We start from the raw sequence: 144,179 nt of genomic DNA, 5'->3' as shown, positions 1-144,179 counted from the left end.
TTTAAAAAATACACCTAAAAATCCCTGGGCAAAGGTTTTGATATAGGTGGAAGGAAAGTGTTAAATTCAAAAGCAAGTGATCACTGAAGATTCCTATTTGAGTAGGAAAGTGATATGATAAAGTCAATGATCTTAAAAGATTAATCAGTGGTGTAAAGGTTGAATTTAAAGTGATATTAAAGACAAGAAATAGGAAAGTAAGTTAGGAAACTACTGTAATAACTGATATTTCTTCTTTTTAATTATAGTTAACTTACCATGTTTTGTTAATTTCTGCTGTACAACAAAGTGATTCAGTTATTCAGTTTATTTTATATATATATATATATATATATATATATGTATATATATGCATGCATGCTGTGCTAAGTTGCTTCAGTTATGTCCAACTCTTTGCAGCACCTTGAACTGTACCCCATCAGGCTCCTCTGTCCATGAGATTCTCCAGGCAAGGATACTGGAGTGGGTTGCCATGCCCTTTTTCCAGGGAATCTTCCCATTCCAGATATTGAACCCGTGTCTCTTATGTCTCCTGCATTGGCATGCAGGTCCTTTACCACTAGCTCTACCTGGGAAGCCTATATATATATGTGTGTGTGTAGATATATATATATATATATATATATATATATATATCTGTATTCTTTTCCATATTCTTTTCCACTCTGGTTTATCACAGGATATTGAATATAGTTCCACGTGCTGTATAGTGGGACCTTGTTCATCTATTCTATATATACCAGTTTTCATCTGCTAATCCCAAATTCCCAATTCAAACTTCTCTCACCCCTCTTCCTCTTAGCAACAACCAGTTTATTCTCCATGTCATTGATTCCATTTCTATTTCATAGATAGGTTCATTTGTTTCATATTTTAGATTCCACATATAAATGATATAAGGTATTTGTTTTTTCTCTTTCTGACTTATTTCACTTAGTATGATAATTTCTAGTTGCATCCATGTGGCTGCAAATGTCATTATTTCATCCTTTTTTATGACTGAGTAGTATCCCATTGTTGGAGAAGGAAATGGCAACCCACTCCAGTACTCTTGCCTGGAAAACCCCATGGACAGAGGAGCCTGGTAAACTACAGTCCATGGGGTCATGAAGTGTCAGACACGACTAAGCGACTTCACTTTCACTTTCCACTTTCATGCATTGGAGAAGGAAATGGCAACCCACTCCAGTGTTCTTGCCTAGAGAATCCCAGGGACAGGGGAGCCTGGTGGGCTGCCGTCTATGGGGTCGCACAGAGTCAGACACGACTGAAGCGACTTAGCAGCAGCAGCAGCAGTATTCCATTGTGTCTATGTACCACATCTTCTTTATCCATTCGTCTGTCAATGGACACTTAGGTTGTTTCCATGTCTTGGCTATTGTGAATAGTGCTGCTGCGAACATAAGGATGCATGCAACTGATCTGATCTATTTGAATTAAAGTTTTGTCCAGATATATGTCCAGGAGTGGGATTGTTGGATCATATGGCAATTCTATTTTTAGTGTTTTGAGGAACCTCCATACTGTTTTCCATAGTGGCTACATCAGCTTAACATTCCCACCAACACTGTAGGAGTGTTCCCTTTTCTCCACACCCTGTCCAGCATTTATTATTTGTAGACATTTTAATGATGGCCATTCTGGCTGGTATGAGGTGATGCCTCACTGTAGTTTTGATTTGCATTTCTCTAATAATTAGTGATGTTCAACATCGTTTCATGTTCCTTTTGGCCATCTGTATTTCTTCTCTGGAGAAATGTCTATTTATGTCTTCTGTACATTTTTTGTTTGGGGTGGTTTTGTTGTGCTGGGTCATGGAAAAAGCAAGAGAGTTCCAGAAAAACATCTATTTCTGCTTTATTGACTATGCCAAAGCCTTTGACTGTGTGGATCACAGTAAACTGTGGAAAATTCTGAAAGAGATGGGAATACCAGACCACCTGATATGCCTCTTGAGAAATTTGTATGCAGGTCAGGAAGCAACAGTTAGAACTGGGCATGGAACAACAGACTAGTTCCAAATAGGAAAAAGAGTATGTCAAGGTTGTATATTGTCACCCTGCTTATTTAACTTCTATGCAGAGTACATCATGAGAAACCCTGGGCTGGAAGAAACACAAGCTGGAATCAAGATTGCTGGGAGAAATATCAATAAGCTCAGATATGCAGATGACACCACCCTTATGGCAGAAAGTGAAGAGGAACTAAAAAGCCTCTTGATGAAAGTGAAAGAGGAGAGTGAAAAAGTTGGCTTAAAGCTCAACATTCAGAAAACGAAGATCATGGCATCCGGTCCCATCACTTCATGGGAAATAGATGGGGAAACAGTGGAAACAGTGTCAGACTTTATTTTTCTGGGCTCCAAAATCACTGCAGATGGTGACTGCAGCCATGAAATTAAAAGACGCTTACTCCTTGGAAGGAAAGTTATGACCAACCTAGATAGCATATTCAAAAGCAGAGACATTACTTGGCCAACAAAGGTCCGTCTAGTCAAGGCTGTGGTTTTTCCAGTGGTCATGTATGGATGTGAGAGTTGGACTGTGAAGAAGGCTGAGCGCCGAGGAATTGATGCTTTTAAACTGTGTGTTGGAGAAGACTCTTGAGAATCCCTTGGACTGCAAAGAGATCCAACCAGTCCATTCTGAAGGAAATCAGCCCTGGGATTTCTTTGGAGAGAATGATGCTGAAGCTGAAACTCCAGTACTTTGGCCACCTCATGCGAAGAGTTGACTCATTGGAAAAGACTCTGATGCTGGGAGGGATTGGGGGCAGGAGGAGAAGGGGACAACAGAGGATGAGATGGCTGGATGGCATCACTGACTTGATGGACGTGAGTCTGAGTGAACTCCAGGAGTTTGTGGTGGACAGGGAGGCCTGGCATGCTGCGATTCACGGGGTCACAAAGAGTCGGACACGACTGAGCGACTGAACTGACTGACTGACTGTTTTTGAGTTTTATGAGCTGTTTGTATGTTTTGGAAATTAATCCCTTCTTGGTCACATATTTGCAGATATTTTCTCCCAGCCTGTAGACTGTCTTTTCATTTTGTTTATGGTTTTCTTTGCTGTGCAAAAGCTTGTAAGTTTGATTAGCTCCAATTTGTTTATTTTTGCTTTTACTTCTATTGCTTTGGGAAACTGACCTAAAAAAAAATTGGTATGATTTATGTTAGAGAATATTTTGTCTACAATCTCTTCTGGGAGTTTTATGGTGTAATGTCTTATCTTTAAGCCATTTTGGGTTTATTTTTGTGTGTGGTGTGAGGGTGTAGTCTAACCTTATTGATTTACATGCAGTTGTCTATCTTTCCCAGCACCACTTGCTAAAAAGACTATCTTTTTCCTATTGTATATTCTTGCTTCCTTTGTCAAAGATTAATTGACCATAGGTGCATGGGTGTTTTTCTGGGCTCTCTATTCTGTTCTGTTGTTCTATTTTTGTGCCAAAACTACACTGTTGTGATTACTGTAGCTTTGAGTGTTGTTTGAAGTCTGTAAAGGTTATGCCTCCTGCTTCATTCTTTTTCTTAAGGATTGTCTTGGCAATTCTGGGTCTTTTATGGTTACATATGAATTTTAGAATTATTTGTCCTAGTTCTGTGAAAAATGTCATGGGTAATTTGATAAGGATAGCATTAAATCTGTAAATTGCTTTGGGTAGTATGCCCATTTTAACAATATCAATTCTTCTAATCCAAGAGCATGGGATATCCTTTCATTTCTTTGAATCATCTTTAATTTCCTGTTTTATTGTTGTTCAGTCACTAAATCATGTCTGATTCTTTGCGACCTTATGGACTGCAGCACACTAGGCTTCCCCATCCTTCACCATCTCTCAGAGGTTGCTCAAACTCATACCGATTGAGTTAATGATGTCATCCAGCCAGCTCATCTTCTGTCCCCTCCTTCTCCTCCTGCCCTCAATCTTTCCCAGCATCATGGTCTTTTCCATAGAGTCGGCTCTTTGCATCAGATGGCCCAAGTATTAGAGCTTCAGCTTCAGCCATCAGTCCTTCCAATAAATTTCAGGGTTGATTTCTTTGAGGGTTGACTGGTTTGATGTCTTTGCTGTCTAAGGGACTCTTAAGCATTTTCTCCAGCACCACAATTCAAAAGCATCAATTCTTTGGCCCACTGCCTTCTTTATTGTCCAACTCTCACACCCATACATGACTATTGGAAAAAACCATAGCTTTGACTCTAGGGACTTTTGTTGGCAAAGTAATGTCTCTGCTTTTTAATATCTTGTTTAGGTTTGTCATAGCCTTTCTTCCAAGGAGCAAGCATCTTTTAATTTCATGGTTGCAGTCATCATCTGCAGTGATTTTGCAGCCCGAAAAAAGAAAATCTGTCACTGTTTCCACTTTCCCCCCATCTATTTGATGGGACAGGATGCCATGATCTTAGTTTTTTGAATGTTGAGTTTCAAGCGAGCTTTTTCACTCTCCTCTTTCACCCTCATCAAGAGACTATTTAGTTCCTTTTCACTTTCTGCCATTAGAGTGATGTGATCTGCATAGCTGAGGTTGGTATTTCTCCTGGCAGTCTTGATTCCAGCTTGTGATTCATTCAGGCTGGTATCTCACATGATGTACTCTGCTGCTGCTAAGTCACTTCAATTGTGTCCGACTCTGTGTTACCCCATAGATGGCAGCCCACTAGGCTCCTCTGTCCCTGAGATTCTCCAGGCAAGAATATTGGAGTGGGTTGCCATTTCCTTCTCCAATGCATGAAAGTGAAAAGTAAAAGTGAAGTCACTCAGTCATGCATGACTCTTAGCGACCCCATGGACTGCAGCCTACCAGGCTCCTCTGTCCATGGGATTTTCCAGGTAAGAGTACTGGAGTGGGTTGCCATTGCCTTCTCCGATGATATACTCTACTTAAACGTTAAATAAGCAGGGTGACAATATACAGCCTGATGAACTTTTCCAATTTTGAACCAGTCTGTTGTTCCAAGTCTGATTCTAACTGATACTTCGTGACTTGGATACAGGTTTCTCAGGAGACAAGTAAGGTGGTCTGGTATTTCCATCTCTTTCCTGTTTTATAGTTCTCAATATATGTCTTTCATCTCTTCGGTCAAGTTTATTCCTAAGTATTTTTTTGGTGTGATTTTAACAGGTTGTTTTTTTTTTATATTTTATTTCTGATATTTAATTGTTAGTGTAAAGAAATGCAACCAATTTCTTTATGTTAATCTTGTATTCTGTTACCTTGCTGAATTCATTTATCAGTTGTAGTAGTTTTTGTGTGGAGTTTTTAATGTTTTCTATGTAGAGTATGATGTCATCCGCATATAATTAAATTTACCCTTCCCTTCCAATTGGATACATTTTATTTCTTTTTCTTTTCTGGTTTCTGTGGCCAGTACTTCCAATACTATGTTGAATAGAAGTGGTGAAAATGGGCATTCTTGTCTTGTTCCATGTTTTAGCAGAAAGGCTTTCAGCTTTTCACCATTCAGTATTGTATTGCTGTGGGTTTGTCATTCAGTTCAGTCACTCAGTCGTGTCCAACTAATAAATGATCTATTGTTGTTCAGTTGCTAAGTTGTGTTTGACTCCTTGCAACCCCATGGACTGCATCATGCCAGGCTTCCTTGTCCATCACCAACTCCTGGAGCTTGCTCAAACTCATGTCCATCGAGTCAGTGATGCCATCCAACCACCTCATCTTCTGTCGTCCCCTTTTCCTCCTGCCTTCAATCTTTCCCAGCATCAGCATCTTTTCCAATGAGTCAGTTCTTTGCATCAGGTGGCCAAAGTATTGGAGCTTCAGCTTCAGCATCAGTCCCTACAATGAATATTCAGGACTGATTTCCTTTAGGAGTGACTGGTTTGATCTCCTTGCAGTCCAAGAGACTCTTAAGGGTTGATTTCTTTGGCCGTTTCGTAACTGTGTGGAGAATTCGAACTACTAACCTAATCTCTCGGATCATAGACTATCAAGGTACTTGTGATCCATGCCATTACTGTGTACTTTTACTTAGACCCCAAACTTGGAATAGTCATGAAACACCCATCCTTGCTAGGAGCACATTCGGGAACGAGGTGAAACTCTAGCTCCAGCAGCATGTTCAGGAACAAGGTGGAACTCTATTTCCAGCAGTGTCTGTCTCTTGGCTGCTTCCATATGGGGTGGCTGCTTCCATATGGGGCTAGAGTCTTAAAAGTGAGTCTGTGTCCTAGCTGTGCCTCCAAACAACATGGATGGAAGTGCTGCTAGCGAGCATGAGGTTTCTAAGAATATAGGTGGGAATCCTAGATTGGAAGTACAATGGGCTTCTTCCTTTGGTAGTGCTAACTCTTAGCGGACAGAGAAAGCTCTCCAGTGGCTTCTGTCTCAACTCCTTAGATATTCTTTCTGTGGAATCTGAGGGAATGAACTGGAAGATGGCCCTCATAGCTCGAGAACAAAAATCACTTTTTCCTCACTGGCCAATCCTCCACCGCCTCTTTTGCTATTACATATACTGGCATGGTGACGCTCAGAAGGGACATCTTGGGTTTTTTGTTCATCCCTTTATAACTCACCGCTTCTACTGCAGTCAGGACTTTATTCAGAAATGTGCTCAGGCACATGCAACACGGATGTGTCCCCTAGTAGTCCTAGCTCGGGAAACGTTCTGGAAAGCTACTCTGTTACACTCTGGATGGTGTGAGAGGAAAGGACAAATCAAACAAAGGTCTTGGTGGTATGGAACTAAATCAATTTGGGATGCCATCAGGTGTGCCCCTGGTGCATCTCCACCCTGCCTTAATGGTAGAGTGAGGAAGGCTGAAGGCACCTGCGTCGTTAAGGGACAGACTAAGTCTGACCAGGGAAGGATAGCTTTGTGGAGAGTCTGTCTCCACCCCCACCTAGAGCAGGGAGGGATGCCTTTGGTGGATTTGTCATAGTAGCTTTTATTATGTTCACATATGTTCTCTCCCATTTTGGTAAGAGTTTTTATCATGAATGGATGTTGCATTTTGTCAAATGCTTTTTGTGCATTATTGAGCTGATCATGTGGTTTTTGTCTTTTCTTTTGTTGATGCGGTATATCACACTGATTTGCATATGTTGAACCACCCTCTGGGATGAATCTAACTTGGTCATGGTGTATGATCTTTTTTGTGTTGCAGATTTGGTTTGTTATTTTGTTGAGAATATTTGTATCTGTATTTATCAAAGATATTGGCCTGTAATTTTCTTTTTTGATGATGTCTTTGTCTGGTTTTGGTATCATTGTGAGTGTCCCTTCCTCTTCAATCTTTTGGAAGAATTTGAGAAGGATCAGTAAAAATTCTTCTTTTTCTGTTTGGTAGAATTCTCCTGTGAAGCCCTCTCCTGTGAAGCCCTCTCCTGTGAAGACCCTGGACATTTGCTTGTTGGGAATTTTTTTTTTTTTTAACAGATTCTACTTCACTTCTAACGATTGGTCTGTTCAAATTATCTATTTCTTCTTGATTCAATTTTGGTGGGCTATATTATTTCCAGAAATTTATCCATTTCTTCTAGGTTGTTGGATTTGTTGACATATAATTGTTCACAGTATTTTCTTTTAGTTTTTTTCTGCATTATTGGTTGGTACTTCTCCTTTTATATTTCTTATTTTATTTGGGTTCTCTCTTTTCTTCCTGGTAAATCTGGCCAGAGGTTTGTCAATTTTATTTACCCTTTCAAAGAACCAGCTCTTGTTTTTATTGATTTTTCTCTATTGCTTTTTAATCTCTATTTTATTTATTTCCTCTCTGATCTTTATTATTCCCTTCCCTCTGTTGATTTTAAGTTTTGTTTGTTCTTCTTTTTAAAATTCTTTTAGGTTGTTCAGTTCAGTTCAGTCACTCAGTCGTGTCCAACTGTTTGCAACCCCGTGAATCACAGCACGCCAGGCCTCCCTGTCCATCACCAACTCCTGGAGTTCACTCAAACTCACGTCCATCGAGTCAGTGATGCCATCCAGCCATCTCATCCTCTGTCATCCCCTTCTCCTCCTGCCCCCAATCCCTCCCAGCATCAGAGTCTTTTCCAATGAGTCAACTCTTCGCATGAGGTAGCCAAAGTACTGGAGTTTCAGCTTTAGCATCATTCCTTCCAAAGAAATCCCAGGGCTGATCTCCTTCAGAATGGACTGGTTGGATCTCCTTGCAGTCCAAGGGACTCTCAAGAGTCTTCTCCAACACCACAGTTCAAAAGCATCAATTCTTCAGTGCTCAGCCTTCTTCACAGTCCAACTCTCACATCCATACATGACCACTGGAAAAACCATAGCCTTGACTAGACGAAACTTTGTTGGCAAAGTAATGTCTCTGCTTTTGAATATGCTATCTAGGTTGGTCATAACTTTCCTTCCAAGGAGTAAGTGTTTTAATTTCATGGCTGCAGTCACCATCTGCAGTGATTTTGGAGCCCCCCCCCCCAAATAAAGTCTAACACTGTTTCCACTGTTTCCCTATCTATTTCCCATGAAGTGATGGGACTAGATGATGCCATGATCTTCATTTTCTGAATGTTGAGCTTTTAGGTTGTAGGTTGTTTATTTTGAAATTTTCTTATTTTTTTGAGGAAGGTTTATATCACTGTGAACTTCCCTCTAAGGACTACTTTTACTAATCCCATAGATTAAGTCTGACTGTGTTTTCATTGTCATTTGTCTCAGGGTATTTTAAGTTTCCTTTTTGATTTTCTCATTGACCCACTGGTTTTTAAATTTTTTTTAGTAGCATGTTGTTTAGTCTTCATATAATAGTTTTTTTTCTCATTTCTTTTTCTCTGGTTGATTCCTAGTTTCATGCTGTCATGGTCAGAAAAGATGTCTGAGGTAATTTTTGATATGTTTCTATGTGAAGTCCAATGGGACGACTGGAGATGGGAAAAAAGGACAGATGAAGACTATTAAAAGGAAAGCACTGAAAAAACCTTCTCACTAATTGACTCTAATAGAGTTGGAAGGCCTCAATTATGATTTCTAGGTTTTAAATCAGTTTTACCAAAAAGAATGGTCAGTTTAGGAGGAGGAGCTGATGATAACAGAGAGGAGAAAAGATAGTAAGTTTAGATTTTCATATATTAACCTTGAGATGGTGATCAATGACTCATGAGTGGAGAAGGCATTTGGAGATATATGACTTATGCTTAGAGAAAGGGATAGGGCTGAGAATATTTTAAAACTTCTCACTCATGAATAGGATATATATATATAGATAGATAGATATAGATATAGATATAAATCCTATACTTGGAAGATGGTTCAATTTATATTTAGATTATAAATCACTGGTTCTATTAGGTAGTAGCTGCAAGCAGAAGTCAGAGTTGCGTGCTGACTCTTATGGCATACTCATGGTTAGGGAGTAAACAAGCAAAGAGGAGTCAGACTAGGTAGTAAGAGATGTTAAAGGAGAATAAAAGTCAAGTGCATAGGGAGTTTCAAAGGGGTGGTTGTAGATGGCTTCAACATCTATTGAGAGAAAATAAGGACTTGGAAGTAGTAAGGAGACCACTGACGGCTGTGGATATGTGGCTTCAACAGGGTAGTGGAGGTGGAATTACAAGATTATGGCTAGGTGCTGAGGAATGCTCAAAGAGTTTAGAACACATTTTGGTAGTAAATGAAAGATGAGACTTTAATTCAATAAAAATTACTATAGTACTTACTATAAGACCTAAATAGTGAAAACTAAGAAATGTTTTACAGGGAAATTTTAAAAGACCAGAATAAGTAGAGAGAGAGATATAATGTGTGCATGCTAGTTGCTTCAGTCATGTCCGACGCTTTGCGATGCTGTGGACTGTAGCCTTCCAGGCTCCTCTGTCCATGGGATTTCAGTAGACCAGAACAGAAGGTGCAGAAATAGACCCTCACGTGTGAGTCTCTTGGTTTTTCAATGACTGCAAGGCTTGCAACAGGGGAAAGTCTTTTCAACAAGTGGTACTACAGCAAGGGGGTAAATACATGAAAAAAATGAACCTCAACCCCCACTTCACAAAATTAATTTGAGATATATCACTGACCTAAATGTAAAAACTTAAGCAATAAACTTCTAGAAGAACCATATGAGAACATCGTTGAGAGCTTATGAGAGACAAAGATTTATTGGATTGACAACACCAAATATTGGTGAGAATGTAGAGAAACAAGAGCTCTCATACACTGATGGTAGGAGTGCAAAATGATGAGTCACTTTGGAAAACAGTTTAGCGGCTTCCCATAAGGTTAATTAAGCATATGTCTACTCTATGACTCAACAGTTCCACTCAGTTCCACTCATAGCTATTTGTCCAAGGGAGACAAAAACATCTCTAAAGAAAGATTTGAACATTAATGTTCATAGCAGTGTTATTCATAAAAGCCCCAAACTAGAAGGAACTCAAATGTGAATGGATAAACAAATTATAATGTAGCCATATAGTTGACCACTACTCAGCAATGCAAAAGAATGAACTGAACAACATGACAAATCTCAAAAACGTTATTTTTGGTGAAAGAAGCCTTACACAAAAGAGTATATACTGTATAATTCTGTTTATATAATGCTTAAGAACAAAGAAATTCAATCTATGAGGATAAAAGCTTAGTGTTTATATGGTGGGTGGGAATTAACTGGGAAAGGAACATAAGGGAACTCTGTGGAGTAATGAAAATGTTCTTTATCTAGATTAGGGTGGTGGTTACCTGGATGTAAACATTTACTAGTTTATAAAATTAACTTTAGGATTGGTGCCTTTCACTGTATGTGTGTGTTAGTCACTCAGTCGTGACGCTATGGACTGTAGCTCACCTGGCTCCTCTGTCTATGGGGATTCTCCAGGCAAGAATACTGGAGTGGGTTGCTATTCACTTCTCCAGGGGATCTTCCCAACCCAGGGATCAAACTCCAGTCTCCCACACTGCACGCAATTCTTTTACTGTCTGAGCCACCAGGGAAGCCCCTTTCACTATATCAGCTCAGTTCAGTTGCTTAGTCATGTCTGACTCTTTGCAACCCCATAGACCGCAGCATGCCAGGCTTCCCTATCCATCACCAACTCCTGGAGCTTGTCCAAACTCATGTCCATCGAGTCAGTGATGCCATCCTAGCATCTAATTCTCTGTCATCTCCTTCTCCTCCTTCAATCTTTCCCAGCATCAGGGTCTTTTCAAATGAGTCAGTATTAATTGGTTTGACCTCCTTGCAGTCCAAGGGACTCTCAAGAATCTTCTCCAACACCATAGTTCAAAAGCATCAATTCTTCGGCACTCAGCTTTCTTTATAGTCCAACTCTCACATCCATACATGACTACTGGAAAAACCATAGCTTTGACTAGACAGACCTTTGTTGGTAAAGTAATGTCTCTGCTTTTTAATATGCTGTCTAGGTTGGTCATAGCTTTTCTTCCAAGGAGCAAGCATCTTTTAATGTCATGGCTGCAGTCACCATCTGCAGTGATTTTGGAGCCCCTCAAAATAAAGTCTGTCACTGTTTTCATTGTTTCCCCATCTATTTGCCATGGAGTGATGGGACCAGATGCCATGATCTTAGTTTTTTGAATGTTGAGCTTTAAGCCAGCTTTTTCACTCTCCTCTTTCACTTTCATCAAGAAGCTCTTTAGTTCCTCTTCACTTTCTGCCGTAAGAGTGGTGTCATTTGCATATCTGAAGTTATTGATATTTCTCTCAGCAATCTTGATTCCAGCTGTGCTTCATCCAGCCCAGCATTTCGCATGATGTACTCTGCATATAAGTTAAATTAGCAGGGTGACAATATATAGCCTTGACATACCCCTTTCCTGATTTAGAACCAGTCTGTTGTTCCATGTCCAGTTCTAACCGTTGCTTCTTGACCTGCATACAAATTTCTCAAGAGGCAGGTAAGGTGGTCTGGTATTCCCATCTCTCCCACCTTGAAGAATTTTCCAGTTTGTTGTGATCCACACAGTCAAAGGCTTTGGCATAGTCAATAAAGCAGAAGTAGATGTTTTTCTGGCACTCTCTTGCTTTTTCTATGATCCAACAGATGTTGGCAATTTGATCTCTGGCTCCTCTTCCTTTTCTAAATCCAGCTTGAACATCTGGAAGTTCATGGTTCATGTACTGTTGTACCCCAATCTTTTTTCTTTTTATAAAAAACAATTTTATTTCTTTATTTTTGGCCGTGCTGGGTCTTCATTGCTGTGCGGGCTTTTCTCTAGTTGAAGAGAGCAGGGCCTACTGTCCAGTTTCGGCACATGGGCTTCTCACTGCTTGACTTCTCTTGTTTCGGAGCACGGGCTTTAGAGTGCACGTGGGCTCAGTCGTCGCAGTTCCTGGTCTCTAGCACACAAGCTCAATAGTTGTGGTCCGTGGCGTGGTTGTTCCCTGGCGTGTGGGGTCTTCCCAGATGAGAGACTACACTCATGTCTTTTGCATTGGTGGACGGATTCTTCATCACTGAGCCACCAGGGAAAGCCACAAAAATGATTTTTAATCCAGAAGGACCAACAACATAAAAGAATTGGAGAAATAGGTGTTTTTTAAAATTTCTTCATAATATAATTAACTAATTAGTATTTCCTTACCCTGGTTTGATCCCTGGGTCGGGAAGATCTCCTGGAGAAGGAAATGGCAACTCACTCCAGTATTCTTGCCTAGAAAAATCCCATGGATGGTATTTTATCCCTGGCAGGCTACATACCATGGGGTCACAAAGAATTGGACATTACTGAGTGACCCTTCACTTTCTTTTCACTTTCACTTCAGGACCAATAACCACTTAAATATTGTTTCTGGGTCATTATTTGCTAGTTAGATTCCTATTATACTTTGAAGAATTATGAAAAAAGAATGGAAAACTAATCATTCTCTCCTGTCAGTCATCTTTTGTTTATTTTTTAAACTGTCAGAGTAGAGTTATACCTAAAACCTAATCCAATCTAATAACACATATCCTTAGGTTAAAAATGAAAGTGTTAGTCACACAGTCGTGTCCGACTCTGTGACCCCATGAACTGTAGCCGGCAGGCTCCTCTGTCCTTGGAATTCTCCAGGCAAGAATCCTGGAGTGGGTAGCCATTCCCTTCTCCAGGAGATCTTCCCAACCCAGGGATTGAACCCAGGTATCCTGCATTGCATGCAGATTCTAAGGTTAATCACCGATTTTTTTCCTAAGCCATAATTTTTTCTTAAGCATGGTTACTGGAATAGTGGCTGACTCAGTAGGTTTTCAATAAATATTTGTTGACTGACTTTATTTTGTAATTGGAGGATAATTGCTTTACAATGTTGTGTTGGTTTCTGCCATACAACAATGTGAATCAGTCATAATTATATATGTATCTATCTCCCCTCCCTTTAGACCTCCCCATCCTACCATCCCACCCCTCTAGGTTGTCACAGGGTGCCAGGCTGGGCTCCCTGTGTTCTGCAGCTGCTCGCCCATTAGTTTTCTATTTCACACATGATAATGTATGTATGTCAATGCTACTCTCACAATTCATCCTACCCTCTCCTTCCCCTGCTGAGTCCACATGTCCATTCTCTACATGTTGACTGACTTTTGACTAGTGACAAAAATAAGACACCCCCCCCCCCAACAAAATAAGGACTTCCCTGGTAGCTCAGCTGGTAAAGAACCCACCCGCAATGTAGGAGACCCTGGTTCAATTCCTGTGTTGGGAAGATCCCCTGGAGAAAGGATAGGCTACCCACTCCAGTATTCTTGGGCTTCCCTGGTGACTCAGATGGTAAAGAATCCACCTGCAGGATCCTCTATGACCCACCTCCCAGAGTAATGGAAATAAAAGCAAAAATAAACAAATGGGACCTAATTAAACTTAAAATCTTTTGCACAACAAAGGTAACTATAAGCAAGGTGAAAAGGCAGCCTTCAGAATGGGAGAAAATAATAGCAGACGAAGCAACTGACAAAGAATTAATCTCAAAAATATACAAGCAGCTCATGCAGCTCAATTCCAGAAAAATAAACGATCCAATCAAAAAATGGGCCAAAGAACTAAACAGACATTTCTCCAAAGAAGACATACAGATGGCTAACAAACACGTGAAAAGATGCTAAACATCACTCATTATCAGAGAAATACAAATCAAAACCACAATGAGGTACCATCTCACGCCAGTCAGAATGGCTGCTATCAAAGAGTCTACAAACAATAAATGCTGGAGAGGGTTCAGAGAAAAGGGAACCCTCTTACATTGTTGGTGGGAATGCAAACTAGTACAGCCATTTTGGAGAACAGTGTGGAGATTCCTTAAAAAACTGGAAATAGAACTGCCATACGGCCCAGCAATCCCACTGCTGGGCATATACACGGAGGAAACCAGAATCGAAAGAGACACGTGTACCCTAATGTTCACTGCAGCACTGTTTACAATAGCTTGGACATGGAAGCAACCTAGACGCCCATTGGCAGATGAATGGATAAGAAAGCTGTTGGTACATATACACAATAGACTATTACTCAGCCATTAAAAAGAATGCATTTGAATCAGTTCTAATGAGGTGTTTAAAACTGGAGCCTATTATACAGAGTGAAGTAAGTCAGAAAGAAAAACATCAATACAGTATATTAACACATATATATGGAATTTAGAAAGATGGTAACAATGACCCTATATGTGAGACAGCAAAAGAGACACAGATGTAAAGAACAGTCTTTTGGACTCTGTGGGAGAAGGCAAGGGTGGGATGATTTGAGAGAATAGCATTGAAACATGTATATTACCATATGTGAAATAGATCGCCAGTCCAGGTTTGATGCATGAGACAGGATGCTCAGGGTTGGTGCATTGGGATGACCCTGGGGGATGGGATGGGGAGGGAGGTAGGAGGGGGGTTCAGGATGGGGAACACATGTACACCCATGGCTGATTCATGTCAGTGTATGGCAAAAACCACTACAATACTGTAAAGTAATTAGCCTCCAATTAAAATAATTAATTAAAATAAAAAAAGAATCTGCCTGCAATGCAGGACACCTGAGTTTGATCCCTGGGTTAGGAAGATCCCTGGAGGTGGGCATGGCAATCCACTCCAGTATTCTTGCCTGGAGAATCCCCATGTACAGAGAAGCCTGGCAAACTACAGTCCATGAGGTTGAAAAGAGTCGGAAGTGACTGAGTGACTAAGCACAGCACAGCACAACAAAATAAATAAATATATCATTGAATTTCCATTAGTGTTGTAAGGGATAAATTTAAAAAGCTACAAGCTACTTATATTTCACTCATTTAGTATTGACATCGGAAAGTGTCATATTCTATTGTTTCAAGAAAACTTTTTGAGCGTTCCCTATGCCTGAGTTCTAGACATGAAATATTGGAGATAACAAAGCAGTGTCCCTCTGCTATACATCTTACATTCAGTGGGCGAGAAAAAGTCAGTAAAAATATGTCAGGAAGTAAGAAGTTGTATGAAGAAAACTGAGGAATTAGAGGAAGAAGCTAGAGAAGGCAAAGGTCTGAATCAGAAAAGTGGGGCGTTCAAGGAACAGCAAGAAGGATGAGTGAGAAAGAAAGGTAGGCAATGAAGTCAGTAAAGTAAGCAAAGACTGTATCATGTAGACCCTCAGGGGCCTAGGGAAGGTGTTTGGATTTTTCTGAGAATACAATACTATGTCATTAGACTTTTGAACTGAGGGACTGGAGTAGAGACTATCAGAGTGACGTGAACTGATTTATGTTTTGAAAAAGTTAGTCTGCTTGCTGTAAGACAAAATGTAAGGGTTCAATAGTGCAGCCTTTGTAGTGCATACTTTTGATGATGACCACAGACCACTATATAATTTTCAAGTCTCACATTTGAACTAGAAAGGTAAATTCTGAAATTTAGAAGGCAAAGTTGTAACTTCTTTGAGATACATCTAAAGAAATATTTAGGTTTCCAAGTTCTTAATGACTGACATGGTGAAATACTTGAAGATTAAAATTTGTTTCTTACTGACTCATGTAGTTCACTCATTTAAAAGTATTTATACTAACTCTGCAAGGTTAGCCCTCTGCTAGACACTCTGAGGACATTCCATGCTCAGTAAAGGATGCCTGCTAAAGACTGTACCTCTGGTATTCACATAGTGGTCACACAGTTATGCTTTTGTAAAATTTGTAAAACTGAGGCATTTTAACTGTAATCAGCTAAGGCCACTTTTGTGAGGTACTTTGGAGTAGCTGGCAGCACATTTTAGACCCAGAAAAGGGAAACGTGAGTTGGGGGCACATTTTCTTTGAGTTTAATGGCATATATTTAGGTAGCTTGCAGTTACTTATGTGTCTATCTAAGGCATTGTTCTGAGAAGGCAATGGCAACCCACTCCAGTGTTCTTGCCTGGAGAATCCCAGGGACAAGGGGAGCCTGGTGGGCTGCCGTCTATGGGGTCGCACAGAGTCGGACACGACTGAAGCGACTTAGCAGCAGTAGCAAGCAAGGCGTTGCTAGATGTCAGAATGGTGTTAGAAAGGCTTTCAATATGCTCCCATGGCCCACTGTGCCTGCTCAGCCAGCAATGTGACAGACAAGTGTAAGTCCAGAGTCTACAGCACCAAATGAAGGCATCCTGGGCACTGTAACTGGCAGCTTGCAAGGATGCTGCCTCCTGGTATTCATGTCCTGTGTAATTGCTTTCCCCTGAGTGTAGGCAGAGCCCAGGGACTCCTTCCAATTGAATAGTGATGGGATGTCACTTCTGTGATTAAGTTGCAAAAGAGACTGTGGCTTCCTCTTGTGAGCGCATTCTCTCTAGCTGCTTTCTCTCTCATATTCTTACTTGCACACACTTCCTCTTGCACGAAGGCAGCTGCCATGTTGTGAGATGCATAGTGTAGAGGCACAAGTGGAAAGGAACATTTATTAAGAGTAACCACTTAAAATAGAATTAATCAGATTTCTATTTGTAACCCTCAACCTATAAGAAACTTACAAACAGCAAAAACATCTTTTATAGCTGATATTGGAGAAATTTGATGGGAGTTTCCTACAATTTTCCTATAAAAATACAGGGGAAATGTATTCCAGAGATATTTCAGACAATTAATCAAAAATTTACATTTTCTAGACTTAGTGATGTCTAGAAAGGTATGTTATATGTTACTGTCACTTATTTCCTCATTTTAAATAAATATTCATTTTCTTACGTAAAAAAAAAAACCCTGAAACTTGACACTCTCCCAAGAAATTTCATTATTCAATGTATTATGTTCAAAAATGGAATTATCACTTTTTAAGTGTTTTAAATGTTTTGGAAGATATGTTATTAAAAAAGATAAATAAGATGCTCAGGGGAAAATATGACTAAAGAGGCCCTTTTTCTATATATAGTGAGATTGCAGATCTCAGCATTTAGTATGCCTAGCACATAGAAGAGTCTCAGTAAATATTTGTGAGAGAGGCAGGGAAGGGATGAATGAATGGTACAGAGTCTACACAGGACCACAATCTGCTCTAAATTATGATAGATGTCTCATTATAACTATACTTTTTCTAAAACATTTAACACAGCACTCTGAGGAATAATTAAAAAACAGAAAGTTAAATTTAAAAGGTACGACTTTATTTGAACCTAATGATCAACATGCAGGGTTTTGTAAGACTTAGAAGTAATTTTTTAAAAGTTAGTATAGTCTCTTAGCTATCATACAGCATCACACAAACATAAGGAAAGCAAGTAGAATTCTCTCTCTTAAAAATAACTTTCCCTGACTCCCCTGGTGGTCCAGTGGTTAAGATTCCATGTTTCCACTGCAGACGGCACAGGTTCAAACTCTGGTTGGGAAACTAAGATTCCTCATGCCACATGGTGTGGGGCCCCCTACCACCCCGAACAAAACAAGACAAAAAATGCTTTCCCAAGGAGACATATTTAGCAAGAGCAATTGAACTTTTAATTTAATTAGATGCCTAAAGGCTGTAGAACAAATAGGTATATCATTCTGTTTGTGATAAAGCTGCATGAGGCCCCTAATGCTGCAGATATTCTTTTGAGTTGGTATACCACTTGCTTAATCCAATTTGTTCAGTGATAAACTTAATTTCCAAGTAATTTGATAATTATATTGATTTTTACCAAGATCCTAATAACTGAAGTTCATACTATAAGATGAGATGAATCAAATTGTAAGATGTATTCCTTTCTGAAGTGAAAACAATGATAAAACATCTTCCCTGTTGTTTCTAGTTTTTGTATCTAAATAATCTTTACCTGTTAGACATGGATTCATACTGAATGTAATAAAGTTAACACAAAACAGACACAAAATATGGAGAAAATATCAAAATAGGGATATTTTATTAAATCAGATCAGACACAAAATATGGAGAAAATATCAAAATAGGGATATTTTATTAAATAAATATCTACAAATTTCTGGGGGAAAAACTGCAGAGGATTATTGCATAAAAATGATTAATATTTAGTATTAGGTTTTTAACAGATGCAAAGGGAATATTAATATGATCCTATTTTAGTGCATGCTTTCATTATGCATACTTATGTCAATTAGCAGAACTTATTAACTGAAAGGCAAATTTTTGGAACCAAAAGAAAAGCAGACTCTGCTGCAAAATCAGATAATCAGCCACCAAATATCAGAGTTTATTAATGAATTCATTTGTTGATAATTTTCTCTAATTATATAAGCACAAAAAACTTAATTTAATAATGGCTCCCCATACATAAATACTAATGTTTGTTACATTTAAAAATTTTAAATTTGAGCTTTTTGCCCATTTTTAATTGTCACGGCCACCTAAATATTAAAGAGTAAGAGTGAATACTTTTTAAAGATTTATTTATCCATATGTGGCCGTGCTGGATTGTCATCATTTTGCACAGGCTTTCTCTATTGCAGTGAGCGGGGGCTACTCATCATTGCGCTGCACCAACTTCTTTTTTGAGGTGGCTTCTCTCGTTGCAGAGCACAGGTTCTGGGGTGCCCGGGCTTCCATAGTTGTGGCAAGAAGGCTCAGTAGGTGTGACTTGTGGGCTCCAGAGCACTAGGTCAGTAGTTGTGTTCCACGGGTTTAGTCGCTCTGCAGCACGTGGGATCTTCCCCAACCAGGAATCAAACTCAAGTCCACCGCCTTGGCAGGTGGATTCTTAACTACTGGACCAGCAGGAAAGTCCAAGACTAAATTTTTCTGTTTTAAACGTTTCAAACTTTTAGCCAGTTCTCTTAAGGAAAAAGCAGTGGATATGAAGATTCTAAAAATATTTTTATTTTGTTCCATCTCATTATGGATACAGAAAAATGGACAGGTTATCATTGCTGGATTCACTTTACTCCATGATTATAAACCAAGGACCAATCAAATCTTTACACAGTTCACTGAAAAGCCAAGGATTTATTAAAAGGAGAAGAAAAGGGATGAAAATGGGAAAATTAAAAGGCAAGTTTAAAGTGAATTTTTCAAATTCACTTTAAAGAGTTAGATTTTAATCACTTTAAGAAAACTACTAGGAAAGAATGACTTCTAGGGAACTAATGGAAGACATCAGCTTCTCCTTTTAAGTATATTATTTTATTAATTCATTTGCTCACCAACCTATTGTTCAACACATACAATATGAAGACATACTGTGTACCGAGCTCTGTGCTAAATTCTGGGAATACAGTGGTGAACCAAGAAGATATGACCCCTGCCCTCATGGAGCTTCAGCCTCCAAGGATGCTTTACCTGGCAAACTAAGAAATGCAATTTTTGGTTCAGTTGGTAAGTCGTTTCCGACTCTGTGATCCCATGGACTGCAGCATGCCAGATTTCGCTGTCCTTCACTATCTCCCGGAGTTTGCTCAAGCTCCTGTCCATTGAGTTGGTGATGCCATCCAACCATCTCATCCTCTGTTGTCCCCTTCTCCTCTTTCCCTCAGTCTTTTCCAGCATCAGGGTCTTTTCTAATGAGTTGGCTTTTCAATGGAGCCTCACAAATTGATAGCAATTTTAAAGAGCATTTTATTATTTGTTTTTAGAGGAATAATCTTAAAACAGTGTCAAAATGTGAAATAAGTTCAATTAAGATCATCACTTAGCCTTTCTGGAAAACAAAAAGAAAACCAACTTATTGTTCTATCTGCACCAAACTTGAATCAGTAATAACCAGCAGACAGGTAGCATGGAGCAGGGCCTACAGGAAAATATGTCTGTGCTTCATTTCATTCCTGCTATAGACTCACTGAATCATCTTAAACAGCTAAGTCAACAACCAGGCTTACATTTTCTCACTTATAAAATGGGATTATCTATGAAGAATTTTAAGATATGTGAGATCATAATAGGAGTGCTCAGAGGAGCCACTTACTTCACACTATTATTGTACATTAGTTTATCATTGATGGTCAATAGGAAAGATAAGGAAACAATATCCTGAAATAAAGTCAAGTTCAATGTGTTATGTAGGTTCAGGTGTTCTTCATAAGAGACTGAGACTTTTAGCTCACTCCACTCAAACTCATGTCCATTGAGTTGATGATGCTATCCAACCATCTCATCCTCTGTTACCTGCTTCTTCCTCCTGCCCTCAGTCTTTCCCAGCATCAGGGTCTTTTCCATAGAGTTGGCTCTTTGCATCAGGCGGCCAAAGTATTGGAGCTTCAACTTCACCATCAGCCCTTCCAATGAATATTCATGGTTGATTTCTATTAGGATTGACTAGTTTGATCTCCATGCTGTCCAAGGGGCTCTCAAGAGTCTTCCCCAGCACACCACAGTTCAAAAGCATCAATTCTTTGGTGCTCAGCCTTCTTTCTGGTCCAGGTGTCACATCCGTACTTGATTACTAAAAAACCATAGCTTTGACTATACAGGCCTTTGTCAGAAGCCTGGCATGCTTCTGGGGCTGCAAAGTCCCAGAAGTCCATGCAGCTGCAAAGAGTCAGACATGACTGAGCAACTTAACAACGGAATATCAGAAATAAAAGTTTTCTCGTTGCCCCATTGTATTTGGTGGTGATAGGGAGCACTGATCTGAGCCCACTTCCCCCAACCATAGAATCACATATCTATTATCACACATGCAGGCAGCTGTGTTTCATAGACAGGTTTTAGAAAGAGTCAAAGGCAGAGAATTAACACCTGCATAAAGGATGCAAACCAGGCCATCACATTAAAGAGCATAAATTGATCAAATGAAAATGTAGTAAATGACAGCCTAATGGTCCTCATTCTGGCTTCCTAATTCTCTGTGCACGCGATGCTTTTATGCACCACTGAAGTAGAGCCATCACGACCTTCAACTAGCCCCAGTTAGTCTAATTACAGCCTAATGCTCTCCAAATATGTCTGGCATAAAAGCCTGCATAACCTGCATTTCTTTAATTTTCATGGGTTAGATTGAACACTTTTAAAAATCTGAACTATAGTGTAACCTTATAGTACACACAAATATATATTTTTATGGAAAATGTGCATTTAAACTGTCTTTAGTATGGTAACCTATCTCTGTATACAGATCAGAATTTGTGAAACTAGAGGAGTTTGAAAATTAATGAGAAAATGTGATTAAACTGCTATGAAAACTCTAAGTAAAAGATATTATTAATTTCATGTCTTAATTTTTTATTCACCATAGGCATGCATTTTTATCTTATTAAGACATGGAAAAAAATTAGATAGTTGTTTCAGTATATTATCAGTATAATAATAAAAATAGGCAATAAGCACTAATTGCTTTACCTGAGTTAACTGGTTTAATCCTATAAGAACTCTAATCAGAAAGTACTATTATTATCACTATTTTAGAGATGAAACCAAAGCATACTGAGTAAGTTGTCTCAGGCCATATAACAAGTAAATGGTAAACCTGGGATTTGAACCGAAGCAGTCTGTCTCTAGGTCAGATGTTTTAACTAATATACCAACTGTTTCTACAGGTGTAGAAATGCAAGTCAAGGTCTATTGTGTGAGCAAGTGTTCTTAGACTGTTTCTTAGGCCACAGAACGTTCTTGAGGGTCAAAGAACCAGGTGTGGGGCCATCTGGTCTGGAACAACATTGAATATCATGCCACAGACCTGGTTCCTTAAAGTCACCTTGTTCTCCCTCTGGACAGAACATCACTCTTGAACTACTGACATCAGCCAAGCTGAGTTCTGGATGCTGCTGCTAGAATCTACTATGGCACCCCCCCCCCCCCCGACACTGGACATAGCCGTCACCTTACCAGAATTGAGTCTGCCAATTCCCTACTTCTTTGCACGCCTAGTCTGCATCCAAGTCTAGCCTTTGTGGCTGATAATGAGTACAGAGAACACATCTTGCAAAGACATTACAGGCAGCACATTTGCTTCAGGTGAAATAATCATGTAAATCTCTGAGAAAGAAAGCAATTTTTGATGGTTGATTATGTGTCACCACTGAGAGGAACTTAAAGTCACCAAGAACATCTCCATTAATTAGGCACAATCAAGCTGTAGAGATAATGGAAAACAGGAGTGTTTCTTCAAGGATATATTTTCCATTCAGATTAGCAAAAAATGTCTCTGAAAATCCTCAGAGGAAGTGAGTAATCACAGGCAATATCTACTGAGTCTACACCTTCTTTGCACTATGCTTCCCTTCATATGACGCTAATGGAGAAAAAATAGTTTGTTGTTTGAGTGTAAAGACTAAATAATGATAAATTGGTTGCCTGAAGTGCAGTAAAAAAGAAACAAATGGATGTGTGGCATTAACAGAGTTAATTATAGATGCAGATTAAAAGGCAAGATTAAGTAGTGGAAGAAAAGCAGAGAGTCACCTTCGGCCCAGACCCGCCAAGCAGCGGCGGTCAGTCACCTAGCAACAAGTTTCCTATCCCCGCTGTGCTCTTTAATTCAGCAAATCTGCTCAGGATGGCAGGCTGTTCTCCTGACAAAACGCATTATGTAGGAGACGGAGGGATACAAAAATCCACTGTACACAGCACTCTGCTCCCTATTGACCACTGATCCTTTTTCTCAATCCACAAAAGAGGCTCACATAATGCCCTGAAAGGAGAAGAGTCTCCACAGAGAAAACATTTGCTTGTAATTGAGATTGACTACATAATGAAAATGATGTTCTTTTTAAAATTCTGCTTGTTGAGGCCACACTTTTTGTCTCCTGGCACTCAAAACACATCCCTGCTGGGAAAAGGGGCAAACATTGTAAAAACTCAAAACTGTGATTTCTTTTTCTTTGCATTGAAAACCCCCATTCTATAACAAAATGGCCAGGTCCTTCTCCTTAGAACTTAAACAAGTGATAAGAAGGTAAACAGGAAAACTTCTATTCAGAGTTGCTGTCACAAATGCTCCCTTTGCTGAAGGCACAGAGGCTTTGCATGTGCATTCGTTTGTGCGACTAGACAAAAATGGTAGAGAGGATTCTGATTTCTTGATTGTGCCCTCTGGAAAAAGATCATACAGTGCTGGTCAAAACTCGGTCACCATTTCAAATATGTGGGTTGAAACACCTATTAAAATCTTAACCTGGCTCAGAGACAAGGAGAGGAGAGAACAGCTCATTTCCTTAATCTAGAGGACACCATTAAAGTGACCTGTGTGTGGTTTAAGTTGATTTCCTATAAAAAGATTATGTTGGGATCTTTGTGAAGACTGATCCAGCATAGTCACAATTGTTTTAAAACTCGAGCATTAAATTTATTAATTTTGAAATGATACTGAAATTATTTTCAAATTATTAGCAAGCATTAATATAATATGTCTGGATTCAAAGACTTTTTATTATATCATGTTGGCCAATATATGGAAAAAGTGACAACCCGATACAAAATAAATGACTTTCACAACAATTAAATGATTTCCCTACACATTAACAAAATTCTGTTACGGCAAAATGCATTCAACAAACATTTATAAGGCACCTACCTGTGCCAGGCGCTGTTCTAGATGCTGGGAATCCAAATATGAAACCTACAGAATCCCAGCACTCAACAGAAACGGAGGACTATCACACAACTACAGCATGGTGGGAAGGGCAACAGGATGAAGTCTGGCACAGGGTGTGAGGGAACACTTAGAGCGTTACACGGCCCAGAACGTAGGGAAGTGAAATGTCTGGGGATGTATGGTTAGATGTGCGGCCCAAGTGAAAGAGAAGTTCTTGGCAGAGAGAAACCTCTGAAGAGAGTCTAAAAAGAGAAAGAGCATGGTGCTCTGAGCGACTGAGAGAAGTTCACTATGGAGGAGGCGGGAAGTGGAGCGGTATGCAAGGACCAGACCACATGCAGCCTGTGTGCCAGGCTAAGGGCTTCTCTTGAGAGCAGTGAGGAAAGACTGTTAGATCTTGCTCAGGGATAATTAGATTCTCAGTGACACAGGTAACTTTTTTTTGAAGTATAATTGATTTACAATATTGTATTAGTTTCGGTTAGTATTAGGTTAGTTTCGGTATACCGCAAAGTGATTTGGATATGTGTGTATGAATATATATATTCTTTTCCAGTATAGGTTATTTTTATACAGATGATTTTTATTTCCTCTTCCTAAGGCAAGCTCTCAGGTAATAAAGGAATTTTAAGTTACCGTTTAAGTTAGATGACAGAGTCCAAATTTTGCTGAAAACTCTGATGGGAAAAGAGGATTGTTGGTTTTATTGAATGGTTGAGGAGAAAAATAATAGTTCAGTTTTCAGGGAAGAGTGAGGTTGTGAGTCCTTGATATTACTGAGGCTGCACAGGTTGGCACAGAGTAACACAAAGCAGAAAATACTTGACATTTGGGCATCATTATTATACTGATTAATACAACTGCATCAGTGACTAGATTAGAGTAACAAAATAGGTTACTTTTCTGACTTTCCATCCTTGACAGGGAAAGTTGCCGTGCCCTATGATATATTAAAAAAAAAAAAAAAAAAAAAAACCCACTGGTATTTTTTTTACTGTCTCAGTAAATGGACTGAATTGATGGGGTATGCACACTGTGCATCTGGGCTGAAAAATGGAAGATAATGTACAACACAAAACGAATCCAAAGAGACCAGTTTATTAACTGCACAGAGACACGATTAAAGACACGTGACTGCACAGTATAGTGATTGTCTAGAGGTTAGTTGTCAGAAGGCAGTACTGTGGTGCCTGTAGACATGAGCACCTCTCTGCACTTTTTACCCGGCCATCCCCCCATTTTCTCTTCCCACACTGTCAGGATTCAGTTTTATCTAAGCAAGGCACAAGAGGGCAAGTCCAGTGTCCATATCAAAACCAAAGATGAACCAGTTCTAAACAATGATTTCATATCTCTGCTGGATGTCACATCCCCGTATATGCCACGTTGCTGATGACACCCAAAGCCGAGCACAGATCAGTCCAGGCACAGCATTTCTTGCTTGGATGGTTAACTAAATTTTTAAAAAGCATGTCAGAACTCGAGAGGTAAAAAGATCATTAAGGGTGACAAAATTGAAACAGTGCTGTAAGGACAAGAGTCACATTAACAGCAAACCCCATACCCCTCCATAAGCAAAGTTGTAAGTCTTCCTTGATGGGGTACTTGGTATATTCTGTGGTAGAACTCGGAGAAGGCAATGGCACCCCACTCCAGTACTCTTGCCTGGAAAATCCCATGGACAGAGGAGCCTGCTAGGCTGCAGTCCATGGGGTCGCTAAGAGTCGGACACGACTGAGCGACTTCACTTTCCCTTTTCACTTTCATGCTTTGGAGAAGGAAATGGCAACCCATTCCAGTGTTCTTGCCTGGAGAATCCCAGGGACGGGGGAGCCTGGTGGGCTGCCGTCTGTGGGGTCGCACAGAGTCGGACACGACTGAAGCGACTTAGCAGCAGCAGCAGCAGCAGTGGTAGAACTGGCTCAGACTTCGGAATCAGCCCTTCCATCATTACATTTCAGCAGAGAGGCTTCTAAGATTAAACAGCTTTCCCATGGTACTATGTTCCATTTTTCCAGTAGAAATAAGTAGTTTTGAATATCTCCTCACTCATCCGAACCAGGACTAGTTTCTTGAATGGAAAGAGTTAATTTTTACCCTTTGCTACAGTGAGCAGTGGCCAAACCAATGCTAATGGGCTTAGCAAACTTCAGCATTCCCTTCTTCCTTTATCCAAAACATATCCTTGCAAAAGTTTCTTAGTGGGCATTTCAAGGGCCACTCCACCGTAGCCTTATTCTTTACCAGGCAGAATCCACTGGGGAAAATAGCATCACAACAATGCCCATCAGTTCCCTATAAAAGGTGAATTTAAAGTCTCAAATGAAAATGGGCCATATCAAGTCTATATGATGAACCACAGAGAATTTATGAAACAGAATCATGTCAGGGTCTGTGAAAATGTAAGAATTAAGAAGTCTTACTCCAATAGTTTCTTTCAGAGAGTGTGCTTAATAACTTTGCAAATATTACCTTCTCACATTTGTGTCTAATCAGTTAAACCACATTATCCTCTCTCTTAGCTTTCTCATAGAAGATTATCTGACATTTAGCATTCACCAGTTTTTCTGAAAAGGTTAATAGTTCACCAGCTGAAGTTAGAACTAAACAGAATTGATCATTCCTAAAACTTTTGGTTGAAATGTGAGGGCTTTGTGTTGACAGCCGAGGGATTGTAATGAGTCTCCAGTACATTCTTAAGGCTTGTTTCTTTGCCCTGTGAATGGAAAGAGTAAAATTATAGTCTCTAGGTGTTTTCCACGGTTCTTTCACATGTAGGCTTCCCGACACCAATTAAAGAGATTATGTCACCAAGTGAAAGGAAAGCTATAACTTGTATGTTAATGCTGTGATTACTTGAGACAAGGTCACAGGACCCAATGGCATAGCAGCTGACCTTCAAAAAATTAACTTTGAGCTCAATTCCTAATTAACCTTTTTCAATACAAGAAAGTATAATTTCAGGCCATCGGTCTCCCAAAATATTCACTTTTTCTTGTACTATAAATGTGTTACTAGAATTAATTATTAGTAGTTGTCAAGAGATTTTTTTCCCCCTTCACGACATAATCTTTGAGGATGAATTTTTATTTCCACTCCAAATTTTTGATTTTCCCAGTGAGCAAAACTGCAGAAAACACGCTTAAACCTCAAGAAATATACTGTTAAAATAAATTCATGTTGGTGCACAAAAATAAGTATTATACTTTCAATAGTCAACATCATGAGATTAGCAATCATGTGGACATATGGAAACATGTACATTTTAAAAGATTATATTGAAACCCCAAAATTTTCTCTTTGATTTAATGTTTTCTGTAATTCTTAAAACTTTGCTCTGCTATATAATATGTATTTTATCCCAGAAATAGCCCTCTGATAAAACTGTTTTAATTATATTAGCTCTTATTTAGTCAGACCTGACATTAATAGCTAATGGACTTATTTCTAATAATCTTTGATATCCTCTGGCTGAACCGAAAAAAAGTAACTTTTAAAGTATTTCTATATAATGAATGATTGAAGGGTTTGGTCCTGATATTCATGGTTTGCCTCTGAAGATTATAAAGATTCTCTGAATAAATTATATTTACATTATTTAGTAGTTTCTCTCTTATGATCTCCATATTAAAGTGCCACTTATCAAATTTCAAAAATAGCATTTTAATGCCATGATATAGAAAATACTTTCAGTGCAATTTAAATTCTACTACTTGCTCCTTTGATCATTTTGATCATTTTGAATCCAGATTGTAAGTAACATGGGCCAAAATATTGTTTAGTAAATTATTCAGAAACAATCCTAGAAACATTTGTATGTTTCTGTTTTACAATTTCCCCAGTTCTGCAGTAGCAGTACTTTTTATTGTTAGTATTGGACAGTGCTGCACAAAACCTGCAATAATTTAATGGAAAGAAATCATAATTATTACCCTTCTGGCTAAAATATCCCAATATTCAGGCCTGAAGTGTATCGTGGTAGAAATAGAACAATAGACTTTTTAAAAAGAGCCCACAATAGGCTTTTTAAGAGTGTCTTTCTGCCATGAAATACACTGGCAGATAGAAATTGTTCATATACTTTGCCTTCTGAACAGTGTACAGAGCAATACACCGCTGTTTTGTTTATCAGTTGTATTTCTCTTGGAGCATTCACACATAGCAGGATTGAAAAGAAGAGCAAAGACCAGTCATGAGACACAATTAATGTCTTGCATAGGTTTCACTCAAATCAGAAAAATGACACCAAGGACATGGTAGTGAGCACAATAGAAAACAGTGGGAGCACAGCTGGAAAAGTTGCCTTGATATATAAGTATGCAGTTGGCATCGATCCTTAGGCTTTTAGGATGAGGCAGGGGGAAAAAATCTTCCAGCTCTCCACCCAGTCTATAAAATAAACACGTCATGTTGGAAAAGCAAACAAAAAGTGCACTTCTTAAAGCAGATTTTATGCAGGTTTAACGTTGTTATGAAATTTTAAAAATCCTGGATAGGACAGCTCAGGGTCCTTGTAAAATGAGTGTGTGTGTGCACGCGTATGTGTGTTTATGTATATACTTGTCAATGGGGAACTGGGCTCAGAAGGAGTTTAACATGGCTATGAAATGGAATTTTCAGTTTCAGAGTACAGTAAAATGACTTCTGAAATCACCATCAACACACTTTTTCCATTCCTGGTGGATTCTTTTGTACTGCCTGATTCCCTTGAGTTCATTTAAAAAGAAACAGTGTGATGACAGGATTTGGGATATGTTAAATTGGTCCCATTCTTCACTCGGTGACTAGGTTGACTTAGAGAGCAAATAGACATCTAATACACACTACGGGCATTTACTCCTTTTTTGGTCTGCTGAAATACATATCAATGCACAAAAGGTATTAATTCTAGAAGGGTCAGTTATTAATACATTTTATTAAATCTTAGCAGTTAAATGTGTTAAAAATATGTGTATTAGAAATGAAATAATTATTGGATTTTAGTCCTCCTCTAGAATTGTCTCTTTGGTACACAAAGGAGATGAAATGCAGGGGTTCTTTCCCCAGCTCTCATTGAACCCTCCCTATTCCACTCTTCTAAATGCCCTGGATTCGGGAAGAAGGTATTGCTCTCAAGTTCCCAAGGAGAATGCTTTAAAACATCCAGAAACCACTGCCACCCTCAGTGACTATGCATGCCAGCTGTAGAATGCCATGTCCCATAAACATACACATTTCCACCATTCTCCATAACCATTCTACTTTCTTGACCCCTTTAACACCTGTCTGCCTATTCATTAACACAACTTAAAAGTTTCACTGAATTATTATCCATATTATTTAATGATTATTATTTTATATTTAACATTTATATTATATATTTAATTTTTATCATTTAATAGATTATTCAATGAGCTATTTCAAATCCTAAAAGACGAGGCTGTGAAAGTGCTGCACTCAATATGTTAGCAAATTTGGAAAATTCAGCAGTGGCCACAGGACAGGAAAAGGTGAGTTTTCATTCCAATCCTAAAGAAGGGCAATGCCAAAAAATGTTCAAATTACCATACAATTGTGCTCACTTCACATACTAGCAAGATTATGCTCAAAATACTTCAAGCTAGGCTTGTTAAAGTACATGAACTGAAAACTTCCAGATATACAAGCTCGGTTTAGAAAAAGCAGAGGAAACAGAGATCAAATTGCCAACACTCATTGGATTATGGAGAAAGCAAGGAAATTTCAGAAAAAAATCTATTTCTGCTTCATTGACTCCACTAAAGCTTTTGATTGTATGGACCACAACAAATCGTGGAAAAATCTTAAAGAGATGGGAATAACAGACCACCTTACTTATCTCCTGACAAACCTGTATGCAGGTCAAGAGGCAACAGTTAGAATCAGACATGGAACAACGGACTGGATCAAAATTGAGAAAATAGTACAATAAGGCTGTATAGTGTCACTCTGCTTATTTAACTTCTATGCAGAGTACATCATGCAAAATGCTGGGATGGATGAATCACAAGCTGGAATCCAGATTGCTGGAAGAAACATCAACAACCTCAGCTATGCAGATGACACTACTCTAATGGCAGAAAATGAAAAGCAACTAAAAAACCTCTTGATGAAAGTGAAAGAGGAGAATGAAAAAGTGGCTTGAAACTCAACATTTAAAAAACGAAGATCTTGGCGTCTGGTCCCATTACTTCGTGGCAAATAGAAGGGGAAAAAAATGGAAGCAGTGACAGATTTTCTTTTTGGGGGTTCCAAAATCACTGCAGTTGGTGACTTCAGCCATGAAATTAAAAGTCTCTTGCACCTTGGAAGGAAAGCTATGACAAAAAAAAGCATCCTTATAATCAAAACTATGGTTTTTCCAGGAGTCATGTATGGATATGAGAGCTGGACCACAAAGAAGCTGGACCACCACTGTTATTTGGTGAATGCCAAATAACAGACGCTTTGGAACTGTGGTGCTAGAGAAGACTCTTGAGAGTCCCTTGGACTGCAAAGAGATCAAACCAGTCAGTCCTAAAGGAAATCAACCTTGAATATTCATTGGAAGGACTGGCGCTGAAGCTGGAGTTCCAATACTTTGGCCACCTGATGCAAAGAGCCTACTCTATGGAAAAGCCCCTGATGCTAGGCATGATTAATGGCAAAAGGAAAAGAGGGCAGCAGAGGATAAGATGGTTAGATAGTATTATAGACTCAATGGTCATGAGTTTGAGCAAACTCCAGGAGATAGTGAAGGACTGAGAAGCCTGGTGTGCTGTAGTCTATGGGGGTCTCAAAGAGTCAGACATGACTGAGCGACTGAACAACAACAAAAGTTTCACTGAATTATTCTCCATCTTATTTAATTCACAAACATTTGGTGGACACCTCCTGTTTCAGTCCCAATTCAATCTCTAGTTAGCTTTATGCCTTTGAGCAAAGCCCTTAACCATTCTTGGCCTCATGTCTTTTCATCCTTAAAATAAAATATTGAAAACCCCTAGTGATTCTATATGAACTCTCTTGTCTTTTGAAATCTTTTTCTGGAAAAAAGACAAAGCACATATAAATAGATATTAACATATATATCCTCGGTGTTTTCCTTTAATCAATTCACTAATTGATACCTATGTACATATGGCAAATCTCATATCAAAAATTAAACTGAAGATAAAATATCATCACATTTCTAAGTTATAAGTGATAGGAACTAGATGGTATCACTTAGTTCCTATTATTTATAACTGCATTTCTCTCATTTGTCTAAAACATATTTGAAGTATCAAAATCCGAGACAATATGGGGAGTTAGATAATCCAGTGAAATTCACTATAATGAGATTTGATGCTTATACAAAGGTATGCAAAAATGTATGTTGTTATTGTTGTTTAGTTGCTAAGTCTTCTTGCCTGACTCTTTTGCCTCCCTATGGATTGTAGCCCACCAGGCTTCTCTGTCCATGGGATTTCCCAGGTAAGAATACTGGAGTGGATTGCCATTTCCTTCTCTAGCAAAAAATGTACACACAGATGCAAAGACAGATGCATGTATGTATGAAAAGGAAAATGTGTATGGGTACCATACTTACACATGATTTTGTTTAAGTAAAAATGGATGAGAATGTTTGGGTAGAAATGCCTTTTAATTATTATTGGTGCATTATTTCACACACACAAGCATGTGTGAAAACATCTGAAGAGTATTTAACAAAGGAGTCTGGGGACTTGAGGTTTACAAATCCTTTAAAATCATAGCATTATGAAGTAAGACACTGTAAAGGAGAAAAGGACTCTAGGAGGGGAGAGGCTTCGTCAGTCACCTCCCCGTGGAACAGCTCAGGGTACAGCCAGGAGTGTCAGGTAAACCCTGTCAGTGGCTGCCCTGGGCTAGCCTCCCAGGGCTCCAGGCTAGAAGTTGGGGAGCCAGGGCTCCGCAGGGAGCACTAAAGGAAGACACTCGTGGACCTGGGCAGAGCTGTGCGGTTTTACAAAGATTTCTTGCACTTCTCTGCAATTCAGTAGCACAGTGAGAGAAAAAGAGGGAATTGGAATTTTAAAAAGTGGCTTTGCAATTAATTGTGTTACACTGCTAAGTGGAAAAAAAAAAAAAGGCCATCCTGTGGTTAGGACTCCGAGCTTCCACTGCGAGGAGCTCGGGTTCTATCCCTGGTCGGGGCACTAAGATCCCACATGCTGCACAGTGCCACCAAATAAATAAAAAAGGTTTGGAATCCAGCTTTCTTAAACAAACAAACAAACAAAAAAACTCAGCATGCATCATAGCCGAGTTTAGCTTGACAGTGGACTCAAATCTTTATATTAAATACAATTGTTGCTGCTATTTGAATGAAACCTTGAATACTGAATTTATTTGAACTGATACTGATCATTTTTTTCAGTCGTTAATTTTCAAATAACGTAAACATCACTGGAATAGTTGGGAACAGGGTTTACTCCGCCACCTGCTGGTCATTTGAACATACTGCTGCTCTCCAGAGCTCGCCACAAAAAACAGCCTCAGCCCTGGTTGGTGAAAGCACCTTGCTATAAGGGAGAAGAAATCACCAGGCCTGGGTGGTGGTGGAAACAGCGTTGGATTTGCCATCAGAAAGCCTGAGGCAGCCGTCACAGTTTTGTCGTTTATTCTTGGCCAGCTGCCTAAGGTTCCCTCCATAACCAGAGCAGCTCTCCTTTCCTTTCAATGTGACAGTTGGTTATATCCAACCCCTTAATCTCCTCCTCTCTGACAGGTGTTATGAGACCTGCTTTACGTATCTCAAATGGGAATATGCCTTTAAAACTGTAAGGAATTATATAAAGAAATATATTGGTCAGAATTAGGGGTTGAAATAACATCATACTGCCTGCAATCTGTATTTCATGTGGGCATCGTCACAAAGCTTTTAAAGTCCAAAATCTAACTGCAGTCACCTTAAGTCATCTCAAGAAAAATGTAAATATATAAATGCCTTAATATATTTGCAGGTATACTGATCCAGTTTCCAACTTCAGAAGACCCCCCAACCTGTATCATCCTTCCATCTTTCAAAAAAACCTATTCCAATAAAATCCTGAAAAGTTCCAAAATTTGTGCTTTGAACAGAGAAAGTACCAGTAATCATAACAACAAAATTACCTTCACGATCTCTTCTAGTTATGCTGAATTATAGTTATTCAAAATTAGTCTTCATGGCCCTCAAGGGGAAAAAATGGAAATATACAGAGCATAAAATGGAAATGATTAAAATTGCCACATTGAACTCTTTTTTTTTTTTCCTACCAATTTCTTGATTTCCTAGCTATGGACTATTATTCTGGTTTTAAAAACCCCAGTAAAATTTCCACAATTTATCCTTGTGAGGGACTCTTGTTGAAATTTAATATAAATTTGTAGGTATTCACAAAAGGCAGGTCAGGCAAAATCACATTCTCGCCAGTTGCTTTATTTCTTCACATAAATATCCCTTAAAATTGGCTTTTTTGTGCTTCTGAGTGGCTCTGCAGTCACTCTCACAAAACAAACACAGAATTCTGAATGTAAGCAAGCCACTAAGTCAGCTTCAGGGAGACAATGTCTTCCTTGTCACTTGATTTTGCCTTTTCTTTTTTAGAAGAGGAAAGTTTTTTTCCCCTCCTACTTGCAGACCACCCAAGAACTTTTTTGTTTTTCTCTTTTAAACTGAGAAAGGGGAGAAAAGGAGACTTCTTGCCCTTAGCAGTTCTTGGGCTTTTCTCCCAATAGGGTAAGTTAATTATTTTAACCTACTGATGAGGGCTGGCCGGGGCAGTCGACATGGGCGGAAGGGGGAACAGGTGTTTCAAACACCTGCATTTCTAGGCTTAATTGCTCTGAAATCTTGTAGGGTCTCAACTGCGTTCTCCTTTCTTTACAGAGGCTCAGGGGAGGGATTCATTTGTGGAGTTCTTGACTAATTGTAGCATAAATATGCAACCACTTTTGGCTGAACAAATTATTTTCTTTAAAGTAAAGTCCAGGTAAATTTAATTAGGAAAAAGGTGATTGGCAGGTATTACCCTGAATGCCAGGATTAAAAGTCCTACTGTTGTTAAAAGAAAAAGGCAGAGTCAGTTGTCAACCATGTTCTACTTGTTTTCTTCTCACGCCAATGAGTTCAGGTAAAGAAAACCCAGATCAGTGATTTTGCAAGTCTTCATGTTGTGTGACATATATACCACAATTCCAAAAAGTAATTTTTTTCTTCAACTGAATGCATAGAAAATATGCTTTGAAAATATGTTAAGATAACCTATGTACCAAAATGAATATTTAACATGAAATTTTATTTTCAGCTCAAGTGTTTCCTTAAACATGCACGTGTGCATGTCCCTTCAGTCATCTGACTCTGCGACCCTATGGACTGTAGCCCACAAGGCTCCTCTGTCCATGGAATTCTCCAGTCAAGAATCCTGGAGTGGGTTGCCATGCCCTCCTCCTGGGGCTCTTTCTGACCCAGGGATCCAACCTGCGACTCATGTCTCCTGCATTGGCAGGCAAGGTTTTTATCACTAGTGCCACCTATAGTTTATAATAATTGAGTGCTTACTTTGTGCCAGGCACTCCTTATATATATTGTCTCATTTAATCCTCACCACCAACCCTGTGAGATATTTTCTATTGCGAGCCTCATTTTATAGATGCAGAAGCTGATATAAGGAGACTAATTAATTTCTCCAAGGCCAGTGGTTAATAGAGATTCCTACACAAGCAGCAAGGTCTATGGCTCCCATTCGTATCATTCATTCACTAGAAGTCAGTCTCCCTACATTGAATGGTGGGTTCTCCAGGAACACTTCCTGTTGATTTCTAAGGGTGGTAGTGGTAAGACAGGGATTAGAACTTCAGTGCTGAGCCAAAAGATCCAAGAGTCCTGTTTTCTAGTCCAGAGTTGTGAGAACAGCCCTGGGTCACACATAAGTACTCTAACAAATAATATGGGAAGATTCTAGAAGAAGCACAGCACTCCAGGATGTACCAGGCCTTGGAGCCAAGAAATCTTGATTGCAATTCTGACTTGGAAAACTAATCATTTTGGAACGAATCCCCCTGCTCAATGAATAAGTTATCTGTGGTCCAGAGAAATTACGAGAAGTTTGGTCCAACCTTCACAGTGGGGTCAGAGTCCAGTGCAAGATTATAATCCAGAAATACTGTTTCACAGCCAGTGCCTTTTCATTCCCAGTGACCGATTTTTCTTCCTTAGGTGAGGATAATTAGACCGATCAATTGGACCAACAGTTTAATGACCTTGCCATGTGACTGACTTCTTGTGTACTGGTGAAAAGGGCACTGGAATGGAAATACAATCTGTTACTGACTTAATGGTTCTCATCAGGCAGCAGCTAAATGTGCTCGCCTGACACAGAAAATCAGGTGTCAACACCGGCTGACTCTGGCAAGTAAACATTCTGACCTCAAACAAAGGAGCCTTAGTTCTTGCTTCTGCTTTCCTTTCTGCCTGCCCATTTTCACCTGTGTTTTCAGGCTGTGGAGGTATGGAAACAGGAAAGGGGGGATTCCCCACTGGAGGCCACCTGGAACTTCCCTCTGTCTCCTGGCAGACCCCAGCTCTCCATTAGGCCTGGCTCCACCACCGTTTCCTCCTTACAGCCTGTTCCCTGTCTCCTTCATGACAATAAGTTGCCTTGGAATGGAGGTCAGTTAAGATATTTTAAAATCATGAAAAGGGACGGCTGCACAATTGCAGTCTGAGTAACGTGTCCAGGATTCCTTTGGGACACACTAGGTCTTAAGGCAGGAGGTTACGATACAGATTAAATGACGGATTTCAGAAGAAGCCCAATTGTTGCAAGGAAAGGAAGCTTATGTGATTGGTTGTATTTCAGGTGAAGGGCAGGTATAGAGAAGGTTGGTGCATAACAAAATTTGAGCATAGAGAGAGCTCATTCTAGCAGCTCCTGGTTAGTCTTAGAAGGTCCATCCAGGTATTTTGAGTTTCTCAGATCAATAGTCCTTACCACAACACAGAGTGATCACTAATTACCTTTGCCCACACTTGTATTATATATAGTACTAAGTATTGAACAGCAGTGCTTCTTAAACTTCAGACATACACATCAGTCATCTGGGGATCTTGTTAAAGATTCTGATGTAGGATGTTCCAGGTGGGCCTGAGAGTCTGCATTTCTAACCAATTCTTAGGTGATGTTGATGCTTCTGGTCTGTTGATCCTACTCTGAGTAGCAAAGAGATGCCGTAAATTTAAGAAGACAGTTCTGTACTACTGAATAATAGTGAATGAAAAAATGTAAAGTCTTAGGGGAGGATTTTTTAAAATATTCATTGCACTTTTGCAAGTATTCTGCTAACATTGTGTGGCGTGGCTTACATTTTTCAGATATTTGAATTAGTTGAAGGAATATGAACCAAAAAATTGCTAAGTCTAACTCACAAGTTTATAAAGTTCTTGTTGACTGTGATGTATAAGTCTGCATTTTAGATGTTTGAAGGGTTTAAGAGAATCAGATATGCTGAAGTTATAACTGTAGTTTGAAAAAGCAAAGGGAATTTGAATAACTGCATACAGTGGCATAAAACTTTAGGGGAATTTGATCTTTAGGTAATGTATTTGGGAGTGTTCTCTTTTTTCTTATGATCTTTCTATGCTCAAATTTTGTTATGCACCAGCTTTTTACATACCTGCCCTTCACCTAAGATACAACCAATCACATAAGCTTCCCTTTGTAACATAGGGCTTCCTCTGAAATTTCTGCCTTAAGACCTAGTATGTCCCAAAGGAATCTGATTTTTAAAATTTAAATTAATTAAATATTAATCAAAGAATATGACAAAGAAACACTTAAGTAGTTTGTAAATCAAACACAAATTATAATGAAAATGGGAAAATATTGAGAATGGAATGACAACAAAATATTACATATAAAAACTTGTGGGATAAAGCTAAATGGATAGTTATAGAAATATGCATAGTTTCTAGTACTCAACATTAGAAATGAGGGAAGGATGAAGTTAGAAGTTAGAAAAAGAATAACAGGATAAATTGAGAAAGAAGAGAAAGAAAATAATAATAAAGAGTATAAATTATGAAATAGAAAACAAGGAGAATCAACAAAGTCTTAAATCGGCTATTTGAAAAGACGTAAATTATGAACTTCAGTAAGGACTGATCAAGTGAAAGACAGTGGGCACACAGAAGCGAAACCAGAACTGAAAAGGAAGCACAGCTACTGATGCTGCAGAAATTATTTTTAGTTATGAGGCTATAGGAACTGTTGCAAATACATTTGAAAACAGGAGAAATGGAAGAATTCTTTAAAAGGAGTATAAATCATAAAACTGACTCAAGAAAAAATGGAAAACCTGAATGGTTCTACCAGCATAAACGAAATTGAATAAAAAATTCCTCAGAGTTTGAACACAATTCCTAACAGTTTAGCAAACATGAAAGGCGCATAGAAAAAAAGAGAGAGAGGGAGAACTCCCAAACACATATCTAAATGGAAATTCCAGCTGGATTAGAGACTTCAGGGTGAAAGGCCAATGTAGAAAGCTCTTAGAAAATGAAGATGGCATGAGGAACGATTTTTTAAACAACTCACTAACTGCACAAACCATGAAGGCAAAGATGGGCGGAAAAGTCAGAACACCACAAGGAAAAACCTGGAGGTAATATTTTATACTCCCCGAGTTGGCAAAAAATTTAAAAGTACTATCAAAGCAAGTGTTTGCAAATATGTGGAGAAACGGAACTTCAATACACTGCTGGTGGGAGTGTAGATTTTCATAACCACTTGGGAAAATAATTTGGCCTTATCTTAAAAAATTTAAGATATTCATGCTATATCACCTGGCCATTAGATTTATGCACAAAAGAAAATGATATATATGCACCAGGAAACATGTAGGAGAAAATTCATAGCAGCAAAATCCATAATGGTTAAAAAAAAACAAACAAACCCTGGAAACAACTAAATGTTCATCCATAGAAAAACAAACTGTGATACTAGTCATGAAAGTGAAAGCTGCCCCGTCATGTCGACTCTTTGCAAGCCCATGGATTATACAGTCCATGGGATTCTCCAGGCCGGAATACTGGAGTGGGTAGCCCTTCCCTTCTGCAGGGGATGTTCCCAACCCAGAGATCGAACCCAGGTCTCCGGCATTGCAGGTGGATTCTTTACCAACTGAGCTATCAGGGAAGCCCGATACTAATCATACCACAGAATATTATACAATACTGAAAATGAATGGACTGAAGCAACACACAACAATATAGATGAATGGCAGGAACACAACGTCACTACTACTACTACTAAGTCGCTTCAGTCGTGTCCGACTCTGTGCAACCCCACAGACGGCAGCCCACCAGGCTCCGCCGTCCCTGGGATTCTCCAGGCAAGAACACTGGAGTGGCTTGCCATTTCCTTCTCCAGTGCATGAAAGTGAAAAGTGAAAGAGAAGTCGCTCAGTCGTGTCCGACTCTTCGCGATCCCATGGACTGCAGCCCACCAGGCTCCTCCATCCATGGGATTTGCCAGGCAAGAGTACTGGAGTGGGGTGCCATTGCGTCACAGATGAATCCAAACCAGCCCTCCTCTCCCAAGCCCCGCCGGAGCCCCGCCCCCTACCGGAAGCCGTGGGCAGCTGCTCCACGTTTCTTCTCTGAACTTCCATTGAATTTACTGTCAGGACCTGACGTTTTGTGATGCATCCTTCTCCATGTAAATTTCCTCCAGCAAGTATCAATACATAGTGAGCTCCCCTTAAATGAGTGAGCTCCCCTTAAGTGAGCGAGCCTGTGGGAGGTGCTGCAAGGGTGCAGAGATGCACATAAAATAGTCCCCAGTCGCCAGTTCTAAAGAGTTAGCTATCAAAATGCCTGGGAAATTAGGCAAAGCTTTGTGGCTGAAGCTGCTCTCCAAAAAGGCGTAAAGTGCCAGGTGGTCAAGCGGTTTGGACGTGGTCCTGGTGCCATCCCACACACCAGCGGTGTGACCTGGGCCAAGTCATTTTACTTTTCTGTGCTTTAGATTTCCATCTGTAAAGGCACAGTGGTCCCACCCACTTCCTGGGTCGTGGTGCGGAGTACATCAGATGATGCAGGATGGTGTGCTGAGGGCACTGCCTGGCACATAGCAGGCACAGGGGGGTACCAATGCTTACTGTGTGCCTATTAACAGTGCAGATGGCTAGGATTTCAACACGCGGAGATGGTGTGGGCAGGAAAAGTTGCCTCTCTTGAATAGTCAAGTGTGCTGGAGCGCAGAGTTGAGGCACGAGAAGGGTAAGGTGAGTGGCTGGCTGCCTTGGAGACAAAGGCTACATCTGAATTAACTGTGTGCTTCCTCCGGTGGCCAACTGGACCTGCTTGTCTCTAAGGAGTCCCTATGTCCCTATGGAAAGAGAGTAGAAGCAGGGTAACTGATTAAAACCACTGAAAATTGTACTGTTTTGGCTGTAATACAAAAATAATAATGCCATTAATCGTTGGAAATTGTAATAATAGTATGTTTATATTTTGCTTTTATGGAAACAAAAATAAATAAATAAAAATTGACATAGACTTCTACTCTATAGCTTTAACTACAATTTCATTAGTAGTCAAAATTTCCAATAATGTTGTTGATAATCATTTTTATTGCTAAAACTGAATAGCAAATACTAATATTAGAAAATCTCATCAGGTAGGAATCTGTGAGAGTGACCCAGTGCTATCAGTGACAGAGCTGGTTAGCATTTCCCTGACCTGCTTCTGTATCCTGGGAGGAAGGCAGGGGGCTGGGGAATGCTTAAAACCGGGACTTGCCATGCTGTTTTGACTTAGAAAATGCTTTCTTGGTTTTATTTTAAAATTATATGGCAAATAGGTTTGTCAAACCTAAAGTATAAAAAAATTACAGTTTTAATCTAACAACAACAAAAAACAGGCAAATTGACTTGCTTCATAGTCTTTGCAACATCTTTAAAAACTGTGATTTTGCTCAATGCACTTTGGTGCCTATGCTGGGCTAGAAAACCTCTGAAAGAGCCTCTTAGCTTTATCAACTGAAGAAGTAGAAAAAGGATCTTTTCCCGTTACATAGAGTTTATTCTGGGCCTTTGAGTCTCTTTGTGACCCTGCCAAAAATAAACATAATTAGGAATAAATATTATGAAGTTTGTTCTCTTTGTGATTCTCCTGGCAGTTAACATGGAGCCCTCTAGAGTTTAGATGAGATGGGTGGCAGCTTCTGTGACTAACAGATAACAGACAACAAAACAAGAATGTAGACAACAAAGAACGAAGATTTCTCTCTTTCATAACTAAGAAATGAAAAACCTTTTCTCCCCTTTTCTAAATACCTGACTTTTCCTCCGAAGATTTCTCAAGATCATGATTAAGTCTCACTCACTGAATTCACAAGTCAATAAACCTAGAAAATGATTGAATTGTTCACTATGATGTAACCCACTTATAAATTAATTGTAAAAGAATAAATCTTCCTATAAGAAAGCCAGTGTTTTTCTTGCATTCTACTTCTGTGAACTACTAAAAGTAAATCTGCTTATTTGACTCAACTATAGATTTGTTTTGAAAATCTGGAAGACTGAATTTTGCTAATAAATTTGTTTTAAAAATCTGAAAGACTGAATTTTGCTAAGTACAGATGTTGCTCATTTCCATTTCCTGGGTGTTACCCAGAGAATGTGCAAAGAAATATTTTTAACCTACTAGTAAATGCTTGGAGAAGGCAGTGGCACCCCACTCCAGTGCCTGAAGAATTCTATGGATGGAGGAGCCTGGTAGCCTGCAGTCCATGGGGTCGCTAAGAGTCGGACACAACTGAGCGACTTCACTTTCACTTTTCACTTTCATGCATTGGAGAAGGAAATGGCAACCCACTCCAGTGTTCTTGCCTGGAGAATCCCAGGGACAGGGGAGCCTAGTGGGCTGCCATCTATGGGGTCGCACAGAGTCGGACACGACTGAAGTGACTTAGCAGCAGTAGCAGTAAATGCTAGAAAATATGCCAGGAAGTTTGCACTCATATAAGATGTCTAGGTATATTGACAAAGAAAAACATTCCGTCTTAAAAATGAGTTTCAAAAAGATTTCTTACTTTTATAAGGCATTGTAATGCTACAAATAAATAATCACCATGGTTTCCTTTCTTTAAAAGAAATAATGTATAGGTATTTGAGTTTCCACCATCAAACACCACAGCTTATGAGATAGTTCAGAATGCAGTGCAATTATATGACCTCCACAAATGCTCCCTTGAAACAGAAATAATGGGAGTTGATCACACTTCCTACTGAAGAAGAATTCCCAATGATCTGTTAATGATAGAAGCCCTATTTGTTGCTTTAACTTAAACACACAAGTACTCACAGTGCAAGAATACATAAGTGTTTAACCATGTCCAGTCACTAAGCAACAATGAGGAACATTTATTGAGAGCGTGCCGTGTGCCTGGGTACTTCATGTGTAAACACTTCTCTCATTTAATCATAGCAACCTGATAAAGTTGATACTATTGTCATCATGTCCATTTTACAACTGAGGAAACTGAGATGTATGCCAGAGAATGGTCCCAGATTACAGTTCTCTGAGATACAGACTGTTCACCACTGTGCAGCCCCATGTCCCAGAAAGCTCAGGTACAATGACCAGTGCTGCCAAATGCTGGCCTGGAGTGGACTTTGCTCAGAGTGGTGATGGATGTCAGTGCTGGCAGAGCAGGAAGAGCTCACTCCATCTGTTCCTCTTTCTAGAGACCTTTCTAGAGACTTGAGACTCAGGTAGGTGGAATGAAGGAGCTGTGGCTCCACCTCCTGCTCTTCTCTCTGCCACCCTTTGCTCTACCCTGCTTTTTTACAAATGTACCGGTTTTATTGGCCTCTGCTCAAACAGCTTGGCTATTGGCAAAGTTATTGGAAGGGAAAGTGAAGTGAAAGTCACTCAGTAGTGTCCAACTCTTTTCGACTCCATGGACTATATGGTCCGTGAGATTATTCAGGCCAGAATACTGGAGTGGGTTGCCATGCTCTTCTCCAGCGGATCTTCCCAATCCAGGGATCAAACCCAAGTCTCCCACATTGCAGGCGGATTCCTTACCAACGGAGCTCCCAGGGAAACCCAGTGGAAGGGGAGCTTTACTATTAATTCAAAGTTGCAAACTGGGAGTTTCCCAAGTTCAAGTCCCCTGTGTCAGGCGTTGGATATCACAGCAGGATCATTGCCATGTCTGAATGACTGATAGATCTTCTATTCTGGGGAATAAGATTACATCATCAGTTTCTCTGTCCTTGATATTATTGCACTGAAGTGAGTCAAATCATTGCCTAAAATGGTCTAAAACATCTGATTGGCTGGACCACAATTTAGTCATTTTGTTTATCTGAACATGGCTTTGACCAAAAGAAAACATCCCACCCAATAGCTATTTCTCTCCTCTTTATTTCATGGCACAGTTAGTTTCTGGACCATGGAGCTACGCTACCCTCATTCCTACATTCAGTCAGCAAGTGCTGATGACCTCTCTGTTGAGCATCGGGCAGGTACTGGGCTTTTATAGTTATAATGTCCACTTTCACAGAATGAAATCTTCCAGGGGAGAGAGACAAGCAAAGCAGCAATACTATTAAGCATAATCATAAGAAAGGAAAGTTGAAGGGTTTATGTGAGAACAGAAGAAGGGTACCCAATTCAGAATAAAAAGAAGAATAAGAGAAGGGAATGGCTACCCACTCCAGTATTGCCTGGAGAATTCCATGGACAGAGAAGCCTGGCGGGCTGCAGTCCATGGGGTCACAAAGAGTCGGACACGACTGAGCAACTAACACACACACACACACACACACACACACACACACACACACAACAAGAATTACTTAGGCAATGGCCTGAGGAAGGAAAGAGAAAAGGGCAAGACAGCTGGAGGGAACGGAGGGAGGTGCAAGAGAGCACAAAACATCCATGGAACCAGGAGTCCCCACAGATCAGCTATTTGTATTTAGATTTACGTGAAAAAGATTGTATCTTTGTCCAACTGCGTTTGGAAATACACAGCTGTAATCAAAACCAAGTCACAGGAAATGCTCGCAGGAAATGTGGTAGGAGTCAACTCTGTTTGCAGCTCGTGCTAAGAGACGTGTGGCTCTGCACACAGGAAGGCACTTTAAGGCTCAAGCAGCCTGTGGAATGAATGCCTTCCCCTCCCCCCTCAAGCTGAGCACAACTTAGACACATTCTTCTCACTTTCCTTGAGTGATGACTTGGATCTCTGGCCTTAGGGAGCAGACCCCACCTTAAGGTTCTGTCAGTCTCAGGATGGCCACGGCCCCTTCTGCCTGCCAAGGAGGGTTTCCTGCTTTGCCCATATCTGAAACAGTACTGACAGCAGTGACTGGAGTGAGAATAAGGTGACCCTCCGGCAGCACCTCTGTGGAAATCTAGAAGCTGGGGGCAGCAGAGTCCTGGCTAGGTGGCAAAAGAAAGAGGGTACCCCTCGCTTCATGGTATCCAGGAGCTCAGGCCAGCTGGCTGTCAGACAGCCCCACATGGTCAAAAGTAAAAGTAGATTCTCCTCTCTTTACGAGAACAATGGAATAGGGGCATAGCACATCTTCAGTCCTGCTGGCACCGGCTGCTGGCAGTGGCACCATGGGTGATGCCAGCCTAAAGGGAAGTCTCCCTGGATTTGCTGGCTCCTAAGACTGAGCTGTGATGGGCTTGATAAAGGACAGACATGGTATGGACCTAACAGAAGCAGAAGATATTAAGACGAGGTGGCAAGAATACACAGAAGAACTGTACAACAAAGATCTTCATCACCAAGATAATCATGATGGTGTGATCACTGACCTAGAGCCAGACATCCCGGAATGTGAAGTCAAGTGGTCCTTAGAAAGCATCACTACGAACAAAGCTAGTGGAGGTGATGGAATTCCAGTGGAGCTATTTCAAATCCTGAAAGATGATGCTGTGAAAGTGCTGCACTCAATATGCCAGCAAATTTGGAAAACTCAGCAGTGGCCGCAGGACTGGAAAAGGTCAGTTTTCATTCCAGTCCCAAAGAAAGGCAATGCCAAAGAATGCTCAAACTACCGCACAATTGCGCTCATCTCACACGCTAGTAAAGTGATGCTTAAAATTCTCCAAGCCAGGCTTCAGCAATACATGAACTGTGAACTTCCAGATGTTCAAGCTGGTTTTAGAAAAGGCAGAGGAACTACCTGCCAACATCCGCTGGATCATGGAAAAAGCAAGAGAGTTCCAGAAAAACATCTATTTCTGCTTTATTGACTATGCCAAAGCCTTTGACTATGTAGATCACAATAAACTGTGGAAAATTCTGAAAGAGATGGGAATACCAGACCACCTTACCTGCCTCTTGAGAAACCTATATGCAGGTCAGGAAGCAACAGTTAGAACTGGACATGGAACAACAGACTGGTTCCAAATAGGAAAAGGAGTACGTCAAGGCTGTATATTGTCACCCTGTTTATTTAACTCATATGCAGAGTACATCATGAGAAACGCTGGGCTGGAAGAAGCACAAGCTGGAATCAAGATTGCTGGGAGAAATATCAATAACCTCAGATATGCAGATGCCACCACCCTTATGGCAGAAAGTGAAGAGGAACTAAAAAGCCTCTTGATGAAAGTGAAAGTGGAGAGTGAAAAAGTTGGCTTAAAGCTCAACATTCAGAAAATGAAGATCATGGCATCTGGTTCCATCACTTCATAGGAAATAGATGGGGAAAGAGTAGAAACAGTGTCAGACTTTATTTTCTTGGGCCAAAATCACTGCAGATGGTGACTGCAGCCATGAAATTAAAAGACACTTACTCCTTGGAAGAAAAGTTATGACCAACCTAGATAGCATATTGAAAAGCAGAGACATTGCTTTGCCAACAAAAGTCCGTCTAGTCTAAGGCTATGGTTTTTCCAGTAGTCATGTATGGATGTGAGAGCTGGACTGTGAAGAAAGCTGAGCACCGAAGAATTGATGCTTTTGAACTGTGGTGTTGGAGAAGACTCTTGACAGTCCCTTGGATTGCAAGGAGATCCAACCAGTCCATTCTAAAGGAGATCAGCCCTGGGTGTTCCTTGGAAGGAATGATGCTAAAGCTTAAACTCCAGTACTTTGACCACCTCACTCGAAGAGTTGACTCATTGGAAAAGACTCTGATGCTGGGAGGGATTGGGGGCAGGAGGAAAAGGGGATGACAGAGAATGAGATGGCTGGATGGCATCACCAACTCGATGGACGTGAGTTTGAGTGAACTCCGGGAGATGGTGATGAACAGGGAGGCCTGGTGTGCTGCGATTCATGGGGTCGCAAAGAGTCGGACACGACTGAGCCACTGAACTTAACTGAACTGAACTCAGACTGAGCTGTGATTTGATCACTGGCAGTAGCAGGGACTAATGGGACTACTTTGGGATCGCTGTAAAGACCTTGGAGACTCCTAGAGGGAATTATGTAAAGGAGGGTATCATGTAAAGGAGGGTTTTTCTATGGCCAAGTAGGGAGAAAGGGACTTGGAGCCACTGCAGAGTGGGTACAAATGGGTTTTCATCCATTCTCACTAGCTGGGGAAGACTGAGATGGGTTATATCCCGAAGTCAGCACCAGCATGGCTACACATAAACTCATGGAGATTAGAGGTGGTGTGTGGTTGAATCCTCTGCAATACTTATCACATGTTGTCCACATGTAATGTAAAGAATTAACTTTTGTGAATATTTGACAGTTTAGTGACTGACTGCATATCTTTCTGTTTGAGCTTTCTTGAAGGAACACCTCCAACCTTGAAGGCATGAGAATTAGACACAGAATGAGGTATGCATACTGCTGGGCATGCGCTTGGAGATAACTCCCTGGGGCATTAATTTCTCTTAAAGGATTTTTTTTTCCCACAAAAACTAAACATTTAAACTGGTCTGGTAAGTAATTTAAAACATTTTATATTAGAACAGGCATGGCTATATTAAGAAATAGTATATGAAAAAAACACATTGAAGCTATTCAGGCTGTATAGGTGGTAGGTGAAACTAAATGCAAAACAAAGAAGAAACAAGTGATTTCAAAGAAATATCAGACTTGCAATAGGACAAGTCGGGGTCTGCATCTGCACTGCCTTTGGTTGATAGAGATACTTGAGCAGAAAAATATGAAAAAGCACTCGTGGAGGGGGGAAGAGGGGTCAGGAGATATGTCTAACTTTCTACTTTTAAAATAATAATCATTAACAATAACGATAGCACTAACCAAAACAACAGCTAGTTTTATCAAATGCTTACTATGTGCTAAATACTTTTAATGACTTATTTAAGCTCCAGTTCTCCATATACTTCCCTAGTGGCTCAGATGGTAAAGTGTCTGCTTACAGTGCAGGAGACCTGGGTTCAATCCCTGGGTCAGGAAGATACTCTGGAGAAGGCAATGGCACCCCACTCCAGTACTCTTGCCTGGAAAATCCCATGGATGGAGGAGCGTAGTAGACTACAGTCCATGGGGTTGCAAAGAGTTGGACGCGACTTCACTTCACTTCTCCATATACACATACATTTTTTGAGATATATACTATCAGTGTGTCATTTTATCAATTTACCAGTGGGAAACTGATGTAACATCCTTATGATGTTGCATAAGATCTATTGGATGGAGCAGACTCCAACCCCTGCAAGTCTGGCTTCAAACTCCTCATTGAGCAATAGATGCTGACAAGCTCTGCTGCCCCCTGCTGGGGAAATAGGCTGTTGGTCCTAAAGCAAAGCGTTCAACTTTGGATGGCACCATTGGAGTAGCCGGCAAGAAAACTTGGTGATGTCCAATGATCCCATTAGTGTTTTCTCGAGGAAAGTGTTCATGTAAGCAGTCAGAAGTCAGGTAGAAGAGGCAGAGGCAATGAGGAAACTGTTTGATGGGAAGCAAAGCAGGAAAAAAAGAGGTGGGGGTGATGTGGTCAGAAGAGTCCCCAGTGCCCCCTGATCCTTAGGAGAGATGATGTGGTGGCTGAGTCCCGTGAAGCTCACACTTGCTCAGTCTGCAACTGTGAGCAACATCATCTGCTTCTCTGATAGGCCTGGCCAGCCACCCCGATATGTTTCCTGTGTTTTACCTCCCACCTCATCTTTCCATCAACCCCCAGCAGGCGAGGTCCCCTGAGGCTTTCTTTCCTCTCAGTCTGGAAATCTGACACAATACTAGTTTGGTGTAGGTCCTTGGGCAAATCACTTCTTTCTGGGTCTCAGGTTTTTCTTCACTAAGCAGTTGTGTTCTCAAGCCAGGCCAATACTGCCCCACAGAGGGCAGTCGGAATGTGAATATGTGAAGGGAATGTGGGCAGTTTGATTGTCACAAAGACAGAGGGTTTCTACTGGCATGTGGGACTTCCCCTGGGGCTCACCAGGTAAAGAATCCGTCTGCAATGCGGGAGACCCGATTTCACTCCCTGGGTTGGGAAGATTCCCTGGAGGAGGACATGGCAACCCACTAAAATATTCTTGCCTGGAGAATCCCATGGACAGAGGAGCCTGGTGGGCTACAGCCCATAGGGTTGCAAAGAGTCGGACACAAGTGAAGCGACTGAGCATGCCCACACACTCCTGGCATTTATCACCAGGAGCCAGCCATGCTAAACATCCTGCTAAGGCCATTAGTACCACTGCTGCGGAACCCTGAATGATTCAGAGTCTATGTGATTGTTTCTTCTTATAAAAATGTAGGTAAATCCACTTTAAGTTTTGAAGTTCGGTTAAATTGGCTTCTTTAGAGTTGAACGTTAAAACATTCAAGGGAAGTGAAAAATAGTTCATGATTTATACAGAGCTTTCCAAACAGGCATTTAAATACTGGGTGATTTTCTAAAGGAAACAGCTTTGCTGTGACTGGAGGCTTACTGACATGTTTCTAATGCCTTCGGGCTCTAAAGATCTAAAACCATGATCACATTAAACACAGATGTCCTGTGAGCCAGAAAGAGTTCTGTTGATAAAATTGTATGGCATAATTTTCTTGAGTTTCAGGAAAAAAAAGATTTTTTTTTTTCAAGCCGTGGGTACCTGATTTTATTTGTCTGCTAGTGAGGATGGAAGGAATGTTTGGCAGATTCAGACTGCAGCAGACTTCTTTAGGGCCCTTTCTGTACAGCCAGCTACAGTTGTCTTTTTCAGTTCCCCGGATCATCTAAGAACCTATGACTTAATTTTTGCTGCTGCTGCTGCTAAGTCGCTTCAGTCATGTCCGACTCTGTGCGACCCCATAGACGGCAGCCCACCAGGCTCCCCCGTCCCTGGGATTCTCCAGGCAAGAACACTGGAGTGGGTTGCCATTTCCTTCTCCAATGTGTAAAAGTGAAAAGTGAAAGTGAAGTCGCTCAGTCGGGTCCGACTCTTCACGACCCCATGGACTGCAGCCTACCAGGCTCCTCCATCCATGGGATTTTCCAGGCAAGAGTACTGGAGTTGGGTGCCATTGCCTTCTCTGATGACTTAATTTTTAGACATACCTTATTGCCTATGCTGTTTTTGTCATATCTGGGTACCATGTGCATTATAATGAACTTAATACTTCTTATCAACTCACTTTTTAAAACCTTGTTTGCAGCCTAAGTAATTTCTGTGAAATGATGCTTTGATAAGTGATTTGTATTTTTCAAATATACTTTAAAATATATGCATAACTATTAAAAAATCTTTAAGTTCATCCATAAGGAAAGAAAGAAATGTAGTCGCTCAGTCGTGTCCGATTTTTTGTGACCCTGTGGACTGTGGCCCACCAGGCTCCTCTGTCCATGGGGTTCTCCAGGCAAGAACACTGGAGTGGGTTGCCATTTCCTTCTCCAGGGGATCTTCCTGACCCAGGGATCAAACCTGGGTCTCCTGCATCACAGGCAGATGCTTTACCCTCTGAGCCACCAGGGAAGTTCATCCATATATTACCTTAAATCATCTTGAATAAGTGTAACCATAACCTATAACAAAAACAAAGAGGATTTCTAGAAATCCAGACTCTATATAGAAAATAGAGGGATTAAAAGAGAATAAATAAACCCATATTTGTAAAATTTGTATGTGTAAGTTTATGATAGAGTTGACTTAAGCATGCATGTGAATGTGTGAGTTTGTGTGTGTGTGTCTGTGGGTGTGCAGTCAATTATATCTAATAGTCATTGTGGTCTGATGTGGCATTCTGGTGTTCACTTGCAAATACTATTTATTTGGCTGCGTCAGGTTTTAGTTGTAGCCCACACCTTCGTTGTGTAATGCAGGATCTTTTCCACGTGGCACATGGACTTCATGGTTGTGGCACAGGCTCAGTAGTTGTGGCTCACTGGCTTAGTTGCTCTGTGGCATGTGGGATCTTCTTCCCCAATCAGGGATCGAACTCAAGTCCCCCGCAATGCCAAGCAGATTCTTTACCACAGGCCACAGGGGAGACCCCCAAATACGTCTTAATAAATAATTGGTGAAATAGCCAGCGTCACCACAATGAATTACTATTGCTATAGCCAAAAGCAAAGACAGTTGACATATGGGTTACTCTATTCCAGCTTATCTAGGGTGGGTGTACAGTTTCTTTTAGGCTTTTGGAAACCTTTGAAACAGATCCTGTGGCAGAGAGAAGGGAATAATTTTAATGCTTGGCCATGGAATTGAAGGTGAGGAAGGAGGGAAGTGAGAACATGAGAGGGACAAGGGAGAGTTAAACAGGGTTAATAGATGGTGACTGCAGCCATGAAATTAAAAGACGCTTACTCCTTGGAAGGAAAGTTATGACCAACCTAGATAGCATATTCAAAAGCAGAGACATTACTTTGCCAACAAAGGTCCGTCTAGTCAAGGCTATGGTTTTTCCAGTGGTCATGTATGGATGTGAGAGTTGGACTGTGAAGAAAGCTGAGGGCCGAAGAATTGATGCTTTTGAACTGTGGTGTTAGAGAAGACTTGAGAGTCCCTTGGACTGCAAGAAGATCCAACCAGTCCATTCTGAAGGAGATCAGCCCTGGGATTTCTTTGGAGGGAATGATGTTAAAGCTGAAACTCCAGTACTTTGGCCACCTCATGTGAAGAGTTGACTCATTGAAAAAGACTCTGATGCTGGGAGGGATTGGGGGCAGGAGGAGAAGGGGACGACAGAGGATGAGATGGCTGGATGGCATCACCGACTCGATGGACGTGAGTTTGAGTGAACTCCAGGAGTTGGTGATGGACAGGGAGGCCTGGCATGCTGTGATTCATGGGGTCGCAAAGAGTCGGACACGACTGAGCGACTGAACTGAACTGAACTGAATAGGCTGTATTGCCAGTGAAGGTGAGTGCCAGAGGCCCTGCATTTCCTGGCTGACCTAAGAGTTCCCAGGAATGGAGACATGAAGTCCAAGTTCTTTTAAGCCTCACAGTCAAACTTGCATTCTATCCTCAGACCCACACTGGAGTGGTTTGCATGTGGCCAGAGACCCCTCCACCAGATAAGTTAATAGAACTTAGACATTTCCTCTAGTCTTTCAAACACATGGGTTCCTTCATCAGCTAAGCCTTTTTCTTTATTACTGAATACAATAAAAGCCTCACATGTATGGAGGACCCTCAATGTGTCAGAATTCTCCTTAACTCAAAAGGAAGGATTCTATTTACAGGAAACTAGTGCCAGAGGATTGTCAGGTTAACACTGTCCATAGATTTTATGGACTTATTTTGCTTCTTGCAAGGGCCAAGGGGTCAGGGATTCTCACCTGCTTTGCTGAAAAGTCTAAACACCAGGGCTTATTAGCACATAGAAGTCTCTTAATAAGCATCTGTTGAATGAATGTATGAACTGTAGGCTTTCCCAACTTCAGTGAAAAGCACTGCAAGGCAACTGAGAAGAAAATAAGGAAGCCTGGGTCCCAGACATTTATTGATGGAGAGGCTAGAAATCCATGAGGGGTGGGGTTAGGAGACTTTTCCTTGGACTCTGTCGCACAGGCCAGAGTGAACTCCATTATATGCGCCACCATCCCCTGTGGCCATTCTTGCAGCCCCTTTCAGAAACTTAGAACTTTAGCCCCAGACTGCAGACACAGTGCCTTTGCTCTTGGTCTCACAGTTCCCATTTATTTAGAGATATGAGCTGATGTATGGGCTTACCTTTTGGCTCAGCCGTAAAGAATCCGCTTGCAATGCAGGAGACACAGGAGACATGGGTTCGATCCCTGAGTGGGGAAGATTCCCTGGAGGTGGGTATGGCAACCCACTCCAGTATTCCTGCCTGGAGAATCCCATGGACAGAGGAGCCTGGCAGGCTACAGTCCATAGGGTCGCACAGAGTTGGACACAACTGAAGCGGCTTAGCACACACGTCTGATGTATACGGTTTGTCTGGCCTTCAATTTTCAATGGTCTTTGCAGTTTGAAAATTATAGTAATAACTGGCTATTCAGTCCTCAGACTCCCAAATGCCCTCGCTTTTGGCCCACGCCCAGCCACAGGTTGGAAACCTAACTCCCTTACCTTGTCTTTAAGGAAGCTTATCCAGGACTGCTGCTGCTGCTAAGTCGCTTCAGTCGTGTCCGACTCTGTGCGACCCCATAGACAGCAGCCCACCAGGCTTCCCCGTCCCGGGGATTCTCCAGGCAAGAACACTGGCGTGGGTTGCCATTTCCTTCTCCAATGCAAGAAAGTGAAACGTGAAAGTGAAGTCGCTCAGTCGTGTCCGACTCTCAGCGACCCCATGGACTGTAGCCCACCAGGCTCCTCTGTCCATGGGATTTCCAGGCAAGAGTACTGGAGTGGGGTGCCATTGCCTTCTCTGTACCCAGGGCTAGCGCTGTCCAATTTTTATTTTTTTTATTTCAGTTAAAGTAATTTTTTAAACATATCTCTAAGAACGACAACCTTTCTAGCTTTTTAAGATTTTTCCCCGTCCGAAAAAAATGTCCAAATCATAGAAAAAAGACATTTGACAGATATCAAAATATGGTGTATGGCTAGTTGATTTAGGGTTTCGAAAATAGATGTACCACATGGAAATCATGACTAGGACCCATTTCCCACAAAATTAGCTTGCAGACGTGAGTCAGTGTCATCCTTTGTGTGTGCGTGCCGGCCACTTCACTAGCCACACGCGGGGCTTTTGAAGATTGACGGCGGGAGAGCAAGTCTTATCTCATCCGCGCACACCTACTGGGCGCCGGGCGTGCGGGCGGGATAAATACTAGCGGGGCGGTTAACAAGCCCAGCGGAGCGGGCTGGGTGGGGTCCACGCCCCGCCGGAACGCCTCCTAGGGCGGGTGCGGCAGGTGCGGGCCAGCGGAGACGCCCAGAGCCCCGCCAGCCGGCCCGGGGGTTAGACGAGCGGCGTCCGGCTCGGCGCGGGGCTGGGGCGGGCGCGGGCCGGCGGCGAATCCCGCACTCCCGGGGCCTGGCGGGCGGGCGGCCTCCTCCTGGTCCTCGAGCCGGGCGGGCATCTGCACCCACGCCCGCCGCCTCCCTCGCGCACCCCGAGCGCCCAGAGGCCGTCAGGGGGATTTGTCAGTGCGCCCTATATAGCTGCAGACAGCTGCCATCTGTTATGTTTAGTAACAAGCCCGCGCCGCTCCCCCTTCCCGGTGAATAAGCCTGCCTCGGTCTTTAAGCCAGGAAGTTTTTTTAACGACTCCCACTCCCTCTCGAGAGCAGGCTTTGCCGGTGCGCAGCCGCTGCGTCTTCAGCGCCGAATCCTCCTTTCTCCCCACCTTCCGGCTCAGCGGCAGGAGGCCAGATTCACTGAGGGCCTGGGCCTACCGGCAGGTGCTTCAGTGAAAAGGTTGAGAGGGCGCTTCTGTCCATGGGTTCAGTGAAGAGAAAAATCTGGGATGTGTGCACCATTTTAATGCATCACATTTCAGTTCTGCAAATGCGAAGTGTAAATTGGGCTAGAATATGATTGTGAATCAGCCCAGACGTCATGATTAATTTATCACTGTGCTCCAGATACATCAGCTAAAATAATATGGATTCAAAGTAAGGGTTCCTCCTGCCTTTGTGCCTGCTGATGAACTCTATAAAGAATACATCACTACAGAAATAAAGGAACTGAGATGCCAGTCTCTTCTTGTGTTGGCAAAGCATGAATATAATTAAACAGTTTCATACAGATTTCTTCTACCATTTGAAACTGAATTGTCCCATTGACACTTTACATCAGCCTGTGTTCCACACTGCTTGAGCGCCTGATAAACACTGAAGTGGAGATGAGCTTTTTCATCTTTCAGGCAACATTTGAGATGCCTAAAGTTCTGGTTCCCCAACTGACAGGTTGTTGGAATTTTCTAGGACATTGCCACTCAAAGTGTAGTCCAAGAAGCAACTGCACAGCATCACTTTGCAAGATCATTAGAAATGCAGACTCTCAGGCCCTAGCACGACCTATGGAAAGGGAAACTAAATTTTTAGCAAGAAGTTTGAGAAGATCTGTTCTTTTTTAAAACTACAGATACCTTTGCTCAAACATCCACATGTGTTTAGTAAGGAGCCACGGTGATTCCTATCAGTTGAGTAGTTAGATTTGAAGATCACTGGTCTCTAAAGTCTAAGGTTCAGGTGATTTTTATGTTCGTGACATCAGCCAAACTTATAAATCAATAGAACTGTCTTTAAAAAAAAAAAAAAAAGTTTGGTACAAGTGAGTTCATCTGTTTGGTCAATGTGAATGACATAAACAAAAAGGTTTATGAATTATTTGGTCAAATAACACCACATGTATTGCTCCATTAGAGAAGCTCAAAACGAGGAAGGTGGATTTTCTCCTAGTATAACTGGCACATTCACTCCCAGACTGAGTGTAGGCATGAGAAAAATCTTTTGCTTGGCCATTAAAGCTGCTCCCTTCCCCACCCCTCATTCAAATGGTCTGACTTTATTTTTAACACTACCTTTCATTCAGATGGACACAAAAGTCCTTTATGCTGATGCTCAGCGCTTTAAGGGGTGCTAGAGGACTAGGTTTAGTTCTGAACTTCACAATAAAAGAGGGATGTGGAGATCTTGGCAGGGGTTCAGAAGAAATTCCTAAAGGTTATTTTTAAAATTCACCATGAATCTTCAAATTGTGCAGCATTAATTAGAAAAAGGTCATCTGTTCATTGACATAAACAACGTGAAATGAGTCTTCACTGCATCCTGAGAGATTTTCGGTTTCAGAGAAATAAATATTATAGGAATGGCTAGAGAAAAGAATGTCTCTGGTGCACAAGTTCTCCACCTTGGTTACACATTACAGTCACCTGGGGAGGTTTTAAAAATCCCAGTGCCAATTATGCTGAGATCGTTGTGGGCAGGACCCAGGCAGCAGTATTTTTTAAAGCTCCCCAGGTGATTCTGATGTGCAGCTGAGAATGAGAACAATGCTTCCTTCTCCAACTGTAGTGTGCGTTGGCACCACCTGGGGATTTCATTAAACTGCAGATTCTGATTCAATAGATCTGGGGTGCATGCTAAGTCACTTTAGTCATGTCAGACTCTGCAACACTGTGGACTGTAGTCCATGGGATTCCCCAGGCAAGAATACTGGAGTGAATTACCGTGTCCTCCTCCAGGGCATCTTCCCGACCTAGGGATGGAACCTGAGTCTTCTGTGTCTCTTGCATTGGCCACTTATGCCACCTGGGAAGCCCCTAGGTCTGGGGTGAGCCCAGGGCTTCTACAATTCTATCAAATGCTCAGGTAATGTCCAAGCTTGGTGCCTGTGCCAGGCTTTGAGAAGCCAGAGGCTAGAGGCCTTTGAAGCTAGACCAAACTCTCTCCCAGGAAAAGTCCATAATCTTATCTTTAGACCATCTCAGGGTCCCTGTGGTTTTATGGTATTTGTCAACATGCAAAAGCAATAACTTCAAGTGTCAAATAAACTGATAAAAAGAAAACCAGTATCAAGAACACTGCTTTCGGCTTAAGAATCCGCCTCCCAAAGCAGGAGACATGGGTTCGATCACTGGTCCCAGAAGATCCTACATGCTGAGGAGCAACTAAGCCCATGCGCCACAGCTATTGAGTCTGTGCTCTAGAGCTTAGGAGCTGCGACTACCGAAGGCCGAATTCCCTAGAGCCCGCGCTCTGCAACAAGAGAAGCCGCAACGATTAGAAGCCTGAGCACTACAGCTAGAGTAGTGCCCACTCACCACAACTAGAGAAAAGCCCGTGCAGCACCGAAGACCCAGCACAGCCAAAAAAAAGGACACTGCTTTGGATGAAAATCTGTACCAATGATCAGTATCTCCTTGAATGGAAAAGTAGCAACAAAACTTAAAGGACAGAAATGTTCCTGGTTTTCCTACACAGCATGAGCATCCCTCTTTTCATGTTACTGTTTCCTCAAGATGCCTTTGGTGGTAGCAGAGTTGTCATAATGGTATCCGGCCAAGTACAGGGGCAACTAGGGGGCTGGCCTTGCTGTTATCTGTGCTGGTAAGCTCTAGTCCAAAGTGGAGCCATCCCAGAACCTAAAGGCTTCTCTGGGTGTAGGAGAACCAGCCACTTTGTCGAGAGATCCTATCCAGGTCTCAACATGATGGGGCAAGCAAGTAAAGCAAAGTTTTAAAGATGTAAATACGTCTAAGGGATATTAAGAGCTAACCTAAATGGCAGGGCTTTACGTGTTCTATCTCATTTAGTCCTCTCAATAACGTTATGGATTGTTTACTATTATCATCCCTATTTACAAGTAAGACAACAGAGCTTGGAGCAGAGGAGACACTTGCCTGAGGTCACACGACTCAAAGCCATCAGAGGCAATATTGGAACCCACTCCTGCTTGGCTCCAGAACCCCACCCTGAGTTCATCCAGGTGATAACAGATCTAGCTTGATGTTTGGAACTTTCTGCAGATATTTCTGCCACTAGAAGCAGTGTGTTTTCCCTAGGCTGTGGACTAAATATTTTTTAAAAACAGCCTTTTAATTTTTTAATTAGCCTGGTTCCCCAAAGATAAAACTCTTTAAAGGTCAGATGTTAACTTAATCCTCTTTGGGTTATCACTGAAAAAGATCAGCCGAATTGACCTTGACAAAAACCGCCTCAGAGGCCTGGGGACAGACAAGCTCTTCGATTTCAGTGAACACAGACAACCGCTGTTATAGGAAGGGGCATTTTCTTTGCCTTTGATAGCAGGCGGATTTGCTTTTTTTGACAAGACCCTGAGTAAAAAGACTTAATATCCATCTTCAATGTGAATTGAATCGTGTCCTACTGACATTAGATCCGCAGCCCTGGGGAACACCAGGCTGGCCGCTGAGGGGCTGCGTTAGGCCGACTCAATGCCCACGAGAGAAACAGAGCGTGACAGGAGCTGGATTCTGTCGCCAGAAAGGGTGGGCTCGTCACACGCTCACTGGCCACCTCCGCCGCAGAGCCGCACCAAGGACGCAAGGCAGGAAAGGCCCCCAGTTCAGAGGACACTTTCCTAAGCACAGTTAGAGTTTCAAGATGTCATATGAAAATGCAGATTTTGCCTGAGAACAAAAATCTGCCAGCTTTGAGTCAACATGGTAGCAAACAACTTTATGTTAATGTGTGACCAGCAAAGCAGAGTATTACTGTCCTGGACCTGTCTAGAATAAAGATGGGGGTCTGCTGACTCTCCCCGGGGCCTGCCACCTCCCTGTGTGGCTGGGACGGGAACAACGATGACTATCATCAGCTGGGTCGATTCGAGGTCCCAGTGGGGCCAGTCAGAGTCTTTCCCTGGAATTTTAAAAACTAGAAGCAAGAAAGGAATCTCTGCCCTCCCAGTGACAATGGAGGAGTGAGTGAGGCTTAGGAGCTGTCGGCAGCCTGTTTGCCTCCCACCAGGAGAAACCCGGTCTGCCCAGCACAGAGGATCAGCAAGGCCAGGGAGAGAGAGGTAGGAACAGGGCTTGGGTGTTCCGCAGGCCGTCTGCGTTCCTGACCAGCCACAATTGCCCAATCTAGTTTGGTTAAGTTTCTATCGCTTGCCACCGAGAAAGCCCTGACTCATGCAGGGGAAGTGTGTGAAATGTGATGTTAGCCTTCCTCTTCGTTTTCAATGTCCTCTCCTCTAAAATGGACAAGCAGTACCTTTCTGCAAGGGATACTGTTTGTTTCTTTCCCATTCCGAAACGAGCTGGCTGATAGCTGCTTCCCAGAGGAGGTATCCCTCAGCTTTCTGCCATGTGGCTTTAAAAAAAGGGAGAATTTCAAAATTTCTCCTTCAGGGAAAATCCATATATATTTTTTAAAGAGTGGAAAAAGGAATGTTTTCCGACTCAATAAGCTGATGAGTGCAGGTACTTTAGGAGAGAGCCAGTCTTCCAGAGGTTGCTCCTATGACATCAGTGTTGACCCTAGAGGTTTAGTCATGGAAAGGGATGGGCATTTATGGAACGTGCCTGACAATGTGTGAGATGTATTTTACAAAATACCCTTTTTCACGAATCCTCACAATCACAGGTAAGAACTGCTAGTCCATTTTGTAACATAGCTGAGAACTATTATGATTTTAACTATTTTCTAATCTTTTATCCATATCTTTTCTCTCACCATTCAAATATCCATGGGAACTTTCTAAATGCCCTCCCCTAGGTGGGAGCAATATCCTAGAAGAAATAAGGAAATTCTTGGTATTTGAGTTCAAAGATAAAATTTTTTTTTAATCTATTGCAAATTTATCTGATTTGCAAATGTAAGAGCCAGGTACTTGAGTAGTGTTTCATGTTTCAATTCTAAAAGCTTGATTCTCAATACTAAAGGCCAAAGACAAGAGGACCTAGAGTCTAGACTTTATTCTATTAACTTCAGCTCAGCAAGTTACAGCCTGTAGGGGTGAAGCTTTTGTAAATAAAGTTTTATTGGAACCCAGTCACTCCCATTTGTTGCTATATTATCTGTAGCTACTTTTGCACTAGAACAGCAGAGGTGAATGTTTGCAACAGAGACTGTATGGACTGTTATTTATGGCTGCTCTGGGTCTTCATTGCCTTATGCAGGCTTTGTCTGCCTGTGACAAGTGGGGGCTACTCTTCCTTGTGGAGCACAGGTAGCTGTGTTTCATGGGGTCTAGAGCGCGGGCTCAACAGTTGTGGCACATGGGCTTAGCTGCTCCTCAGCTTGTGGAATCTTCCCGGATCAGGGATCGAACCCGTGTCCCCTGCACTGGCAGGTGCCAGCAGGGAAGTCCCTGGCCTTTCCTCTTAATTACAGAGCTTAATCAGTAATTGCCTGTGTGTTTGCCCTCCTCCCAGCTACTGATTGTTCTAATCCTTAGACCAGAAAGAACTACCATCCTAGGCTATCAAAGGCAAACATTTGCCCTAGGGAGGACAGTTATCACAAGTTGCCGTGAGGAACAGTTTGAGGGGTCATGGACATGGTGACTTCTGTTTTCTAGTCCCTTCCATCTTATCTCTGGAGTACATTCCTAGAGTGTTCCTGGCAGATTCTCCCACATAATACAGATCAGAGAACCCAAATGAAGAAGCAGAACACAGATTGTTTGACATGAGGATGCCCCAAGAGCTTTTATTTTGATCCTCACAGGCCATCTGGTGCTAATGTGGGAAGATGGACAAAGATCTGAGATGAGGAAAAACACAGATCATAAAAAAACCCGAAGAGAGCAGGGTTGGGGCGGGAGGTGATGTAACGTCCCCAGCTGCCCGGCTTCTCACTCCCCGGCACTTGCAGTCGTGGCCTGGGCAGCCTCCCATAGCCAGCTGTGCTTGCCTGCCCTCCTCCCTCTGTCCTCTCTGTAATTACTGACACCAGGTGTGCGGCTTCCGTTCATCTCCTGTGACTTCATCATTCACGGAGCTGTGAGGGGTTATTTGCCAACCTCCGTGGAAGCTTCTTTTTAAAAGGAGGATATGCTGGGTATAACGTTACATCACTAGGAATCCTTAGACAATAGAAAAGGAAATGGAATTTACCCAGGGAACAAAGGAGTCTGCAGCTCACTTTTCTTTAGCCCTAGATAACCCTGTGGGATTGACTGTGGGGCTTTGGGGTACAAAGCTATGCCCAGAACAGGGAAGTGTCTTGTTGCAGGAGAAGTTTCTGGGGTCAGAAGCTCCAAGTGGGGGATTTGCTCCAGTGCCAAACTGAGATTAAGGCAAGGAAAGAAAAGGTTGTGGTTCGTGCACTCAGCAGATTGCCCGTGTGGACCACAGAGTAGTTAGGAACCTGGATTTGTAGGCAGACTTTCTGGGTTCATTCCCTGGCTCAACGAGTTAGTAAGCACAGGTCAGGCTCCGTCTCTAAGCCTCAGATTTTCGTCTGAGCAGTAGGATGATTACTACGCCTATAGTTCCATAGTGTTAGTCGCTCAGTCATGTCCACCTCTTTTCGACCCCGTGGACTGTAGCCCACCAGACTCCTCTGTCCATGGAATTCTCCAGGCAAGAATACTGGAGTGGGTTACCATGCTTTTCTCCAGGGGATCTTCCCAACCTAGGGATCGAACCCCAGTCTCCTGCATTGCAGGCAGTTTCTTTACCATCTGAGCCACTAGGGAAGCCTATGTGATGGTATTATTTTGAGGATTGAAGTGAGGTGCTGCACGGGAGGTCCTCAGGGTAAGTCTTGGCTCAGAGCAGGCACACAGTGTTGATCGCGGGGTGGTGCTGCTCTGATAGGCTTTGCCTGGCCCTGCGTGAAGTGGTTGTGGAAGAGAGTAGCTGTGTTCTTTGGGGAATAGCCTTCTACACCTGTCACATTCCCTCTTGAATGTTGCATCTGAAGCTGGTTTTATGCATCTCTTGCTTCTAGGGGCCTCCATACAAGTCTCTTTCCTTAGGAAGATGAGCTGACAAAAAGACTACTCCCTCCTTCTATGCCTTCACATGTCACAGGGCAGGGATGTTGAGTACAAACCCCAGGGTCCCTGGCAGGGTCTCTGATCTTTTCAAGACTAGTGCATTTGCTAAGGAGCCCATTCTGGAGGATTCACCAATCTGATTTTTTTTTTTCATTTTTCGAAATATAGTTGATTTACAATATCAGTTTCAGGTGTACAGCACAATGATTCAGTATTTTTACTGCTTTTACTCAATTAAAAGTTATTACAAGATAAAAGTTCTAATTCCCTGTGCTAGACAATGTGTCCTGTTGCTTATCCTCTTCATGCAGAGTAGCTGGATCTTTTACTCCTGGGCCCCTAGTTCGCCGTTCCCCTTTCCCTCTCCGCTTTGGTCACCAAGAGTTTGTTTTCTGTATGTGTGTATCTTCACAATCCTATTTGAGAAGTCAGGTTTCCCTTGCACCCATCCCCACCTGCCCCTCTGGCCTACGTTGCCTCTGAGGAGTTTGTAGGAATACTAGTTTCCTAACCATGTTCCTCGGTCAAGGACTAGGGAGTGAAGTGGGGGTGGCGGTGCGGGTCTCTAGGAAGGAGAGGACGTGAGGAAGCATCAGATGCCTGCCCTCAGATGCAAAGCGCAATGATGAACCACAACCCACCTTCCCTAACTGGCCTGTGAGAATCCACCTAAGCCCCTGGCAACAGATGAAAACACCACCTACCCTCCACACTTAAAAAATAACAATCATGGTTGACACATTAGAAATTAGGCCAGCCTTAGTCATACAGATACAACTTGTTCATGGCCCTTGAAAAGCGTCCCAGCTGGAGAACAGTCACACGGACCGCCTCTCCTTTCCCCTTGCTCTTGGTTCCGCCCCAGTGAGCCCATGGTGATGGCTTTTGGGCTCCCAAAGGCTGAGAGCCTGCCAGAATGTATCTCAAAGGTGATTTTTCAAAAGTCATGCTTAGGTGGTGATCTTGAGTCTTTGTGGTGAAAAGATTACTTAGCCAATTTGACTAAAGACTCAAATAGAGTTTATATGACATAAACTAATCCTTGCTATTCAACTGACTCACCCTGACCTGGGAAGCATACGTCTGAGGCCGAGGCCTCACCCTGCCTACCATGCGGTAGGCGTGAGCACCCACAGAAACCTTCCTCTGGCCACAGGGACCACGAGGCTGGCTGCCAGGGCTGGGGACACCCAGGGAAACAGCCACGTGCTGTTCAGGAGGATCCTCCAGCTAACCACTGTGGCTTATGGCTTTGGAGAAGTTGAAGGTGTCACAAGCAGAAGTTCATCTGGATCCACGCATTCTGAGACATACATTGAAGCTGCGCCCATGAAGGGGCGGCATCAAGTTGACCTGCTGACAAGCCAGGGAGGGTGAGGGGATTGGAGAGCTGAGAGCAGCCAATGCTTTCCCAAGTCCCAGGTGAGACTCCAACTAGCCCAGTCACAGCACTCACCTGGGCCCAGGGCAGCCCTCAGGGAAGGATTAGCAGCTGTTTGAACACAGTGGCAGTCCCTCTGGGTGCTGCCTCTGTGGGCGCTGCCCCTGCCCTGCTCACTCCCATTTGCTAAAGCAGCTGCACATCCACAGACTGGCTGTGCCCACTCCCCAACCTTCTTGTCCAGCAAAACTGGGTGGGCCATAAGACCATGCCTGGGAGGCTCCGGTAGAGAGCTTTATCTGCTGCTTCCATAGTAACAGCTATCACCTACTGAGCTCATTAGGGAGGAGGCCCTGAGTTATGATCTGCATGCTTTACTAAGGGCAGAACCAACACTCACCATCTGGTGGACTCTGTCACTCTTCACTCCCCTCCTCTTCATAACCGTGTGAGGCATGAATTATTGTTGTTCAGTCCAACTCTTTGCGACCCCATGGACTGCAGCATGCCAGGGTTCCCTGTTCATCACCAACTCCTGGAGTTTATTCAAACTCATGTCCATCGCATCGGTGATGTCATCCAACCATCTCATCCTGTCCCCCTTCTCCTCCTGCCTTCAATCTTTCCCAGCATCAGGGTGTTTTCTAATGAGTCGGCTCTTCGCATCAGGTGGCCAAAGTATTGGAGCTTTAGTTTCAGCAACAGTCCTTCCAATGAATATTTAAGATTGATTCCTACTTGTGAATGTTAGGAATCAAGTCTTTTCCACACCTTTGTCTCCTACACAGATTAGCTCAAGGGCTTGCCGATACTGTTGAAAATGTTAAGTAAAACCCTCCACTAACGTGCTGGCTGTGATCTGAGTCCCTGCTACACTTGAAGATGACCTTGACTCACCCATGTGACCTCGCCACCCTAGGTCAGAGGTTGGCACCTGAATCTAACTCAGCTATCCCGCAGCCCAACAAGACTTTTGAAAATAGATGTTGACTGGCCAGCCAGTCAGAGTCTCTCTCTTTGGATTACTAGTCTGTGGAGGGAGTCCATCATTTGGTAGCAGCAAAGGTGTAGAAACAAGTAGCATCACCAGTGTGGTGGGGCCTTGAAAGCAAACAGCAACAGCTGCCCGTGAGCAAGAAGCTGGAGCTCTTCTCCCCTCGAATGATGTCACCCTCAGGCTTTATTTGTCTACCTAAAATCACGTGCTACACAAAGACAGAAATATAGATCAGTGGAACAAAATAGAAAGCCCAGAGATAAATCCACGCACCTATGGACACCTTATCTTTGACAAAGGAGGCAAGAATACACAATGGATTAAAGACAATCTCTTTAACAAGTGGTGCTGGGAAAACTGGTCAACCACTTGTAAAAGAATAAAACTAGAACAGTTTCTAACACCGTACACAAAAACAAACTCAAAATGGATTAAAGATCTAAACATAAGACCAGAAACTATAAAACTCCTAGAGGAGAACGTAGGCAAAACACTCTCTGACATATATCACAGCAGGATCCTCTATGACCCACCTCCCAGAATATTGGAAATAAAAGCAAAAATAAACAAATGGGACCTAATTAAACTTAAAAGCTTCTGCACAACAAAGGAAACTATAAGCAAGGTGAAAAGACAGCCTTCAGAATGGGAGAAAATAATAGCAAATGAAGCAACTGACAAACAACTAATCTCAAAAATATACAAGCAACTCCTACAGCTCAATTCCAGAAGAATAAGTGACCCAATCAAAAAATGGGCCAAAGAACTAAATAGACATTTCTCCAAAGAAGACATACAGATGGCTAACAAACACATGAAAAGATGCTCAACATCACTCATTATTAGAGAAATGCAAATCAAAACCACCATGAGGTACCATTTCACGCCAGTCAGAATGGCTGCGATCCAAAAGTCTACAAGCAATAAATGCTGTAGAGGGTGTGGAGAAAAGGGAACCCTCTTACACTGTTTGGTGGGAATGCAAACTAGTACAACCACTATGGAGAACAGTGTGGAGATTCCTTAAAAAAACTGGAAATAGAACTACCTTATGACCCAGCAATCCCACTGCTGGGCATACACACTGAGGAAACCAGAATTGAAAGAGACACGTTACCCCAATGTTCATCGCAGCACTGTTTATAATAGCCAGGACATGGAAGCAACCTAGATGTCCATCAGCAGATGAATGGATAAGAAAGCTGTGGTACATATACACAATGGAGTATTACTCAGCCATTAAAAAGAATACATTTGAATCAGTTCTAATGAGGTGGATGAAACTGGAGCCTATTATACAGAGTGAAGTAAGCCAGAAAGAAAAACACCAATACAGTATACTAATGCATATATATGGAATTTAGAAAGATGGTAACAATAACCCTGTATACGAAGCAGCAAAAGAGACACTGATGTATAGAACACTCTTTTGGACTCTGTGGGAGAGGGAGAGGGTGGGATGATTTGGGAGAATGGCATTGAAACATGTATAATATCATATATGAAACGAGTCGCCAGTCCAGGTTCGATGCATGATACTGGATGCTTGGGGCTGGTGCACTGGGACGACCCAGAGGGATGGTATGAGGAGGGAAGTGGGAGGAGGATTCAGGATGGGGAACACGTGTATACCTGTGGCGGATTCATGTTGAAATATGGCAAAACCAATACAATATTGTAAAGTTAAAAAAAAAATCACGTGCTACATATAGGAACGCGTTTACTCTTCTGTGACCATCATCCAAATGTATAAATACTCTTAAGAGTTCTGGAACACGAACTAAAATGAAAACCAGCTGAATAGATAGTCTCTTAGCTGAGCACATTGTTTTGAAATTCAGGACACAGCCAAACACTCTGCTGCCTGCACCTTTCCGCCTCCCTTCCCTTCCTTACCCAATTCCATGGCCTCACATCGCTGACTGGAATGGCGCAGGTCACTATTCCTCAACCATAGGCACTGCTTTGTCCTCCAGAGGGACTGCGGGTCAAGAAATCAAGCTCTTTGGATAAGTTGTGACTGGCTGTGAGGAGCAGTCCCAGGTTGCAGCAAGTCCAGCATGGGGTCTACTGGCTCCCCGTCATGCCAAACAGTGACGCCTTCTAATGTGTAAAGGTGCTTTGTTGCTTCCTAGGTATTTAATTTTTTTACAAACATGCAACTCCTCTTGTGAAAACACCAACATCACAACTGGTGAACAGCCATTGACAAAAAACAAAAACCACAGAATCTACCAAAAAAGATACTCTACATGCAAATACAAAGAAGAAGCCACAATGAGATTCTAGGAGGGGCACTTTTGTGATGTAACCAAATCCCATACCCACCAGGTGGGCGACCCACAAACCAGAAAATAATTATATTACAGGAATTTTCTCATAGGAGTGAGAGTTCGGAGCCACACATCAGGCTCCCCAGTCTGGGGATCTGGTATTTGGGAGAAGGAGCCCCAAGAGCATTTGGCTTTGAAGACCAGCAGGGTTTGAGTGCAGAAGCTCCCCAGGACTGAGGGAGACAGGGACTCCGCTCTGGGAGGGTGCACGAGGTTCATGTCCACTGGGACCCAGGGCAAAGCAGTAACTTCATAGGAGTCTGGGCTGACCTACCTGTGCGTCTTGGAGGGTCTCCTAGGAAGGTTGGGAGGCAACTGTGGCTCACAGTAGGGGCAGCGACACTGGTGCCAGAGGCCCCATGGAATGTTCACCAGCGTGAACTCTCCCAGAGGTCACCTTTTTGGCACTGAGACCTGGCCCCACCCAACAGCCTGCCCATTTATGATAAAAACTCTCCAAAAAGTGGGCATAGAGACCTGCTTCACCATAATAAAGGCCATGTATGACAAACCCACGGGCTTCCCCAGTGGCTCAGTGGTAAAGAATCCGTCTGCCAAGCAGGAGACCATCCCGGGGTCGGGAAGATTCCCTGGAGGAGGGCATGGCAACCCACTCCAGTATTCTTGCCTAGAGAATTCCACAGACAGAGGAGCCTGGCGAAGTATAGTCCATAGGGTCACAAAGAGTTGGACACAACTGAAGCAATTTAGCACGCGTGCATGACAAACTCACAGCTAGCATCATACTCAGTGGTGAAAAGCTGAAAGCATTTCCTCTGAGATCAAGAACAAGACAAGGATGTACATTCTCATCACTTTTATTCAGCATGATTTTGGAAGTGCAAATCCATGGGGGATGTGGCCATTATTATATTGGGTTAGGTTCCCTCCGTGTCCACTTTCTGAAGAGTTTATTTTTTTTTTTAATCATAAATGGATGTTGAATTTTGTAAAAAGCTTTTTATGCATCTATTGAAATGATCTGCAGAAGGAAATGGCTCCCCACTCCAATATTCTGCCTGGAAAATCCCATGGACAGAGGAGCCTAGTGGGCTACAGTCCATGAGGTCACAAAGAGTTGGACATGACTGAGCGACTAACGTATATATATTGAAATGATCATGGGTTTTATTCAATTTGTTAATGGGGTGTATCTCATTTTGTAGATATTGAAAAATTCTTGCATCCCTGGAATAAATCCCACTTGACCATGGTATGTGATCCCTTTAAGGTATTGTTAGGTTTGGTTTGTTAATATTCTGTTGAGGACTTTTGCCTATATATTCATCAAAGATATTGACCTATAATTATCTTTTTTTATAATATCTTCATCTGGTATTGCTATCAGGGTGATAGTAGCCTTGTGGAGTAGATTTGGGAGGGTTCCCTCCTCTTCAATTTTTGTAAATATTTTGAGAAGGATAGATGTAAGTTCTTCTTGGTAGAATTCCAGTAAATTTGTTAGGTTCTGAACTTTTTGGAGAAAATTTTGGAGGAAATTTTTTAAAATTAATTTTCCTTGGAGTACAGTTGATTTACAATGTGGTATCAGTTTCAGGTTACAGATCAGTTATGCGTATACATATATCACTCTTTTTAAGATTCTGTTTCCGTGTAAGTCATTGCAAAGTACTGAGCAGAGTTCCCTGTGCTGAACACTAGGTTCTTAGTGTCTATTTTATTTGGTAGTATCTATATATCAGTGCCAATCTCCCAATTCATCCCTCCTTCCCCTCCCTGCCTATCTCCCTCTTGGTAACCATAAGTTTGTTTTCTACATCTGTGACTCTATTTCTGTTTGGGAAAAGGTTCATTTATACCACTTTGGGGTTTTATTTGTTCATATTTTTCTAATTCTTTTAGGCAGTAGATTGGGTTGTTTGAGATTTTACTTATTTCTTGAGGAAGGCCTGTACTGCTGTGAACTTCCCTCTTAGAACTGCTTTTGCTTCATCCCATAGATTTTGTAAGGTCATGTTTGCATTGGTCATGTGTCTTGAGGTATTTTTTATTTTTTTGATTTCATTGTTGACTCTTTTTTTTTTTTTTTTTTTAAGTAACACTTGCCAAGTGACTCCCAACTCTCAGTGGCTTATGACAGCAAAGGTTTATTTTTCATTTGCATTATGTGTCAATTATGGGTCAGTAGTTTCAGCTCTGCTCATGTCCTCTTCACTCTGGGACCAAGGATGATGGTATAGGCCAGTGTATGGGGCAGTGCCAAGCTCATGACAGAGGGGAAAGGGCAGAACTACATGACAAAAGCTTCTTCGTGGAAATCTCTTAACCTCACATTCAACTGGTGAAAGAAAACCACGTGGCCAGCCTAATGGGATGGGAGTGTGTAATCTTCCCAATGGAGGGTCCACATGAAGTCCTCTTTAGAGAGAGCCACAGAGTATTTTGAACAAAATACAATCGTGGGAACGATTCACACAGACCATTAAGAGGAAAGAGTGTTGTTGATACAACAAATAGTAGTATGTACATATCTAAAGGTTTCAGATAATTTAAACACATTCCTATCTCAAGAATGACAGAACGATCTGTTCGTTTCCAAGGCAAACCATTCAATATCACAGTAATCCAACTGTATGCCCCAACCAGTAATGCTGAAGAAGCTGAACAGTTCTATGAAGACCTATAAGACCTTCTAGAACTAACACCCAAAAAAGATGTCCTTTTAATTATAGGGGACTAGAATGCAAAAGTAGGAAGTCAAGAGATACCTGGAGTAAAAGGCAAATCTGGCCTTGGAGAACAAAATGAAGCAGGGCAAAGGGTAATAGAGTTTTGCCAAGAAAACACACTGGTCATAACAAACACCTTTTCCAACAACACAAGAGAAGACTCTACACATGGACATCACATAGTCAATACTGAAGTCAGATTGATTATACTTTTTGCAGCCAAAGATGGACAGCTATATACAGTCAGTAAAAATAAGACCAGGAGCTGACTGTGGCTCAGATAATGAACTCCTTCTTGTAAAATTCAGACTTAAATTGAAGAAAGTATGGATAACCACTAGACCATTCAGGTATGACCTAAATCAAATCCTGTAAAATTATACAGTGGAAGTGACAAATAGATTCAAGGGATTAGATTTGACAGAGTACCTGAAGAACTATGGAGGTCATGACATTGTACAGGAGGCAGTGATCAAGACTGTCCCCCCCAAAAAGAAATGCAAAAAGGCAAAATGGTTGTCTGAGGAGGCCTTACAAATAGCTAAGAAAAGAAGAGAAGCTAAAGGCAAAGGAGAAAAGGAAAGATATATCGATCTGAATGCAGAGTTCCAAAGAACAGCAAGGAGAGATAAGAAAACCTTCCTCAGTGATCAATGCAAAGAAATAGAGGAAAACAATAGAATGGGAAAGACTAGAGATCTCTTCAAGAAAATTAGAGTTACCAACATTTCATGCAAAGATGGGCACAATAAAGGACAGAAACAGTGTGGACCTAATGGAGAAGCAGAAGATATTAAGAAGAGGTGGCAAGAGAACACAGAACTATACAAAAAAAGATCTTCATGACCCAGATAACCACAATGGTGTGATCACTCACCTAGAGCCAGACATCCTGGAGTTTGAAGTCAGGTGGTCCTTAGGAAGCATCCCTATGAACAAAGCTAGTGGAGGTAATGGAATTCCAGTTGAGCTATTTCAAATCCTCAAAGATGATACTGTGAGAGTGCTGCATTCAATAAGCCAGCAAATTTGGAAAACTCAGCAGTGGCCACCGGACTGGAAAAGGTCAGTCTTCATTTCAATCCCAAAGAAAGGCAATGCCAAAGAATATTCAAACTACCACACAATTGTACTCATCTCACATGCTAGCAAAGTAATGCTCAAAACTCTCCAAGCGAGGCTTCAACAGTACATGAGCCATGAACTTTCAGATTTCAAGCTGGATTTAGAAAAGGCAGAGGAACCAGAGATCAAATTGCCAACATCCACTGGATCATTGAAAAAACAAGAGAGTTCCGAAAAACATCTACTTCTGCTTTATTGACTATGCCAAAGCCTTTGACCGTGTGGATCACAACAAACTGTGGGAAATTCTGAAAGAGATGGGAATACCAGACCACCTTACCTGACTCCTGAGAAATCTGTATGCAGGTCAAGAAGCAACAGTTAGAATCAAAGATGGAACAATGGACTGGTTCCATCCAAATTGGGAATGGAGTACGTCAAGGGTGTATATTGTCACCCTGCTTATTTAACTTAGATGCAGAGTACATCATGAGAAATGCCAGGTTGGATGAAGCACAAGCTGGAATCAAGATTGCTGAGAGAAATATCAATAACCTCAGACATGCAGATGACACCACCCTTATGGCAGAAAGCAAAGAAGAACTAAAGAGCCTCTTGATGAAAGTGAAAGAGGAGAGTGAAAAAGTTGGCTTAAATTCAACATTCAGAAAACTAAGATCATGGCATCTGGTCCCATCACTTCATGGCAAACAGATGGGGAAACAATGGAAACAGTGACAGGTTTTATTTTCTTGGGCTCCAAAATCACTGCAGATGGTGACTGCAGCCATGAAATTAAAAGATGCTTGCTCCTTGGAAGAAAAGCTATGACCAACCTAGACAGCATATTAAAAAGCAGAGACATTACTTTACTGACAACGGTCCATCTAGTCAAAGCTATGGTTTTTTCAGTAGTCATGTATGGATGTGAGAGTTAAACTATAAGGAAAGCTGAGGGCTGAAGAATTGGTGCTTTTGAACTGTGGTGTTGGAGAAGACTCTTGAGAGTCCCTTGGACTGCAAGGAGATCAAACCAGTCCATCCTAAAGGAAATTAGTCCTGAATATTCATTGGAGGACTGACACTGAAACTCCAATACTTTGGCCACCTGACGCGAAGAACCAACTCATTGGAAAAGACCCTGATGCTGGGAAAGATTGAAGGTGGAAGGAGAAGGGGACGACAGAGGATGAGATGCTTGTTTGGCATCACTGATGTGATGGACATGAGTTTGAGCAAGCTCCAGGAGTTGGTGATGGACAGGGAAGCCTGGCATGCTGCAGTCCATGGGGTCGTAATGAGTTGGAGATGACTGTCGTCCCCTTCTCCTCCTGCCCTCAATCTTTCCCAGCATCAGAGTCTTTTCCAATGAGTCAGCTCTTCGCATCAGGTGGCCAAAGTTTTGGAGTTTCAGCCTCAGCATCAGTCCTTCCAATGAACACCCAAGACTGATCTTTAGGATGGACTGGTTGGATTTCCTTGCGGTCCAAGGGACTCTCAAGAGTCTTCTCCAACACCACAGTTCAAAAGCATCAATTCTTCAGCGCTTAGCTTTCTTTATAGTCCAACTCTCACATCCATACATGACTACTGGAAAAACCATAGCCTTGACTAGACGGAACTTTGTTGGCAAAGTAATGTCTCTGCTTTTTAATATGCTGTCTAGGTTGGTCATAACTTTCCTTCCAAGGAGTAAGTGTCTTTTAATTTCATTGTGGCAATTGCCATCTGCAGTGATTTTGGAGCCCAGAAAAATAAAGTCAGCCACTGTTTCCACTGTTTCCCCATCTGTCTGCCATGAAGTGATGGGATCAGATGCCATGATCTTAGTTTTCTGAATTTAGTCATAAGGGAAATACAAATCAAAACCACCATGAGATACCACTGCACACCCATTAGAATGGCTATTATTCAAACAAACAGAAAATAAGTGTTGGTGAGGATGTGGAGAAATTGGAACCTTCATGCATTGCTGGTGGGAATGAAAAATGGTGCAGCCACTGTGGAAAAACAGTCTGATGGTTCCTCAGTAAGCTGAAGAAATAATTACAATAAGATCTAGCAATTCCACTCCTAAATACCCAAAAGAATTGAAAACAGGGACTCAAAGTTGTATGCTCATTCCTAGCACTATCCACAAGATCCAGAAGATGGAAAAAACCCAAGTGTTCATCAGTGGCTAAACAAATTGTGGTATATACATCACTGGAATAACCACAAAATGAAGAAAATTCCTATAAACACTACAATATGGATGAAACTTGAAAACAGTACTCCAAGTGAAATAAGCCAGACACAAAAGGACAAATAGTGTATCATTTCACTTACATAAAATATATAGAATCGGTGAATTCCTAGAGATAGAAGGTAGAACAGAGGTTGCCAAAGGCCAAAGGGAGGGGAGAATGGGGAGTTATTGCTTAACGGGTACAGAGTTCCTGTTTGGGATGGTGAAAATGCTCTGGAAATAAATAGTGGGGACAGCTAAACAACACTGTGGATGTCCTTAATGCCACTGAATATGTTAAATGCTAACTTTTGTTATGTGTATTTTACAGTAACAAATTTGTCAAAAGATAATAAAGGTAGTGCAGTCTTCTTTGATAGGTTAATCCAGGTGGCTCAGATCAACTAAAGTTTGAAAAAATACTGGTTTCTTTTCCAGCTTAAGGACTTTTAAAAAATAGGTTATTTTAAATTATGGTAGGAGGTAAACCTACTATATTTTAATTAATATTCTTTAACTTATACAATAATCCATTTACCTGAGAACCTTTATTTGATTTGTCTTTTCCCTGCACCACAAGAAAATGACTGGAAAGACTGTCAGCAAGTCTGGAGGTTTAGTGCAGTCGAACTCAAAATACAGGCCTGTGGCAAACGTGAAACGCACTCTGGTGGTCCTGGAAACACCTCAGAGAGATGGGCCTCCGTCTCGCCTCTGGGTAATGATCCCCTAAGTATCTGCTTGTGCCCAGGAACACGCAGTAGAGATGGCAGATGGTTTCCACGCACGCTGCCTCCCGAGTCACAGGTGTGGACCTCAGCGGAGGGGCGTTTGACAGGAGCGGTTTTAGGGTATTTCAGGGTTTTGTAGGCAGGGGTTCATTTAATGTTGGGGAACAATTCTCCCCAGCAACACTGGGCGGGACAGCTGAGCAGCAGGAAGATGAAGCATCCGGTAGGTGAGCAGAGCCCATCCTGTTAGGTTTTGCTTTTGTTTTTCTTGCTTATTACTTACCTTCAGAGAATTTCTACTAAACACATCACATTTACTAGGAAGAAAAATGTATCACTTATGTCCGAGCCACAAATGGTAGAGTAACAACTGCTTTAGAATGGAATCAAGCAGAGCACCACTGGGTGAAGGGAAGCTTTCTGAGAGAATAAAACAGTATTTACATACAAATTAGCACATTCATCATGAATTGACTTGGGTAATAGCTTTAAAAGCAGCTCAAAAATATGCACATAATTATACATCTGAAGATAGTCACTTCAGAGATGAGTTGCTGACAAACTGGAGATTGTTTTATAATGTTTTTTAAATTTTATATGTTGTCCATCTTAAAAACTTGGAGAATGATAAACTATCAGGTGGTTGACTGCTTTTAACTGACTCCACATTCTCAATGTTAATGTTACTTTGTTTTGGCTTGGAGGGAGGTGGTGGCAAAGGGCAGCAGCAGCAAAGCAAGAGCAAACAGGAAACCTCAAACAGCATTTCATGTGGTCCCGCCTCCCTGCTCCCAGTAACTCGCCTCAGAGTGCACGGTTCAAACTAGACCACAGCTCCTGGCTCATGCTGGGCGGGTAGTAGCCCAGCTAGCTACGGTTGTGAAAAACGCCTTCTACATGAATCCGAAGGGCTGCCAGAGCTACTGCCAAGGCTCTCCGCAGCCCATCTCTCTTCCGGACACTCCAGAATATTCCATTTGGGTGAAAGACATAACAAGATAGATTTTTCTGATGTGACAATCAGCCAAAATTAAAGACTGAGGTTCAGGGCAACATTGCCCTGACTGGTGTATGAGGGAAGGACAATTCCATGTGTTACTGAAATGCCACTGAGTAAAGCTGATTTGAGATAAGCGATGTCGTACTCATAAGATAAATTTCATGGAAGCTCTTTTCAAGAAGCAAAGGACCCAAGAATTTGGCTTTCTTAGACATCTATCTTTCTCTAAACTTCTCTTATCCCCCTTTGTCTTCTTTGGTCACCTCCTCCAGTTCAGTTCAGTTCAGTTCAGTCACTCAGTCGTGTCCAACTCTTTGCAACCCCATGAACTGCAGCATGCCAGGCCTCCCTGTCCATCACCAACTCCTGGAGTTCACCCAAACCTATGTCCATTGAGTCGGTGATGCCATCCAGCCGTCTCATCCTCTGTCGTCCCATTCTCCTCCTGCCCTCAATCTTTCCCAGCATCAGGGTCTTTTAAAATGAGTCAGCTGTTCGCATCAGTTGACCAAAGTATTGGAGTTTCAGCTTCAACATCAGTCCTTCCAGTGAACACCCAGGACTGATCTCCTTTAGGATGGACTGGTTGGATCTCCGTGCAGTCCAGGGGACTCTCAAGAGTCTTCTCCAACACAGTTCAAAAGCATCAATTCTTCGGCGTTCAGCTTTCTTTATAGTCCAACTCTCACATCCATACACGACTAGTGGAAAAACCATAGCCTTGACTAGACGGACCTTTGTTGACAAAGTAATGTCTCTGCTTTTTAATATGCTGTCTAGGTTGGTCATAACTTTCCTTCCAAGGAGTTCAGTTCAGTTCAGTCTCTCAGTCGTATCCGACTCTTTGCGACCCCATGAATTGCAGCACGCCAGGCCTCCCTGTCCATCACCAACTCTTGGAGTTCACTCAAACTCAAGTCCATCGAGTCTGTGATGCCATCTAGCCATGTCATCCTCTATCGTCCCCTTCTCCTCCTGCCCCCAATCCCTCCCAGAATCAGTCTTTTCCCGTGAGTCAACTCTTCACATGAGGTGGACAAAGTACTGGAGTTCAGCTTTAGCATCATTCCTTCCAAAGAACACCCAGGACTGATCTCCTTTAGAATGGACTGGTTGGATCTCCTTGCAGTCCAAGGGACTCTCAAGAGTCTTCTCCAACACCACAGTTCAAAAGCATCAATTCTTCGGCACTCAGCTTTCTTCACAGTCCAACTCTCACATCCATACATGACCACTGGAAAAATCATAGCCTTGACTAGATGGACCTTTGTTGGCCAAGTAATGTCTCTGCTTTTGAATATGCTATCTAGGTTGGTCATAACTTTCCTTCCAAGGAGTAAGCGTCTTTTAATTTCATGGCTGCAATCACCATCTGCAGTGTAAGCGTCTTTTAATTTCATGGCTGCAATCACCATCTGCAGTGATTTTGGAGGCCCCAAAAGAAGTCAGCCATTGTTTCCACTGTTTCCCTATCTATTTGCCATGAAGTGATGGGACCAGATGCCACGATCTTAGTTTCCTGAATGTTGAGTTTTAAGCCAACTTTTTCACTCTCCTCTTTCACTTTCATCAAGAGGCCCTTTAGTTCTTCACTTTCTGCCATAAGGGTGGTGTCATCTGCATATCTGAGGTTATTGATATTTCTCTCAGCAATCTTGATTCCAGCTTGTGCTTCTTCCAGCCCAGCATTTCTCATGATGTACTCTGCAGTACATCATGCTTATTAGGTTAAATAAGCAGGGTGACAATATACAGCCTTGACGTACTCATTTTCCTATTTGGAACCAGTCTGTTGTTCCATGTCCAGTTCTAACTGTTGCTTCCTGACCCGAATATAGGTTTCTCAAGAGGCAGGTCAGGTGGTCTGGTATTCCCATCTCTTTCAGAATTTTCCACAGTTTATTGTGATCCACATAGTCAAAGGCTTTGGCATAGTCAACAAAGCAGAAATAGATGTTTTTCTGGAACTCTCTTACTTTTTCCATGATCCAATGAATGTTGGCAATTTGATCTCTGGTTCTTCTTCCTTTTCTAAATCCAGCTTGAACATTTGGAATTTCATGGTTCATGTACTGTTGAAGCCTGGCTTGGAGAATTTTGAGCATTACTTTGCTAGCATGTGAGATGAGTGCAATTGTGTGGTCGTTTGAGCATTCTTTTTTTTTTTTTTTTTTGACAGTTATGTCTTTGTTTATTTCAAAATTGTTTTTTTTTTTTTTTTAAACAATGATGAGGGCCTGAACTTCGACTTCTGGATGTTAGAAATTTTTTCCAACTTAATGAGGAACTAACAATTGTGCTGTCACTGGTTTCAAAGTTGTTATTAAGATCTTAAGGCTTTTAGTGATTTCTGTGATGTACTTTTAGTCAGATGTTTACCATCATTACCTTTTATCCTTACATGGGCTTTGGAGAAAGACAGACCTGAGTTTGAATACTATGCTGCTGCTGCTAAGTCGCTTCAGTCGTGTCTGACTCTGTGGGACCCCATAGACGGCAGCCCACCAGGCTCCCCTGTCCCTGGGATTCTCCAGGCAAGAACACTGGAGTGGGTTGCCATTTCCTTCTCCAATGAATGAAAGGAAAAGTGAAAGTGAAGTCACTTAGTCGTGTCCGACTCTTAGCGACCCCATGGATTGCAGCATTCCAGGCTCCTCTGTCCATGGGATTTTCCAGGAGAGAGTACTGGAGTGGGTTGCCATTGCCTTCTCCCGTTTGAGCATTCTTTAGCATTGCCTTTCTTTGGGATTGGAATGAAAACTGACCTTTTCCAGTCCTATGGCCATTGCTGAGTTTTCCAAATTTGCTGACATTGAGTACAGGACTTTCACAGCATCGTCTTTGAGGTGTGATTGCATCTTTCAAATAGCTCAACTGAAATTGAAATAGCTCACCTGGAATTCCATCACCTCTTCTAGCCCTTGGACTGCAAGGAGATCCAACCAGTCCATTCTAAAGGAGATCAGCCCTGGGATTTCTTTGGAAGGAATGATGCTAATGCTGAACTCCAGTACTTTGTCCACCTCATGCGAAGAGTTGACTCATTGGAAAAGACTGATGCTGGGAGGGATTGGGGGCAGGAGGAGAAGGGGACGACAGAGGATGAGATGGCTGGATGGCATCATGGACTCAATGGACTTGAGTTTGAGTGAACTCCGAGAGTTGGTGATGGACAGGGAGGCCTGGCATGCTGCAATTCATGGGGTCGAAAAGAGTTGGACACGACTGAGCGACTGAACTACTAGCTTTGTTTGTAGTGATGCTTCCTAGGGCCCACGTGACTTCACCTTCCAGGATGTCTGGCTGTTTTGGGCTTCCCTGATAGCTCAGTTGGTAAAGAATCCGTCTGCAATGCAGGAGGCCCCGGTTCAATTCCTGGGTTGGGAAGATCCCTCCCCACTCCAGTATTTTTGGGCTCACCAGGTAAAGAATCTGCCTGCAATGTGGGTGATCTGGGTTCGATTCCTGGGTTGCGAAGATCCCCTGGAGAAGGGAAAGGCTACCCACTCCAGTATTCTGGCCTGGAGAATTCCATGGACTGTACAGTCTATGGAGTCACAGAGAGTCGGACACGACTGAGCAACTCTCACTTTCACTCGTATCCCCCTTAGGATATGCATGGAAAGTTCCCACTAAGACCAACATTCTCACTGGCTTCAGCTGCCTTTCCTGATACTTCTTTTCCTTTGCTGTTTCCTTTGCTTGGAAGATTCTTCCTACTTAGCTTTGTGTACAGGTATCTTGGGCTTCCCAGGTGGTGCTAGTGGTAAAGAACTTGCCTGCCAAAGGAGGAGACTTAAAAGACCTGAGTTCAATCCCTGGGTTGGGAAGATCCCCTGGAGAAGGAAATGGCAACCCACTCTTAATATTCTTGCCTGGAGAACCCTATGGACAGAGGAGTCTGGCGCACTTCTGTCCATGGGATTGCAAAGGGTCAGACCCGACTGAAGCGACTTAGCATGCACAGATATCTAATCCCATCCTTAACATTATGTATTCCAACTTCATCCCCAAAGGTGCAATCGCATTGACTCTTAATAATTTTGAACTCTTACAATATGACACCCTATGCTAATGTGGCCCCAGCCATTCTGCTACCAGTACTCCTCTCAAAGGGCACAGTTCAGAAGAGACCACATCTCCTAGAGTGTATGTCACACCAACCTCATCTTCTGCAGGCGTACACACACGCACAGGCTTATTCATCCATATTATATTGTGCCCCCATGTTAGTAAGTAGGGTTGTTCATAATATTCTGGTTCAGTCCTTTTAGGTCCGCTTGAAGTTAGATGTGACTCATTTTAGTCAATGAAACAAACCAGGTAGAGGGAACAGGTAAAAAAACCAAGTGTCTGTAAGACCCTAGTGTTTGGATGAGACAGACATGATCTGGACCAGCCAGGAGACCAGTATGGAAGTGGAGGGAGGGAGAGGTGTGTGAGAAGTCACAGGGACCAGGTTATTTAGGGGGCTTTGTAGGGAGATCATGTAAGGCCTTTGATTCTTACTGAGTGAAATGGGAGCCACTGACTAGGGATGGGGGGCGGGGGGTGGGTGGGTAATTTTAAGTGTGAACCTTTCAACCTGACCCGCACTGCTGAAGGACTTTTTTAAGCTTCCCAAGTAATTCTATCTTGCTGGCAGATTGCGATCCACTGCTTCAGAAAGGCCAGGAACAGATAATACTGTACAAGGGAAATCCTTATCATAAACCTCCTTTTGATTGCTTTCCCAATGGGACCTACAAGTGACAGTTAACACCTGAAGTTGGTTCATTTCCTTCTCCTAATACAGGGCCTTTGGAGGGACTTAATGGAGAGCAAAAAGAGACTTGACTAATTCATCAACTGTAATGCATCACTGACTACTATAAAACAAAGATGATTTATAGGGACTAAATTGATTAATTCTATTTGGAATTTCAAAACAAAATTTTAACTTAAAAAAGATACTTTACTTTAAATAACCTCCTATTGTTGCCTTTTGTATCTACTTTTCTGCCCCTCCTCCACATTCCCTTCCTCCTCCCCCAAGCCAAAAAGAAAAATGCCAACTCCATTAAATGACTGCAAGTTAATGTTTAAGAAAAATCAGATTCTAAGATTAAAAATTATAATTCTTTTTACATGAAGTATTCCAACTTTTATACCTGAACGAATGATTTCTGAACAAAAGTGTTAACTTTCAGTACAAGAAACTAAAGTGTCAAGACAGTTCCAACAGATTTAGAGCACCAAATATGTGATCCTCAAAAACCGCTACTTCTTTCTTCCTTATCTCCAATTATGGAGACTCGCCCTCTAGGAAGTTTCCTTGGAGCCCTGATCCTTCTGAGATGAAGCATTTATTTACACTGTGGTCCTGTCAGATGTCAAATCCATCTGGTGGTGAAGCAGGCAAACCTCTCTGAAGGTCAGCTTGAACCAGTAACAGTACTGATGGGTACGGTGTGGTGGGCCTTGAACCAGGATATTTATACATGCATATATAACACACTTATAATCTCACTATCATTAAATAGTCGTCGGTATGTTTTAAAAGTCAGAACACATGATAAACCTTCATGATATCCAAGAATACAGAATTCAAAGCTTTCAGATATTTCTAAAAAATATTTATATAAGTCCTAAAGTAGAATGCATGCTAGGAACTTAGGATATTTAAGACAAAACCAAAGGGAAAAAACAAGGCAATCATTCTGGTTTCAGATAGAAAAGGAAATATTGAGGAAGGACATCAAGCTTCCTTTCTGTGACCTAGGCACAGAAACAGTTTCTTTACCCTTAAAAAGACCTCTTTCCATTAAGGATCATTGCTGCAGAGTTTGGCAAAATACATCAAAAAAGGCAGACAGCTATAAAAACTGAATGTCCATTAGGGGTACTTTTATTTGTCTAATGCAAAGTTTAAAAAATTACTTCCCATGTGCTTCTACTTCAATCACTAGAAAATTTTTTAAAGTTTTTGTTAGGAATGTTCTGGAGACTTTTAGTCTTAAAAAACCATACAGTTTTGTTAGTAGTTAAAAGACCAATGGCTAAAATAATTGAGAATAACTCTGCTCTCATAATGAAAGGAAAAATGAAATGTATTAATTGCTCAATCGTGTCTGACTCTCTGTGATCCCATAGATTGTAGCCCACCAGGCTCCTCTGTCCATGGAATTCTCCAGGCAAGAATACTGGAGTGGGTAGCCCATTCCCTTCTCCTGGGGAATCTTCCCAACCCAGAGATCGAACCAGGGTCTTCTGCATTGCAGGCAGATTCTTTACACTTTGGGCCACCAAGGAAGACAATGCCATAGAGGTAAACATTGTTTTCTTCATTAAATAAACCAACTATACATTCAGAATGTTAACACTGAGGATTTAAAAGACAATCCCAGAATGGTTTCAGGATGCTAATATGAGGGAAACACATAATCCCTTTGACTTAGAACAAAAACTTTTCTAGCAAACCTTTTGATTTTTAAATACTAGGCAATTTTAGCCACTTTTTTAACAAAACAAACACAAATAGCAAAAAGATCCTTAGGAAGGGCACAGCTTGACTACAACCTAAGTCAGAGTCTGGTCATCACCTAGAACTAAATTAGAGCCTTCATCCACCTTTAACAAGGACTGAACTTAAAGAGTATGATTCTCGGAAACTTAATTGATTGTATGGATCCAACAGTCAAAGACTGAGTTGGAGCCATACATTTCAACAGCCTTAATAAAATGTTTGAAAGGAACTCTTCACTTATCTCAGTTATGTAATATAATTTCCCCACCTTATCTTTTATGCTTTATTACAATTCTGCCTGAACATTTAAATTCAATTTTATTCCCTTTCTGGGTCACTGCTAGAATAACATTTCTCATACCAATGTCTATGCAGCAAGTTGGATCTATCCTAGAACAACTATAGGGGCTTTATGAAAAGTGGGAGTGACAAAGAATAAGTTAGTAATATGAACGGTATCTTAAGAGCTGTCAGTTAATTTCAAGGTAGAAATTATAAATTTGGTATTGTCTATATTCAACAAACTTCATATTTGCAAATGTTTTCAATGCTATAGCTTTTCTTTAAACTTGTCATCCAGTCCTAAGGATCAATTCTAAGAAGATATGATTTAACTGACATATAAATGACAAGTGCAGGTGATCCTTGACCACCACCAGGCTTAACCGCACAGGTCACTTGCAGGCGGATTTTTCCCACTATGTGCTACAGTACTACCCAATCTGGTTGGTTGAGCCTGCTGACGCAGAAACGAGGGTTTGGAAGGCCAACTGTAAGGTTATACTTGGATTTTCAACTGTATAGAGGGTCACGATTACTAACTGCCACATTGTTCAAGGGTCAACTATACTGACGCACAATGTGATCATTTAGGAAGTAATTTCAGAAACTATTAAATTGAGCCAGATAAAAACGGCCATTTTGGTAGATCAAAAATGATCAAATATTGGCAATTTCACTGAATCAAGTGTCTAGAAAAACATCTGTGTAGCTATAAGGAAGGCCATAGAGAAAATGATGTATCTGAAAGACCCAACCTGGTACCCCAACTACAGCAGAGAATGACACACATTTAGTGTGTTTAGCTAATGCACCATTTAGGTAACAGTAACATGAAACACAATCTTATAAAAAGCTTTGTCGATACTCTGAATAGCGTCATATTAGGTATGAGAATAAATATGAGTCTCATGTAGACAATAGGCAGCAGAACACAAATCTTTTACCAGTTTATGGTTAACTGTGTGGTTGTGAGGCAAGAAAACCAAATTCTACAGAGGGCATTCATGCCAAGGTTTTCAGGGTAGTTAATCTAATAATGAACTTCCCTGGTGGTTCAGACGGTAAAGCGTCTGTCTGCAATGCGGGAGGACCCTGGTTCGAGCCCTGGGTTGGGAAGATCTCCTGGACAAGGAAATGGCAATCCACTCCAGTACTACTGCCTGGAAAATCCCATGGACAGAGGAGCCTGGTAGGCTACAGTCTATGGAGTCACAAAGAGGCGGACACGACTGAGTGACTTCACTTTCACATCTAAGAATAGACTTTTTAACTAGAATTAAAATGTCTGTGATTTGATGGGAATTTCAAGTCTTAAGTGATAACAAAGAAAAAAAGAAGGTACCCCAGTATCAGTTTCTCAGTATGTGACTAATTGAGAGAGACAACTGAAATCAACATTTTTTACTAAAAAAAACACAAAAGACCCCACAAAAACCTAGGTTCAACATTCAAAAGATTAACTACAAAAAATCAAAAACAAAACTGCAGAACACACTTTGACAAGTGAACGGATACTAGTTACGCATAAAGTAAACTAATCCTTATTTACTTCAATTTTACTTAGCTATAAGACTTGCTGCCTTTGGTTATGATGTCTCATTATTGTGTTTTCATTACAAATTGCAAATGAACAAAATAAGCCCTTGCAGTTCATAGAACTTCACTTACATCATCAATTCAATGTACTCTAAAAGCCCTCTAATTATACAAGCTTATAAAATAAGTCACACTTTCAGACATGAATGAACACAGGGCAGAGGTAGTACAACCAATTTTCAGAATGAGCAGAGGAAGCAAGCACCCTAAACACCCAAGTGTCTACTGAGAAGGGCACTATACCAGGGATACTAGCTAGGTGGAGAAGTCCTTTTCCAGGCCACTCCCCACGCAGTCTCAACTCTTTAAGGGAGTAAGAAATATACATTCACAACATGACAAATGAGATGTTCTTGCCAAGAGGAACAACTTATGGCTTTTTTTTATTTCTGGGATGTTTTCATGAAAATAACCATCAATCTGAACTTCCAGGCTTTCAGTTATCTTCCTAAAATCAGGGAGGGACAATTCTAGTTCAAATCATTAACTATCAGATCTATCTTCTTTTAAGCAAATTAACCAAGTTCAATTGAACAAAAATTTTCTTAAGGTCTCCTAATGAATAAATTCAAAATTTCCAGGTTTCTTGGCAAAACAAAATGCTGCTTGCAGTATCAAACAATCATAGATACACACACATTATGCAATTGCCTGTTTATTTGGTGGCACCAGTTTTGCAAGCTAGAATTATTTCTATTTTCCATTTCATACAATCTATAACCACTCACAAGTTGAATGTGATTTCTTCAATGGACTTGAAAACAAAAAGTACATTCTTAAAAGTCAGAACTGAATTTACATACTTTCTTTGGACCAGGAAATGTACAAAATACAACATATACATTAATGGAATTTCTTTAAGAGTCTGGATCACATAAACTACAAACAGTAGGTGAATTACTGTGGAGAATTTTGTTATACACTGTGTTTAGGAAATACTTCTGTATTAGTTTTACATGTATGGATTTAGAAAAATATATAATGCAACATGCTTTTAACATGGTCTCTCCACTCATAACATTTATACAAATTAATTGAAATAATTTCAAGAGTGAAACCAACCAGTATTCGGGCATATTACTATAAATAAGCTATTCTGCTGCAGATACGCTGTTGACTTAGGTAAGGGCTAATCAGGTAAGACAACAGTCTCTCTGTTTCAAAATTCCCACAAATGGGAATTACATATACTGTAACCAAACATCAATTTTGGCAACAAATGCAACAAGCTAATCCATTTTTTCATGGCAGTTATGTTTAAATCTCATAATCCTGTACATTGGTGGCTGTACGTTAGATCCTGTTTTAAAATTCTGTATCAGTAAATACCTAATTCCTCAGAATTTGAAGTGAATTAAATACTTAATAAACTCTGACACAAGGAAGCTTGAAATCTTAAAACCTGAGTGAGATCTGACAGTCAAATGTGCTGTTTGTGAATATATTAAATCTATACTACACAGGTCAGAAATGTTCCATAAACATTTGTTTTACCTCTTGTCTGTTGAGATTCAAAAGTGGCAAATTTAGAAATGATGTTATCCTCCAAAACTAGCCCGGATACTAATCATTCTCTTTCCAGCCCTCAAGATACAAATTTTTTAAAGAATATGTTAATACTGATATTAACATAATTAATATCAATTAATCCTAGCCTAGACTCCTGTCTACCTCTTCTACCTTTTAAATATGGAAACTATTCTTTAAAATAGACTCAAATTATTTTGACATCCTTGATGTATTTTTTATGGGCTTTGAAGGAGAAAGGCTGATGTGCCCTGTTGTATTGTAGTATAGGGTCTCAACCAGGAGCCCATGAACCACTACAATACTGGAAACTTTGAGGAGTTATTTGCATTCTATGCATTTTCCTGGGTGACAAATTCCTAGGATTATTCATTCTCAAAGGGCCTGTGACCCTAAAAGGTTTAGAAGCATTGCGATAATTTGTGCCATTCATTATACCTAATTAAAATAGTACTAACTTTGTTCTGCAGCTACCCAATTTCTTACACAAATCTAACTTCAGATAGTACCTTACAAATATGAATGTTACTAAAAGTTCTTCACTGGATGAGGAGGACTATGTTAAAAAAAAATTTTTTTTAAACAATTTTCCTAAACATTCAGTTCAGTGAGAAAGCTATTATAGAACACTGGCTTTTGGAACAATGAAAAGAACTGAAACACTTCTTTTTCTCAGTTGTTTCTGTGCTGGAGAAGCAGTATTTTTTTTATCATCTGACTTGCTAGAAAAATCAAACAATCTGCAAAAGCAAAGATTGGTTCTTGCTGGTTTATGTGATGCAACAGTTCTTATTAATATAAGCTAGGTCCAAGGAAGACTTTTCTATGGCTTTTTAAATAATTAAGAGTAATCTTCCTCTGTCCTCCTCACTGGCATCTTCCCACTCCTTTTCCCACATTTTCCCATTTTCAGCCCACGTTTACACAGTTATTAATTGGCTTGGTGAGGTAATGCACTAAGCTTTCTTGCTCAAGAAAATGGAATTGGCCTGTTTGGGTTTGAAAAAAAAAAAAAAGAAGCCACCAAGAGGGTAGTAGAGGAAATGAAGCAACATTTCCATAGGGGAGTGACATAAAAATGTCACTCTGTTGTTATATCAAGTTAACCTTTTCCCCCACTTTTATAAAAGTGTAAGCTGTCAACTACAATTTCAGTTTTAATAAGAATGTTTCTAACTGGCATACTCCTACCTGCTGGTAATATAATTAGGAAAATATGAGAGCAGAGGACACTAAATACATAAAACAGGGAAAAGGGAAGGAATCTGTGTCAAAGGGAACAAAAGTGGAGCCAAATGCCTTCCATCATCTTTGTGTAGCATTCTATTGGTAATAACACATAACTGAGACTTACTGTTCTGACCCAATGAAAAAATACAGTATTATTCTCATAATATTTAGAAAATGTATTCTTAAATCTTTCAAGCATATTCTGAAGTATTGTATATAAAAATTAAATACAACTCTAAACTCATACCACATTATAGAAAGAAGTAAAATTAAGCTTAAGTTTTAAACTATAAAGTCTTTCTAATGCCTAAAAGAAAAACTTAATTAGAAGACTAGATCACTTAATTTAAAAATGGTCATCTCACCAGCAGTATTTGAAAGCAAAAGCATATGCAACTCTGAAAGTTTGCTTTGAAGAAAAATCTAATGAGAAACATTTATATATGGAAATATTTACATAATATTTTCTAATTCCAAATCCTAACATAATACTGTACAAATGGCAATCAAAACATTAAAGGTTTAAACCTCTCATTCAAACTTTATGAATTAGAAGTATACAACACCATGAAATTCAAAATTAAAACAAAAAAACCCTGTAACCAGTTTCATCAGTTCCTTCAGAAACTACAAATAGAATTTCTATATGAATTTGTTCTGTAAAGATGGTCAGTAAAATTATTTTGAAAAAATTAAAACACAGTAATCACTTAGCTAAAATTAGATATTAACACTGGCAGTGTTTTTTCAAGAAAATACAGATTTTTGGTAAAATAAGGTTAGATAGATGTTTTTACTTTTTATTTTTTTAACTTTTTTGTCTGCACCATGTAGCATGTGGAATCTTAGTTCCCTGACCAGGGATTGAACCCACGCACCCTGCATTGGAAGCCTGGAATCTTAACTACTGGACCACCAGGGAAGTCCTAGATATATGTTTTCAAATGCCTTAAACTCCTATTCCCAGGGTTGGATACTTCTAAGAAATACATTAACCTTATTTCTATGATTTGCTGCTGTCAGCAGGAAGTCTAAGCCATTCATTAAAGGCAGTCAAGCACACTGAAGAGACATGAGCCTCATCAATCCAATTTTATTCCTATGCAAAGTAAAATTTTCTTTTGAATAAGATTTTTAACTCTGAGGAGAATAAAACAAAAGGGTTTTCAAGTGACTAAGGAACTGCAGATAAGCTCTTCGGGCAGACCCACCTTGTTCAGGAAAGTATCTGGCAGAGAGCAGGTGGGCAGTAGCTATTTCTTGGATGAGTGATCCAGTTATGATATTAACATACATTAGATTATAAATTCTATTCAAATGTAAACTCCTTGAGAGCAAGGACCTATTCATTTCTTGATAGTTCCAAGGTGCTTACCCTAGAAGAGCATGTTGCAATTAATACTTAATTTTGTAGAAAAGGTGAATGGATGGATGATCACTGAAAGTACTGCTATAATTCACATTATTTGAATTACATAGTCGATTTGTTCTTTAACCCAAATTTCTTAATTTTATGAAGTTAGTAAAAAAAAAAATTAAGTGAGCAGTACACTAATTGCACAGAACTCTAATAACAAATTAATGCATCATAATTAAAAATGACTTTCAAACAGTTCTAAAGCTGAGTAAGAAAAATACCACTTAGATTTTTAAAATTAATGCTAATATTGAGAACTGCTTCTGTTATCTGTAAAAGTATACTCCCTAAGAAAGTGGAAATTAAGAGAGCCTACCTTGCTAAAATACAGCAAGAGATCAGTGAAATTATTAATGTTATTAGGGTAGCAAGAATCTGCTATACAAAATGAATGTCCTATTAAAAGCAGCAAAGTTAAAACATTTAAATGAAACTACATTTGAATAGTATGTTATCATCACACAAGAACTTTTTCCCTCCAAAGAAAATATCAAACATATAAAAAAATAGAGGCATTGCCCTGAGTCGCTAATTAGCACACAAAAGGGGATAGGAGGTCAAAAATTTAAGTGGTACAAAAGGGAAATGCACGACAGAGGTGCAAAAGTGCCTTTAAAAAGTGTGCTGGTTCCCCACACACCATGAGCCCCAGGAATCAAGAAAACACACACTCTGCCGTTATAATGCTTCCTTCCTTCCTGTACTTTTATAATGAAAAATTCTATCTAGTATGGCAATGTTGACTCACATGGAAAAGATTTAGTCTTCTTAGATCATGCTTAACACAGTTTTCTCTCACTTCCAGGCCTAATTTCAGTACTAATAATTCTGAGAGAGGAATTTTTAACCCCCTCTTTTTAAAAGACTCTCAAATTAAAAAGTCACTAAATATACTACAATGGTTTGAAATATAGCTTTCCATCACATATTTCAGTTATGATTTAAGATTTTGCATCTCAAAATCCTGTTCAAGTTTTTGAAATTTCCATAACTAAAAACTTGAGTCTACTTAAAAAATTAAGGAATTATAATAGGAATTTAATTTTCAGCACTCGTAATCTATACTAGAAGCACTGGTGTTCATTAAATGTACATTAGGATGCTTACAAAGTTGTAACTTAGAACATTATCATACTTTGTACCCTACCACAGATTTAGACATTAAGCATTTATGTGTAAGTAAAGTACAGAATTGTGTCTGTAATTTCAACTGTTACGGATTTCTAAATATAAATAATACTTGTTTTTCTTCATGCTGGCTTAAGACATAAATTAAATACAATTAAGTTATATTTAATCACCTCACAAATAAGATGGATAATGGAAAGATTTTGCTGGTATGTAACTACTTAAGTCTGAGACATATCACATTATTGTTTCCAACACTTCTCTAACCTTACATTAGTTTTGAAGGTTATATATACAAATATGTATATTTCCAAGTTAGGAAAAAAACCAAATATAACAAAATTATACTACTTTTTATATACAGTTTTGATTTTATATTTGGTGTTGTATTTAAATCTTACATTTTAAGAGGTTTGTAGTGGGGAATCTGGGAAAGATTGAGGGAAGGAGGAGAAGGGGACGGCAGAGGTTGAGATGGTTGGATGGCATCACTGACTCAATGGACACGGGTTTGGATAGACTCCGGCAGTTGGTGATGGATAGGGAGGCCTGGCGTGCTGCGGTTCATGGGGTCGCAAAGAGTCAGACACGACTGAGCGACTGAACTGAACTGAGTGGGGAGTCTGCTTACTGAATGATTAAATTAAATGGTGAGTAAATACAATATTCAACCCAAAGAGACAAAAATACAGAAGAGCACAGAGCAGTAGTCTTTTCAATGTGACAGATTTTAAAACGTACTTTCACATGCTTAATCAGAGGAATTGAAACCTAAATTAGGTTATTTTTATATCTACAACTCTTTAAGCTGTTGGAACTTATTTTTAAAGGCCAACTGCTAATTATCATCAACATGCAGTATTTCAAATCACTAAATACATCTTAACTACCTGGATTCTAAAGACATGGGCCACTTAAAGTCACAGGCACGCGTGCACACACACACACACACACACACACACACACACACACACACACACACACACAAACGCACACGCCCCTACCACTGTTAGATTGTCAAGCTTTGACAATTATTTTAATTATACAGTAGGCAAATTCAAGCTGATACACATCTTAATGAAAAAATAAGTAGCCAGAAAGAAACCCACTTAAAAATAGATCAAGGAACAACATAGACTTAAATCTTTTATAGTCTTTCTAATAGAAGGGAACCAGTTCCATCTATGCCTTGAGTAACAGTATTTTCCAATTAAGAGACTAACATCTTTCCCCATAAGAAACTTCTCATTTACAATGGTATGGTGTTTTAAAATAAGGGCGGAGTAAAGGAGGAATTACACATACATGATTAAATTTCTTGTTTGTTAAATCAAGCTTTATTGATAAAATGGAATTCAGAATATCTTACTAGGAACAGCAGCAGGCCCAGCCAATCATGATAGCAAAAATGTGGCAGTCTCCTACTATTTGTAGGAAGCTGCTGCTTATCAATTAGTAATTAAATGTAAGGACTTGTAAAAGAGGTGCAAAGAATCAAGGCATTTTAGCCCCAAGATTGATATTCTTATGAATATATTCTATTACCTGCAATACTCATGGCAACAAGGAGAGAACCTAAAAGACAGTTAAATGAAGGGATCAACTTTATCAACAATTCCAATCCCACTGCCAAGAACATTAAAATAGTTTGCAATTAACTCCCTGGATATTCAGCTTTGTAATAATATTCTGGAATAATTCTCCATAATCAGGTGCACATGTGAGTGTCTAGCTGACACGGCTGCTGCTCTTCCTGTCCCAACCCCAAGTCCAAACACAACATGACTTGAAAGGACTATATATCTGTTGCATCACACAATAAGCCAAATATTTCTTATAACTTCGATAGTGATTTAAAGCAGTTCATAATTAAATATGAGCATTTTGTACAAGGACAATTACACTTTACAAAAAACAAAATCATACAACAAAAATTGCTGGAGTCTGATTTACAACATATGAATTATGGTTTGAAATCACGTTTACATAAGTCTCAAATTTACAACAACAAAAAAAATCAGTTCTGGGCTAGCTGTTGTACTGCTGAAGTTCTCTGGTGTAATCATTCTCACCCATGTCATATATGCCCTTCTTTAAAGTTGAGGATGGATGTTTAAAAGGTTCAATGAAGTTGAGCTGTACTCTCCTTTGGAGGTGAAGGTAAACTCCATGGCTAGATGAGCAGTTTTACCACATATCATCAGTTGATGTAGAGTCCTTTATTGAAGGAAACAAAGCAAAACAATGAACTAAATTAAAACTTAAAGATGCATTATTTTCTGGGTAATGCAGAAAGATAAGGTTTTGTAAGATTGATCTTTAGAATATAAATGTTTTCTATAGTATATATGTACATGTGTTTATGAAATATCAATATATAATCTGTTCCAAGAATTGTTACAAGGCAAAAGAATCGGACACAACTTAGAGACTAAACAACAAGAACCTTTTGGTTTGGTTTTGGAGTAAAATATTTAATATAAGATTTTACGATGAGGTTGACCAAATGTATTTCTAAACCAATAAATTACCAGAAAGAATTTTATTTTTCTCTTCAATAAACCCAATTTATTTTTAGAATATTATCTTTATAAATTTTTATTGCATGAAAACCTCAAGTAACAAGAGATTTGAGGATGCTTCATAATGCAGTATATAAAATATTTCAGAGCCAGGCTGAAATGATTTTAAGTTACCAGTTTTTTGTAATCACAACAGTACAATCGAATTGTAATAGAAAACTTAATTGAAGAATGTTGCTGTAGTTTAGTCACTCAGTCATGTCTGACTCTTTTGCAACCCCATGGACTACAGCCCATCAGGCTCCTCTGTCCATGGGATTTCCCAGGCAAGAATGCTGGAGTGGGTTGCCATTTCCTTCTCCAATAGATCTTCCCAACCCAGGGATCAAACCTGCATCTCCTGCATTGGCAGGCAGATTCTTTACTGCTGAGCCACCAGGGAAGCCCTAATTGGAGAATACAGCATTCTAAACATCTTTATATAAACAGAATTCTCTACTTTAGTATTTAAATGAAATGTGTAGGGTTCCTGGCAAAGAATGGGTATTAATGGAGATGGGCATTCTGAGGTTCTGTTGCAGCTGCTTACAAAACTCAGAATCAATTCAAGAAACTGAGCAGAGATACTCCCAACTTCAAAAAAATATTTAGTGGGAAAAAACTTCTGAAGTTGATTGCTTGAAGAGGCTTAAAAAAATAATTAAAAGGGACTTTCCTCCTGTTTGAGTTAAATGGCCACTCACCATGATTAATGTCCTCAAGCACTACAACTGTGATACAGGCAGAGTGTAGAGCAATCAATCAGGGGTGTGTGTAAGAGAATGGGTGCAATAAACAGCTCTGCAAAAATAGGTAGCAAGGATATGCATTTAGAGTGGAAGGGAAGGGAAAGCAGAGGAGCTAAAATGTTACTTACGGTGTCATCATTTTTGTATGGATTCAGTCTATTGTAAACGGCTTCAATTACATTCCGCCTAAATTTAGAAAAAAAAAAATACAGAAAGTTAATTCTTCAGAGCACAAGACTGCTTAATAACTCATAGCCAGGTGTTCATTAAAATGTCAAGGATAATCATTCACAAATTATTTTACTTATATTTCTTACTGCCAATAACAGAGCCTTATCTTAAGATATTTGGGCCCCATTGTTGAAATACAGGTGAATTTATTCTAAAATGTACCATTCTACTAATACAATTAATAGAAGAAAAAAGTCATGGCTTGGAAAAAAAAAATCAGTCTATATGGTCTATGTCTATTTGAACTGGCATTTAGTTTTTATAAGTCAAAAATGATGATATATTTCTTAAAAAATAATATATTCTGGTTAAGAGTTGAATGTTTTGAAGTAGATATAACTTCAACATCTGTTATAGTAAAATAATTTAGATATTTTACATATAGGTTTCTGCTTTTCATAATGCCCCTTTAAAAAAGCTCTATTAAAACTGAAATGTCAAATATGACATTTCCCTGGCAAGTCTAGTAATTACTTTTTGAATAATATTTTATTAGAAATAAGAATCGGTAGTGGTACTTCTGAATTATAGCCTCCCCACTTACAAAACTGACTTGAAGCAATTTTATATTCAATCATTTCACAGAATATCTTATTGGAAGAAACAATTTCCAAGATATAAATGCTTCAAACAGGAAGTTTTGAACAATTACATGATATTTTTAAAAACATGGCTACACTCACAGAACAAGTAGAGAAACAAGGAAATTTGTCAATATATCTTTGTAGATCAATTACATGGATATCTGAGGTAAAAATGTCTTAAGCCTTGAATTGTAAAACTGTGTAAAGTCTCCACTGCAGTTTACAAAGATGTAAGGTTAATATTTAACACAGATTAAGTCCAGTTCTATGAACTAAAGTACAGAGAGAAAAAAACAAGAAATGCATCTACCTATCTTCCTTCACACCAAAACCCAAGCAACCAGCATCGACATCCAAAAACATCAGGAAAATCAGATACAGAGAAATGGTCCAGGTGCAGGAAGAGACAGATGCTCATCCATGGGGTATTCAGTTATCCAGGGATTAACAAAATCAAATTATAGTAGGAATAATACTGACACCTGGAATTTTATAGCACTATGTAATTTAGTTTAAAATTTTATTTTACTGTATTATCTCATTTACACTATTATGAAATAATCAGTGTAATCTAAGCCTCCACTGAAGACAGTCTTCAGTATAATTAGTTACAATGATATTCTGATACCTATTCTAGATAAGCACCATATATCATTAACACTGAAAAGCAATGAACCACAAGTTAAACATTCTAAAGTCACTTTAGAAATTATGTAAATATGAATCTGACCTACGGACGCCAAACATTTTCATGTACTGAGACAAATGCTATGAGTATTCAAAATGTAACTTACTTGCTTGCCAGTTCACCCCCTGGTGGGAGGCTGGGTATGTTCTCACTCGCTAATGTGCGCATCACATGGACTAAGTCAGGGACGCCTTCCCCCTGCTTCTTTATGATTTCTGGGAATCAGAAGTACTTTTTTTGTAAGTGTTATTCAAACTTAATAATAATAATAAAATGAAACAAAGATAACTTAGGTTTTTAAAGATGGCATATACCACATCTGAGATTTTCTAAACTAGTACAAGGAAAGAAAAATCAAATTGAACTTTGAAAATTGATGACAAAAGGATGTATAAAATGATACAAGAGATACAATACTTTCCAGATTAACTTCAAAGACCAAATATAAACAAGATTAAAAATGTGAAAAAATTTCGTATTAAAATCAATAAAGTACATAATCGGGGATACGTGTGTACACATGAGGATATTCCTCTTAAGATGCCAGCTAGTTACTTCTGAGGAGATTAACTCCTCTAATTAGACTGGAAACATGTTTCCTGAATTTTGCTCTGAAAATACAATACACAGATTAAAAAAAAATAAACAATTTCAAGATCTTAAAAAAGAAAAAAGAAACCCTATAAGTATGTGGGATTTACTGATGATACACTAACACAAATCATATTTACATGTTTATATTTACAAAATGATACTTAAGTAGCATGGGCAGAATAGGTCATACACTTGAACACTACTCGCAGCTTAACTTCTGTCTAAAGTATCTTTAAGCAATAAACAGATAAATACCATTTCCTGTTGATTATCTGAACAAAGCCTACAGAATGGAAAAAAGTCTAAACTTCATGGTAAGTTTTTTTAAAAACAAAAAATTTGATAAACCATACAACTGTATTTAAAATTGTTAATTTTAAAACATTGTTATGAAATGGGAGAGTGATATGATCTACAGTATTGCCACGCAGATGCATATTGTCATTCATACCACAGAATACCAACCCATTGTGCACAACTTAAAGAGTGCTCAAATTATTCACTTTAAGTCCAAGAAGTCTTTACCTGGAGTTTTAGCATATTTATTCTAAACATAAGATCATGCCAAGAGTATTTGTGGTTATATGTTCGATTTTTTGTTTTCCATTATTTACACTAAGAAATTTTCTTTGTTATCATTGGATATCGTTCTAGTTCTCAATCTGTAAATACCGTTGAAAATAACAATGCATGTAAAGATCTTTCTTTCTTCTATCAAGTTTCAAAATATTAATTCATCATTAAAGGCACATATTAAAAGACAGACGCTGCTACCCATACTTCTTTAAATGGCTCAAATTGTCCTTTTTAGGATTAAGGCCAAATTTTACCATCTCTTTTTTTAAACCAGTCTTAAATCTGAACAAAAAGCAAGGATCTCAGATTTGGTTTGCCAAGTTCCTTTATTGTATAATTTTAACATCTAGTATATTTATTCTACAAGATTCTAATGCTGGAAATTTGCTGTACAAAAATAAAGGAATTTGATGTTTACCTAAACTGCACAATTTCACAATCTAAAGCTGTAATACACTTAACATACAGTCTCTGCTAAGCCAGTACAATTATTGGACAGATAACTAGATACAATATAAATGAACACTGATGATAAATTCAATTGATGTTTTCAAATCTAAAAACATTACCTTGAATCATCTATATTTGATGTATTATATACCTTCTTTGTTAAAATATAAAAGTTAGGATATTTTAACTGTGAAGAAAATTACAGGAAGACAAATTCTTTAAAAAAATAAGACTTTAAAAACAGTCATATCTCCTATTTCACATGGGACAATATATTTAAACTATCTGAGCATTTAACACTACACTAGCCTTACTTCTTTCTGCTTTAAAAAATAAAGAAAAGGAATTTTTAAGAAATAGTCCTTTAACTGTTCTTGGACCATACATTTCAATTAGAATTGTAAAAAGACAGAATGCTTTTATTAAAGAATATATGTGTATAGAAGATCTACGTTTCACATGCTCATATATGCTGCTCCTCCTCACTTCCCTCTGCCAAGTCTGAGAAATTTTATCAGTTATCTCCAAATTAGAAACTTTAAAGCTTGTGTAGTCAGTAGCAAATAAAAATATATAAACAACACAGATATCCTCTTAAATTGGCTTAGAAGGACCACAGCCTTAAGTGGTATGGTTTAAATTATGAGCTACATCTTTTCACAACCCTAGAGAATCAAATATATTTCGTAGATCATAGGAGAGCTTTTAAGCCTTTGTCCTTTTCTGTGGTGTGGACAGAGAAGCCAAAAGTATTCAATGCAAATAAAATAAGGTTTAGTAGGTCACAGCAATTTAGTGAAGGCATGTATTTAAAGAAAGAAAAATAGAAAAAGATATTCAGTGCCTGTTTTAAAAGCTGACTGCAGTATTTATCACTTTTTAAGACACAAAACAATTTTTACAATGCAAATAGCTACATTCTTTCTATGTTTTTAAATATAGTAGTGATCTTAATTAATATAATATTTAGATGCAGTCTCATCAAATCTACCTTGGTAAAGAATATTGTATTTCTGACATAATAATCTCCAATTGAACAGTACAAATATAACAAAACTTCAGCATACCCAAAATATTGAGTACTAATGTAAATTTTGTTCAGATGGCAATTCTTACTTGATAATAGGCAATATAAAACTTTACATTATAACATAAAATTACCTATCTAAAGCAATTATTTATAATTGCATCAAACTTAAGAGTGCACACTAAAGAGAAAAAGCAGCAATTCATTTCTAAAATTTGACTCGATTTCTTAGTAAATAAAACTAAAGTCGGTATTTCTTTAAATCAATAAGAAAACATGTACACTCAAGTTAAAGTGCCAATAAATTAAATATCAACATATCCCAATATATATTCCTCTTCAGATTTTGTATTTTTCTAAGAACAAGCAGTGTGAACCAATGTGCTGTAACTTGGTAGCATTCTAAATATTTTCTTACTGTATTATGTATAAATAACTCAAACTGATATGAATTATTTAAAACCAAGAATTTCCAAGACCCTTGGTAATAGTGAGGAGACAAACTCATTGAATAGTATGCTCAGTAAGTGAAATACTAAATACTACGTATATACTATTAATAGATATATCACTATCAAGTAGGGGAGAGAAGTAAAAAACAAAATAGCAACTCTAAGACAGTACTGGAAATCAAAACCAATCACCATTCTAACACCAGACTAATTATAACTGGTATCAAACAGTAAAAAGAGAGAAAACAAAATTAAAGTGCATATTAATTTTAATAATGCAGGCACAACAGGATTTAAGTATATAGTATATCAATGTTTACATGGTATTAAAGGTCTTTAATAGTGTATCAATGTTTACATGCTATTAAAGGTCTTTAACGTGCAAAGTAATAACATTAGGAGCCCCCCCCAAAAATGCATTTTAACACTATCATAGGCATGTCAAGTTTTTCCTGCTTAAAGAAACTGTATAATCTACATACTTATTGCATATATGCAATAAACTGTAATTCTCTGGGGATACTTAATATTTATACCAAATAGCAGCTGCATCAATAATTATTTTAACACTTTTCAAATATTTGAAGGCAGCCTTTCTAATTGTCTCAAAGTAATCTGTAGAATTATGATAAATACACTTCTGTAATTTCCAACTTAATTTCTTGATTTTATTCAGTATTTACATTTCTGCCAGGTAGAGACCTAGTATGTCTTCTATTCAGGTTTATGTTGTCTAGGTGAGGCAGTTTATGGCTTAGGCAAGAAGCTTTGAAATAGTTTAAAATAAATTTTTAAAAGCTGTGGCACATGAAAGGTATTAATAACCAGGCTATGATCTTCAAGTTCTTATTTTAAAAGTCCCAAAGATGTTAAATTCATAAACACAGCTTTACACAAAAGATGGCATTCAAATTATCACCATCATAAATAATCTATTTATAATAAACCATAAATCAGACTTTCCTGGCATAAGATTATTCATGCCAGTGAATTAATCAAGAATTTGAAAGCATACAAACACTTTACCAAGTATCCTGAACAGAATGTACTGGGCCATACTTGTTATTTCTAATATAACTGTAATAGGACAGTAACAAATACCTCAACAGCTACTACAGAAACGCCCTTTCCCACTTCTGTACACTAAACACCAAATGTCAAAGTCACGTACGTAAAGACCTAAAAGTTAACATGTTATAAAAGTTTGATTATGCTGAGGTTTTTCTTTAATAAAGCTACTTATTTTTTGTTAAATGATCCACCTTCTACTCTGCTTTCCAGGTATTTGTCCAACTCTTCCTCCTTCTTCACTGCTTCTGGCGATACTTTGGGTGCATTTGGAAAACAGATCAATATCACACTCATGTTGTCTCGACTTCCCTGGGAAGAAAAAAGTTTGAGAAAACATTTTGTTTCCTTTTTGCTCTTCAAAGCCTTGAGAACCTTTACAGCCATGTCAATTATGCTTGTTCTAGTGAAAACGTATATTGTTTATAAGGAGAGAAAAATATATATGCACATGTGGAAGGGCACCCCCCCAAATACATATATAGTACCTATGGTATATAGAATAACCAACACTCCAAAAGACAGGAAAGAAACACTACAGGTTAAACTCTACTGCAACAATAATTTTTTAAAGTTCTATAAAATAAATATTTCTGAACATTTACTGGTGGCCTACTTAACATGAAGTGATACCTAACACAAATACACATACACACATACATTGAATTCAACAAGGTAGAAAATACTAGTGATATTCTTTACAACATGATTTCATCTGTAGTTACACATATACCTGACAAATTTACATTTAAAATAAATTGTGAGACTAATTGATTTGCTTCATTATAAGTAGAAATATAGAATTAGAAATAAAACTACATATATAAAGTTTATAAACCAACTTTTAATTTTCATAATTTAAAAAAAAAAGGCTTAACTTTTAGGAAGTACATTCATTTAGACACCTACATATTCAAAATACTATAATTACAATACTTGAATCAATTTTGGCCTCCCCACAAATCAGACTTTTCCTATTATTAATAATAACTGGGAGTTACCTTCTATAGAGCATAATGCAGAACAGATAAAGTGGAATCTGAGTCATAATTTACTAATATCTGAATCTGATAAGTCTCTTAAGAAAACAGCTTTTAATTTAGTTAACAAAGTATTGAATTCTCAAGTGCTAAAGGATAAACCTAACAAATGAATGCTACTTTGTCCCTTTTTTATAGTAAAAGGGACAAAGAACATAAGCGGCATTGTATTGTTCCTCCTAAATTCAGAAATTAACAGTGTGCACTATCAAGTTGTCGTTCTATTGATTTTTTTAAAACATATTTGTTAGATGTTACATAAACTTGATTTGTGTTGGATGTTACATAAACCTGATTTTTAATTAAGATTTTAAGTATAGCTGGCAGTTGTGCATATAAAACTACGAACAGTATTATGTTGACTTACTATTTCTGAGTTTTAAAAGAAAATCAAATATATAGCCTCCAAAGTTTTATAAAATCAGCATTTTTTAAACAAACAAAAGAAAACCCACAAAGAATTAGTACGCATTATTGACAAAATACAACAGTGTGGCAGAAAGAACACTGCAGCCAAGTCAAGGGCTTGCATTCTAGTGCTAGTGCTGCAGCTAAAGGAGTAAGCTGTGTAACATTTTAACCTTCTTAAAAAGGGAGCAGCATGTTTACATGTATACATTAGCTCATTAATTTCATTCCCCAGTCTTATGAGTTAGATACTATTTTTCTCCATTCAAATAGCTGAGAGGGGCTGAACAATTTGTTCAAGACTGTACAGTACAAAAGTAACAGAGGTAAGATTTGATTCCAGGTCTGACTCAAGGGCTTCCCTGGTGGCTCAGAGGGTAAAGCGTCTGCCTGCAATGCAGGAGACCTGGGTTCGATTCCTGGGTTGGGAAGATCCCCTGGAGAAGGAAATGGCAACCCACTGCAGTATTCTTGCCTGGAGAATCCCATGGACAGAGAAGCCTGGTGGGCTACAGTCCACGGGGTCACACACGAGTCGGACACGACTGAGCAACTTCACTTTCACTTTCTGACTCTTAAGTCTGCAGAACCTTCTGTTGCTCATCTACACAATCCCATTTGATTATCCAGACAACCCCATAAGACAGGGTAATAATATCTCTCTCTTGAACAATTAAAGAAACTGATTTTCCAGATAGTTTAAAGAGCTTACCTGAAGTCATACACAGTCTCATACCAAGTTCTTCTGACTCCATGTCCAAGGCTATTTCTATTACATAACACCAAATCATCACTAAATCCTCTCTGTTGGTGCTACAGATTCATTAGAGCAGTCTCAAAGTATTTCCATAAATATACTGAGATATCACATGGTAAAATATTAAAATTCTAAAATGCCTTTCATTTATAGACAATGAGGCTTAACTCTCCCCATTCCTCTTTTGAAAACATTCACTTTGATACAGTCTTTTTACCTTTGATAATATTCCATATCAAAAAACTCAAGTAATTATGGTTACTAAAAAAGATTAAACATCCAGATAACTCTTGCATTTATGGTAACTGGATAATTTATTTCTAAGAAGTATTCCTATATTATTTTTGTAATTGATGAAAAGTATCCTGCAACTGTACCAAAAACTTATTTCTGAGCTATAGGCTCTAAGATGATTTTATACTATAGTAGTAATTAAGATGCCATAAAACCATTTTGTCTTAAAAAAAAAAAAAGTCTAGCTACCTTATACAAACAGGTGTCGACTACTTCATTGCAAACTTTCTCAAGGTCATCAGTGACTTCAAGTCTGGATCTTACAAAATCACAGAGCTCTTCATTTCCCATGACATCCCAAATACCATCACATGCAAGAATAATGAATTGATCATCTTCTTCAGATCTTTCAATATCATGGACTTCAGGCTCTGGTGAAACAAGCTGCTCTGTAGGACCTTTTCCATGGACACATTTGTAATCAAAGTCCCCAAGGGCCCTCGACACAGCCAGAGAGCCATTCACACGCTGAATCATTACAGAACCACCTGCATTCTGAATTCGTTCTTTTTCCAGCGGATTACTTGGTTTGTGATCTTGTGTGAAGAAGTAAACTTTCCTGTTCCTACAAAGTAAACCTCTTGAGTCTCCACAGTTAATGAAATACGTGTGTTGAGGAGAAATTAAGACACCCACAGCTGTTGACCCACTCCTATCAGCACCATGTTTCTTCTCTGACATAACTCTCATATGTTCATCAATCTCCAGGAAGCCTGTTCTGATTCCATTCTTTACATTTTCCACAGAAGGTGCTCCTGCAGACCCTTTAAAATCCTGGTTATTGGTGATGTGATCTAACAAATGCTCACAGCAGTATTTGGCAACCTGAGAACCAGCATGCCCATCATACACAGCAAAGAATGACCATGTTTCAAGTCCACTTGGCAGACCGATCACAGCAGTATGTGCATCCTCCATTTCAACTCGCCAGCCTTGCATGCTGCTTAGCCCATATCGCAACCCATTACCCTGCCCCTGGGCATTATGTTTTTCCATCTTTGGTTTGTCTAAAAATGCTCCCATTATGTCTTGATTCTCTAGGTCTGCAAAGGAAGAGAAACAAAAAAGTTAATAACTGTCTTATAAACAAACTATCAATACATATCCAACAACCTTTAAGAATGAAGGAAATACAAAGAAAGTTTAAATATTAGTTGAGTATTCAGGATTTTCCAAAGTTTGGTTCCAAATATCTAGTTTTATTCCTATTACACAAACCTCTGAAAAAGTAAAAAAAAAAAAAAAATCTACTTACAAGGATCCAAATTTGCATGCTCCTTCCCTTAACCTTTCCTCCTGTCAGTGCCCTTAACTGGGATTTCCTGCCTTTCCTCCTTCCTTATATAAGTAAGTATACCCGTCCTTTATATTCTAGCTCAAATTCTATGTTTTCCATAGGTTTTTCAGTCTTTGATAAGCCAATAAGTTATTAAATTACTGTAAGTGGTTCATCCTCAATTTTCAAGCTGCAAAGCCATTATACACACTTTATCTATTGTAACCTAACCTAGTGGTAATAACACGTATCATTATTATAGCACTTTATAATCACTCGGTATAAATAGTAAAGGAGATCAAAAGGTCTAGGACAGCACTGTGGACAAGTCTGAAAGTTTGGCTAACCTTTCCCAATAATCAAAAGCGAAAACCTCTGGCTTGGAATGGGCTTACAAGGCAGGAAGACAGTGTTCAGGATTCAGGTTGGTCTTTACTTGAGTAATAGCCTTGGAATGTAGAGACCTGGGGTCCAAGTTATCAAATGAGTCACAACTGAATGCAATCTGAAAGGAGGATAGGATGAGGTTTAATGAAGGTGAAGAGAGATGGGTAGGAGTGGGGAAAGTACCTAGGTAAATTAGGATGAACTTAGGAAACTGGGAATCTGTGATACTACGATGCTAAGGTCTGAAAAGAAGCTGGAAGAGAAAGAGGAAGAAGAAAAACAACTCAGGAACATTTCCTGGCAACCTCTCCCTCCTCCTTCATCCTACTAAAGCCAAACTAATACACAGCAGAGAAGTCTGGCTGATTGGTATGATACAATGATCTCCTGCCTACTTGTCCACTTTCATTACGGTTCCACTAATGGCAGTTAAATAACGAAAACTAGCCATTAGTCCTTTCTTAAGGTGGTTTTCATCAAATTGATACACAATACGGCAAGGGTGTTTTGATGGGACAAAAGACACAATAGTAATGACATCTTAATAGCAGACAATGTGTAAGATGAACTCTAAATCATTCTAAGTTTTGCAAGTGTTACTTCAATTTATTCTCAACAAAACTCTGAGGTAAGTTATAATATTATGTTCAGTTTATATTAGGTTGATGAAAAAGTAATTGTGGTTTCGAACCTTGAATTTTAAATCATTGTAACCAGGCTCAAACACATCTTTATTAATCAAAATAGAAACCATTACAATCAAACATTTTTGCCAACAAGAAATGTTTGTGTATTCTTGTAGTGCAAAAATCCATGCTTGGGGGGTTCCCTGGTGGCTCAGTGGTAAAGAATCTGCCTGCCAATGCAGGAGACATGAATTCGATCCCTGATCCGGTAAGATCACACACACCTCAGAGCAACTAAGCCCATGTACCACAACTACTGAGCTTGTGCTCTAGAGCCCAGGAACTGCAGCCATTGAGCCCAAGTGACCCAACTACTGAAGTCTGCGCATCCTAGAACCTGTGCTCCAAAACGAGAAGCCACCACAATGAGAAGCCCCCTCATTGCAACTAGAAAGTAACCCCTGCTCTCCGCAACTAGAGAAAAGCCCACACATCAATGAAGACCCAGCATAGTCAAAAAAAAAAAAAAAATAATAATAATAATAATGAAAAATCCATGCTTGGGGATTCAATCAACTCTTGGAAAGCATTTTCTGCCTCCTGCTGACTGTGGAAACTATTTTCCCTGCAAAAAGTTGTCAAGATGCTTGAAGAAGTGGTGGTTGGTGAGAAGTCAACTGAATGTGGCAGATGAGGCCCAATTTATTCAACTTCTGAAGTAAGTTTTTCAGAAACTTTGGGCCCTTTCTGTTGACCACTGCCAGCCAGCTGCAGGCACTGCAGTTTTTGGTGCATCTCATAAATCTGCTGAGCATACTTTTCAGATGTACTGGTTTTACCGGGATTCAGAAAGCTGTAGTGGATCAGATGGGCAGCAGACCACCAAACAGTGACCATGACCTTTTTGGGGTGCAAGTTTGGCTTTGGGAAGTGCTTTGGAGCATCTTCTTGGTCCAACCACTGAGCTGGTCGTCAATGGTTGTCATAGAAAATCCACTTTTCGTTGTATGTCACAATCCAGTGAAGAGATGGTTCATTGTTGTTGCATAGAATAAGAGAAGACAACACTTCAAAATGATGATTTTTTTTTTTTGGTTTTCAGTCAGCTCATGAGGTACCCACTTATTGAGCTCTTTCACTGTTCCAATTTGCTTCAAATGCTGAATGACTATAGAATGGTCAATGCTGGGTTCTTGAGCAACTTATCATGTGTTTTAAGAGGATCAGCTTTGACAATGGCTCTCAAATGGTCACTGTCAACTTCCCGTGGCTGGCATCCTTGTCTTTAAGGTTCTCGTCTCCTTTGCAAAACTTCTTGAACCACCATTGTACATTTTGCCAGCAGCTCCTGAACCAAACGAGTTGTTATGGGCTGTCGCCACTGGTTTATGACCCATTTGAACTCAAATCAAAAAATTGCTAAAATTTGCTTTTTGTCTAACATCATTTCTATAGTCCAAAATAAACAGTAATAAGTCATTAGCAAAAAAACAAAGTAAGAAATGTGCATTATAATTACATTTATTTAAGAATGTATTCCAATATCCAATGGCAAAGTTCAACAATGCAAAATTGCAGTTACTTTTGCACCAACCTAATAGATGAATTTTATTGAGACTAAAAAACTTGGCCAATGTCACTCATCAGAAAAATTTAGGGGAATTAGGACTCAAATTCAAGTCTGCCTCACTCTAAAGCACCGTTTACTACTAAGGCAATGGTCTCAGACATGGTTGTACAAAAGAACTTATCTGTGGACCTTTAGAAAAAATCAAAATTAAAAAAAAAAATAGAATTTCCAAAGTAGGATTGCAGCCTAGGCAACTGTGTACCAGTGGTAAAGATTAGAGAGATGGAAAGCCTAGATTAGGAAGATAGAAGATGATAGAGCTGTGGTGAGGTTAAGTCATCTGCTGAAGGTCAACAGCAAGTTGCCTCATCTCTGTACCTCAATTCCTTTAGCGAGGCTAAAGGGGAGGTGGGAGGGGTTACAGCCAGCCCTCCATATCTTCGGGTTTCACATCCGTGAATATGGAGGGCTCACTATATTCACTGTACTACCCTTATGGAAGGGACTTGAGCATCCACACATTTGGTGTCCACAGGGGCTCCTGGAATCACTCCCTGTGAATAATGTTGGACAACGGTATACTTAAGACACTCGATATCACTAATCTAGCATTCTTTCTTCATCTGTACAGTGGGCATATTAACACTTACCTCTGAATGTTGCTGCAAAAGTTTAAATGAGGTAATGGGTGCAAAGTAGTTACATTGAGTATAGCAAAAATGAGGAACTCTGCAAATGGAAACTATTTAATTATTACTACATTCTCACATACACAGCCAATCTAGATTCTGTTATTACCTAATAGGGACCTTACACTTTTATAGAAAAGGCCAGTAGTTATTTTCTAAATATACACATGAAACTACCAAGCAAATGATTCATTGAAACTTTTGAAAAAATATATATTAGGAATGTAAAAATATAACAAACCAAGTCAATCGTATGATAAAATTTTAGGTCCAGCTCTGCTGCAAATGCAAAAATACAAATTAATAATTTTGTGTCTGGAGTCTCACATACTGAAAAAAAGCCATTTAGAAATCTTACCTCCTTGAATTCTGAATAATTTGCAGAAGCCTGGTGAAGCAGTTATATAAAAATAATACTTATCAGAAATTATATATAAGTAAGTATCTTCATAACTGTCATAGTACTTTGTATTGAAATGTTCAGATCGGCTAATAATGCTAGTGTTGTGATGCAACCTAGCATGTGCTCAGAGTTGACTAAATAAAAGTAGGCCAAAATGCAGGCTTTAAAAAAACAACATAAAAGGCAGACAGGCATGGAAGACAGTCACCAAGGAAAGCAGAAACTTCTTTTAGTGTCATTTTTTCCTGTGCCTACTCTATTTAATTTGTTTTCTAAATTTCTAAACTACCAAGGGTAAATGACCAAAAAAAGAGGAAAGAAGAGGTAAAGAAGAAGAGAAAATAAAGGGAGAAAAGAAATCTCAACTTTTAACTTTTATTTTTGGGACTAACAGCAAACAATAGGGCACTAATCGCAGTTTCTGGCAATGCCAATCTCAAATACTCAAGCTAAATAAAATATATTAATAAGCAAAGAACAATAAGAAGATATATTTTTAAAGATTCAGAAGTTAAAGGTGGGAATGGGTAGGAGGGGAGGGTGGTGAACTCAGTATCCATTAGCTCCAAACTAGAAAACACCCATCAATTTATGAGATGACACTGAATGAGTAAAACAATTGCAGGCTGTCAACCAAAGCAAAAAGAAACAAACCACTCTGAAAGTAGGTTCATGGAAATGAAAAACAATTAGTGAATTAAAATTTTCAATAGAGACAATGAATAGCTAGATACCACAGTTAAAACAATAAACAGAGAACCAATAAATGAGATCACTTCAAGGAATTCTTTTAGAACTCAGAAGTTCTTTCCTCATCTTGATTCCAAACATACAAACCCACCCCCGTATGTACCCATCCTACCCTCAGACCTTTCTTACATTAGAGTACTCCATCCTCTCACTTAAGTTAAATCCTTCCATTATAGTTTTGGAGACTAGGCTTCAAAGGAATCTTATATGACTTATATGTCTTCCCAGGAACCCAACACTACTATTCTCTTTGACTCCTTTTATTCCTCTCCCTTCCTACTGCAGTACAACTTTTAAAGATATTCAAACGTTACCCATTAAAAGTAAGTATTTAGATGACTCACTCCCTTTAGCTACCTCCTGCTTCTTTCTCTACAGTTGAGACTCTTTTTAAAAGTGTTGACGCTCCAAACTGTTGTCTGGCCATTCCATCAAAAGAAGTTCCTCCAAACTTAATCCAATGGACATCTGGCTGGCTGCTCACAGCAGTGATCAACACAATACTCTCTTTAAACACTGTTCCCACTGGCTTTTCAAGATGCTACACACTCCAAGCTTTCCTCCTACTCCTAGCTCTTCCATCCATGTCTCCTGTACCTCTCAAGCCATTAAATATAAGCATTCAAGGCTTAGATCTAGGTTCTCTTCTCACTCTATGCTGGCTCCTGAGGTACCTTTATGCATCTTTTTTTTTTCTTTCACAGCTTTTGCCAATGCATGTTACCATCATTCATCAAAATGAATAGAAACCAAGGACATACCTTTGATATCTCTTTCTACTTCATCTCCCATCAGTCCATCATCAAGTTCCATGGATTGTACTACTTATATTATTTAAAATATATTTTAGATATATTATTTACATAGATTTTCAAATCTGCCCAGTTTCTTCTCTAACACTAGTCTTCAAGTTATCATTCTCTCTCAATGCGTTATTCTTCGAGGTAGTGTGTGCTCCGTTGTGTCTGACTCTTTGTGACCCCCATGGATTGTAACCCACCAGGCTCCACTGTCCATGGAATTTTCCAGGCAAGAATACTGTAGTGGGTTGCCATTTCCTTCTCTGAGGGATCTTCCCAATCCAGGGATTGAACCTGGGTCTCCTCCCCTGCAGGCAGGTTCTTTACCATCTGAGCCACCACAAAAGTCCAACATAGTGTTTTAGGTCAATTGTATTTTAAACAAAACAACGCAAAATAAGACAAAATACCCCAAAACAAAAAAACAAGCTCATAAAAAAATATCATATTTGTGGTCACTAGGAGTGGTAAGAAAGGGAATTGGATGAAGGCAGTTGAACGATACAATCTGTTTAACAGTTACAAGATAAATAAGTACTAGGGATGTAAGGTACAATGTGATTAATATAATGAATGCTGCTGTGTTTTATGCATATATATATATATGTTGTTAAGATAGTAAATCCTAAAAGTCCTTATCACAAAAAATTTTTTCTTTTTTTAAATCTAGCAAGGAGATCCAACCAGTCCATCCTAAAGGAAATTAGTCCTGAATCTTCATTGGAAGGACTGATGCTGAAGCTGCAACTCCAATACTTTGGCCACCTGATGCAAAGAACTGACTCATTTGAAAAGACCCTGATGCTGGGAAAGATTGAAGGCAGAAGAAGAAGGGGGACGAAAGAGGGTGAGATGGTTGGATGGCATCACTGACTCAATGGACATGAGTTTGAGTAAACTCTGGGAGTTGGTGATGGACAGGGAGGCCTGGCGTGCTACAGTTCATGGGGTTGCAGAGAGTCAGCTATGACTGAGAAACTGAACTGAACTGAGATGACAGATGTTGAACTAAACATTACCACTGTGATTATCATTTCATGATGTATGTAGGTCAAATTATGGTGCACACCTTAAACTTACATAGTACTGTATGTCAATTACATATGAATAAGAGTGGAAGAAAAAGATAATACAAGTTTCACCATATCATTCTGTATTAAAAGTTATTCAATGACTATCCTCTCTTTAGGGGCGATAATGAACTGCTTACTATGGCTCGCATGAAATCCCTGAGTGGTCAGGAGCTCATCAACCTTTTCCAGACTTACCTTGCTTCATAATCCTCCCCACTCCATAACCACTCCACCCCAACAACATTCTCTACTCCAACCATATGGCTTTCTTAAAGTACCTGGCACTTTTCACCGGTTCCTCCCTCCAAAATAACAAATAAATGCCACCTCCTCTACTTAAAAAGCCAATCCTTCCCTCTTACTCATTCTTAGATCTTAACTCAAGTATTAGGTCTTCAGGAGAGACTCCTTCAAATACCCTGGATCAGCTCCTTCAGCATGGAGCACACAGCAGACCTTCAACAAACACAATAAAAGAACTCCAAAGAAAAAAGCAGATGCAAATAATAAGTTTGCTAATAGAAAGAGTACACTCAGGGAATAAATATAAACATAAAAAGTAAGGCTTTCTGATGGAAAAAATAGGCTACCTACTGTTTTGCTGTATTAAAGTCAAATAATATGGTATCATTTGTTTCTTCTTTAGTCCCCAGGGTGAGGTGTGTAGGAGGGTGTTAGTAAAATTTTGTTTTTCAATATATAATCCAATAAATGCTTGAGTTTTAATGTTTCAAGTGTGGTTGAATATAATATATAGTTTTGGTTTAAGCATATAGTATTTTTGATAAGTTTTCTGTCATTATCTGGCATAAAAATATTTACAGCACATAAATATGTGTAAATTATCATTTTAGACAACACCTTCACGAATTAAAAAAAGATGCTCATCTTATTTTATTCCTTATGCTTGCCTTTGTCTGATATTAAAATTTCAACCTTTGACTTTTTTATTTACTTAGTATATTTTGCTTACCACAAAGTTCTATATACTGGGACATATTATCCAATGAGTTTCTTGTTTTGATTAATCTCCTGAGAGCATTAACCTGCCTTTAAACAGATTTTATAGGAATAGTACATGTATAATACCCCTTTTCAGTGCTGGTATATTTGATAATATCTTTCAATTATCTTCATAATAAATGCCAACTTTGCAGGATCTAGATTTCTTTATCCTCAGCATTTACAGGTATTACTTCATTATTGCCTATCATCTGACATTGAAAAGAAGTTTGAGGCCAGCCGCATTTATTTTTTATTTTTGGCGTGTTTTGTCTAAATTTTCATTTTCGTTTTAAAAAATATTTTAACTTTACTGGAGTATAGTTGATTTACGGCTTCCCTGGTGGCTCAGACAGTAAAGAATCCACCTGCAATGTGAAAGGCCTGCATTTGATTCCTGGGTCAGGAAGATCACTGGAGAAGGGAATAGCCACCCACTCCAATACTCTTGCCTGGAGAATTCCATGGAGAGAGTAGCCTGGTGGGCTACAGTTCACGGGGTCATAAACAGTCAGACATGACTGAGTGACTAACACAAACACACACACACAGAATTGATTTTACAATGTTGTGTTAGCTTCAGGTGTACAGCAAAGTGATTCAGTTAAACATAATATATATACATATATTCATTCTTTTTCAGATTCTTTTGTCTTATGGGTTATCACAGAATATTGAGTAGCAATCCCTAGGTTATATAATAGGCCCTTGTTGGTTATCTATCTTACATATAGCAGCGTGTGTGCACTGAATCTGCTTAAGTGCCTAGAGCCTATGCCCTGCAGCGAAAAGCCACTGCAATGAGAAGCCACGCTTCTGCTCTCTGCATCTAGAGAAAAGGCGGCATGCAGCAACGAAAGACCCAGCACAACCAAATGTAAGTACTTCAATAAAAATAGACACAAATTTTTTTAAAGGGAAAAGGAACAAAGAACATGGACAATGAAATTCATGAAATAATGCAAGTGGCCAATAAATATATGGAGCAATGATAAATCTAACTAGCCATTAAAAATAAATTTGCTTTTCACACATTACTTTAATAAAGATCAAAAATTCATAACTATTGGCAAAGGAGTAAAAATATATACTTCTCATAGGTAGGAGAGCAAAGTGGTACTTTTTTGAAAGATATGCACCATATACATTAATTTTAAACGATGACTTCCATTAAAATCATGTTGTATATTCATCCTTTGAAGTGCTCCTCTGTTCCAGTTGTGTTTTTAAATACATTACTATAAAAGACAAAATTAAGAGGACCAAGCCACCTGCTAAAGATAAATTTTTGCAATACAAAGCACCTGAGGAAGCTGAAACTGTGAGTCTCCCAGGCTCAAGTAACAGAGATGCACAGAAGGCTACATCCCATAAGGACAATAACAGAAACTATAAATGCCCCCGTGCAAGGCTGGGGCAGAAACCAGGCTCACGGAAACAAAGGCCCCAGGTGGAGGGGCTCCTTGCCTGTAAAAGGAGCAGGGGAAAGCTACTTACTAATCATTGCATGGAAATTTAGTTTACATGTAGTTACATGTTCCTTCAACAGAAGAATAGACCTTCTTTTGCTTTGTGTTTCTTGGAGACATAAGCCTGATTCTGATGTTATCAAGAATCAAGGGAACCAACCCTCTAATATAAGACATGGTTTCAGGTTGGAACATGCAAAACACACTAGGTAAGGGTGAAAAGAAAGAAAACAAACAAACAAACAAATCCCACTTAATATGAAACCAAAACACACCAGGACAACTAAACTAAGACGGACAGCCCACAAACACCAACAATTGTAGGAATTCAACCTAGAAGAAAAAGTAGCAATCAGAAAATAAAATGTGCACATTTAGTATCCTTCCAAAGCTAAAATACAAACAAAAACAATAGACATGAAGGGGGAAAAAAGATAAAAAACAGCCAGAAACCAAACCAGAATAGGTGGCAGTGAGTGAGAGCAAGCAAGAACCTGAACATGAGAAAGTATTCACTGAGAAATAAAAACAACCAAGGTCACATAAATCAGCTGAGCAAAGTCAAAGTGTAATTAGTAAATTGGAAAATGTACCTAGGAATTACCTAGAAAATAACACAGAAATTAAGGAGAATTAGGAAAAAGCAGTATGTAAAGATATAAAAGCTAATAAATTTTCTAGAACTGAAGAAAGATGAGTCTTCAGATCAATAATTTATTTAAAAGAATACCTACAGATAACACAACATACACACACCTAGGAATATCATGGGAATGTGTTCAGAATATCAAGTATGGTAAAACAAACAACAAATACTAACATCTACATCATACTTGAAATATGCAGGGCTCCAAATGCTTTCTATGAACGTAATCATCATGACAGTCCCTGTGATAGATACTACTTCATTACCTCTGTTGAGAACTTGCCCAAGGTCACCGAGTAAATAATGGTGACAGGATATGGAAAAGGAATATTTTTTTAAATTACCAGAGGAAAACATTACATACAAAGGCGTAACAATTAGGTAGAGACCAGACTTTCAGAGTTCCAAGTTTGCCAAATTTCGTAATACAATGAAATAATATCTTGAGGGTGCTGATAGGAAAGGGGGAAACTATTAATCAAGAATTTTTATTTGAAAAAAAAAAATGTGTAAAATATACTCTCAGACAAAACCTAAGGACATTTACAAGCCATACTCTGTTGCTAAAAAAATTACCAGAGGATACACTTCAGCAAGAAGAAAGGTAAATCCTTTAAATACAAGGAACAGTAAGTACAAAATCTAGTAAAATACACCCCATAGATTGTAGCTTGCCAGGCTTCTCTGTTCCTGGAATTCTCCAGGCCAGAATTCTGGAGTGGGTAGCTGTTCCCTTCTCCAGGGGATCTTCCTAACTCAGGGATCGAACCCAGGTCTCCCACATTGCAGGTGAATTCTTTACAGTCTGAGCCACCAAGGAAGCCCTATAAATAAGGAAATGAAATTTATGCTACAAAAGGGGAAATAGAATTGTAGGGAATTATACACATGATGGAGTGAATGTTTGGTGTTTAATCAAATATAAGCTCATAAAAAAGTCAAACATACAATGAAACAAGTTGTCATGAGTAGGAATTAACATAGCATATATAACTCCCTTAGTGTTGTAGGAAAAATGGGGTGTGAGAGGATGGTCATATTCCAGGTCTCGAGTGAGTCTGTGGGACAGGCCACCAAGTGAAGGGTTCTTGGCTTCTCACTGTAAAGAATTCAAGAATGAGCCTGAAATTAGGGTTTATTTAGAAAGACACACACTCCACACACAGAGTACAGGCTGTCCCTGAGGGTCAGAGAGGCAGCCCCAAGGCATGGGGTCCTCTAGGAAAGTGAGAGCGGCTCTGGGAGATACACATTCCACAGACAGAAGGTGGTCGGTTTGAAAAGGTGAGAACTTCCTGCCTCGGGGTATGGGGGTGGCCAGTTTTTATGGGCTGAGTAATTTCATAGGCTAAGAAGTGGAAGGAATATTCTAACTATCTTTGAGAAGTGGCAGATATTTCTAGGAACTGGGGTACCATCCACTGTTTGGCCTTTAAGGGCACCCTCAGAACTATCACCGTGCCTGTAGGTGTGCCATTTAGCACATGCTAATGTATTTCAATGAGTGTGTAAGGAGGCACTAGGTCTCTCGGAGCTGAGTCTTCTGCCTACCCTCTTGGGCCTTCTAGGTTCCAACCAGTGTTTGTGGTATCCTGCTCTTCAGGGTTCTGTCATTCTTTTAATGGTTGTGCCCTGCCCGTTTCCTTCCTGTCTCATAAGGACTTCACATATTAATAATAGAATTAGTGAATTTAAGATACAAAATAACTATATATGAAGTGTTTAATAAGATTAAAAAAAACAGAAAATGAAAAATAAGAAATTTAAAAATTACCAAATTGGTAAAGAATTAAATGCCACTTTTAGAAGTTATAAAGATTGTTTTTTAATTGGTTGGGTATGTAAATTTGGTGCAACCACTATGGAAAACAGTATGATGGTTCCTCAAAAAACGAAAAATAAGAGTTGCCATATGATCCAGCAATCTCAGTCTTGGGCATATACTCAGACAAAACTATAATCTGAAAAGATACATGCACCCCTATGTTCACGACAGTGGAAGTGTTAGCCGCTCAGTCGTGTCCAGCTCTTTGCAACCCCATGGACTATAGCCTGCCAAGCTCCTCTGTCCATGGAACTCTCCAGGCAAGGATATTGGAGTGGGTTGCCATTTCCTTCTCTGGGGAAGGTTGGGGGTGGGGGAGGTTCTTCCCGATACAGGCAACGAACCTGGGTCTCCTGCATTGCAGGCAGACTCTTTACCATCTGAGCCACCAGGGAGCACTATTTACAATAGCAAAGTCAGGGAAACAACCTAAGAGCCCATCAATAGATGAATGGATAAAGAAGATGTGGAATATACATACATGAATATATGAAATGGTATATTACTCAGCCATTAAAAAGAGTGAAATAATGTCATTTGCAGCAACATGGATTGACCCAGAGATTATCACACTAAGTGAAATAACTCAGAAAGACAAATACCATATGATCTCACTTATACATGGAATCTAAAAAATGACACAAGCGCATCTACAAAACAGAAGCTGACTCACAGACACAGAACAGAGTTGTGGCGCCAAGGGGGAGACAGGGTAGGGGAGGGAAGGACTGGGAGATTATAAATCAACTTCAATAGAATTAAAAATAAATCAAAGTAAAAGAACTGTTGACATTAAAAACTCAAAGAATGATTTAAAAAACCGATTATAAAGAAATGCAGTAAATTAGCTCATTAAGTTGAGGAAATGTGAAAATTACATTCACTTCAAAAAACCTACAACCAATGGATGAGAGAAAAGTGAAAAAGAAAACTAAATTCTCCAATGATAATCAGTAGTATAAATATAAATAGTCCTCTAAGAAACTTAAGACTTGGACATTGCAGTGCTCCTGGAAACTCTGGAACTATTAACTAATCTCTCTGTTCATGTCAACTACCTGTAACATAGGAGTTGTAGAGTTCCCTAGACCCTATTATCAACATTTATTCCACTGAGAGGATCAGAAGACATCAGTAAAATAATGGTACCTTATACTATACAGTAAGGCTTAATCTCATTCAACAAATGCTCTTCTGGTATCTCATATTTTCTAAATATACTTAAACAATAGCAATCTAAATTTTCACATCTTCCTTTAAAGATAGAAGTTTCGTACATGGTACATCAGTTTGCAGTTCACAGGTCAAGGTCTTTAGAATATTACTCCAATCTTGCTCAAGACTAAAAATATTTTCACAGGTATCTCTGGTTAAATATTCTTGTAATAAAGCTCAATTTATAGACTAGTAGTTAAATCAACAAGTACTCTTAAGTTTCTCCTTCTACAGTATAAATAATCTATAAAACAGTCATATATTACATATACAGTAATTCTTTGTAAATAAAAGAATACTTGCTATTAAAGCAAATTATATGCAGTCATTTTGTAAACTTGGTTTCCAATATTAAAATCATTCACATAAATCAGATAACACATTTTATCTGTTAAATAAGAAATCTCAACTGTTATAAAGAAAACATATTTAACTTATATGCAGAGTACATCATGAGAAATGCTGGGCTGGAAGAAGTACAAGCTGGAATCAAGATTGACAGGAGAAATATCAATGACCTCAGATATGCAGATGACACCACTGTTATGGCGGAAAGTGAAGAGGAACTTTAAAAAGCCTCTTGATGAAAGTGAAAGAGGAGAATGAAAAAGTTGGCTTAAAACTCAACATTCAGAAAACTAAGATCATGGCATCTGGTCCCATCACTTCATGGCAAATAGATGGGGAAACAGTGGAAACAGTGTCAGACTTTATTTTTTGGGGTTCCAAAATCATTGCAGATGGTGATTGCAGCCATGAAATCAAAAGACGCTTACTCCTTGGAAGGAAAGTTATAACCAACCTAAACAGCATATTGAAAAGCAGAGACATTACTTTGCCAACAAAGGTCCGTCTAGTCAAGGCTATGGTTTTTCCAGTGATCATATATGGATGTGAGAGTTGGACTGTGAAGAAAGCTGAGCGCCGAAGATGATGCTTTTGAACTGTGGTGTTGGAGAAGACTCTTGCGAGTCCCTTGGACTGCAAGGAGATCCAACCAGTCCATTCTAAAGGAGATCAGTCCTGGGTGTGTTCATTGGAAGGACTGATGTTGAAGCTGAAACTCCAATACTTTGGCCACATGATGCGAAGAGCGGACTCACTTGAAAAGACCCTGATGCTGGGAAAGATTGAGGGTAGGAGGAGAAGTGGATGACAGAGGATGAGATGGTTGGATGGCATCACTGACTTGATGGACATGAGTTTGGGTAAACTCTGAGAATTGGTGATGGCCAGGGAGGCCTGGTGTGCTGCGATTCATGGGTCGCAAAGAGTCGGACACGACTGAGCGACTGAACTGAACTGAACTTACTGAACTTATCTTCATCAGCTGTTTCTTAAAAAAATGTATATATAAAACATTATAAGCATATTTCTGATAAGGATTTTATGCTTTATTATAAGCATGTTTCTGATATAGGATTTTAAACATATCAGCCAAGTGGTCAAACACAGGTACTAACAGTTCCTATTAGTTTGTGTTCCCTTCCCCCCAAAATTTCCTGCTTCATTACAGGATTTTACTGACTTTAAAGCTATTATGTGGGAGTCCAGATCTTTGGGAGGACTGAGTACCCCTAAAATCTCATTAACAATTCTAATTCAACCAGAAGGTCTGCTCTATCAAATCAAGTAAGATTTTCTTTGGCAGCAGCAATTTCTCAATTAGTGCCATTCTCTGGCTAATTCTAGAACTCTGAAGCAGCCCAATAAGGGAGCACTCACAATAGAATTCTGCTCCTTCAATCCAGAAAGCCCAGGGGCACAGTGAGATTTTTATTCTCTGTGGGATTTCTCTAAAGAATAATTCCAAGGTGATAGGAATTTCCCAGTCTGCACAGGTTCAAACTTGAGGATCTTTGAACAATCCAAAAAAAACCTATGACTATGGTTCAAGTTGAACATTTCTACGAAGTTGTGGAAAGAAAATAAGGGCATCATACTTCATCAAAAAATGGATTCATCATTTGTGTTTCACAGACATATGACTAAAATTCAAAATTTAGAACTGAAAATTTCCTATACTTTTCACTTTTCTTATCTTTTAATATAACATTTTTACCTTCTGTTTCTTCCCTCTAGATCTTACTCTCTTCTAAGCAACCTCCAATTTTTTTATTCTTCTGCCCACAAATTCAATCTCCTTGAAAATTTTATACCATTTCTATTCTTGCTCTTTGTCCCTCCCAAGCCTGAGCATCTATCTGTTTTCCCTTTCTTGCTTTTAATTCTTCCTCATTCTTGTGTTTATGACAGAGTAAGAAGGCAGGGTACAGGCAAGCCAGCTGCAAAGGAAAATATTTCAATGAATTCATGCAAGTCTGAGTTTATGAGGTAAGAGAGAAATGGCTATTAGATCAACATATTAGGGAAGCTAAGGGGCTACTGAGCAACCCACAGTGAAAAGCACTTCTGGAGGTGAGGACCATGTATTCCCTGAAGTTACTAGTGAAGAGTCTGATTTTTGGTTTACATTTGGATAGTGTTTACAATTATTGAATAATTTGTCCTGGTCATAGAAGGAGGAAACAGTCATTATTTAAGCTATAAAAGGAGGTTAAATTATTTCTAGCTGGCTATCTCATGAGATATACAAGATGTTTATCAAGGCTAGAAATCACTGATCAAAAAGTTATCTGGATCCCATTTATATGAAATATCTAAACCTACAGGGACAGAAAGGGGATGAGTGGTTGATAAAGGCTGGGGGAGAAGAGGATAGGGAGTGACTCTTAACGAAAACCAAGGTTTCTTTTGGGTGTGATGAAAATGTTCTAAAATTAAACTGTGGTAATGGTTGCACAATTCTGTCAATACACTGAAAACTACAGAGTGGTAAACTTCATATGGGTGAGTTTTATGTTATTTTAGTTACATCTTAATAAAGCCATTTAAAAAGACTACTATGATTTTTTACCATATGATCATCAAGAGATGCAGAAAAAAACTTTTGACAAAATTCAACACCCATTTATGATAAAAACTCTCCAGAAAGTAGGCATAGAGGGGACATACTTCAACATAATAAAGGCCATATATGACAAACCCACAATAAACACCATTCTAAATTGTGAAAAACTGAAAGCATTTCCTCTAAGATCAGGAACAACACAAGGATATCCACTCTCGCCATTAGTATTCAACATAGTTTTGGAAGTCCTAGCCATGGCAATCAGAGAAAAGAAATGAAAGGAATCCAAATCGCAAAAGTAGTAGTAAAACTGTCACTGTTTGCACATGGTATGATACAATACACAGAAAATCCTAAAGATGCCACCAGAAAACCACTAGAGCTCATTAGTGAATTTGGTAAAGTTGTAGCACACAAAATTAACCCACAGAAATCTTCTACATTCCTATATATACTAACAATGAAAGATTAGGAAGAGAAATCTCGTGACTTCCCTGGTGGTATACTGGGTAAGAATCTGCCTGCCAAAGCAGAGGACATGGGTTCGACCCTGGTCCAGGAAGATTCCACATGACGTGGATCAACTAAGCCTGTGTGCCACAAGTACTGAGCTTGCACTCTAGAACCCGTAAGTCGCCACTCCTGAACCGCAAACCATAACTACTGAGCCTGTGTGCCGCAACTACTGAAGCCCGTGTGCCTAGAGCCCTTGTCCCACAACAAAAGCCTTCACAATGAGAAACCCGCACACTGCAACTAGAGAAAGCCTGTGAGCAGCAACAAAGACCCAGCTCAACCAAAAACAGAATAAATAAATTTAAAGAAAAGATTTTAAAAAAGAAAAATTAAGGAAACAATCCCATTTATCACTATAACAAAAAGAATAAAATACCAAGGAATAAACCTACAAGGAGGCAAAAGTCCTAGGAAACTATAAGATACGGATGAATGAAATAAAAAACACAAACAGATGAAGAAATATACCATGTTCTTGGACTAAAAGACTCAATACTGTGAAAATGACTATACTACCCAAAGCAAACTACAGATTCAGTGCTGCTGCTGCTGCTGCTGCTGTTAAATCGCTTCAGTCGTGTCCGACTCTGTGCGACCCAATGGACGGCAGCCCACCAGGCAGCCTACTAGGCTCCTCCATCCACGGGATTTTCCAGGCAAGAGTACTGGAGTGGGGTGCCACTGCCTTCTCCCCCTTATCACCATAAACAAAAATAAATTCAAAATGAATGAAAGACCAAATGTAAGGCTATAAACTATAAAACTCTTAGAGGAAAACATAGAACACTTTGACATAAATCAAAGCAAGATCTTTTTGGACTCACCTCCTAGAGTAATGAAAATACAAAAATAAATGGGACCTAATTAAACAAATGCTTTTGCACAGCAAAAAGGATCATAAGCAAGATGAAAAGACAACCCTCAGAATGGGAGAAAATATTTGCAAATGAAGCAATGGACAAAAGATTAATCTCCAAAATATACAAACAGCTCATGTAGCTCAATACCGAAAAACAAACTCAGTCCAAAAAGCTGGGTGGAAGATCTATATAGACATTTCTCCAAAGATGACATACAGATGGCCAACAAACACATGAAAAGATGCTCAATATCACTAACTATTGTTGTTGTTTAGTTGCGGCGTCATGTCCAACTCTTTGTGACCCCAAGGACTGCAGCGCATCAGGCCTCCCTGTCCCTCACCATCTCCTGAAGTCTTCCCAAGTTCATGTCCATTTTCATCAGTGATGCCATCCGGTCATCTCATCCTCTGATGCCCCCTTCTCCTCCTCCTCTTCACTAAGTATCAGAGCAAAACAAATCAAAACAACAAATGAGGTACCACTTCACATTGGTCAGAATGGCCATCATTAAAGAGTCTACAAACAAACACTGGAGAGGGTGTGGAGAGAAGGGAAACTCCTACACAGCTGGTAGGAATGTAAATTGGTACAACTACTATGGAGAACAGTATGGAGGTTTCTCTAAAAACTAAAAACAGAACTACCATATGACCTCACAATCCCACTCCTGGGCATATACCTAAAGAAAACCACAATTCAGAAAGTTACGTGCACACCGATGTTCACTGCAGCACTATTTACAATAGCCAGGACATAGAAGCAACCTAAAAATCTCTCAACAGAGGAATGGATAAAGACATAGGCGGGTGGGAGACTGGACCTGACATACACACACTGCTATGTATAAGACAGATAACTCATGAGAACCTACTGTATAGCACAGTGCGCTGTGGTGACCTAAATGGAAAGGAAATCCAAAGAAGAGGGGATATATGCATACATATAGCTGCTTCACTTTGCTGTACAGCAGAAGCTAAACATAGCATTGTAAAGCAACTTATACTATTGTAAAGTAATTAGCCTCCAATTAAAATAAATAAATTTTAAAAAATTAAAGAGAAAAATATAATTATAAAAAAATTTAAAAGAATTACTATGATTTTATATGGCTTTCTATTTATTTTATTTTGTATAAAAAGGTTTAAAAAGATGACATTATTTGTAGCAACATGAAAAAGACTATATTAAATTTTTTTCAGATTAAAAAAGTTATCTGAAAGTTTCTCAGCTGTTCAGTATCTCTTCATCTTACAGCTTCAATATTTACTTCACTCTTTCAACTAAATAATTACTTAACCTCTGTCAATAAACTAAATTTCACCCAAATGAATTCTAATACAAAATATTATTAATTGAGTTAAATATACACTAATTTAAAAGTCCAAATTAAAATCTTAAAAATTAAATTTCAAAAAGCAAATCAAAGTTGACTAATCAAACCAATGAAAACAAGTCAGATAAAGCTCTTATGCTAAATAGTATTTCCATAAAGCTCATGACACAAGTCATTTAGTACCCAAATTACAGTCAGTTTACACAGATATTAGCAGCAGTTTCAATTTCACAAAGTGTGAGACAGAGCTTGCCACTTCTGATGTTTCCTTCATGTTTCATGATTTTTTAATTTATCACCACCTTCCAGACATGCTATGATGTGAATCACACTCTCCATAAGATACTCTTCTTACACTTCTACAAAGCTATGTAGAAATTACTATACAATTTTTTAAAGTAAACTTTAGAAGTACACAATTGCCTGAAGAATACCTAAGCTTAATTAATCAGTGACTTAGAGGATTTAGTGACTATAAAATTAGATACTGAGCTATTTCTACTAAACATTATAGTATAAGCAAAATATTAAATGATTTAGATGGCATAGAGCTATTTAGTTTTTAAAGTTTCCTAAGACTGTTCTGGTATTCACAATCTCAATTTGCCTCATCTGTTAACCATTTTAAATTTCTCAGTTTTGGGTAACTTGTCTAGATATTCAGAAGTGGATTCAATTCCCAGTTTGCTGTTTTTTAATCCTTGCATGTTTGAAGATTCACACACTGGCCCAGAAAACAATAGCTGACTTCCTCAGCCAGTTCAGTACTTTTTCAAAGGAAACATGTCTCTTTTGTTCATAGGTATCAATATTTAGCATTACATAGTGACATCTGATTAATATATGACATCATTATCATGACTTCTCCCTTGTCAACAGCACTAGAAACTGTTTTCTGTCAAGGAAAAGGTATTCTCATAGAAGTTGACCTATAAACAAATTGTATCCTACCATTTCCGTTGTTATTCTACAGAATGCATAGTTCTAATTTACCAGTCAAAAACTTGATTTTCAGATTACTGTTCACTAATGACTTTTAAAAGTTTCTGAACATCATTAGATACACATTCATTACTAAAATGCCACATGAGATATGCTGAAGGAGATAAGAGAAAAGATGTAGTTTTGACTAGAAGCTACAGCCTATACATTCTCTTTCCCTGGGTTGTTATTCATTTGCTCATTCAACATTCATGTATGGGTTTTTTTTTTTTTTTAAAGACTTTTTAAAAAAGACTTTTCTATGTGAGAAGCAAAGTGTAAGGAGATTTAAACTCAAAGGATTAATTTCCGGGAGCCAAGTGTGATTTCAGACAAAAATATCTTGAACTTAGTCTGGGAGTTTTACAGTATAAAATGAATAATCCCATTTGCATTTAAAGAGATCCTTATTCTACTGACTGTAGTACACCAGTACAAGATCACTCTAGATGGCTGACTGGCTGTTAAAGTACTTGCTAACAGTATCAGGAAGTATTTATACAGACAGAGAAAATGAAGATGACATATATGGAATAACAGAATTAAATTATGGGTTGACCACAAAACACAAGCTGCCACTTCTAAGATCTGCCTCTTGATGTCCAAAACAGCCTTAAAGACTCCTGGCAAAGATAATACTCTACTGCTTTATGAAAAGCAGTAGAAAAGTAAAAAGTAAAAAGCAGTAGCAAAGCAGTAGCTTTATGAAAAGTGAAAATTCTGTTACTATCTATTTATATTCTGAAGCATGACAGAATACTGCAAAAATGTTTTCCAACAGTCTGGTTAAGTTTTGCAATTCTGTTTGTAAAACTAAACACACAAAAACATATATACATTGCCACTCCATGCTTAGCCTCGTTGTTAATATTTTCATTACTAAATTTTGTTAACAAAATAAGCAAGCTGCATCTCAAACAGCTGTTGTTGTTGTTGAGTCGCTAAGTCATGTCTGACTCTTTTGTGACCCCATGGACTGTGACCTGCCAGGCTCCTCTGTCCCTGCAACTTCCCTGGCAAGAATACTGGAGTGGGTTGCCATTTCCTTCTCTAGGGGATCTTCCTGACCCAGGGATTGAACCCACATCTCCTGCTTGGCAGGTGGATTCATCACCACTGAGCAACCTGGGAAACCTGCATCTCAAATAGACATGCCAAATATGACACAATTTTCTACCACTCATAATCAAAGACAAGGAGCAATGCTAAAAAGCCAAGACATTCAAAGTTGGTAATGAACTATGGTCTTATTCTCTGAGGGAGTACAACAGTTCCTATATAGCATATTTTAATATAAAATAATTAAGCCACATACAGCATGACTCAAAACAAAACAAACAAAAAACCTATTTATCTACATCCCTGCCTGACAAGAGTATTATCACAGATGAACACAAAGCACCAGGCTAAATTTAAACTGGATTATCTGTGACCTATACTGTCTCATAGTCTGCTATATTTCTGGCTCATATTCAATTTTCTTTGTCCTGTGGGTAGGCATGGCAACCTACTCCAGTATTCTTGCCTGGAGAATCCCATGGACAGAGCAGCCTGGCGGGCTATAGTTCACAGGGTCGCAAAGACACGGCTGCAGCGACTGAGCACACACACACGTTCATCAGAAAATGAGCAGGGAGACTACAAAGAATAAATAATCATATACTGAGCGCATATTTAAAACAAATGAAACCTGATCCCTGTTTTCAAGGAATTTACCTTTAATAAACCTTATTACGAAATGTTCTATTTATAGTATAATATCTATTATGAGCCCTTGTGTTTAAGACTATCTTCTTAAACTAAGAATTTAATTTGAATAAAGGGCTGATGAAATCATTTATGTCAGTGGGTGTCACAGAAGTGAGCATGAATTAAATAAGCCATAAGACAAAATTATGTATGACTTGTAGTACTAGTTGTATTATAGCTTTAACTTACAAGTGCTTTTTATATAAAAAATTAAATAGTTGTTTTTGATGAAAAGTTCTAAAGGAAGCTGACATGACATGTGATACTGTCGTTTTCAACTCTAGTTTATACTTACACCTCAGACTGTAACTCACAAGATTCACTCTTGTGAATTCACAATTGTCTAAAGTTATTTTCACCAGGAAGCAATGAAACTGCAGTGACACACATATATAATTACTTGAAAAGTCCAAGGACATGTATTTGGCTTCTGTTATTAGCTGTGAAAATTAACCTTTGTCTTAACTTCCTCACCTGTTGATACAAGTAGTAATAGTACAATATCTATCTCATATAGACAGTTATAAAAGATTTAATGAGCTAGTACTTCAAAATGTCTATGATAATAACTGGCATATAAGTGGTCAGTAACATTAGCTCTCATTGTTACAAGCTAATGTCAAAGCCAGAAAAAGTTAAGAGGCACACAAAGAATCAAATTCGTGATTCTGGTCTCGTTAGTATCATGCTCCAATTAATGGATCTAAGCAATCACAGACTCCTTATATACAATTATCCACTCAAAAAATTCAATAAAGAAAACTGTACTATTTTCTAAATTCTAGAAACAGTTAACAATTTGATAAAGCTTAAGTTTAGCTTAGAGATTTATACGAATACAGACTATTCATATATTAGCCATTTGTTTAAAAGTTAAAAGTCACAAGTTGATAGTTATTTCCATTTTTACTTATTTAAAAAATATTTTATTTAATTAAAAAATTTTTTTGCTGTACTGGGTCTTCATTGCTTCGGGCTTTTTCTAGTTACTTTTTGCACTGTGCAGGCTTCATTCACTGCAGGGGCTTCTCTTGTCACGAAGCACGAGCTCTGGGCATTCAGGCTCGGTAGCTGCGGCATGTGAACTCAGCAGCTGCAGCCCATGGGCTCTACAGCTTGGGCTCAGTAACCGTGGCACATGGGCTTAGTTGCCCGGCAGCATGTGGGATCTTCTTGAACCCATGTCTCCTGCATTGGTAGGAGGATTCTTAACTACTGGACCACCAGGGAAGTTCCTATCTCCCTTTTTAAACTGATAACATTGTCTAGTTGCTGTGATTCCACAATTCCTTTCTGTTTAAAAGAATGCCTGATTATAATAATTGCAAATATAACTCTGGAAAGGGATGAATGGGATGGCTATGAGTCCTATTTAAACCTCAAAGCCAAAACACAGGAAGGTAAGATGAAATCCTTAGATTCAGAGTCAACATAATTTTCTACACTAACATAACAACTCGACACCGTTCAGATTTGCACAATCTTCATGCAGTTAAAAATGTAGGTTTCGGGAGTTCCCTGGTGGTCCAGTGGTTAGGACTTGTCTTTTTCACTGCCAGGGCCCAGGTTTAATCCCTGGCTGGGGAACTAAGATCCTGCAAGCCAAGTAATGTGGCAGGAAAAATATATATATATATATATAAGCTCAACCAAAATAATATTTAAAAAGAGAGTGAGAACAGAGTCAGAAATATCTGCCACCAGAAAGCCTGTAACTTCTTCTACCTCTGCTACAGCAATCACACCTACCTCCAGGTAGATTTTGCCTAATAAAAAATACCTGAATGTCCACTATCCACAGGCCCTGTGCCAGGCTTTGGATACAGTAAAGATATTGTATTTTTCCCTTCTGAATTTTATAAGTAAATTGAGCACACAATTATAATTAAAACACAAATACTTCACAGTAAAGTATATGATTAAAGCTGTACAAATAATAGATGATACTATGGAAGTACAAAGAGAAGAGAAATGAAACATTCTGGAGATCAGGAAAGGTTTTGTGGGGGAGAAAATACTAGAAATGAGCTTTGATAAAGAAGAAAACAAAAGCTGGTGAAGGAGGGATAAGAATTCTGAACTATCAATTAGCATGAGCAAAGCTCCACTGAGAGGGAGAAAGTACAGGGTGTGGCCCAGAGATGGCAAGGGTGCCAGTTTGGTTGAAATAGATCCGTCCTGAGGTCCAACTATGGAAAGTGTCAAAGCCAAACCAAGAATTCTAAACTTAATTCTAGAGGCAAAAGGAAGTTACTAAATATAGAGCAGAGAAATAATGTGATGAAAATAGTATTTTAGGAAAAATTTCGTGATGCTTTAATGAATGGAGGAGAGAGATGCCGTACAAGATGTTAACAGGAAAGACAAGTTTTGAAGTATTAAACATGGTTTGGGTATGAATTAATAAGACCTGAACTGTTCCAATACAATTTTTCAATCTTAAATAACCCAGGACCCACATACAAAGCCTAAATGCCTTTTTTGAAGACTATTTTTTTTGTTTCATAAGAAGAACTGAGTTACTTAGAATAATCTATGTCTCTCACTCTCTTTTGCATCTTTTCTGTAGTAATACTCCTCTTGCCCATTTCTAATCATGAACCGTTTCCTTTTTAAAACTCCAACCCATGTCCTCCGTCATTTACTGATCATTCTTGTCTGAACATTCACCTTTGCTTTATTACTTACTCTTTATTCTCTATTTAACCATCAAATCCCACCTAATCATTAACCTAATTTATCTCCAGCTTCATATAGTCAAATAAATCTACTCATACGCAACTTTCTTTTCTATTATCTCTTAATTTTTAGTGTACTCATATACGAAGTCTATATGCCCACAACATTTACAACCTCTTCTAAAGCCTCCACTCAATCTCCTAGTTTGTCTTTCAGGCTCACTGCTAAAGCTATGCTCAAAGACCACCCTCTCATACTCCCATTCCCTCATACATATACCCACTCATACTAAGTTTCTATTCCCCTAAGAATCTCTAGATTTCATATACTCAATAATAGCAGCTACCACTTATTTCTTCACAGTAGAAAACATGTCATGTGCTTTACACGATCATCTCATTTAATCTTCGAGATTACCTAATGACAGAGCTTCCCTGGTAGTCCAGTGGTTAAGAATCTTCCTGACAATGCAGGCGACATGGATTCAGTTCCTGGTCTGGGAAGATCACACATGCTGCAGACACACTACTAAGTCGTGCGCCACAACTACTGAGTCACCATGTACTGCAATTACTGAAGCCCATGTGCCTAAAGCCCATGCTCAGCAACACCGAAGCCACCACAAAGAGAAGCTGGAGCACAGAAACGAGAGTAGCCCCCGCTCACCGCAACTACAGAATGCCAGCGGACAACAGTGAAGACTCAGCGCAGTGAAACAAAGATTACCTAATGAAAAAGGTTTTTCCATTTGACTTGGACAGATGAAGAAAACTGAGGCTTAGAAAAATCAAGTAGCTTGCTGAAGATCACCCCACTAGTAAGTTTCACCATGTTCTCTAGAGCCTTCAATATAGCTCCACTGACTGTATGCACTCAGAAACATTTCCCCAAGTCCTTCATTACAGGTGATCAACTATTTGACAATTAATATTGATTCCATTTCTTAGTCTGAACAATGATAGTTGAACACATAAAACTGTTTATCTCTGTTGACTTTGAAACTTTGGGAATGAGAAAATGATCTTAACTTCTTAAATTTCTATGGAATGTTTTAAAAGGGACTCTCACACTGGAAGACTTATACTACATAAATTTGTAAGGTTCCTTTTAATTCTAGGAATGTGTATCAGAAGCATAACATTCAGCTTTTCAAATTTTGATTCCTAGGAACAACAAGGATAATCTAACTGGGAAAAGTCTGCTCAGGAGTTTTGTATTTACAGATCTGATTCTGGCACATTACTTACACTCTCTAATCCTACATTTCTTCATCTGCAACACAGAGATAACATCATATGCTTTAGATGGTTGTGGTGAAAATTAAAGCCTCATGCAAATAAATGGTCAATAAATTACAGATTTTATTATTCACTTTCCTATGTATCTAGACGTAGTTTGGTTTCATAGGATTTTAATTCAAATCATATCAGACATGAAAAAAGCCTAGTGACTTTCAATCCATATCCTAAATATGAATACTACATAAACTAAGAAAATGGAGTCCAGATAAACATATTAAGAAATATAAAAACTGAAACTCCCTTCTTTATCATTTACTCAACAAATGTTTAAAACATCTCTTAATTTATAAACACAGTATCAACAATCCGTGAACACACATTAACATTCATTATCTTTCCCTCAGTTTTCTACAAAAATTCTAAAAACTCTTATCATATTTCAGATAAAGGTATACAGAAGCTCTTAATTACTTTCTCTAGCTCCTTCTACCTACCTCAGCAAAAGAAAAGTTAGGTAAAGATACACAGATAGCTAGGACATCCAAAAGTCAAAATCATCAAGAAATATATTCTAGAGATTCATAATAAAATATAAAATTATTACTTGTGCATAAGAGCAAATTAGGCATTGGAAAGAACAAAAGAAAGAATATAGGTAATCAAACTTGTGATTTTGATATTCAGTTCAGTTCAGTTGCTAAGTCTTGTCCATCTGTTCGCAACCCCATGGACTGCAGCATACCTGGCTTCCCTGTCTATCACCAACTCCTGGAGCTTGCTCAAACTCATGTCCATTGAGTCAGTGATGCCATCCAACCATCTAATCCTCTGTCATCCCCTTCTCCTTCTGATACAGTTTAACCCAAATTACTTTCATATAACACTAGTTAATAATCCCAAGTCAGAAAATTTCCTGGCTAACAGTGAAATAGAAAATGAAGCAACTCAATCTTTAAAAGTTTGTCACCAACATATGAGATGGAAGACAGAACATATTCTGGAATAAAGTTACTAACCAAGGTACAGGAAGGCACAAACTTTTACCTAGTTGCTTCACAATACCTTTTCCTTCCCCTAAGGTCCATATATTTCACAGGGCCACACCTTGTTTTATCTTCTATTTGACTCTTACAGGACTCCACTTGCACAAATATTCTGAAAGGGATGCCTCCTTCCTGATTGGGTAAGGATGGAAAGTAGTCAAGAGGACCACTCAGAGTCAGGTGCCCAAGTGTCATTCAGGGGATCATCAAAATATCACCTTACAATTAGTTATTTAATTGTATCTACATGATCACCAACTCACATCTTAAGAGATTAATCCAGCACTCAGGCATGAGCATTTCAGGGATAACAAGCTCCCTATGGACATATGTCAGTCTTTAGTTTTAAATTTTCAAACAAATAAGCATTTGCAGTTAAACCAGAATCAGCTACACATGCTATTAGCCATTCTAATAAAGTCTAAGTGCTATGTGAACAAATTCAAAGACTGTATAGGTTTTTTACTAACTGCTTAGCAATATTTACCATGTGAAAATACACTGTACTATAGATTTCTTTGAAAAAACTGCATATTAGAGAACAAATTTTCAAATGAAGGTTTATTAACGAGTCAAGATAAGCAAGACCCAGCTTGAACTGACAGGAAAACCTGCACAATGTGTTCTTAAAATGCCCTTCACATCAAATTACCAAGGGTCCTGTGCTTGTTCAAACCTGTAGGCTCAACCATCCTTTGTCTCTTGTGGAATCTCCATCCGCCTTCCTCCCAAGAGCTTTTCTAGATTTCTCACTCCCAACAGAAAAATCAGCAAAGGCCACCCATAGGAATATCTTTCCTAAATAATAATCACTGACTTAAAATTCTTTCAAGAAAGACACAACCCTGAAAGAAAATCAGTGTCAGAATGCTGAAACATCTAAGTGCCTGGCACATAACAGGCATTGGGTCAAAGCCTATTAAATACACAATGTTGAGAATAAGAAACATTCGATAATCTACCCCTTTGGCTTTGCTGATGTTTGGAACACAACCACGACCAAACAATTCTTGTCTCCTAGAGCAGTGTTTCTTTCAACAGTTTATACTGTACTTACAGACATCAATTTTGTTCTTCAAACTAAAATATAAACCACTTTTATATGTTAACACACACACACATCACATAAATAGAAATTCTGATGACTCAAGTATTCGACCATCCTATTTCTCAAATATATACTGAAGTTTACCAGTCTTAATATACCTCTCCCATAAAATAATTACTTCACTGATGTGAAAAATATCTAGTGATATCTAATCAAAAATGTCTTAACTTCTATGTGCAGTTCATTATAGTTTCCAAAATGTAGTATAGCTGTACCTTGCAGGTTAAAAGTAATCATCACTTTATGATTGAATGTTTAACAGATACTTTTGAGTTACACGTAAGAACAGACCTAAAACATCAAACAAGAAATGTTACTTTGTGCTTCAAATTGTCAAAAGAAACAAAATCAATCAATAAAATCAAAAGAAACAAAATACACTTAACAAAACACGGAGTGGGGTGGGTCACTATTGCCCTAGTCAGTTTCCTAATCTCTAAAGAGTTACAGAACCACAGACTTTGGAAAAGGCCCAATACGTAAAAAGATAAAAACATTAAAGTGAAATTGTCCGAGTTAAAGAGCAGGTGGGGAGCACTCCCTGCTGAACTGTTGAGAGTTCTGGAACTCCTAAGGCTCAGAAGAGCACTGTTAAAAATCTGATTCTGTTCAGAGTTCTTTGCACCTAAAAAGTGGTTGCGTTTAAAACCCCAACGTGCAAGCCTGAAAAGATTAAACCTTTTCCTCGGAAAAACTTTTTTAAAATTTCTAATTTCCTTTAGTAATGTCAAAATCATCTACTCCGGGAAAACAAAAACCACCTCCCATGGGTTTTTACATCTCCCATACTCTTCCAGTCACTTCTTAAGATGCATTCGGCTTATTACTCCAACCAGAAGAAAATTTAGAGTTGGGAGTGGGGTGGTGGGCGAATAGACTTCCTGGCTTGCACAACTTAAGTATGACCTTTGTGGATTTTTAGAGCACCGCGGTACTTGGGGGGGGGGGGGGGGGGGGGCGGGAAACAAACCTCAGGTGATGAGATTTTCAAAACATATCTAAAACTGCGGTTGGCAGAGGCTCTCCACAGCCAGCTGTCCTTCAAGAAAATACTTAACATGTACAAGCAGAGCAGAACCACACCTCAACTAAACTCTAGCATCAGGAACTTTTATACGGTTAAAAAGAGAAATCAGTTCGATTTACTTCAATGGATTTGTTCGATGCCTAAATAATGAATGAACTGGAGGCATCACTGACTTGAGTTCTGAAAGAACCTCACTCTCAGCACGGTCTCCATAAAAACCTGAAGCAAATTCCCCCAAATTTAGTGTTTCGAAGCCAAGTCCGGTCCGAAGGAAGCCTCTCCCCGCTTCTATCTCTCGGCCTCGCTCCAAGGGTTGGAGCCCAGGCGGGTGGAGGGGCCGGACGCCCCCTCCCCGCTCGGGAAAAGTTCCGCCGGCTGCTCTCGGGACAGGCCGGGCCGCGGGCCTCGTCCGCGTCGCCGCTACTAACATCGAGCCGGGCCTGTGCGGCCGGAGGGTCGCGACCCCTCCCCCGGCCGCCGCCACAAACGCCCCGCCCCCGCCTCCCCGCCACCGCCTCCCCGCCACCGCCCTCGCGGAGCGTTAACCCCTCGCCGCCCGCCGCCGGGCTCCGGGGAGGAGGCCGGGCCAGGGGGTGGAGTTGTCGCGTCTCCTCCCGGGAGCGCCCGGGCAGACGCCCGGCTTGTTTACAGGCCCCAGGCCCCAGGCCTGGCCACCGCCGCGCAGGCCCACGCCGCCCTCCCTCCCGCCCGCCGTCGGCCCGAGCGTCGCGCTTACCCGGAGCAGCCGCGGACGGGCAAGTCCCTGGTCCGCCGAGGCGGCGGCGGCGACGGCGGCCGGGGAGGGGGCGGGAGGGGGGTCACCGCGGCGGCGGCCGGCCAGGTCAGGCCGGGGAGGGGGCGGAGGAGGGGAGGAGCCGGGCTGCGTCCGGGCCCCCGGCTCTCGGCGCCCTCGCGGCTCAGATCATCCGGGCGTTGGAGCGGGAGGCGGAGAGCGGGTCCGGGAGGAGGAAGAGCCGAAGAGTCATAGCTTTCGCGCCCCACCTGCCTGGCGCCCCCCACCCCCCCTCCCCAACCACCGGTTCCCGAGCTGCAGCCGCCGGAGCACCCGAAGCTGCAAGCCGGGCGGGCGCCGAGACCACAGCTCCCTCCCTCCCGCGCGCGCTCCCGCCCCTAGCGCCGCCACCGCCGCCGCCGCCTCGAGCGCGTCCCCGCGCAGGCGCGCTCTCGACGGCGCCGTGCTGCCCTTCCCCCACGCCTCCGACTGCCCCGCCCCGCCCCACCCCTCCCCGTCGGCTCAGCCCTCGCTACAGATGCGGCGCGGTGGAGCAGCTGGAGAGACCCGGATGTCGTTGGGCAGGAACCGCAGCGCCGGGCGGCCAGCGGGCGGGGGGGAGGGGGGAGGGGGGCGGGCGCAGATGACGTCACTGCCCTACCCGGTATGTTTCGCCGCAGTCGGCTTGCTACCCCGGCCTCAGACCGAGGCTTAAGGGAGCATCGCGAATCCCGGATCGGAACCGGAACCGGGGCCTTAATCCCCCGGCGCTGGGTTGGACGGAGTGTGCGATTGTTAGGAGCCCCAGGAATCGAGATGCCCTCCAAGCCTGGCAGCCTGCCGACGGGAACTCAGACGCTCCCCAGGGGCATCCCGGCCTCCCGGCGCGGCGCTACCATCTGTCTGCAAATACACAAACCGCTCCCTGCTTAGGCGCAGTCCACAGAAGCCGGAGGACAACCCCGTGCTTTCGACTTCTCTCGGGCACGATCGCGGCCTGGTCGAGGCCTGGCTGCTGCGGCTCAAAAGTTAACTCGGTGTCAGGCCGCCGCCAGACCCCCTCCTCCCAGGCTCCACGCCTCCAGAGCCACCCTACCCCCAAGGGACCCTTGGAGACACTCGCAGGTACCCCAGCCACACCTCGCATCTCGAAGGGCAACTACCCGTACACCGTACTGCCATCCACCCACATGCGAGTGCAACTGATACACACACGAGGCACATGCTCTGAGTTTCTGGCCGGTTTCCAGTCTGTAGCTCGTGAGGTTCCACATTGTATTTATTTGCACTTGTTAGACAGTCACGTGATTCTGTCACTGAGGACTTCCAACGACCTCCAGTGAGGTTAAAGAAACGAAAGATATTTCAAATTCCGGAAGACAATAAAAACGTAACAGCTGCTTATATTAAGAGTTGGAGATCTGCTAAACCTAGTTGAAACTGAAAGTTCAGGTGACCAAAATCCAGCTCAGCTAGCTAGACCACGGAAAACCGGACCCACGCTGTTTGCAGACGCTGGGGATAGAATGACAAACCCTAGGCGGCCAATGAATCAGAACTGAGGAGCAGTACATCACCAGCAGGGTCTCCTATTGGCTGGGGTGTCCTTCCTTTCTCTTGTCAGAGACTTAACCTGTTCGGAGATTTGACCTACACCACATTTGCAGGAACAGAAGTTTAAAGATATGAGATTTAAAATTTTTTAAAGATTTGAGATTTTAGAAAAGATAGATTTGAGATCTGAGATTTAAAAAGATGCTCTGGTAAATACAAAGAAAAACTAAACACTTCATTATTAGAGGCAGGTACTTTAAAAAGAACAACTGAAAATATTATCCAAATAGTGTTCTGGCGGATAAGGTAAATTTGTGATGGGGCCTCTCTATTTTATCCCAGGAGCTTGTACCCCACTTTGTATCTCCTAAAATACAAGTGCTTAGTTTGTATCTCCTGAAACCACTTTGTTGCTCCAATTCTTAGATCAAAAGCAACCCATTTATTCTGTCCCTGTCATTTAGCTTAGGCTTCCCTGGTGGCTCAGCTGGTAAAGAATCCTCCTACAATGCCAGAGACTTGGGTTCTATCCCTGAGTTGGGAAGATCCCCTGGAGAAAGGAACCGATACCCACTCCAGTATTCTGGCCTGAAGAATTCCATGGACTTAACAGTCGCAAAGAGTCAGACACGACTGAGCGACTTTAACATGAAGTAAAGTGAAGTCGCTCAGTCGTGCCTGACTCTTAGCGACCCCATGGACAGTAGCCTGCACCAAGCTCCTCTGTCCAAGGGATTTTCTAGGCACGAGTACTGGACTGGGTTGCCGTTGTGGCTCAGCTGGTAAAGAATCCACCTGCAATATGGGAGACCTGGGTTGGGAAGATCCCCTGGAGAAGGGAAAGGCTACCCACTCCAGTACCTGCCCTGGAGAATTCCATGGGCTGTATAGTCCATGGGGTTGCAAAGAGTCAGACATGACTGAGTGACTTTCACATAGCTGCTGTAAAAGCTGTCTGGAGTTTTTTCAACATTTTTGGGAAGATTCTGTTCCTTTCACTTTCAGGTGTGGGACCTAATAACAGTATCAAACAATATCACCCAAAGATCACTGGCAGGCCACTTCTTCAAGGAACTTCAGTGTTATTCTACCAAGTATCTTTGGGGTTAGGATTTCTTAGAGTAAGATGAAGATAGGATCATTTCCAGGTATACAAAGTAAAAATAAAGTTCACTTATATATTTGGTCCCAGTATTATCTGAGGATATATTTCCTAATTAATTCTCCCCACATTTGCTAAAAGAAAATAGAAGGAAATTAGATCAAATATCTTTGAAATTGTACCTAATTGGAATCCATAATGCTTCAGGCATGGATTGCTAACATCCATGCTAACATCCACATGCTCACAGCATGAGTAGCATGCTAGTGGACTCATTACCATTCTAAAATGGAAAGCCCATGTGCCTACCCCTATTTGGAGCACCCTTAGAAAACACATTTTCTTATTCATAAGACAGAACCTGGGTCACCAGCGGCACTGTTGAACTATAAAGAGCTCGAAGGTCTTGCCTGTCATTCTGCTTCCTTCCTTTAGGCTTCCGCATCTTTCTTCTCTCTGTTCTACACTTATAGAAGAATCTGAGTCAATTATAACGGAAGAGGTAGAAAAATAGGAAATATGAGCATAAATAATTTTTTAAGGAGTCTGTAGTGTACCATAGACTGCCAGTCAAGCTGCACCTTCCCACTATTTCTTATTTCTGAATACAGTTTGCAGGAACATTGAGGTATTGAAGGTATTCATGAGGAAACTCATAGGTTGTAAGATTAACAGTTTAGAATTTGGAAGAAAGATATCTTAATATGATCTAAATAAATGTTTAGATGTGCTTGATGTTAAATGTTAAATGTGCTTGATATAATAGCCTCTTCCTTATTATTAATGTTATACTACATTTTATATTCCCTAAATATTGTACTAAATATTCCCTAAATATTATGCTAAGGGTAAACAAAATTAAACTATTAGAAGAGGGGAAAGTGACATTGAAAAAAGAAGGTTAAAATTTTCTTCTCTTTTCAACTATAAGGCTTTGCTTGGGCCTCCTACACACATTTGGGATGTTCATAGTCAGTTTTGGCAAAACATCAGTAAGAATATATTGCCCTAATCGTACTTTGGTAATTTTTACAGGTATATTGTAAAACTGTTCTACTCTGCTTCAGAAATCTGTTTGTATTTCAGTTACCAAAGAGGAAGGTGATTTTCTGAAAGGTTAGTTTTCAAGTCCTGGATTTAACTGTCTGCCATTAGACTAGTAACTGAGAGGCTTGGGGATGAGGACAGGCAGTGATGAATTGGAAGCTTACTCTGGTCAGCAGTACTCCTGTCTTTTCCTCCATAATCAGGATTTTTTCTTAAGGTCTACATTTTTTGTAAAGCCAAATTACTATTGTGAATCCATCCAAGATAGTCACCTAAGACAGCCTGGCTTGGGCTTCTCGAAATGATCTCAGTGATGTAAGTAGTCCCTCAGGTGAGGACCTGTGAACCCCTCAGCCGAATCATCCATCCGTTCACACTGAGGCCAGTCACTACCCAAGAGCCGCAAAGCCAAGCAGAACATACACTCAACACGCTTCCTCCTCCTCCTTCACTACCTGTTGCACGTATTTTTCTCACAGATATCCTCTTCTTATGTCCTCCTCTTCTCTCTTTTCTCCTTCTTATTCTCTCTTTCTTCTGTTCTCTTCTTGTCTCCTTTGCTCTTCTTTTTTTCATTTTTCTTTTCTCACTTTTCCTGAGCCTAGTAGAAATTACAGTTTCTGCTACCCACTTTCTGCTGAAGAAATACATATGAGCTGCTAGGCCCCTATACTAATTTTGTTGGGAGGGATGAACCCCCCTCACCTGACCCTCCTTGCTCCATCCTCTCTGACCATAGCAGGTCATGAAAATCAGCTGTTTAAAGGACAGTCACAGAATGAACAGGATTAGAGAATCTTGTCCTGTATGACATCACTGAGGTGGCCCCACTGGGGTGGGGCAGACAGGAGCCAGCAGGTTGGAGCTGCCATTGTGGCTACTCCTGGACCCTAGAGAAATGTGGCCACTGGGAGTGTCACAGGTCAAGCCCTGGCTAGTCTTTAGGGTAGGATGTTGCCTTAAGAGACTGTAGGTGCCCCAGCCCCACACCATCGATGTGGACCTTATTAGACAAGTTCATCTGTTCAGTAGCTGCCTATTATGTGCTAGGCACTGTGCTGGATACTAGGGGTAGTTTATGACATCAGTGAGCAAAACTCTCAGCCCCAAGCAGCTGATGTTATAATGAAAGATATAGACAAAGAAGTAAACAAATGAACAAGGAAATTACAGGTTGTGATCAGTGCTGTGAAGGAAATAAGTAAGGAAATAGACTGGCGAGAGGACTTGAAACAAGTATACAGGGAAGACCTTTCTAAGAAGGCAGGATTCGAGCTGAAGGATGAGGAGTCAGCTTTGTAATCAACCAGGGAAGAGCTTTCCAGGCTGAAAGATCGCCAGAAACCAAGGGCCTGATGTGGGAAAGGGCTTGAGAGAATAGTTGTCTGCAGACCAAAGAGAAGTTCAGAATGCTCAGGCAAATATTTTATAAAGTTGCTCAAGTTTAGAATTATAACTTAAAATATTTGAGATACTTAATCCAGTTTACAGCTAGGAAACCACATTGAGTAGAGGGGCACAATTCATACAAAATAACTTGCTGAATTGATCTAGTCCTAAAAGGCAAAGCAGTTTTGAGAAATCAAAATTAAAAATCAAAGGACTTTTATTCAGCTATTGAAATTAAGAAGCATTCTGCAATACCATAAAGAGGTCCCTTCAAACTGTCCAACGGGAGCTAGAAATGAGTAAACTAAAGTTTAGAAAAAAATGTTTTTCTCCCAGTTTAGATAGCTATTCTTAATAAGACTTAACAAAAATTTGGACTTCTTGAGAATAATTTTTCCAGGAGTTTACTGTCTGTTGTGGGCATTGCAGAAGATCTCACACTAAAGCATACTTTTGAAAGCTGCACATATTTTGGAAGAGAAGGGGATGACAGAGGATGAGATAGTTGGATGGCATCACTGACTCGATGGAAATGAGTTTGAGCAAGCTCCAGGAGTTGGTGATGGAAAGGGAAGCCTGGCATGCTGCAGTCCATGAGGTCGCAAAGAGCTGGACACGACTGAGCAACTGAACTGAACTGAACAATGAATGCCTAGTTGAAAACTAGTGATGGAATGACCGTCATAATAAAGATTTTTTTTTTCTGTATCTGACTCTACAGTTTACAAAGCCCTGTCACTTAGACCAGCCAATTTTATCATCAAAATAACCCTTGGGCAAGGCAAGAACTGCTCTCATCCTTTACAGAAGAGAAAACTGAGGATCAGAGAGCTAGCTAGCAATTGCCCAAGGTCATCAAAAGTAATGACTGGTACCCAGGTTTTCCCTTGTATCCTATAGACCAACCCTAGCTTTTATATGTAGTAATAAAAGTAGTCAGGAGAGTCAGGGGTAGAAAGAGCATGGACTTAGAGTCAACGATGGTGTTCAAAACTGGTTTATACTATCTCCTGAGAGCAGAGTGTTAAATTTCTAGGAATTTTGCCAGTTTGTTAAACACAGCCACTGTTAAAAATTAAATTATATAAACCTCCAATTATATTTTAAACAAAGATGATATATGGTATTGAAACAAACTCACAGATATAAAAAACAAACTTATGGTTACCAAGGGGGGAAGGGGATAGAGGGATAAATTAGGAGTTTGGGATAAACATACACACACTACTATGTATAAAAATAGATAACCAACAAGGACCTATTGTACAGAAGAGGAAACTATATTCAGTATCTTATAATCTATAAGGGAAAAATATCTGAAAAAATATGCATATGTATGTGTTTATACATATCTATAACTGAATTACTTTGCTGTACACATGAAACGAACACATTGTAAATCAACTATACTTCTTATCTAAAATAAGAAAAAGATAATATATATTAGAAACATATATTTTAAAATATCTAAATACATGCTGCTATTATCTCTGCTCCTGAGGTACTTACGTGTATTGTGCCTGAATGGTAGAAATACTCTATGATGTGTTACTGCACATCTCTTCCCAATGCCACATTCAGTGACTTCACTTTGGGAGCTTGAAACTGGCCATGGAGGGAGCATTTACATGATGGCAATCGGCAAATGCCACAAATCAAGAACTGACATTGCTTTGTTGATGGTCTAGATAGAAGAAAGTGACAGAGGAACTGTTAATAATGCAAATTAAATGTAAAAAGCATGTTGCTAAAGCTGTTAGGTGGTGAATGGCACAAGGACATTCAACTCAGCAAAGAAGTCATATTGTTGGTGAATAAGTTCCCATATACATCTTTATTGTGGCACTTTTATCTTAGATGAAAATATTAAGGGGACGACAGAGGATGAGATGGTTGGATGGCATCACCTACTTGATGGACTTGTGTTTGAGCAAGCTCCAGGAGTTGGTAATGGACAGGGAAGCCTGGCGTGCTGCAGTCCATGGAGTTGCAGAGTCAGACACAACTGAGCGACTAAACTGAACTGACTGATGTCAGAACTACATTTGGGTGGTCTATAGGATACAAGGAACAGCTGGTTGTTAAACATTTACCAGCATACCACTGGGTCTGCTGCACTATGCCAGCTGGGCCACTTACAGATTTGGTGACCTTAAGCTTGTCACTTACACTATTAGCCTTGGTTTCATTCTTCACAGAATACTTCCTCTCAGGATGTATTGTGATATTTAAAACAGATGAGGTGCTCTTGACCACCACACCCTTCTTCCTCCTCCTTGGCAGATCCTTCTCTCACTAGAGTTTGTATATAGATACATTCATTCTCAGTCTCCCTTGCAGCCTAGGGCAGCACCCCAGCCTGTATGTCAGCACACACTGCTATATTTCAAATAGGTTACAGATGTGACAAGGTATTGATCCCTTAAGCCTTCAGAACATTTGAGTGAGGCTCAGCTGCTGAAACCTGAGATGGTCCCATCTGGCTAAAAGCAATTCTACTCAGGCACTCTCTATGTCATAAAAACATTGCTTTATTTATTTCTGTCACTGTAAAAAGAGTTGGGTAGCGCTGCCTTAAGGCAGGGATGTGTGACGCAATTCTGACCAATGGAACCTGAGGAAAAGTCTTGGGGGGATGGATCTCAGACTGATTTTCCTCCCTAATAAAAAGAGTCACACAAGAGAAAGTACCCTTAGGTGTGTTGTTATCTCTATAGGTGAGCCTGGAACCTCTGGGCTGTCTTGTAAAGGACCAACTGATGAGAAGGGGAATGATGACAAAAGTCTGAATGCTACACCCTGTTGAGCCGTTGAGCCATCACAGCAGTTGCATACTATAAACTTACACTTAAGGGGAATATTAATTTTCCTCCTTGTTTAAGCCACTTTTCTTTTGTATTTGGGGTTTCCTCGGCAGCTTGTAGCTAAAGGGCTTCCCACATGGTGCTAGTGGTAAAGAACCTGCCTGTCAATGCAGGAGATGCAAGAGACGCGGGTTCGATCACTGGGTTGGGAAGATCCCTTGGAGGAGGGCATGGCAACCCACTCCAGTATTCTTGCCTGGAGAATCCCATGGACAGAGGAACCTGGCAGGCTACAGTCCATGGGGTTGCAAAGAGTCAGACAAGACTGAGGCAACTTAGCATGCATGCATCAGAGCTAAAAGCACAAGCACCCAAATACTCTAGAAGAGGTGGTACATCCCCAACACACAGTGAGTGTTCAGTAAGGTTGTCTAATAACCAGACTGAATCCTTAGCCTATAGAAAAAGCATGGTCAGCTGTAAACTTATTCTCTAAACATTTGAGGGATTTGTTCACTACTTACGGTTCACCTTTAAAGTTTATCTTGATTCTTGCTTAAACATGCATTAAATTGGGTACTAAAAGCAGTAATAGAAAAATGAAGTCATTTAAAGCTTGAGGGCAACTGGACACAGAGATGTTGATATGAATTTTCTTTTCTTGAAGGATCTTGGAAACTAGAGCTCAGTTGCCTGAAAGATGACATAATCCTTTCATGTTCTGCAGAGCAGTCCTAGAACCAGTGCTTGGGAATTACAGAGAAGACAATTTTAGCTCAGTATCAGGGGAATAAATTTGGCTTTGTTGAACAGTTCAGTCACTCAGTCGTGTCCGACTCTTTGGGACCCCATGGACTGCAGTGCCCAGGCTCCTCAGTCCTCTATTATCTCTCAGAATTTGCTCAAATTCATGTACATTGAGTCGGTGATACTATCCAACCATCTTATCCTCTGTCATCCCCTTCTCCTTCTGCCTTCAATTTTTCCCAGCATCAGGGTCTTTTCCAAAGAGTCAGCTTTTCACATCAGGTAGCCAAAGTATTGGAGCTTCAGCTTCAGCATCAGTCCTTTCAATGAATATTCAGGATTGATTTCCTTTAGGATTGACTGATTTGATCTCCTTGCAGTCCATGGGACTCTCAGGAAGAGTGTTCTCCAACACCACAGTTCAAAAGCGTTAATTCTTCGGTGCTCAACCTTCATTATGCTACAACTCTCACATCTGTACATGACTACTGGAAAAACCATAGCTTTGCCAACCTTTGTTGGCAAAGTGATGTCTCTGATTTTTAATACACTGTCTAGGTTTTCCATAGCTTTCCTTCCAAGGAGCAAGTGTCTTTTAATTTCATGGCTTCAGTCACCTTCATCAGTGATTTTGGAACCCAAGAAAATAAACTCTGCACTGCTTCTACTTTTTTGGGGGAAAAAAGTGGCTTCTATTTGCCATGAAGGGACTGGATGCCATGATCTTAGTTTTTTGAATGTTGAGTTTCAAGCCAGCTTTTTCACTCTCTTTTGCCCTCATCAAGAGGATCTTTAATTCCTCTTCACTTTCTGCCATTAGAGTGGTATCATCTGCATATATAAGGTTGTTGATATTTCTCCTGTCAATCTTGATTCCAGCTTGTGATTCATCCAGCCTGGCATTTTACGTGATGTATTCTGCATATAAGTTAAGTAAACAGAGTGACAATATATAGCCTTGATGTGCTCCTTTCCCAAATTCAAACCAGTCAGTTTTCCAGTTCTAACTGTTGCTTCTTGACCTGCATACAGATCTTGGCCTAGAATGTGCCAAACTCCATACAAGGCCTCCTTATGAGTGTTACTTAATTCTCAGAATAACTTTGCAAAGGAGATACCTTTTGTCCATTTTATAAAAGAGGAAACTATGGCTAAGAAAAGTGATTGTTTACAGACCTAGGACCCTCTAATTCCACAGGGCTGCTTTTTTTTGTTACAGAAGCAGACTGGGCCTTCTCCTTGAGGTCCTTTCCATTGCATTTTCTTATCCAGGAAAACAGAACAATTTCAACAATGATGTTCTAACTGAAGATGTCTTGGTGAGATGGGAGAGGAGTTATATTGCATGTTACATGGCAAAATATTTCCAAGTTCCATGAAAAATGATCACTTACCCTAAAGTTTTGCATGGGCTCAGTAGTTGTGGTGCATGGGCTTAGTTGGTCTGCAGCATGTGAGCTCTTTCCGAAACAGGGATCTAACTCATCTCTCCTGCATTGCAAGGTGGATTCTTAACACTGGATCACCAGAGAAGCCCTAGATTGTTCTTCTTATAGTGCTTCAAAAGGACTCCAAGCCCTATGTATTTTATGTGTTATAGTATTTCTAATTTTTATATTATATACTTAGGTCATATATTTTATTTGATCAATAAAACACTTGGAACATGCTAGACACTACTCTCCATCCTAGGGACATTGGGGTGAAAAAGAAAGGCAATTTTCATGGAGCTTACATGGGGTCAATAAAAAACAAACAAGGTCATTGCAGAGGGATAAATACTATGAAGGAGGGAAAGAAGAGTATGATGTGGGCAAGCGGGATGGTAGACTAGTCGATCAGAGAGAGCCTCTTAGTGGAAGTGGCAGTTGGCCAGGCCTGAATGACAGGAGGAAGCCACCATGTGAAAATCTAAGGGAAGAGTGTCCTAGACAAAAGCAAAGGCTCTGGGGGTGGAAGGCATGTCAAGGACCAGACAAAACTCTGGGATGGCTGGGGCATGGTCATGGAGGGAATGCTATGTAAGAGGGTGCCTTTAGGCCACAGTAAGGATTTTGATTTTAAGTGTGATGGAAAAACCACTGGTGGTTTTTATGCAGGGGAGTGATGTGATCTAATTTGTTTTGCTCTTGCCACAGTATGGAAAAGAGATTCAGAAAAGCAAAAGTGGAAGTAGAAAAATCCTTTCATCTCAGTTTCATAAATCCTTAAAGAGGAAGTGAAATTAGCTTTCAGCTTTAAGTGGCTCAGAGTGATTACATTTTGGTGGTAGGAATGTCTTTTAGAGAGTTCTTGTCACTGGGGCTCATGTTTTCGTTCCCTGGGAACTATACTTAGATATTTTTGCAAATGACTCATCAAGTAACCTTACTTGGTAAGTTCAGTGAAATGTAGCAAAGAGTACCTTGTAGGAAAAGCCACATTAAGAGTAGGTAAAATAGACCCTCTTTTAAGTGATTCAGCTTCAGGTGAATAATTACTGTCCTCAAAAATATTCTCTAAGAACCTCAGTACTCTCCCCCTCTCCACTCACCATTCTCCCAACACACACCTGAAAGCTGAAGAATAAAATTCTGCTAGTTAATTTATACCTTGTGCTATCCAGTGGGGATGATAGTTTAGGTGTCCCGTAACTTAAGGCAGATATTTACATCTTAATGTGAAAGTTTTTACATCTTTCGTAAAAGTAAAGTCTTAATACTCTAGAGGAAAGTTGCCTTGACACATATTGGTGAGATAATGTAAAAGAAATTTAAGAAGGGATTTTCCTCAATAACACCAAAGATGAATTCTCCTTCTACAACCATACCCAGGTTTGATCTTCTTGCTCAGGGAGCTGTGAAAGAAATACACATGTTTAGTCTTCTTATTGGCTACCAGGTTTTCTTCATTTAACTTAATGGCCATGTATTTAGTAGTTTTCCAAGTAAACCTAGAATAGGCCTTTGGGAAAGGACCATGACTAATTTTATGGTTAATATTATGACTAGTGCATTATATTTATCCAGGGCTTCCCTCGTGGCTTAGCAGTAAAGAATCCACCTGCCAATGCAGGAGACACGTGTTCAATCCCTTGGTCAAGATTCCCTGGAGAAGGAAATGCCAACCCGCTCCAGTATGCTTGCCTGGGAAATCCCATGAACAGAGGCCTGGCAGGCTATATACCGTCCATGGGGTCGTACAATGTAGCAACTAAACAAGAACAACAACAAATAGATATCCAAAACTAACTTCATAATAAAAATTATTATTGTTATTACATATTATATATAGTTACTACATATTGTACATTACATATATTATATATTGCATTTGTAGAATCTGTAGTTGCCACATTGATGTACCAGATAATTTCTGCCTACAGTGCCAAATTGAGCCTAGGTACTGAATGGTATAAGAACCCACCACTGGAAAGAATAATCCATCATTCCAAACCAAGTGCTGGTTAAAAACCTACTATGTATCAAACTCCATTGAACATGGAAAGGGATGCAGACAATCACTGTTGTAATATATTACAAACCTCCTATTCACCAGCCTTTTAAATACAATGTATCAGTTCTATTAAAAATATCTATTAGAAATAATTTGTTGTTCAAGTTACATTTTATGACAGTTATAAGCTCTTGAAAGAAATAATTAATAAGATACATGACCCTGTACTTTTAAAGCACTGGGTATACATCTCTTGGGGGTCAGTAAAATTACTGACCTTTATCCAAGTAGGCAAGACATACAAAACTCTTTTGTGTTGTTAATCACAACAAAATGATGGAAAGGTTAAAGGGAACAATGTGAGTACTTGAAACATGGGATGCCTAGAGAAAAATCTTGGCTTGATATAAAATACCAGTGACTTATATGGCCTGGTGAGTCATGTGTATCATATCTGGGTTATGTACCCATAAACATTGGCTTAAAGGCAGTCAAACTATTTAGACTGTCATCACTAAACTCATCACATGTCAGTCCTGCCTGAATTCAAAAGCAAAAGCTAAAATACAGAAACGCATGGAATTGACAACGTATAAATTTTCTTCTGTCTACACTTGGATTCCCAAAGGCAATGTTGCAAAAGGGTATTTAAAAGCCCAAGGTTGTAATTCTATCTAATTTGGATTAGTTAGATCCATCTTGGTTATTTAATATTTGCTTGAAGCCCATTAAGGGCTAGAACTTTCACTGACCTTCTCAATAAAATAAATTTATTGTGTAAATCATAACCCACCACCTATGAAAAGAATTAAATTAGTCAAACACCGAGTACAGAATAAAAACATAGTATGTGATAAACACTATTACATATGGCAAGAGATACAAATAATATTTACCATTTATTGAGCACTTTGTTTTCTAGAATCTTTATGTCTATAATCCTGACAATATCTCCTCAAGATAGCTGTTTTTACTATATTTTACAAATGAGAAATGGAGGCTTTAGAGGAATTAAGTCACTTGTCCAAATTCTCAAATTTGAACCCTGCTGCTGCTGCTAAGTCGCTTCAGACTTAGCTTCTGACTTAGCTTCCGACTTGTCCGACTCTGTGTGACCCCATAGACGGCAGCCCACCAGGCTCCACCGTCCCTGGGATTCTCCAGGCAAGAACACTGGAGTGGCTTGCCATTTCCTTCTCCAAAGCATGAAAGTGCAAAGTGAAAGTGAAGTCGCTCAGTTGTGTCCGACTCTTCGTGATCGCATGGACTGCGGCCTACCAGGCTCCTCCGTCCATGGGATTTTCCAGGCAAGAGTACTGGAGTGGGATGCCATTGCCTTCTCCAATTTGAACCCTATGTGACTGCATTTTTTTTTTTTTTTTTGCTATTTTTTTTTAATAATACAAAACTGAAAGTTAGCATATAATGTTGGTGTCTATTCAGACATCAAGTTATACAAAGAACCTCTGGCTTGGGAAGACAGAACACAGGTTTTAGTCTTGACTTTGATGCTATTTCACTGTGTACAACTCAAGAAAGTCATCCCATCTTTTTGAATTTCAAGTTTCCACATGTGTAAAATAAAGGTGGGGAACAAAATAATCTTTGCAGTCCCTTCCAGCTTCAGCATTCCACCACTCCGGCAAGAAAACAACCGTGACTCTACAAATGGACATCCATTTCCGCAGACTGATAACAGTAATCCACATTTCTTTAGGAAAGACCATCTCCTCCCCTCTCAGTATAATTCCTTCCTCTGACCTCAGAATCTCAGAGTGGCAGAGGATGAGATGGTTGGATGGCATTACTGACTCAATGGATGTGAATTTGGGCAAACTCCCGGAGATAATGAAGGACAAGGAAGCCTGGTGTGCTGCAGTCCATGGGGTCACAAAGAGTCAGAAACTGCTTAGCCACTGAACAACAACAACAAAATCTCCTCCTTTCTCAGTATAACTCCTTCCTCTGACCTCAGAATCTAGTGCCAGTTTGTGTATATGACCGAGGTGGAACAGTTAGAGCAAATCTCAGGAATTGTTTGGGAGACAGAGGAAAGACACTATTTCTCTGTGATTGCTAGAAGTAATGATGAGAAGAGTTTGGAGTGACTTGGGGCATGCCCAAAGCCAGCTCCTTTTCTTGGAGCATTCAGTTTCTTGAGGCAATAAATTCTCTGTTCTGTTAAGCTAGTTTAAATGGAGGTTTCTGTTAGTTGGTTCACAAATGTCATGATAAAGGTAATCCTTGAAGGATGGGTTAGATTTTCATTGGGAGGATACTTTTCAGTGAGGAGAAAGCTATGTCCAGAATCCTTGAGATGGGAATGACTCTCTTACCTGAACTGGAAGCAAAGTGTGAAAAAGCAATTAGATTTCTCAAAGGAAAAGTAGTAGGAGGCCAATTTGTCAAAGATTTTGAAAACCTCTAGGAGGATTTAATGGGCTTCCCTGGTGGCTCAGACAGCAAAGAATTTGCCTGCAATGCAGGAGATCCAGGTTCAGTCCTTGGGTTAGGAAGATACCCTGGAAAAGGGAATGGCTGCTCCCTCCAGGGTTCTTGCCTGGAGAATTCCATGGACAGAGGAGCCTGGTGGGCTACAGTCCATGGGGTTGCAAAGAGTCAGACACAACTGAACAACTAACACTTTTGCTTTTCAGGGGGACTCTAGACTTGATGGTTATGTCAGACTTGTTTTTCATAAAAGGCCCTTATATTTATTTGTTTGAAAAAAGTTCTATTTCTCCTCTTCCAAGTCTTGCTGTTCTCCCATCGAGATCTTGGGTGAGTCTTTACACCTGCCCCAACAAATAGGATGTGACCGAAGTGACACTGCATTGCTTCCAAGGCTAGGTCATAAAAGGCAATACAGTTTCTACTTAGTTCTCTCTTTTTCAGCGTGTTTACCCTTAGAACCACACGGCCATGTTGTAAAGGAGCCCAGGTAACCTGGAGAGGCCATGTGTAGGTGTTCTAGTTGACGGCCTATGTAAAAAAGAATTTGGCCTTTGTTCCCCATTCCTAGGAAGCAGTCTCTAAAACCTTGGAATTTCCCAAGTGATAGGACAGTTTTTATTATTCATCATGTTCCTTGATATCTTATGCTAATGAAGTGACTAATGGTCGGCTCTTAGATAGTTTAAATAAATTAGATGACTCAGGATGGAAGCTGCCCATTCAGAAAAACCAACCATGTGATAAGGGGGTTGGAGTTTTGAATTGGGTGATATTACACCAACCTATGGGCTTCCCTGGTGGCTCAGATGGTAAAGAATCTGCCTGCAATGTGGGAGACCTCGGTTCTATCCCTGGGTTGGGAAGATCCCCTGGATGAGGGCATGGCAGCCTAACTCCAAGATTCTTGCCTGTTAGAGGAGCCTGGTGGGCTACAGTCCATGGGGTCACAAAGAGTCAGACACGACTGAACAATTAAGCACACACACACGCAATGTCAACCTAAGGGGAGTGGATGGGAGCTGGAGCTTGAGTCACATGGCCAATGATTTAATTACTTATGCCTCTGTAATGGTATCTTAATAAAAATTCTGGACACTGAAGTTTGGGTAAACTTCTACAGTTGGCAATACTCTGCATATTTTCACATATGGACGTGCTGGCAGAGTGACATGTCCTAACTCCGTAGGGAAAGTTCACATCTGGAACTCTCCTAAGCCTCACCTATGTGTCTCTCACTTTGGCTGGTTCTGATTTGTATCCTTTAATTTAATCATAAGTATAGCACTTTCCTGAGCTCTGTGAGTCATACAAGTGAATTATCCATTCTGGGGGTGTTAATGGGAACTTATGAATTTGTAGCCAGCTGGTCAGAAGTGAAGATGACCTGGAGATCCCCAAGCTTATGACTGGTATCTGAAGTGAGTATAGTCTTATGGAAAACTATGCCCTTAACCTCTAAGGTTTGTTCAACTTTGAGTGGTTGGTATCTGAAGTCATTATAAGTTGTGGCTTAAGTGCAGGCTGACATCAAGAGAATCAGTCATCAGATGTGTGAGTCAATAAGCCTTCAGTTAATTTCCTAGTCATCAAGTTACTGCTAACCTTTGGGCCTTCCAGCTGATGTTTTAGACAATATAGACCAGAAAACATAGTCCAGATGTAGGACATCAGGCCTTCCAGGTTAAGTAGGACCTCAGGCCTTCCAGCTGATGTCCTAGACAACAGAGACCAGATACATCTCAACTGTATCTGCCCAGATTCCTGCCCCATAGAACCCATCAGCATAACAAATTATTGTTTTATGTCACTACATATTAGGGAAATTTCTTACAGAGCAAAAGATAACTGGAACATATTTTTGTACCTGTGAGTGGAGTGGGATTGTAACAAAACTCAGAACACAAGGTGACAGCTTTCAGACCACGTGGCAAGCAGAAGGTGAAAGGACAATGAAGAGCACTGAAGTCTAGTCTTGAAGACACTGTTAATGGAAGTTTGCGATCCTCAAGGAGCTTATTGATAAAGATTAAAAGAAAGTGACGAAAATGTTATCGGAAGTTAGAGGAAAACAGACTCTTTTCATGTGAAGGCAAAAAATTTAGCAACACTGTTGACTGGAGTAAAGTAGAACAGAGGGAATTTAGCTAACTGACTGGATTATCTAGCTAAGAAAATTTCCAGGCAGAATGATAGATATGACCCATGGCTTTTTCTAGGTGCCTTAGTAAAATGTGAGAGGAGAGAGATAAACTAAAGAAAGATCTGTAACATAAAGGAAGAGCCAGGATTGCTGGATTAAAAAAAGACAAAACTATTTTTCATTCCTAGTCTCTCCAGACAGCAAATTATGCCAAAGTAAGAAATAGTGTCTTGGAAGAAATCTAATCAAGCGTTCTTTTAGGAAGAGATTGTCTACAAAAGAAGTCAAAAGTGTATCTTTAAGCCTTTTTTTAAGAATTCAGAAAGATCTAATGTGGTGCCTCATAGACCATTTACAATAATCACGAGTCCTTCTAAGAATCTTAATGGCCTGCCCCATAGATCCTCTCCATTAAAAAATAGTGTCCA

The 144,179-nt window shown here is 39.9% G+C and overlaps 1 protein-coding gene across 4 annotated transcripts; it reads right to left on the bottom strand.

Annotated features, from left to right (window-relative positions):
- Nucleotides 1-81,022: 81,022 nt before the first annotated feature.
- On the bottom strand, nt 81,023-131,485 carry PPM1A (protein phosphatase, Mg2+/Mn2+ dependent 1A). Of its 4 annotated transcripts, none has more exons than XM_070797687.1 (6): nt 131,238-131,485; nt 97,354-98,207; nt 94,860-94,977; nt 90,605-90,713; nt 89,124-89,181; nt 81,023-87,902 (listed from the first exon to the last, which is right to left on the bottom strand). In XM_070797687.1, the coding sequence occupies exons 1-6, from the start codon at nt 131,431-131,433 to the stop codon at nt 87,873-87,875; spliced, it is 1,365 nt and encodes a 454-aa protein (XP_070653788.1). In that variant the 5' UTR covers nt 131,434-131,485; the 3' UTR covers nt 81,023-87,872. The 4 variants fall into 4 exon arrangements, with proteins under 4 accessions (XP_070653788.1, XP_070653789.1, XP_070653791.1 ...); XM_070797688.1 differs by lacking the exon at nt 131,238-131,485 and adding an exon at nt 127,083-127,221; XM_070797690.1 differs by lacking the exon at nt 131,238-131,485 and adding an exon at nt 126,290-126,434.
- Nucleotides 131,486-144,179: the final 12,694 nt, after the last annotated feature.

This window comes from Bos indicus, chromosome 10 (assembly GCF_029378745.1).
Source record: "Bos indicus isolate NIAB-ARS_2022 breed Sahiwal x Tharparkar chromosome 10, NIAB-ARS_B.indTharparkar_mat_pri_1.0, whole genome shotgun sequence".
Taxonomy (NCBI): Eukaryota; Metazoa; Chordata; class Mammalia; order Artiodactyla; family Bovidae; genus Bos; species Bos indicus.
Note: the sequence above shows the minus strand (reverse complement) of the source record. Positions and strands in the feature narration are given on the sequence as shown.

What these genes read in the sequence shown, in the direction of transcription:
- PPM1A (XM_070797687.1), bottom strand. Translation starts at nt 131,433, where the DNA reads ATGTATTTCTTCAGCAGAAAGTGGGTAGCAGAAACTGTAATTTCTACT. An exon ending in TCGACACCTGTTTGTATAAG is followed by an intron (nt 94,978 to 97,353) that starts GTAGCTAGACTT and finishes TTTTCTTCCCAG; the next exon opens with GGAAGTCGAGACAACATGAG. An exon ending in GGGGGTGAACTGGCAAGCAA is followed by an intron (nt 89,182 to 90,604) that starts GTAAGTTACATT and finishes TTCTAAATTTAG; the next exon opens with GCGGAATGTAATTGAAGCCG.